General features: G+C 38.8%; 9 protein-coding genes and 5 pseudogenes across 12 annotated transcripts in view; 8 read left to right on the top strand and 6 right to left on the bottom strand.

Annotated features, from left to right (window-relative positions):
• The window catches only part of LOC131795784 (uncharacterized), an 11620-nt gene extending 8661 nt beyond the window's left edge, over positions 1-2959 (top strand). For both annotated transcript variants that reach the window (XM_066165586.1, XM_066165585.1), the window contains exon 8: positions 1-2959. This exon is cut by the window's left edge and continues 874 nt beyond it. The gene's annotated coding sequence lies outside the window, so the exon portion shown is untranslated.
• Positions 995-2959, top strand: LOC131795758 (octopamine receptor beta-2R-like; annotated as a pseudogene).
• Positions 2960-3526: 567 nt separating this feature from the next.
• LOC131795785 (uncharacterized) lies at positions 3527-23457 on the top strand. Its single transcript, XM_066165581.1, has 11 exons — positions 3527-3575; positions 6423-6504; positions 7170-7563; positions 8152-8570; positions 8784-8830; positions 9305-9387; positions 9763-10206; positions 10499-10698; positions 20678-20722; positions 21801-21932; positions 22880-23457. The coding sequence occupies exons 2-11, from the start codon at positions 6450-6452 to the stop codon at positions 23350-23352; spliced, it is 2292 nt and encodes a 763-aa protein (XP_066021678.1). The 5' UTR covers positions 3527-3575; positions 6423-6449; the 3' UTR covers positions 23353-23457.
• An 827-nt stretch (positions 23458-24284) lies between these two features.
• LOC131795743 (melatonin receptor type 1C-like) lies at positions 24285-24822 on the top strand (annotated as a pseudogene).
• An 896-nt stretch (positions 24823-25718) lies between these two features.
• Positions 25719-27122, top strand: LOC131795806 (uncharacterized; annotated as a pseudogene).
• A 98-nt stretch (positions 27123-27220) lies between these two features.
• LOC136280273 (uncharacterized) lies at positions 27221-29262 on the bottom strand (annotated as a pseudogene).
• Positions 29263-31626: 2364 nt separating this feature from the next.
• On the top strand, positions 31627-46036 carry LOC131773549 (uncharacterized). Of its 2 annotated transcripts, XM_066165582.1 has the most exons (10): positions 31627-31786; positions 34983-35070; positions 35418-35811; positions 36364-36776; positions 37226-37269; positions 37745-37827; positions 38203-38646; positions 39116-39243; positions 44382-44513; positions 45441-46036. In XM_066165582.1, exons 2-10 carry the CDS (start codon positions 35010-35012, stop codon positions 45911-45913), a joined length of 2172 nt encoding a protein of 723 aa, XP_066021679.1. In that variant the 5' UTR covers positions 31627-31786; positions 34983-35009; the 3' UTR covers positions 45914-46036. The 2 variants fall into 2 exon arrangements, with proteins under 2 accessions (XP_066021679.1, XP_066021680.1); XM_066165583.1 differs by lacking the exon at positions 31627-31786 and having other exon boundaries at positions 35373-35811.
• Positions 46037-48232: 2196 nt separating this feature from the next.
• Positions 48233-77659, bottom strand: LOC131773540 (prolow-density lipoprotein receptor-related protein 1). The gene is made up of 32 exons (XM_066165262.1): positions 77284-77659; positions 76784-76902; positions 75143-75554; positions 74055-74470; positions 73385-73510; positions 72719-73118; positions 71673-72100; positions 71293-71409; positions 70588-70993; positions 69891-70309; positions 68833-69483; positions 68343-68386; positions 67936-68024; positions 67212-67676; positions 65788-66652; positions 62642-62663; positions 62352-62477; positions 59781-60198; positions 58718-59127; positions 58161-58295; positions 57605-57640; positions 56854-57201; positions 56429-56458; positions 55578-55919; positions 54768-55097; positions 53903-54287; positions 53368-53792; positions 52322-52807; positions 51719-51762; positions 51309-51403; positions 49724-50206; positions 48233-49152 (listed from the first exon to the last, which is right to left on the bottom strand). The coding sequence occupies exons 2-32, from the start codon at positions 76863-76865 to the stop codon at positions 48666-48668; spliced, it is 9522 nt and encodes a 3173-aa protein (XP_066021359.1). The 5' UTR covers positions 76866-76902; positions 77284-77659; the 3' UTR covers positions 48233-48665.
• Positions 77660-79430: 1771 nt separating this feature from the next.
• LOC131773544 (inosine triphosphate pyrophosphatase) lies at positions 79431-84914 on the top strand. Of its 2 annotated transcripts, XM_059089492.2 has the most exons (9): positions 79431-80215; positions 80710-80767; positions 81326-81390; positions 81541-81614; positions 82339-82370; positions 82817-82932; positions 83005-83081; positions 83554-83639; positions 84798-84914. In XM_059089492.2, the coding sequence occupies exons 1-9, from the start codon at positions 80162-80164 to the stop codon at positions 84812-84814; spliced, it is 579 nt and encodes a 192-aa protein (XP_058945475.1). In that variant the 5' UTR covers positions 79431-80161; the 3' UTR covers positions 84815-84914. The 2 variants fall into 2 exon arrangements, with proteins under 2 accessions (XP_058945475.1, XP_058945474.1); XM_059089491.2 differs by lacking the exon at positions 84798-84914 and having other exon boundaries at positions 79433-80215; positions 83554-83799.
• LOC131773545 (CDGSH iron-sulfur domain-containing protein 3, mitochondrial) lies at positions 84428-85874 on the bottom strand. Its single transcript, XM_059089493.2, has 3 exons — positions 85692-85874; positions 85477-85567; positions 84428-84932 (listed from the first exon to the last, which is right to left on the bottom strand). The coding sequence occupies exons 1-3, from the start codon at positions 85776-85778 to the stop codon at positions 84706-84708; spliced, it is 405 nt and encodes a 134-aa protein (XP_058945476.2). The 5' UTR covers positions 85779-85874; the 3' UTR covers positions 84428-84705.
• A 67-nt stretch (positions 85875-85941) lies between these two features.
• On the top strand, positions 85942-116466 carry LOC131773552 (DNA repair protein RAD50). The gene is given in 44 exon segments (XM_066165590.1): positions 85942-86027; positions 87439-87637; positions 87924-88007; positions 88425-88526; positions 88691-88750; positions 88908-88949; positions 89115-89188; positions 89926-89985; positions 90654-90699; positions 91865-91933; positions 92349-92438; positions 92552-92612; positions 93040-93117; positions 93557-93633; positions 93827-93928; positions 94619-94688; positions 95410-95510; positions 96109-96213; positions 96415-96516; positions 96834-97045; positions 97545-97727; positions 98448-98573; positions 98934-99078; positions 99476-99589; positions 99963-100058; positions 100305-100452; positions 100653-100710; positions 101274-101379; positions 101461-101556; positions 102084-102113; positions 102224-102304; positions 102930-102988; positions 107827-107893; positions 107895-107977; positions 108461-108613; positions 109166-109211; positions 109753-109878; positions 110448-110500; positions 110958-111043; positions 111658-111737; positions 112169-112231; positions 112800-112933; positions 113406-113534; positions 115443-116466. Coding segments are annotated over 43 exon segments (3984 nt in total). The 5' UTR covers positions 85942-86027; positions 87439-87514; the 3' UTR covers positions 115507-116466.
• Positions 104592-106544, bottom strand: LOC131773550 (uncharacterized; annotated as a pseudogene).
• Positions 116458-131310, bottom strand: LOC131773539 (uncharacterized). Its single transcript, XM_059089486.2, has 4 exons — positions 131194-131310; positions 124060-124193; positions 122620-123678; positions 116458-121925 (listed from the first exon to the last, which is right to left on the bottom strand). Exons 3-4 carry the CDS (start codon positions 123638-123640, stop codon positions 116866-116868), a joined length of 6081 nt encoding a protein of 2026 aa, XP_058945469.2. The 5' UTR covers positions 123641-123678; positions 124060-124193; positions 131194-131310; the 3' UTR covers positions 116458-116865.
• A 3304-nt stretch (positions 131311-134614) lies between these two features.
• On the bottom strand, positions 134615-139875 carry LOC131773554 (ankyrin repeat domain-containing protein 50-like). The gene is given in 4 exon segments (XM_066164762.1): positions 134615-134787; positions 134790-134920; positions 134922-138387; positions 138801-139875. Coding segments are annotated over 4 exon segments (4797 nt in total). The 5' UTR covers positions 139828-139875.
• Between the last annotated feature and the right edge of the window lie 2966 nt (positions 139876-142841).

Below are 142841 nucleotides of genomic sequence, written 5' to 3'. Positions count from 1 at the left end.
TTGGTTAGGTTAGGCTGAAATTTCCTTGAATTTTAGGTCGATCTTAACAGTTTGGCCTTTGTTACAAGTTGTAGGTTTATGTATATACGTGCGCTGAAGGTGATTCCTCAGTATTGTACTGCGTATACTGTACTACGCATAAAAATCACGTAATCAGGCGAATAAGCGTGCGCGCATTCCGAGAACACGGTATCGTTTTCCAATCAAATGAACAGGTTGAAAGGTAGGATGATCTTTAGCATTTGAAGGAGCACAGTGAACTACAATTTTTATTGCATAATTTTTGCGTTCAAATTATCCCCTTTAAATTGGAAAAATCATAAACAGAAAAATCATCAAAGGGAAAAAAAGTAAAGCTAAAAGCGTGCACGAAGCCTGTTATGCGAGGATGCAAATAATGACCATGAAAGGAACGACTCGAGGAACGTTTCGAGTCGATTTTGTTCAAAAATGGCGTGATTTTCCACAAATCATATATAAAATTGTTCCATACGCTCGAGACTTTTTACCAACCAGGTTTTTTAATTATTACTTTAAAAAAAGTTAGTTACTGCAAAATGTATCGTGAGCAGATGAAATGACGCACGTGATTAGTGCTAGAACAGGCATGAGTGGGGTAGGTTTGGTTAATCATGTCTCTCAAACAAAAACGATGACCTATCTTTTTCATTGTATTTTTCGAAACAGACCTTGGTAGAAAAAATTTAAGGAAAAGTTTGAAAATTATGCGATAACTTTTTTTCTGAGGAGTCACTCAAACATTTATAATTCCATTATCATTCCAATATTTTAGGTATGAGAGCATTATTATACTTTAAATAACTTTTCGGAAAATTGCAGAGACTACGAAATCAGCTATAACAGTTGTGTCTTCTGAAGTTTTCTTATCGACACATTTGTGGGTGATAATCATTAGCCTCAGTAGCCGGTTAACATTGACTTTGTTAACGAGATTCCATTCTATTCGACTAACAGCTGCAGCAAATTGTAGGTAATGGCCATAGTCTACAATACCAAAAACCAAAGTCTCCTTGTTGCAGATCCAAAGAGCCAACCACTATCACTTCAGCTGTTTGAAATGGAAAGAGCATTTTCAAACTCGTCCGACTTCTCTAGATGTACAAACTGCTCTGACGACTACTCTCAAGTAATAACTTTATCTATGATCGGCATTGCTGGCGCCATTGTTGGAACGCTAGGAAATAGCCTTGTCTTGCTGGCCATCACAAGGAACGTCAAATTTCGTTCCGTTCCAGACTTCTTGATCTTCAGCCTTTCAACAGCTGACTTAATAGTGTCAGCAATATATATGCCTTTTGACGTAAAAAATACAATTTGCTACCCAGTTCTGAAAAACAATGCCACACACATTATGATAAGGAAATTTGTAGGCAAGTTAATGTGGTTGGAATTACAGTAGATCGTCTCACAGCAATTCGGTGGCCATTACGTTACCACAAACTAATGAACAAGACGTCCGCTTTTTCTTACGTATCTGTCGCCTGGTTGACATCTGCAATCATTGCTACTGTCTATTCATTCGTAGAAACCAACCGAGAAATTTTCTTTTGGATTTATTGCATGGTACAGCTTTTAGCTAAAATTTCATGTACTCATATATTTTGAGGGTCGCACATGCGCAGCGTATTAGAATTGTGGCGATGGTACATCGAGACAACGAAGATAGATTTAGCAAGCAAACTCCTGATTGCGTCAGAAGATAAAGCAGCGAAGACATTAAAGGAAAGCAAAGCTGCCGAAACATTTGCAATTGTGGTTGGTGCTTTTGTAGTGACATAGATCCCGCTCATATTCTACTCAGCAATTGCTCCATGGTCCGAAAGCTGGTACTACGAAGGCTTTGAATGGGCCAAAACTTTCTCACTATGGAATTCCTCCCTTAATCATTTTTTTATTTTCATTCACATTTACTTTGCCAGAAGCAGGCGATATAGGCAAACGGCCTTGCAAATACTAAAAACTGTTCAGTGTTGGCCATATCTCCCTGCTCATCAGCCTCAAGTCGACGTGGAAATATATGGAGAACCTAACAGCTGACTTCCTGCTACCCTTGATCTCCAACAAACTCTTTCATTTAGTTTGAAGGCTGCTCTTTTATTGATGACTCTGACCACCAATTTCAATGCGAAATTCCAACTTCTCTGGAAAAGGCAGTGAAAACTAATTTAAGTTTGAGAAATACGCTTTGTACGCGGACCAACCCCTTCATTTTACGTTTGCCATATTTCTTTTTAATCATTTCACTATCAATCTCCTCACACCCTCTGTGATAGCATTTCAGCGATGGTGGGGCTTTACTTCACACAAGACGCATCAAGATCGACAGGCAGACTTGATTGGTAAAGATGACGATATACTACTTTTTTATATCATTACCTTGATAACCACGTCTCACCAAGCCAAATATCGCATGTCTTGGAAATCGTCCAACTATTAAGTAGGCTACCTGATGAGGGGTGGAAAGGAAATTTATTGTCATCTAAATCTTTGGGCACTTCTGGGTCTTTCTATTCTGACTATTGGCTTCCCTACACAATAGTTATCACCCAAACATTGCCCTCTCAAAGTATTTGATATAAAAAGTGTCTTTTTTACCTTAAGAAATGACGTATTTATATAAATCTATTTCCTACGAGTGCTTTTTAAATGCAGCCACGTATCTTTGTCGCAACATGACTGAGAAATAATGATCATAATTGATTCCTAATAATCACAAGACTTATTCCATTACAGTATGCATCGTAAATTGTCTTCTTAGAAAACACACTTTCACTAAAACACAAGAAACATAAAGTAACTAGTTATAGTTAGTAAGATCCTTTATTGAAACAAGATGAGAATGAAAGCAAGAGATACTTGAGGGGTTGTGTGTAACTAGGCTAATTCCTAAGTAACCTACAAGTAAAAGTGGATAAAATAAATCAAATGAATAATCAGACTTTGAGTAAGTACATGACAATGCAAAATGAACTTTTATAATTTAAGCATATGATGTTACTATTACAACGAACGGGGTTTAGAGAAAAGGAAAGTGTATGAGAATCAATCGTATTTAAAATAGGTACTACCTCCGCCCTACGATGCAATCCCTTTTAATGGACTTATGATTTGTGCCGTTGGAAGACATAACAGTATGATGCGGAGATGAGCAAAGCATCAGTCAACAGAAATATAAGTGAAGTTTGAATCTAAAATTCGTATTTAAAGTAATGTTTACTTAAGGTGACACAAATCTATTGTTCAATGTTGTTCAATGTTACTCCGAAGAACCGATTTCGATCGCACTGGCAATTTACATCTGGCTTTTTTCAACACAAAAAAATAAAGAAAAAAGCCTTCAATAAAATACTTCCTTGTTGATCGTCCATGATGCCGATTGTTCTAACGAAAGAGTCTATCAAACTGTTTATTTTTTCATCCGCCATTTTTTGGTGCTATGCGGATTACCGCTGTACTTTCAGTCCAAGACTCCCGTCCCAGTCCCCCTTTCCTAATTTTGCTGACATATCATATTTCCTTCTAAATCAATATTGACCAAAGTTCTCGACTGTAAGGTGAGTATTGGTCATAGATTATGGGTAGTGTCCAGCTTTCTTAATCGAACCGCTACCTGAAAACGAGTGCCTTTATATATATATTCTATGAGGTAAGTGGAATCTGATAATACGCTGTGGAAAAGAACATCTGTTAAGAACAACCACGATATTATCGTGGCCCGTTCGCTCCTTTATTTCATAACCGCATTTTCTTGGTGGGTATTGGTCATAGATTTGAGTAGTATCCAGCTTTCTTAATCGAACCACTACCTGAAAACGAGTGCCTATATATGTGTATTCTATGAGGTAAGTGGAATCTGATAACACACTGTGGAAAAGAATGTAAACAACCACAATCTTATCGTAAACCGCTCGCTCCTTTATTTCGTAACCGCATTTTCATACATCTAGCTATTTGCCGCCATTATCTACAGAAACAATAAAACAAAATTTTCGGCTTAGGTGTACCTTTCAATAGAAATATGTCAGACCAAGATATATAATAAATTTAGTTATTTGAGATGAAATCTGTCTCCTGTGCGCCTCACTGATTTCCTGATTATTGGTCTCCTGACGTGAAATATCTTATCTTACGGTAAAATGTGGGCAAAGCTCTATTATCCATGGCTCATTTGTTCCTCTTCTCGCCAATTTTAGCTCAGAAGAAAATAAAGCAGTAAGGAATAGCAGAAAGACATAGCAACCCTTATGCGGAAATAAATATGATTACAAATTCTGAGAATAATAATTTCCTTTTCGAGGAATAGCCACTTCTTTTTTCGACCTTGATTCGAGTTATTAGTATAGATAGCCCAGCTAAAACTTTAAATTGTTATCTCCATGTTACCGCTACAGTAAGTCATTTTCTGAAGAATCTATTCAGTGTCGGGTACGGTTTCATTACGGAATCGCACCCATTAAAAAAAAGTCGCACAGAAAAAATGCAAATAAGCTGGAAAAGAGAAAGAGAGAATGCGTAACTTCAAGCAGGCCTGTCAATCGCAAGTATTGTTTCATGCTCAGACAACCGAAACGTAGCGCTATTTATCGAAGAAGAATAGACTTAACTAGTAGCGTTATCTTGATTAGGCTCTAAATATATTTAAGTTCATACGGCAACCAGGTGGACAATCAGACATGGTTTGATGCTACTCTGGTTTACTGATTTAATGAATGTAACCGAATAAGTTACAATTCATAGACCCAACGGGTAAAATTTCCGCACAGCCCCATACTACATTATGCATTCAGTTCTTGGATCTAGAAAACAATGAAAAGAACAATACATTTCCATTGGGAAAACATATTTGTTTTACAATAGTATAGGGCTGTGCGGAAATTTTACCGACCAAACGTTTCGACACTCCTGTCTAGTGTCTTCATCGGGGGTGATCTAAACGCTGTAACAAGAGGTCCTTTTATATGATCCCTAATTAGCTGCCTTTTTTCTGACGAGGTGTAAATAGCCGCCACCGTCACGATTTTAAAGGAGCGTGGCCGGAATTAATATGCCAAGCCTCCAGACAAAGAAGTTGGTGGTAACGCCGATTAGTGGTAATGACTTTAGAATTATCCCACCCAATTGTATGGTTAGTTAGGCATGTGTGCTCTGATAAAGCTGAATTTTCCTTTTTGCAAAAGAAAACCGCTTTTTGATGCTCTTTCAAACGTGTACAAACTGACGTTTTAGTCTGTCCGATGTATCCGTTGTCACAGTCGTTGCAAGGAATAGAATAAATGGCGTCGGTTCGTTGTTCTTAAGTGACAGGATCCTTAGGTTTGGCGAAAATATGCCCCTAAGGATCCTATCTTCTTGAATGCGATATATTTACGTGTTTCATCGTAATTAAATGCCCAGCAGTCAGCAGTTTTTAAAGAATTTCCACCGAAAGTTCCTTTCAAACTTCTTAAAAGTATCAGATATGTTTGTTAAAAAATGTCAAGCGATTCAAAAAATTAATTTGGTTTTTCAGTGGAGAAACTCTCAAACCTTTGCATACTCTAATATCGTTGGGTTGACTATGCTGCTGATCCGATCGCCGGGCACGGTCTCGAAGGAACTAAGTGCAGGGAAATCAGAAATTTTCACTATTTCAAACCAGATCAGACCATTCTCGCTACACTTAACGAGCATCAAGAGATAACATACATATTCGTCTGTTTTCTTCATTGTTTGAATGATCCGTGTTTGCTGATAACATCTTCACTCCGCTCTATAAGAGTGAAAACAAATTAATGAGCAAGTAAATTCCGCGTCAGTCACGCAACGCGTCACGTGACGTAACCAACTTACGGCCGCAAAGGAGACTAACTTTACGTTATTAGGAATTCATGACAAGTCAAAACAGATCAGCACCGCAGTCTACATTCTCTGAAACAGTGGCGTTCTCCTTTTCCTTTTCTTTTGACGTTGCCAATCTAGCGTTTCTAGCAAATTATATTTCACTTTAGAGAAGCAGGAATTAACCCTGGGATTCAGGATGGAGGGATTGAAGTTTTGTCTGGCACGCTCTCGAATGGACTAAATGCCGGGAAGCCAGAAATTTTCACTATTTCAAATCAAATCAGTCTGTTCTCGCTACATTTAACTAGCATCAAGAGATAATATACATATTCGCCTGTTTTCTTCATTGTTTTTTTTTTTAATTTGAATGCACTCACCCTGCGTTAGTCACGCAACGCGTCACATGACGTGACCAAATTATGGCCGCAAAGGAGACTAACTTTACGCAAATAGGAATTCATGACAAGTCAAAACAACGCAGCACCGCAGTCTACATTTTTTGAAGCAGCCGTGGTCTTCTTTTCTTTTTCTTTTGACGTTGCCAATCTAGCTAATCTAGCAAATTATATTTCACTTTACAGAAGCAGGAATTAACCCTGGAATTCAGGATGGAGAGATTGAAGTTATTTTTAATTCTCCTATTATGGCTTAAAATCATCCATGGTAAGTTACTCCATCATTTTAACCTGAATTGTCAACCGATTTACTCAATTCTCGTCGCAAAGTGTCTTTTGGTAACTGCACTGATTCACTGTGTTATTTACAAACCTTTATGGAGGAAAGGAATTTTTAAGAGCACAGCTGCACAATAAGGAGGCTTAGCGTAGTAATCGTTCACTATCATAAATGAAGTGCTTGAAAATGAAGCAATACAACGCCCCTTCTATTGGTTTACTGAAAACCTGGGCGGGATGCTAAGAGAACTCTCGTTAAATCTGTTGCACTTCTATATAGGTTTACCGGTCCAATAAACGATAGCGTTCTTGACCGATCAGGCCGCTCGTCGTATCTCGGTTATTATAAATCGCAATAAGTCGTATTATATTTGCATGAAATACTCAGTAGTTTAATTAAACGTGGAAGTCGATAACTACTTTTTCTTGAGAGTAGATAAGCTCTTTGTATACACCTTACGCAAGCGATTTTCATATCGACGGCAATTTCATTGGGTTTAGTGACTTTTTGTGGGGAAGTTTTATTCCCGCATGCAGAACTGTTCGATTTGATCTGGCGGATTGCAATTTCATTTGTTTTTCTCTACTGTACTGCTTCCCATTCTCCAGTTATCTTGTAGAATTTTTGAATTAGCTATTCTCCTCTCCTCACAGCGTGTGAAGAGCCATGCTTGTACTATAGCATTGGGAATACCATAAATAGTATCAACCTGTCCGCTGGGAAAACTGCTTCTAGTGTTGTAGTGCAAGATATTGGACGGGTCTTTACCATTGCAGTGGACGTAGAGGACAATTACATCTATTGGAGTGACTTTGGGGGTGGTACCATCAAAAGAATGGATCTTCAGACGAACATAAAAGAAAATGTGACGAAAGGCGTCGGTAGAGTGGAAGGAATAGCCATAGACTGGATTAGCAAAGACATATTTTGGACGGACACAACAAACAACCGAATAGAAATGGCGAAGGTTGATGGAAGTGACAGAAAAATACTGTTTGACCGAGACATTGACGAACCTCGAGGTATAGCTGTTGATTCGATCAATGGGTGAGTAAGGAGAATTCATATGTACTTTAAGTGTTGAAATCACAACTCACGAACTGAGAAGTTCGATATAGCTAGTGTTCAATTTTAGATAGACCTTTTTTTAATTCTTCTTCTTTGTTATTTCTCTTTTTGTCGATCTACTTACTTAAGACGGTGTTCTTAACACTTCAGGGTATGGTATTGCAGATATAAAATCTACTAAAGTGCACTTTTTCCAATGGTGGTGAATCACGTTTCTTTGTTACATGTTTTGTACAATTTGCTCTAATGACGTAAGGGAGTTGCTGCGCAAGTCGCCTATTCGGAAACAAATGAGGAAAATAAAAACGGATCACTCGACTCCCAAAGTGACATTTTTCGTAGCATGTCCTTGAAATTTTGGTTATTTCTTTATCACAAAAAGAGAACACTACTGATATGGAGCCGTAACTGCCTCTCAGCAGGATAGGTCAGCCAATCGCCTTAAAAACTATTTGCTAACTGTACTGCTCCTCGTTAAATAATCAGGGCTTTTAGTACAATATTAACACCTTGAAATTAATTGTTGTCAAGAGGAATAACACAGAATTGACGAAAAAAATCCTACAGGTACATTTTCTGGACAGATTGGGGTTCAAGTCCTAAAATTGAGAGAGCCACCTTAGACGGGAAGGAAAGGGTCACCATTGTGGAAACGAGTTCCAGTTTCCCCTTGCAGTGGGTAAATGGCGTAATAGTAGACTACGCTGATTCAAAGAGCGCAATTTATTGGGTCGACACTAGTCTGGGCACCGGTGTGGTCGGCAGAGCTGATCTGGACGGACGCAATCGAAAACTATCAAAGGAGATAACTAACAGTCTTCCGGTCGCTATAGCACTTCACAACGGAACTGTCTACTTGTCTGATAACAGAGCAAAAAAAATTCGGCTGGTGGACAAAACAAACCTAGAATATCTTGGAAATCTCGACCTGTCTTTCCCTGAAATACACGGAATTACTGTATTAGACGGATCAAGGCAACCTCTAAGTAAGTAGAAATTGTTTGTTTTTCTTCCTACTCCGATATTTTAATTTAACCCTGTATGAAACTTTAAACTATAAACTCAAAGTCGGTACTCCACTATTTTCTCTGAAAATAAAAGAACGAAACAAACATTTTTGAACCATCAATTATCACTGCATTACCCACAAAGATATTGGTTCACCAGTTGTAATTAGCCAAATCAAATTTCTTTTTAAATAGATCTGGTGGCTGTCAGTATTACATTGGAAATGAAAATGGAAGAGGTATTCTTATTTTCTTTTGAAGTACATTTCATCGTAACAAAAAAAAATATCCTCTGACCCTCACCCCCATCTCCCGCTCCTGGCGAATAATTAATGGCTGGTGTCTTTTGCTTTCGCTCGGACACAATTGTCTGCTCTTTTGGACTTCTATGATACTGTTACAAGTAACACTGGCCATTGCAGCTAAATCTGTCCCTTGAACTATCTGGAATTTGCTTTGCTGCTGAGGGGTGATCCAAAAGTCATCACATGAGAGGTCATTCCCAGCTTTTCTAAGCAGTTGTAGCCTAAATACTCCAGGCACGGTCTGTTGGGCACATAACTCCTAAGCAGAGTCCCTTAAGGTTGGGCAGTCAATGGGTTTACTGACTAAAGGTCGAAGTATCGATATTACTATAAGATAAGTAGGTTGAAGAACCTACTCCTTTTTGTCTATTTTAATAACTAAAAAATGTATTAAAATATGTTCATCAGTGGGAGGAAGACAAATTTAAACAAGCAGTCGTGAAAGGGATAAAAGACTACTGCTATGAGGATACATGCAGTTACAAATCAAGGTATTACAAACACTGTTTGTGGAAATGAAATGATTTCCGTTTTGGTATATTACCGTTATAGTTTGAAATTGTCTTGCTATATAGTAATATTTATGGAAACCCAACATGGGAAGGCATGCCCATCAGAGCGAAAACACCATTGATAATTAGAAAAAGGGAAGCATTAAAGCTATTTCCCGTATGGACGAACTAAAGTGACTGCCTCACTTGACTAGGAGGCAGGGGGAACCCAACACAGTGACCAAGTGTGCTTGACTGCTCTGACTCAGTGCACCTGAATGTGGAACTTGAATATAAAGCAATGTGCAACCACCACATGATAATGCTTTAGCATGAGGTATGTAAAACATCGTGATTTCCTTTCCTTTTCGACAGAAACACATCCATTGCAAAGCAGTTATGCAGCATCTTTCCAAATGATTCCAACACCAGTTCAGCTCAGATCAGAGTCCTAAAGCAACCCGGAGAGTCTTCAGTTCTGAATCATACTGAAGTGGTTTTTTCACTCATTCTTCGAACCCAATCCAATTCATCCCGTATGGTAATTAAAAACAGCAATTTGGATTATATCGTGCAAAAGAGTGTCTACTATATCAGCAAACATTTAGGTGGTTACAAGGTTATATATGTAAATTGTAACCCTCCATCATTCGAAAAATTTTGTAATTATACGGAACTCCCCAAGGATATCAATGGAGAGGAGGTTGCGAAAGGAGTGTCGTCGAAAAAGGGAACCATTGATTCAATAACAGCCGGAACAGTCACAAGTGGAATAGTTATCGTTATCATTATCGCTTGCGTATTTATCTGGTGCAAAAGGTATGAAATTATTTTAAATGCCTTTTTATTTGAATTATTCAGTCATTTCTTATTCATCTGTTCATATTACTCAATCAAATTTGAAATTCACTTCCTTAGGAATTGATTATAGATAAATATAGCTTTTGTCTACGTAAGTGGACTTCACTTACTTATAAAAGATATCCTTATAATGATCGGTGCCTCTGCAGTTCAATTTCAACGGCTGTTTAAATTCATTTTTGTCTTGAATTGAGTCAGTAGTATAGTTTATTTAATTACTTGACTCATATTTAGCTCTGTTTACTTCTAGGCGGAGTAATGGCGCAAATGTAGGTGATGAACAAGCCCAGGAGATGGATAATGTGGAATACGGCGATAGGGAACCAGGCCAAGAGCTACACTTTAGCCAAGATGTAGATGTCAATAGCGATAGTAATGTGCAGGATCAAAGCGATTCTAGAAACAACAGAATCCACGGTAAATATTTTAGCAAAGATGACCAAAATACAGGTAAAACAGGAAAGAAACTTGACAACAACTACTGTCTAGGTTTGTCGAATAATAGGAATTCTGTAAATAACTTTACAATACAAGAGAGCCTCTCAAATAAGGGGACAGGAGGACTGTAGCATGGTGGAGCCAATCGGAATTCTGTTCGGAAAGAAAAGCATACGTCCATGCAGTTACCCTGCCCTAACACAAAACGTGGAGCTTAAGAAGCCGATGAAGGTTGTGGCGCATCTCGTGTTAAGTTACACAATACCCACACGATTTTAGGTTTTCCATGTGTATTCGTTACCAACTGAACATAAGATTATCTCACAACTTTTTTATGGCTCGGTTCTCTCCAGCACATGTTTTTTTCTTACGTCATATGACATCTACCAGGATGTCCAGTCCTTTCCGCGCGAACGCCTGACACTCAACATAAATTCCTCTAGGAAACAACGTGATTTCACTACTCAACACTTCCCCCCTAACTTGAAAAAGAAATGTCATTAGTGACATTTAGCATGCGATACAAAATATTCCTCTACAACAGTGGCTTGTGTATTAGGATTGTTCAACACGTAAATCTTAGAGTGGGGTGATTAGGCCGAGCCCCATACAGACCACTAACTATCACAGTTCATCTGACCATACGACTGTTCATGATTCTGTATCACAAAGACCATCTCTGGATAGTTCTCTCAGCATTCATGAAACGAATGTTTAAATACACAAAAGAAAACTACATTTTTGTTTCTAAGTTCTCTGAGCAACAAGAATGTAGTACACGGGTTATTGTCTGTCTGTACTGGAATGGCTGATGTGGCATTTCCCATTGTGGTAACTGAAGCACTGCTGGATAGGGCATCCCATACGGCATCATCGTATTTGCCATCCAGAACATCATGGGTACCGCAGGTGGAGTGAAACCGGTCATTGGTGGTGGCAGCATACTGTACTGGTTTACTGGTGGCGCAGGTATATAGGGTACTGGCGATGGTATTCCAACCTGGTTTATCTCGGAAGGTGGTCCTGCATTAATCTCTCGTACGTAAGTTGGATTCCCAAGACTGTCAGATGTCAGTCCTTAGTCTGTTAGTCCTTGTCTTGCCCGCTGAGGGCGACCTTGGTTACTAGCATCCTCTTCCATGCTTGTTTCTCCACCAATGGCTTGAGGGTTTTCAGTCGTTGGTACTTCATCAGGAGAATCAGTGATGATAGCACTTGCCTCAATTTGGCCTGACACCCCATCAGAATTGACATTTGGGGGGTTTGGTTCTGCTCCCACTGCTTCTTTGCTTGCAGACTGTACCTGTATCTGGGATTGATCATTGCCATCATTTCCCGGTGATAGGTAATGGTTTGAGATGTCGGGAAGGCCTGATTCTGATCTTGCGTCATACACAGGGCTTCCCTCTCCTTTTCTTGCAATCACCACATGAATCTCATCTTCCCAGAAGGCACGGAGTTTTCCAGGTCCACCGCGAGGGGTGAGGTTGCGGACTTGGACACGATCTCCCACTTGCAGTGCTGAAGATCTCACTCGTTTGTCCTGATTCCATTTTCCTCTAATGGCACTTTTCGTGGCAGATTTCAATGCGAGTGAGTAAGCTTCTTGCATGGCAGTCTTCCACTTAGTCACGTACTCAGCATGTGATATGGCTCCTGCTTCTGGTTAGGGGTCAAAGATTGCATCAATTGGTAGTCGTCGGCTTCGACCAAACAACAGGAAAAACGGAGAATAACCTGTTGACTCATGAACAGTGTAATTATATGCATGAATGAGCTTGTTTAAATGGTCCTTCCAACTTGATTTGCGAGTTTCAGGAAGAGTTCGTGGCATATTTAGTAGCGTGCGATTCATCCGTTCGACCAAACTGTTCCCTTGTGGGTGATACGGAGTAGCTATAGAATACGCAACTCCAGAAAATTCCTCTGACCGCTCAAACAAACGATTTTCAAACTTCCCTCCCATGCCATGATGGAGTTTCTCTGGAAATCCAAAACGCGGGATAAAGTCATTGAAGATCCTGTCTGCAGCAGTAACGGCGGTTTTGGTCTTCGCTGGGTATGCTTGAGCATACTTAGTAAAGTGATCTACCACAACCAGAATGTACTTGTGGCCCCCTGAACTCCGCTCTAGGCGTACAAAGTCAATGGAGAGCATTTGAAGAGGATCTGTTCGGACAATTGGCTGTAATGGCTCTCTTGTTGGTAGATTTGGTCTGATTGGCAGAGAACTTTACGAAGGTGTTCAATGTGTTAAGAATATGTTACTGAGAATACTATTACATCATCCAAGTAAGGAATACATATCTCGTCGCGGAGCTCCCCGAGGCAATTCTCCATAAATCTCTGAAAATGTTCTGGCGCATTCATCAGTCTGAAGGGTATCCGAACCCATTCTTACAACCCCCACGGTGTGACAAGGGCTGTCAATGGTTGATAGTACTTTCCCATGAATCCCTACCTTGGTCCAGGACTCTAAACCACAACTTGCCCCCCAAACTGTCCAGAGCTTCCTGGACACGAGGAATCGGGTGACGGTCTGGCACAGTTTTCTTATTTAATTCTCGGTAATCTATACATAGTCTCATTCCACCATCTCTCTTACGGACACATACAACACTACTTGAGAATGGGGATGTAGACTTCCTGAAGAAAACCTCGGTTAAGCAGGTCCTCAATATAGCCTTAACTTCTGGATAAAACAAACGGGGTAGGGAAAGGTAATTCTTCTGAACTGGCTGGTCACTAGTCATCTTAAATATCCATTTCTAACTCTGAGATGCAGCCAACATCATTGTCACTCATCGCAAATGCTTCTGCTTCTTCCAACAACAACTGCTTTGCTTGCTCCTTTTGTTCTGCTGTCAGTCCACTCAAATCAACTTCTGGTGACTAAGACAAGTTACTCTCAATTTTCTCAGTTAGTTAATGTTCTTCGCAGGGCAGCTCCTTGTCTGGAGTCTGCGTCTCTGTATTCTTGAATCTCACTTCAACAGGAGTCACCGAGTGAACTAACCGAAGGAGGCCCACGTTGATGGATAATATGGTAACATCACCTTCCTTTATAGTTGTAAGGGATTCATGTACTTCTAATCCTGAAGGCCTGGTAGCCAACTCGTCTGGTTTAAATATTACCGGTGTCTTGCGGTGAATTGGTCCAGTGTTGGCACGACAAGGTAAACGAATAGTCTGTCCAGCAGGGATAGTATGTGCCTTCTTAGCGGATTTAACAAAGCAAAGCTCATCAGAATTAGTAGCACGTATGATACTTATCAAGGCTTGTATGTCACTATCTCTACTTTGGTGGAAGCTTTTCATCGTCCTTCCTGGTAATTTTTCCCCATCCACCTCGCCTTCAGTGTTCTTGACCATTAGCTCTATGACATTACAACCAATGATGGGCTGTTCAATTTCCTCCTTCGTTACTTAGAATGGAACTCTTACCTCTGCCTCATACTCGTTAGATAATCTCACACCAATCTCTGCCCACCCACATCATGGGATATCATTTCCATTTGCTGCTTGCATACTAAGAGAACCATTGGAACCAAGTACCTGTTCAACATCTTGTATTTGGACAGATAATAGCTGGCTCTTCAGAAAACCTTCGGACACAATGGAGACCTGGGCTCCATAAAACTTCTAAAGGCTTTTCATCTAGATAGCACTGCACCGAGCATTTCCTTCCCACCAGCTTGGCTATACACTTTTGTTGCCTTGGGGTGATATGGCAAGCATAACATTCTCATCTTGGGTATCTCCTAACCCTTTTCCTTTACGAGCTCTTTTCTCAGAGAGTTCTTTGATTGCCTTGCACAACACCCTGTGTTTTGGTCGATGAGCCTTCTGGTAACCCACGGAACATTAACGCACAGACTGGCACGCCGAACACTGCAATAACTGTGTATGGCAATCAAATTTCAGGCAACCACTACACTGGTGGGACTTCTCTTCCTCTGGCGAGGCTACTCCCTGTCCCGCAGGGTAGCCAGGGTGCGTTTCCCAGATGACTTCTATACTTGGTTTGACAATAGCGTGCAATGTGGTTTGGGCCACCACAGAGATAGCAATGTGGGCAGCAGTCGCCCTCCCTCTTTCTCCTACGCTCTTGGCAACCAGGTGACCTTGCTCCCATTGTCACTCCATTTCCAGGACGAGAAGGCCTTATGGAGTCTACTTTCTGGCTAATTGCTGTTTCACGGAGTTTCTCAACTTCCAACCGCACTGAAGCCAGATTTGCTTGCAGGGCTTTCAGGGTTGCTAGAATATGCTGATCCTTGTGTTGCTCCTTCTTTGTACTTGTATCAGCTGAACTCTCTACTGTGTACACCTTAGCAGCACCTTGCCTGCAAGACTAAACTTATAACCTCTTTCTGTCTCTGCAGATATAGCTAGGCTCATGGTTTCTATGAGTTCTTCATCTGCAACTTGAGGGTTTTTCCTCAGCAATTTTGTTTATATCTCAAGCTTACTTGTAAACAACACGATCAGAAACCCACAAAATCCACTAAATAAAACAGTGTTCCTACCTTTCACTAGCCTCACAACTACGTTCCACTACCTTTTTCACCAGCCGCCCGTAACAAACGCCCTCTCACACCACAATCCGTCACATTCTTCCCGCTAAAAGTCTTCCAGCGCAATCCGCCATGTGCTTGAACATGCGATAGCGGCGGTCCACATAAAGTCCTCGCACGAAGTGGTCAAACAAGCATCAATACAGGCAAATGCACGCAGTTCCGTCGAAAAATCCTCTCGGACAGCCCCCCTGAAATGTTACACAGAATACCCACACGGTTTTAGGTTTTCCACGTGTATTCGTTACCAACTGAACATAAGATTATCCTCACAACTTTTTTATAGCTCGGTTCTCTCTAGCACATGGTTTTTGTTTTACGTCATATGACATCTACCAGGATGTCCAGTCCTTTCCGCGCGAGCGCCTGACACTTAACACAATTCCTCTAGGAAACAACGTGATTTCACTACTTAACATTAATAAACCAGTTCAATTCAAGGTCGATGTAAACTCGAAAGATGTATAACTAACTTCTAACTTTTCAAGAAATGGTTCTTAAGAAAACTGCCTGCGCTGCCAAATTAAATACCACACTATATAATGGGGGTGTATTCGAAACGTCTTTATTTCCATTGTGATGTAGAAGTTGTAGTAGTTATTCAATGCTCCAAATATCTTGTATTTCCATTTTTCACCGTGATTCTCGTTTGAGAATAGATAAGTATCAATTACGAAAATAATGTTATACCAAGGAAATGATTTAAATCTGACACCTGAGTACTGAGTACACACCTGAGTATTCTTAGCTGGCAGTAATTTGGCGCCAATTACATAGCAAAATCCAATGTTGTGCCTAAAAGCAGAGCATAGGGAGAGCAGAGGGGTATACGTCTGCGCATGTGCCAATAAAATTTGTTCGTCGCTTTCGGTGCCATTTCGGTATTTTCAGCGCGCTTCCGTGGGTTTTCAACTGGCGATCGACACCTTTTCGTCTAATTTTTTGGAGAGGGATGAAGATTATGACAAGTTTACCACCATTTCTAACTCTGTGGATACTCGTGGAATTTGCTGGCTCTTCGGATGAGGATATGTTAAGGATCAAAGTGCGAACAAAACGCAAAAAAAGGCCGAAAACTTGAAGTTTGAGATTTGATTTACTGACGATCAAGATGTGCATACGAGACTAAAAATCTTCAAGGTTAGTCTTAAGATGTTGATGTTTTACTTCTATGAATCACGAAGTTTTATGTGGAAACGATCGTGAGATATTCGTTACGAAAATAGAAAGTAGTTTAGAATTTGATCTTATTTTACTTGAACTTTGAAATTAAAATTGCTCAAAGTTCGAGGTGCCCCCCAGGCTTCTAATCACTTCAAACAGGCGCGTCTTTTCTTTCTCTTTGTAGTCAGTTAGAGCACAAGGATTTAAAAAATGTTCCAGCTTCAGGATTGAGTTGCTCTTACTACAACCTTCGGCAGATTCGTTTTTGGGAGGTTGTGGTGGATTTTCCAAGTCATGGCTCACAACTGTTTTTGACCTTTTTGCTCTGTTGCACATGGTATGCAGGCATGTGTCTTAACAACGGTTATAATCTTGCCTCAGTCATTTCCGGTTTTATCTTATTTTCTTGCTGTGTTTTGGTGAGAATTTTTTTAATTGCCTTTTTGGGCTTGAAGTGCTAGCTAGAGAAAACTGATTCATCACACGGCCCTCAAATCCCTCACCACTTTTAGTTCATTTCTTATTTAATTATTTATTCCGTCTAACCAGTTTATGCGCGGGTTTTGTCTCATGAGTTTAAACTGGTGCCGTTTTCTTGATGTTCATGTGTTATTCGAAACGAATGGCGTCAGCTTCATTCTGTCTTTTTTTTTCAGTACAATACTTCTGCCATGCGAAGTGAATTTTGAGTCGAAGTGTACTATGAAACTCGCAAAGCAAAATTATCAAACTTTCTCTGGTTCTTAAAATATGAGACGAGTGATACAACAAATCGATAATTACTTATGGGGCTGGAACTCCTTGTTTCTTTAGAATGTTAATTACAGTATTTCTGTCGTATTTGAAAACGAATATCAGGTTAAAATATCTTCGAACCAGTTTGACTTGCATTTAACTTTGTTAGAAATGTCTCGATCCTTCAATTTTTATTTCTTATTTGAGACTGATGATAGGGATTAACCTTTATGTTATCTGCTGTTTAGGGAGATGTGAAGTGACCCCACTACATATGGTTGGTACCATTAACAGAATGGATTGGTGTGACAGTTACTGTGGCATGCTGGTATTCAAGAAATTGTCATAAGTACCAGAAACCTACCACTGGTATAAATTATTAATCTTTTGTTCTCTCCAGGCAACTTGCCTCTACTAGCTTATGCTATATGCAACTTTTTTCCTTTTTTTGCAAATGTAAAATTATCAATAAATGTTTTGAAAGTTTTGCCCAAATTTCATTGAAAAAGAATAGAAGGAGTGATCAGATGAAATATTGTCATGTTCCCTAACAGTGTTTGAGCTTCTGGTGGGAGCTGTAAAATTGCTTAAGTGTCTGAGATATGATTTTTCTGCCATAAAATTGGCACAGCCAAACCCCTGGCTAGAAAACTATAAATTTCCTCAGATGGGCATCCAAGCTGATGCCCATTACTACAGTTTATGCAATGTCAAAGTCCCCTTTTGAGGTAAGTCTCATTTCTCTAAAATCTGATAGATATAAATCATATGTTTTCCTGAAGAGATCTACGAACCTCTCCACATTAGTTTAATCTAACCTCATGTAGTCTTGTTCCGAGGGAAAAAGGCTTTGGAGATATTTTTTTTTATCCTTACTGTTAAATATCAGCCCTACTGGTTCTTTTTTTGTTTAGCATGTAATAAGAGTATTTTCAGCCTATCGAGTTGTCACATAACTCTTGTAATTTAAGGGGTTGTAGAATAAGATTGCATACAGTTTTGTTGCGCAGTTGAAATGATAAAATGAAGACATACATAGATACGTCCATTGTAACTACCAACTTAGGCTTTTCGGTTACAATGTCTAACTACAATATTTAAAATACATATAAGTTAAAAAGGATTTTAAGGCTAGAATCAGTTACAAAAGACATAAGAATATGATTTAAATATAATTTTAAAATTTAAATGTAATTTTTGTTGGGAAATAATTGATTTATTTAACTATTCATATTACAACTGGAAGCCCAAACTAGTACTTGTTAGTTAATTCACAATTTCCCCACATCATTGATCATATCTGATGATTTTTCCGAGACTAATGATTGAAAAGACTTTTCCTCACTCCTATAAAATCCATAATTATTCCTCCTTTTCTAACAAGCTATTTGATGTAACGACCGTATCTCTGGTACTTACGTTGTCTTACTTTTCTTTACTCGACATTGAACCTTTTTGTTGGTAATCGGCCCCGCCGGTTGTGATTCACATTAAAAAAAAAAAACGTTTTGAAACAAAACATAAACTTCTGTAAACTTTACACCAGCAGTACAGTTGAAGCTCTAAAAGACGCTCACAGAAAAGTGAGTACTTCAAATGATCAACGATAGCTTGAGATAGCAATGACACGATAAAAGTATACTATCCAATTCGTTTGTGCTCTTCGACAGGCCTCTTTCCTTCTCAAACAACATCGTCTAAATCGATCGCCCAAGTAATCACAAGACAAGACTCGTAGTCATTTGTACAATCTTTTGCTTTTTGAAATTAACTTCCTTCCACAGACCACACAACAATTTTAAGACTTTGCCGCTTCTATCTAAGTTACGGCGGGAAAAATGAAGAGAAAAGTTGTCTCAAATACTCCATCCATCGTTGTTTTCCGACGTATTTTCCTTCTTTTCTTTCGCGATTACCGACGCAGGCTCATGTCAGCAGTTTCTCGCATCAAACTAAAATATACAGGAAATGCGCAACAAAATGCTCCTCTGCTCAGGTATAATGAATTTAGAGAAGATCAAGAAGGCGATTGTCAAATCTGCCGGTGAGATGAATACTTCGAAGGGAAGCAAAAGCACGGCTGACTTAAAATTGTCCCTTTATTTTATTCTGTTGACACCTTTTTGGTTAAAAAAAAGTTATACATATATTTCATATATGTTTCCAAATTGCAACGTTTTTGAAAATACATAGATATATAGATGTATTTTTTTAATTTTTGACTTGTATGTTTCAATTGGCAACATAACTTAACTTGCCTCTGAAATTGCATTTCCCTTCGCAAATATCTTAGAGGATTAAGGCTTAACTTGGCTACAACTCTTCCAGCTAAGATACAAATTGCTCTGGGCTTGAGATTACTCACTGAGGATGATGAGAGGTTTTTATGGCGACTTCAACAAGGACAAAGTGTGTAATTCATTAAGAATTCCGGTGTTAATCGACACATGCGTAATGGGGCGCTAGAATTACCTAAGGATACTGAACACCACTAAGTATCCTGGCGACCGATTGCAGATTCATCAAAACAAGTTGACCGGCTTTAGCGATCGCAAACTTGTTTTGATCGCGTGAACTAAACGCGCGGTGAACTAAAAAACGTGATGGCGCTTCCACAAACTGTGGGCTTCAAAGCTGAGGAAGGCGACTTTGGTGTACGTGCACCGTTGAAGAAGTAGACGATGATTACGTGATCGTTTCCTTTGACGGCTGGAACACGGATTTGAATCGCTGCGTCTGTGATCCACGAGAGATCAGGGATCGAGCATTGCCTGATCGGAAAAGAAAGCGAAGAAACCTTCCCCTTCAGTGAACAATATCTTCGCTTTAAGAAGACCGACTTATACTTTTAAATATCCCCCAAACTTATGTAAACAAAAAGCTCATATTAAGGTTCGCTTCAATTTCAGGAATGAATTTGCATAATCTTTCATAGACGAAATCTTTATGAATTTCAAAGATCAAAACCATTTTCTAAACTACATCTACTTTATCTTTATCCACTTAGCAAATAAAGCTTACCAAATTACAGTCAAAACACCAGACGTAGTTCACTTCGAATTTCTCGATCTATCCCAGTTTCTCCGACCGCATCCAAACAGGTTTTACTACAGTGGAACGTGACGTAAAATACGTCACGCGTTACTGGGTAACAATGCTCATACATATGCACGAACCCCACTTAAGTGGGGTTCGCAGAATTACACACTTTGTCCGTGTTGAAGTCGTCATGTGGCTAGATTTCAGGAAATGTTGACATTGTATTGAAAAAAAGGGTATATGCATAAAAACGTTTTATTTAGTGACATGTTATGAGCTTTGTGGTAAGGGAAAATCTCCAACTTTGAGTTTAGTGGGCCCTTCTCACAAAGTCTCAAGGTAATGTTATAGCATCAATCAGTGTTCTGCCTTCTTCTAGGAATGTATGCTTTCATTTTTTTACTTTTCTGAACATTAAACCAGCAATGTAGGTATTGGGTCATGTGCACTCATGAAATTAATTTGTTTGTATTAAGGTAATACAACTGGACCTGACGAGACTGATTTGCCCCACTACCCAGGTAAAGAGTGTTAGTGAAATAATTAATGCAGTCTCAGATCAGGGAAGTTGCATATTATTTGAAGGAAACTGTGGCCTAGTTAAAGTGTTATTTTATCCTAGGGAAAGAAAAAGTATTTAGTCTGTCAGTATAATGACTGTAATCATGACTTTTGATCCCAGGCATTTAGCTAGACCATGGCCATCTCCAGTGGGCTAAGAAACTGAAAAGATCAACAAACTCCTGTGACTGTAAGGAAATTGTTTTTTACCCAGGTACAGTAAAAAAAAAGAAGTGAAAAAAAGAAGAAAAAGAAAATCTGGCCGGAGCTTGACAGTCCATCTCACTTGTTTCAATTTCAGGCCCACTATGATATATCAGTCCATTACAATTTGGAATTTTTTTTTTGTAGGCTAATTTCCAAAATCATCAATGTTTTGAGTTCTGTTTTGACACAATTTTCTAGGAATGGAAAGACCTCCAATAAAATTGCAGGCGGGTCCAAAGTCACTCACCATTTGTTGGTGATTATAAACACAATAAAAGACTGGAGTCATTAAAGAAATATAAAAGAAGTAGTATGCAGAAAAACCCTGAGTCTGTTAATGTAACATTCAAATTAAGAGATTTAAATATCAAAACACATATTTGTTAGAAACTTTGACATAAATGATCTCAAATTGATGAAAAGTAACTCTGAAATTTAATACTCAGTTTCATTCATGAGACAAGTCTTTTTCTACTCCTTTCCCTTTCTTTCTGCGTATGGGATATCATGATTTCCCTGTTTTCTAGTAAATTCAGCCCGTGTTTTCCGGCTGGGCCCAGTGTTGTAACCATAAGCTTAAACTTTGGACTTATCTACCCTTCAGCCAAGAATAATTAAACTTTCTCATTAATGTGTCTTGATGCTTGTTTTTGTTGTCTTTATTTCCACATTAAACAATTCCTTGTTTACTTTTTCAATTCCCACAAAGGGAAAATCAGCTTGAGAGCTTCAAGATTTAGTAAGTTTTATTAAAGCAAATCTGAAAGATACGAGGAGGAATTTTTTAGATGTAGAGAAAAAATATATTTTCTTACATGATTGTTTTGACAGCTCGTGGTCCAACTCACAATACCGGGAGACCTGTCCAGGATGGTCTCCCCAGCACAAGTACAAGTGAGACAGGATCAGAAGATGATATGCCTCAAAATGGTAGCAATTCTTCATTTAGTAAAAGTGAACCAGGTAAAAACGTTAAAAAATACACCCACCCCTATCTAATGATATATTAGCTCAAGGTTCTCAACCAATGAGTTATAGTCTACAACACCTGCTGTTTACGTGACTTTATATCATGAAACTTTGGATACCTCTCTACTGAAAGTGTCAAAACTCATCATGTCAACTTTGGAGAAAGGAGGTAATGATTAATTAAAGTTTACCTCTACCAATGCTGTAAGAGCAACATGGCCTAGCAGCACAATCCTAAATGGTTAAGTGTAATACATTTATATATCATATCGAGTTTTCAGCATCAAATGGGAGAAATGTACTTGGTTAGGAGAAATACTTGCAATAGGTTATATGATTGTTATTTTTCAAGGCGTGTATCTTTTGATCACAACAACCTTTGACTTGGATTTTCTAATCTTGGGGAAAATGTCTTCAAAATTAATAGTTTTGCGTCACCTATTTGCGAGTGCGGTGTTGACTCTGAATCAGCGAAACATTGTTCCATGTATTGCCCAAGATATGCCGCTCAACGTAATGTCCTCCTTACCTCTGCTGCTAGTAACAGGGGACATGGTCATCGAGCGGCGATGCAAGGAAACTAAACTTTTATTGTAAGGTGTCGAGTCTGTAAATTACGATGTCAATTATGCTTTTTTTCCGCGAAGTGCAAATATTAATACTAATCACTTTTCAGTGGCCATTGTTTGATTGTTTAAATAATATATCCCTAGCTATGTAAGTTTAGCTCGTTGTTATTGCAATTTGTGGGTGTTGTTTGTGTGTGTATGGTGTGAGCTTGTATAAATTAAATTAAAGTTTGTTATATTATATATTCCCCTTTAGCAAGCCTAAAAAAAAGGTTGTGTTCATTAGTCGTGGTTACGAATGTTTTTTTCCCGATTAACATCAACATCAAGGGCAACCTGTTCTGACAAGCTTCATTTCTTTCCTGTTTACAGATGAATGTAACATAGTGGAGGATGAGACGCCGGGCATTGAGGCTGACAAAAAGATCAACAAAGAGAGCAATGGAATGAATCAGACGGATAATGCCGCGGCAGAACTAAAAAATGCCAACGATAATGATTCAAATAGAGATCAGGCTAAAGTGACTGTCAATAGGCGATCTTTTAAAGTCGCAGACATTCCATATCCAGTGTGGAGTAAAATCTGCCTTAAACTTAATAAAAAGGATAATCTTTCTTTTAGAGATTATCGCTCACTTGGAGAGAAAATGGGATTTGATAAGGATATAATAAAAAATTTAAAACAGACAGAAAATCCTACCGATCGTCTTCTTGAACAGTGGTCTTTTGGGCCCGAGGCAACTGTAGAGAGGCTGATAAAGATTCTTAGAGAGGATGATGTGGCTAGATATGATGTTGCAACTATTCTTGAAGAATGGTTGGAAAAACAGATTTCAAATAAGTGAGGTATTGACAATTTTTATTATTTTTGAATCCAGTGTAATTGAATTTTGTTTTTCTGTAAGAAAAGCTATGTTCATTAATAGTCTTTTAAATTACGTTAAAATAGATATTAAAAGCCTTTTTTTTTATTTGTCAATGTCTATTTATGTTATTTTTAATCTAGTCCTTTAGAACTAAAACCGACTTGACTACTGCGATTGAGCTCTTTGCTAGTTTCCGTTGTTACCTCCTGGAGTCGTTTTCCCCCGTTCTGATATCCCACTGTGATTAAATTTCTTTTGGTTTCACGACACGAAATTTGAAATTACTCATTTTGCCTCCAGTTTATATCATATTTGCCCTCTCAAGATCTTAAACTTTGAAGTCTGTTCGCAAATGTCTAGCAGCTGAGTACATGTTGGGTTTTTCTGGTTTTAGTTCCCTTTTTTGTATTTTTTATGAAATATATGTCAAAGTGGATTTATTTTCTGATTCAGCGTTGTAGATGTTTGGTAGGATACTCTTTTGTGTTTTCCTCTTTGGTTCCAGTAAGTATTTTAATTCAAGTTCGTCATTGTGTGCGAACCGTTGCGAAGTCAATGCTAAAAACGTGAGTTCATGTCAACTTCTGTTATGCCGATTGACTCTGTGAAGCAGAGGTTCTCGGCGGAAGTTTTCGACTTGAAAACTTAGCGAAATCAGCCACAAAAGTTGTGTCCTCTGAAGTTTACTTATCGATACATTCGTGGGTGATAATCATTAGCCTCGGTAGCCGGTTAACATTGACTTTATTGACGAAATTCCTATCTATTCGACTTGATCCATGAATCACATTGTTTGTTTGTATGAACAGCTGCAGCCATTGTATGTAATGGCCATAGTCTACAATACCAAAAACTGAAGTCTCCTTGTTTCAGATCCTAAGAGCCAGCCATTGCTACTTCAGGCGTTTGAAATGGAAAGAGCATTTTCAAACTTGTCTGACTCTGGATGTACAAACTGCTCTGACGACTACTCTCAAGTACAGTGGACGTTGACATTCGCCTCAGTAATTAATAACCTTATCTATGATCGGCATTGCTGGCGCCATTGTGGGAACGCTAGGAAATGGCCTCGTCTTGCTGGCCATCCAAAGGAACGTCAAATTTCGTTCAGTTCCAGACTTCTTGATCTTCAGCCTTTCAACAGCTGACTTGCTAGTATCAGGAATATATATGCCTTTTCACGTAAAAAATACAATTTGCTATCCAGTTCTGAAAAACAATGCCACATACACCATGATAACGAAATCTGTAGGCAAGTTAGCCTTGCTTGCTTCCATCGTCAATGTGGTTGGAATTACAATAGATCGTCTCACGGCAATCCGACGTGGCCATTACCATTACCACTACCACAAACTAATGACGAAGACTTTTGCTTTTTCTTACATATCTGTCACCTGGTTGACATCTGCAATCATTGCTGCTGTCTATTCATTCGCAGAAACCATCTAAGAACTAATTTAAGTGAGAACTAATTTAAGTTTGAAAAATACACTTTGTACGTGGAGCAACACCTCCATTTTACGTTTGCCATATTTCTCTTCAATCATTTCACCATCCACCTCCTCCCACCTCCTGTGATAGCACTTCAGCTATGGTGGGGCTTGACTACACACAAGACGTATTAAGATCGGCAGACAGACTTGATTGGTAAAGATGACGATATACTACTTTTGTTAAATCACTACCTTAATAACCACATCTCACCAAGCCAGATATGGCATGTCTTGGAAATCGTCCAACTATTAAGTAGGCTACCTAATAAGGGGTGGAAAGGAAATTTATTATCATCTAAATCTTTGGGCACTTCTGGGCCTTTCTATTCTGAATATTGGCTTCCCGACACAATGACTATCATCCAAACATTGCCCTTTCAAAGTATTTGAAATAAAAAAGTGTCTTTTTTTTTCTTTTAGAAATGACGTATTTATTTAAATCTATTTCCTTCGAGTGCTTTTTAAATGCCGCCACGTGCCTTTGTCGCAACATTACTGAGAAATACTGATCATAATTGATCACTAATGATCACAAGACTCATTCCATCACAGTATGCATCGCAAATTGTCTTCTTAGAAAACACATTTTCACTACTGAAACACACGAAACATAGAGTAATTAGTTATTGTAAGGTCCTTTATTTAAACACGATGAGAATGAAAGCAAGAGATACTTGAGGGGTTGTGTGTAATTAGCTATAGCTAATACCAAAGTAACCTACAACATAGTTAATAAAGCGAACTGGTCATGAAACGCGGTAAACTTCACAGACACGGTCCATTGTTCAGAGGTTGGATCGTACCATCACGTGACATTGACCGTGCACACGTTTGATGTTCATAACAAACATTATGGCGGACATTAATGACTTGTTTATTTTCGGAGAGGATTTTGACACCATTTTAGGCATTTTGGAGGAAGAAGAAGAGCTAGATGAACAGTTTACAGAGGCTGCTGGCGAAGTAAGTATTGGGATATTTCCTAGCAACTCAGAATGTAGCGAAAAACTAAGTGTTTAGACGTTCATCTTATCGCAGATCGACTGAGTACGGCAAGCGTGCGATAGTGAGCACGTGTTACTATGAGTCTTTTTTTAAGAACCCTGAAATTTTTACTATGTTTTTATGTTCGTTTTCTTTTATTATATTTAACTAAAATCTCTTGAAAACAGGTTGAATTCGACTATCTCGTATGTGGACTATGTCAGAAGAGGTGCAAAAGCAAGAGCGGGCTGAAACGACACCAAACGGCTAAACACAGAGACTACACAAGAACAATAACAGATTCCGTAAAGCGAAGCGGAGAGGAACAATATAGAGACTTAACCTTTGAGGTTTATTCAGGAATCGTTGAGAAGGCCAAAGCTAAAATTGTTGAAAAGAAAATTTAGCCAAATTTGGTCAGAGAAGAAAAAAGTTCCTACCACAACAGTCCAGTAGACTCACAAGACTCTGCTGCAGATTTAAGTGAAATTCAAATCATATATAAGCGCTTGGTGAAGTCTGGAAACGCTGAAAGATTTTATGCTAGCTTCTACTCTACAATAGTTTCGAATGCAGTTAGATATTTTCAGGGATTGTCGAGGAATGCTGCAACACTGCTATCTACCAAGGTTGCTGACTGTATGTTAGTGCACAGCAAGGAGAAAGTGGAAAACTCTGATCTAAGTACGTGTCCCATTAGCTAAACTTTCGGATGAAGAACAAGCTGGATTACAGTACATAGGAGGATATGTTCTCTATAAACTTCATAAGAAACTTGCAAATACTAGTAAATCATGGGAAAGTGAGCAGGCAATCTCCATACTCAAGGCTGGGAAATCAGAAGACCAGAATGTTATAGAAAGCCAGACGTTAACTTCATCTCTAAATCGTGGTGGTTTATGGGCAATAACAAAGAATGCCCAAACAATTTTTGAGAGAACTGAACACTATTTTAGGGATATCACTTCTAAGACTAATTTACAAAAGCTTGAGTTCTCTTGTGTTATATCAAGATCTATTCATGATGTTGATTTAGTGTCAGCATACATTTTAATGTTGTCTGATGTTGAACTGATAGTCCAAAGTGGTGTTGCCAAAGATGTATTACATAACATCATACAAATGTATGTCAGAGTACATTCATTCTCTTTTGCAAATGACATTATCCAGAAACACAAGATGAAATTAAAACAGTTAAAATCCAAAGCACTTTGTAAGGACATAAGCAGAGCCTCTAAAGAATCTGATCAAGAAAGGCAATTTAGTCCATAAATTCAACCATCCTGTAATGTTAAAAATTGTATTTTTGACTCTCCAAGAACAATAACATGCATGCTTTGCATTGATGCAAATTTAGATACAAATACTATGTCCACCTAAAGATGTGAAGCATTAACTTATGAAATGTACATCATAGAGAAATGTTGCAGTTGTGTGAAAATTATTCACAAAACAATATCTATACTGTTTTCTTATATATAAGGCTAGAGTGACCCATTTCTATTGCTTTATTAATATCGTAACAACCAAAAGCTGGTTTTTGTCCTTGTTGATAGTGGTATTTGAATAAATGTAAGCCTTCATATCCATACCATGTTGGTCATCTTCTAATAATATTGTTCTCATGTCTAAATTTAGTACCTCAATTTCATCACTATTACTTAATCAGAACTGGAGCTATTTTGAAAGCATCACTTAATGACATTGTTATGTCTGTGATAAAGATAACTCATCATAGTAGTAACAACCCAGTTATTGTACACATGCCAAAATATTGAGATTATTGTAATCTATGAAATCCTATTACTGCTTTTTTCTCTTGGGCACTGGGTCATTTGAAACATTGACCCATGATTTGTCTCTGTCTTTTCTTCCCCATGTATTTCCAGATTGACAGGAAACGGCTCACTGTACCCTGATGGTATTGTTGTTATAACCAAACATCTTCATGTCAGGATTGTCATTTCTTTTTCCCAGTTTCCTTTGGTTCCCAAAGTATTCTTCTGGGGGATCTTGACAAAACCTCTCTGTTAAGACATACTCTACATCTTCATTTAGAAGAAACTTTGTTGCCTCTATGACTGAATGTGCAGTAATCTGTAAGCCCTCATACGTCTGCCAGGATAGGAACATCTTACTTCTGGCATTCTGAGAGAAATTACCAGGGCAACTAGCTATGCTATCTTTCCAGTCTCTCAGAAAACCAAGGAAGTCATTTGTCAACCAGAGAAATCTTGGGTCATTCACAGATGAGTAAGGTGCAAGAAATGGCTTCCTCTTCCTAAGAGTTCAGCATATTTGAGCCTCTGCATCTGTAATGTGAGTTTGATTCGTTGTGGTGCTGTCTGTGATACTGGTGAAAATAAATGTGCGGGCTCATTCAGTTTCTGTTTAGCCTTGTGAATGAGTTTAGATCTATGTGAATACTGGTAACAACTTGAACACTGTTCACCATGTTCAAACAAAACCGTACAACTATGAGTTCTCCAATATTCTTTATGCGGAAATGAATTGAAATCACCATCATTGTCAATGAACAATGGATCAATAGACTTTGGAATTAAATGATGGACTATATTTCTGGATAATTCAAATAGTTCCACACCAGGACAGATATATGGGCTGTTGATATTTCTTAAAAGTTCAGACACTGTAATATTACAAACAGATCTTAAGTTTGTAGTATGTATCTCATGGTCTTCTGAAAGGAGCCATCCATAGACAGAAATTGTAAACCTTAGACTATCATCAATCATCAACTCAAATTCTGGAAGCATTACTGCACTTTTCTTTTGTAATATAAGTCTATCCTCTAGTTCCTGGACTGTCCATTCCTGCTATGTTTTCAAAGTTTTTACTCGTTTACAGAGGTCACTGAAGCTTCTATAGTATTTCTGGTGGCTCTCTGTAACAGGTTTGTCTTGTACCACAGATCTCAATGGACGTGCAACAGGTTTCACCGTGTCATGACTTCTCTTTGGCATATTGAAAGTTGGCAAGGCTCCAAACTTTGGTCTTGTTTTTCGCGATTGAACTGAAATAAAAATAAAAGAAAAGCGATCTGTAACAACAATCTGTATAAGAATATAAAGTTCAAACCCGAATGAGACATCATTTTTGTGGCCGGTCGTGTTTACATGGATACCAGATATGTTTATTACAGACAACTCGAGTACTTACATGTCTCTATATCGTCAGGATCGAAATGTTTCTCACATGTAAACACCTTGCCATTATCGATCTGATTTTGGAAGTTTTTGTCGATGACTCTCGTCTTTGTCGGCTCATTTAGCCACTCTTCTCGCCACTTCTTGTATTCTGCAATTCGTGGTGAGGGCAGTTTAAAGATACCGATCCCTTTAGTTCTACGGCACGTACCGCAACCAAACACCGAACAGTTGTCACCAGGCATTCTATTTTCAATACGACGAACTCAGAAAACGATTCCAGTCGGAAGAACTACATTGCGAAGCTTTAAAAACAGGTCAGTTCACGTCTAGCTCTTCGAACGACGCTATATTGAGTTTTTGTGTATGTGTGTGCACGGTCATTGTCGCGTGACATCGAATATAGAAGACAATAACCTTTTCTCTGAAGTTTACCGCGTTTCACAACCAGTTCGCTTTATTAACTATGCCTACAAGTAAAAGTGAATAAAATAAATCAAATGAATAATCAGACTTTAGAGTGAGTACATGACAATGCAAAATTAACTTTTATAATTTAATCATATGCTGCTACCACGAACGGAAAATGGGGAAAGGAAAGGCTTTTTGCGTGGTCACTCGTGCTGCACTGCACTCGTGAAGCTCTCTGATGACTGGCGTGCGGCACTGGGCAAGAAAGAAAGCATAGGGGTAGTGGCTATTGACCTTTCCAAAGCCTTTGATTCAGTTTGCTACAATTTGCTACTCGCTAAGCTTAAAGCATATGGAGTGCGCCAGGAGGCTCTGGAGCTTATACAGTCTTATCTGTCTGACAGATTCCAACGTGTTAGATGCAATGGGTCCTACTCGAACTGGCTGCCCGTGCGCTGCGGGCTTCCGCAGGGTAGCTTGTTAGGACCTTTACTTTTTAACATTTTTATGAATGATGTTAATTACTGTGTTGCTACCTCCTCACTACGTCTATACGCGGATGACACTACCCAATACTCGTCTAGCGTCTGCCCTATGACTCTGGAGTTTTATCTCAATGCGGATATATCAAGACTCAAGGATGGTTCACTTACAACTACCTAGGAATCAATAGCACCAAAACGCAGGCAATGGTACTTGGAAACAGTTCCTACAATTTTGAATTCTTTGTGGACCCGCAGCAGGTTATTGACATAAAGCCGATTCTAAAGATCCTGGGCGTTACGCTGGACAATAAACTCTCCTTCAAAGATCACGTAACAATTACGCTGAAAAAGGCATATGCAAAAATCGCCGCTCTCCGCAGAATAAAGCGTCTTATACCTTCCTCTATTATGATCTCTTTGTATAAAACATATGTGTTACCTCATTTAGAATATTGTTCCCCTCTATTGTTGGGAATCTCTACTCCTCTGAAAAATAAGCTGGAAAAATGTAACTTTTACGCGTTAAGAACTGTGCTTAATCTAGGTAGATCTACTGAGAACAAAGACTGTCTCAGGCTTGCTAGTATGGACACCTTAATCCAAAGACGTCTTACTGCGTCTTTAATCATATTTTTCAAGGCATACAGGCTACAGGGAGCTTCGTATATCTCTAATTTTTTCACACCTAGGGTCTGTCACTACAATTTGCGCTCCTCTGCTCTTAATGTTTCCCAGCCTGTAAATACCTCTAGCCATATTCGTAGGTCTTTTTCATATATTATCTCTCATTCCTGGTACCAGCTACCATCTTCAGTTAAATCGGCAACTACTCTAGCAGAATTTAAGACTGGCCTATCTCGGATAACTACGCTTGACTGTAAGTGTAATAAATGTATTAGTATACAATTGTAGGGGTAGGGTTATGAATTGGTAATTAGGCTTCAGGGTTAGGGCTACAAGTTAGGTGATTAGGACTGGTAGGGTTTCAGGGGAGGTTCAGGATTAAGACTAGGGGTAGGGGGCTAGGTGATATTTTTGCGTTTCTTTTTTTCGTCATATATACATAAACTTGTACATATATTTATATACACATCTGTATTTTAACTGTCGAGCGTTTTCAACATGAGCCATTAGGCTCGGGGGATTGGGTAACCACCCCCTACGTTACCGAAATAAAATAAATTGTATTGTATTGTATTGTATTGTAGGAATGTATATGAGAATCAGTCGAATTTAAAATAGGTACTACATCCGCTATACAATGCAGTGCCTTCTTGTGGACTTACGATTTGTGCCGCTAGAAGACATAACAGTATGACGGTGAAGATGAGAAAAGCGTCAGTCAACAGAAATGAAAGTGAAGGTTGAATCTAAAATCAACATAGAAAGTAATGTTTACTTAAATTGACATAAGTTTGTTGTTCAATGCCTTAAAGTATTATGTAGCCTTCTCCGAAGAACCGATTTCGATCGCACCGGCATTTTACATCTGAGTAAAACCTAATTTTTCAACGCAAAAATCAAGTAAAAAAAGCCTTTAATAACATCTTCCCTTGTTGATCGTCCACGATGAAGATTGTTCTCACGACCGAGTTAATCAAACTGTTTATGTTGTCATCCGCCATTTTTCGTTGTTTTGCGAATTACCGCTGTACTTTCAGGCCCAGACCCCCGCTCCCCGTTCCCACTCCCCACTCTCCGTTCCAAGTTTTGCTAACATTGCAAATCATACTTGAGTATTTCCTTCGAAGTCACGATTGACTAGAGACGCACTCGCTCCGTTCAACTATTGGTCATATATTTGGGTAGTGTCCGGCCTTCTTAATCGAACCACTAGCAGAGAACGAGTGCATATATAAATGCATTCTCTGAGGTAAGTGAAATCTGATGATACGCTGTGGAACAGAATATTTGCTAAGAACATCTACGAAATGTACACATATCCGCTATTTCTTAGACCGAAAGGATGAATCTAGCCATTTGCCCCCATTATCGAGAGAAACAATAAAGCGAAATATTCGGCTGCAGTGTACCCCTCAATCGAAATATGTAGGACCATATATATATTTAGTTATTTATGATGGAATTTGTCTCTTGTTCGCCTCGCTATTTTCCTGATTGTTGGTCTCCTGTCATGAAATATCATTTTTATCCCCTGGTAAAATGTAGGCAAAGCTTTATTTTCCATGGCTCGTTTGCTCCTTCTCTTGTTAACTTTAGCTCAGTAGAAAATAGAGTATAGCAATCCCTTAAGCGGAAGTAGATATGATTACAAACTCTAAGAATATTAACATTCACTTTCGAGAACTCCACTTTTGTTTTCGTTATTGAATCGAGTTATTATTCAGGCTTCTAGTTAAAATTTTAAATTCCTATCTCCAAGTTACCGCTACAGTGAGTCTTTTTCTGAAGAATCTATTCAATCGATTAGTTCATCATGGCGTTCATTGGCTGTACACAAACTGAACGTGACAGTGACCTATTTTAGGCACGACGATACAGCATTTTAGGAATTTGAAGTTGAACGGTCTAAACAAAAAACTTCCGCTTTACGTGCAGATATGCGCATAAAAACAGTTGATTTTGGAAAGCGTCTTGTAGCCATTGTTTATATTTGGCTAACGCGGTAGTGCTTTGTTTCTCTAACACGCTAGATTTTGTTTATTTGTTTGTTTTTTAACTCGCAAAGCTCCTTTGTTCCTTAACACGCTAGCTTATCTTTTACATCCCACCTTACTCTGTTACTTGTGTTTATCAGCTTCGTAATTGTGAGAATGGTGTTTGTGGAATATATTACTTACAGAATATAAGCGAAAATGAAGAAGATCTTCTCTCCTATCCGAAAGTTGTAATAAAAAAGAAAACATTCACGGCAAACCACGGCTCTTTCCTTCAGGATTTTCGCAAGGAATTCAGTGAGCACGACGTGTTTCACAAGGTTCAGAGGAGCTCAGTTTCATCACGTGAATTATTTTTTTAAAACTTAATTCTTACCTTGTAAAATATAAATCCTTATCGCTTCAAGAAGTTAATAAGCCAAGTACCAAATCTTTGTGAATCCTTTAGTAGCAGATTTCCGGCTCCATGTCTCCTACGCAGTCGTTGTTCGTCACTCTATACAAACCGGCATTTTTAAATTCAATAAGCGCTAGTTAGCCGGCGCAAAACGAAGCTTTCCGAGCGAAGCTGCGTATTATTTACTGTACGCCTATCTTGGCAAATTATGAGCTCTTAGTCTTCAGCACTGAGGTCTATACCTTGCGTAACGCAACTGTAACGCTTCTGTTGATGTTCTCTTCTCGGACGACGAGATGACGAGGAGCAACGCGTCAGGAAACTAAAGATCTCCAGCAGTTGGATAGCGGAAAACAGTGGAATCAGATAGCCGCTCGCATTAATACGAAATGTACAAGAAAGAGGACTCTTATTCACATACTTAAAAAAACTGGTTTGTTTTGAAAACACCGGAGATGGCACGATTAGTCCATCATTTAACATAAAAAATTATGGGTCGGTTAATTGAACAGAGTTTAGCCATTTTTCAACAAAACCGCGATCTAAGTTTCTATGATTTTGGCTAATCCTAGCATAATTAAATTATGAACGTTGCTAATTATTATGGGGAACAAAAAAGCATAAACACAGACTAAAAAATCATTTATCTGCCCAAATTAATGCATTTACAAACAGGTTAGATGACGACAGTCATAGGAATCTATAGCGCATAAAAATTGGCAAATAGACTGTCAGTTAATAAAAGAAAAGTACAGTAGATATTTTATTATTTTGTAAACTCTGTCAGTATAAAGAAAAAAAAAAGATGACGCTACTACTGCACCCCACGGACTGACGTGCTTTTCGGTTTACAAATTTAACAATGTAAATAACTAATGCCTCGGAGACTAGCAGAACAGACAAACACGGTGAGAACACTGTTTACCCTCATCGAAGTAGCCATTTGCTTTGCATCATAAAGGTTCGCTCTTATTATTTTAAAAAGGTTGTGCTTGCTACCTTCAAAAGTTCATGCACGATTTCAAGAGCAAAGGACCTTGCTCGTTCGGCCCGTGTTTTGCAAGCTGTTTTAAGAAAATGAGGAATTCGATAATGAAGGAAGCAACTCAAATAAAGTTTTAAATGATGGACAACAAGTCGAGATATTCCATTGTGTTTGACGAATTAGTTTGCACTGGATATCGGCCGGGCGTATCAGTGAGCTAAAAAGCCATAAAGCTTTGGACGTACTTCTTCGGGTGTTGGAAGCAACTTTAACTTTAAGGGGCGTGTTATAAAATTGGCACGGTCACCGTGATATATCGTGCAAAGTTGCAAGCAAGGATCTTAACACGTTTCTTTGTTTCTACCGTGCGAAGCAAGACAATAGCTGCGAATTTAATGAGGCAAGTAACTTACAAGCAACTAACTTGTTGAAAGCTCGTTCTTTTGTTGTAGCGTGCGCGCTGGTGTACCGTGTGCGTGCGTTCACCTTGTTCCCTGAAATCCCGTGGAGGGTCACAAATGCGCGGCAGTCAGCAGTTTTTACAGAATTTCCACCGAAAATTTTCTTTCAAACTTCTTAAAAGTATCAAATGTTTGTTTAAAAAATGTCAATCGATTCCAAAAATTAATTTGGTTTTGAAGTGGAAGAACTCTCCTAGCCTGTGTATACTTTAATATCGTTCGGTTGACTATTCTTCTGACCCGACTGTCGGACACACTCTCGAATGGACTAAATGCCGGAAATTTTCACCATTTCAAACAAAATCAGTCCATTCTCGCTACATTTAACTAGCATCAAGAGATAACATACATATTCGCCTGTTTCCTTCATTGTTTTTTCTTTAATTTAAATGCAATTACCCTGCGTTAGTCACGCAACGCGTCACGTGACGTACCAAATTATGGCCGCAAAGGAGACTAACTTAACGCTAATAGGAATTTATGACAAGTCAAAACAACACAGTACCGCAGTCTACATTCTTTGAACCAGCCGTGTTCTTCTTTTCTGTTTTCTTTTGACGTTGCCAATCTAGCGTTTCTAATCTAGCAAATTAAATTTCACTTTACAGAAGCAGGAATTAACCCTGGCATTCAGGATGAAGGGATTGAAGTTATTTTTAATTCTCCTATTATGGCGTCTTTGTAAAATCATCCATGGTAAGTTACTTCATCGTTTTAACCTGAATTGTCAACCGATTTCGTCAATCTTCGTCGCAAAATGTGTTTTGGTAACTGCACTGATTCACTGTGTTACTGACTTACAAACCTTTACGGAGGAAAGGAATATTTAAGAGCACAGCTGCACAATAAGGAGGCTTAGCGTAGTAATTGTTAACTATCGAAAAGGAAGTGATTAAAATTAATCAGTACAACGCCCTTTCTATTTTAACTGTTCGATTTGATCTGGCAGATGCTAATTTCTCTTGTTTTTCTCTACTGTACTGCTTCCCATTCACCAGTTATCTTGTGGAATTTTTGAATTAGCTATTCTCCTCTCCTCACAGCGTGTGAAGAGCCATGCTTGTACTATAGTGTTGGGAATACCATAAATAGTATCAACCTGCTGGCTGGGAAAACCGCTTCTAGTGTTGTTGTGCAAGATATTGGAAAGGTCATTGTTGTTGCAATGGACGTAGAGGACAATTATATCTATTGGAGTGACTCTTGGAGTGGTACCATCAAAAGAATGGATCTTCAGACGAACATTAAAGAAAATGTGACGAAAGGCGTCGGTAAAGTGGGAGGAATAGCTATAGACTGGATTAGCAAAGACATATTTTGGACGGACACAACAAACAACCGAATAGAAATGGCGAAGGTTGACGGAAGTGACAGAAAGATACTGTTTGACCGAGACATTGACAAGCCTCGAGGTATTGCTGCTGATTCGGTCAATGGGTGAGTAAGGAGAAGTCATATGTACTTTAAGTATTGAAATCACAACTTACGAACTGAGAAGCTCGATATAACTAGGAAACGTCTAATTTTGACACTTAGGATAGACCTTTTTTAATTCTTTTTCTTTGTTATTTCTTTTTTTGTTCAACCACTTCCTTAGGACGGTGTTCTCAACGCTTCAGGGTATAGCATTGAAGACGTGAAATCATCCAAAGTGCACTTTTTTCATTAGTGGTGAATCACGTTTCTCTGTTACATGTTTTGTACAATTTGCTCTAATGGCGTGAGAGAGTTGCTGCAAAAGTCGTCTCTTCGCAACCAAATGGGCAAAATTCCCTTGAAATTTTGGTTATTTTTTATTAAAAAATGAGAGTTCTAATGATACAGAACCGTAACTGCCTCTCAGCAGGATAGGTTAGCCAATCGCCTTGACAATTATTAACAATTTACTGCTCTTTGTTAAATAATCAGGTCCTTTTTTCTAATATTAACACCCTGAAATTAATTGCTGTCAAGAGGAATAACACAAAATTAATGAATCAAATCTTACAGGTACATTTTCTGGACAGATTGGGGTTCAAATCCTAAAATTGAGAGAGCCACCTTAGACGGGAAGGAAAGGGTCACCATTGTAGAAGCGAGTTCCAGTTTCCCTTTGCAGTGGGTAAATGGTGTAATAGTAGACTACGCTGATTCAGAGAGCGTAATTTATTGGGTCGACGCTGGTCCGGGTGTGGTCGGTAGAGCTGATCTGGACGGACGCAATCAAAAACTATCAAAAAAGATAACTAACAGTCATCTGGTCGCTATAACACTTCACAACGGGACTGTCTACTTGTCTGATAACAGAGCAAAAAAAATTCGGCTGGTGGACAAAACAAACCTTGAATATCTTGGAAATCTCGACCTGTCTTTCCCTGAAATACATGGAATTACCGTATCAGACGGATCAAGGCAACCTCTAAGTAAGTAAAAATTGTTTGTTGTTCTTCCTACTTCGATTTTTTAATTTAACCCTATATGAAACTTTAAACTATAAACACTTTAAAGGAGACTTTAAACTATTTTCAAGATAAATTTAGTCGTGTACAATAAAATCCTCAATGTGGAACAATTTAATTTTTTTTTCGTACAATCAGTTCAGGAAAACGTGTTTTAAATTTCCATGTAGAAGAATGTTTCATGGCATACATTTCTAAAAAGCTGCAGGAAAAGACAGCAATACACATTCAGTCACAAGTATAAGAGAACATTTTTTAGTAGCCAAGGGGCACTCAAAGTCGACACTCGACTATTTTCTTTGAAAATAAAAGAACGAAACAAACATTTTTGAACCATCAATTATCACTGCATTACCCACAAAGATATTGGTTCACCAGTTGTAATTAGCCAAATCAAACTTCTTTTTAAATAGATCTGGTGGCTGTCAGTATTACATTGGAAATGAAAATGGAAGAGGTATTTTAATTTTCTTTTGAAGTACATTTCATCGCAACAAAAAGGAAATCCTCTGACCCTCACCCCCATCTCCCGCTCCCAGCGAATAATTAATGGCTGGTGTCTTTTGCTTTCGCTCGAACACAATTGTCTGCTCTTTTGGACTTCTATGATACTGTTACAAGTAATACTGGCCATTGCAGCTATATCTGTTTCTTGAACTATCTGGAATTTGCTTTGCTGCTGAGGGGTGATCCAAAAGTCATCACATGAGAGGTCATTCCCAGCTTTACTAAGCGGTTGTAGCCTAAATACTCCAGGCACGGTCTGTTGGGCACATAACTCCTAAGCAGAGTCCCTTAAGGTTGGGCAGTCAAGGGGTTTACTGACTAAAGGACGAAGTATCGATATTATAATAAGATAAGTAGGTTGAAGAACCTACTCCTTTTTGTCTATTTTAATAACTTATAAGAATGTATTAAAATATGTCTATCAGTGGGAGGAAGAGAAATTTAAACAAGCAGTCGTGAAAGGGATAAGAGACTACTGCTATGAGGATACATGCAGTTGCAAATCAAGGTATTGCAAACACTGTTTGTGGAAATGAAATGATTCCCGTTTTGGTATATTACCGTTGAAGTTTGAAATTTTCTTGCTATATAGTAATATTTATGGAAACCCAACATGGGAAGGCATGCCCATCAGAGCGAAAACACCATTGATAATTAGAAAAAAGGAAGCATTAAAGCTATTTCCGGTATGGACGAATTAAAGTGACTGCCTCACTTGACTAGGAGGCAGGGGGAACCCAACACAGTGACCAAGTGTGCTTGACTGCTCTGACTCAGTGCACCTGAATGTGGAACTTGAATGTAAAGCAATGTGCAACCACCACATGATCATGCTTTAGCATAAGATATGTAAAACATCGAGATATCCTTTCCTTCTCGACAGAAACACAACCATTGAAAAGCAGTTATGCAGCATCTTACCAAATGATTCCAACGCCAGTTCAGCTCAGATCAGAGTCCTAAAGCAACCCGGAGAGTCTTCAGTTCTGAATCATACTGAAGTTGTTTTTTCACTCATTCTTCGAACCCAATCCAATTCATACCGTACGGTAATAAAAAACAGCACTTTGGATTATATCGTGCAAAAGAGCGTCTACTATATCAGCAAACATTTAGGTGGATACAAGGTTATATATGTAAACTGTAACCCTCCATCATTCGAAAATTTTTGTAATTATACGGAACTCCCCAACGATATCAATGGAGAGGAGGTTACGAAAGGAGTGTCGTCGAAAAAGGGAACCATTGATTCAACAACAGCAGGAACAGTCACAAGTGGAATCGTTATCGTTATCATTATCGCTGGCGTATTTATCTGGCGCAAAAAGTATGAAATTAATGATGATTTTAGATATATGAAAATTCATATATTTGCACTGCGGTGGAGAGATGAAATTAAGAGATCCTCGCAACTAAGAAGACTACTGAAACGAGTAGTTGTAAATAGGACCAGGTCAGGTCCTATTTACAACTACTTGTTTCAGTAGTCTTCTTAGCTGCGAGGATCTCTTAATTTCAGGTATGAAATTATATTTGAATTATTCAGTCATTTCTCATTCATCTGTTTATACTACCAGTCAAATTTGAAATTCACTTCCTTTGGAATTGATTGTAGATAAATATAGCTTTTGTCTACGTTTGTGGACTTCACTTACTTATAAAATGATATCCTTATAATGATCGGTGCCTCTGCAGTTCAATTTCAACGGCTGTTTCAATTCATTTTTGTCTTTAATTGAGTCAGTAGTATAGTTTATTTAATTACTTGACTCATATTTAGCTCTGTTTACTTCTAGGCGGTATAATGGCGTAGGTGATGAACGAGCCCATGTGATGGGTAAGGTGGAACACGGCGATAGGGACCCAAGCCAAGAGCTACACTTTAGCCAAGATGTAGCTATCAATAACGGTGACCAAAATACAGGTAAAATACAGATAAAACAGGGAAGAAACTTGACAACAACTACTGTCTAGGCTTGTCGAATAATAGGAATTCTGTAAATAACTTTGCAATACAAGAGAGCCTCTCAAATAAGGGGACAGGAGGACTGCAGCATGGTGGAGTCAATCGGGATTCTGTTCGGAAAGAAAAGCATACGTCCACGCAGTTACCCTGCCCTAACACAAAACGTGGAACTTAAGAAACCTGTGAAGATTGTGGCGCATCTGGTGTTAAGTTACACAATACCCACACGATTTTAGGTTTTCCACGTGTATTCGTTACCAACTGAACATAAGATTATCCTAACAACTTTTTTATTGCTCGGTTCTCTCCAGCACATGTTTTTTCTTACGTCATATGACATCTACCAGGATGTCCAGTCCTTTCCGCGCGAACGCCTGACACTTAACATAAATTCCTCTAGGAAACAACGTGATTTCACTACCCAACACTTCCCCCTAACCTGAAAAAGAAATGTCATTCGTGACATTTAGCATGTGATACAAAATATTCCTCTACAACAGGGGCTTGTGTATTAGGATTGTTCAACACATAAATCCTAGAGTGATCAGGCCCAGCTCCTTACAGACCACCAACTATCACAGTTCATCTGACCATACCTCTGTTCACAATTCTGTATCACAAAGACCATCTCTGGATAGTTCTCTCAGCATTCATGAAACGAATGTTAAAATACACAAAAGAAAACTACATTTTTGCTTCTAAGTTCTCTGAGCAACAAGAATGTAGTACACGGGTTATTGTCGGTCTGTACTGGAATGGCTAATGTGGCATTTCCCATTGTGGTAACTGAAGCACTGCTGGATAGGGCATCCCATACGGCATCATCGTATTTGCCCTCCAGAACATCATGGGTACTGCAGGTGGGGTGAAACCGGTCATTGGTGGTGGCAGCATACCGTACTTGTTTACTGGTGGCGCAGGTATATAGGGTACTTGCGATGGTATTCCAACCTGGTTTATCTCGGTAGGTGGTCCTGCATTAATCTCTCGTACGTAAGTTGGGTTCCCAAGACTGTCAGATGTTTGTCGTTTGGGTCCTTGTCTTGCCCGCTGAGGGCGACCTCGGTTACTAGCATCCTCTTCCATGCTTGTTTCTCCACCAATGGCTTGAGGGTTTTCAGTCGCTGGTACTTCATCAGGAGAATCAGTGATGATAGCACTTACCTCAATTTGGACTGACACCTCATCAGAATTGACATTTTGGGGGGTTTGGTTCTGCTCCGACTGCTTCTTTGCTTGCAGACTGTACCTGTATCTGGGATTGATCATTGCCATCATTTCCTGGTGATAGGTAAATGTTGAGATGTCGGGAAGGTCATCATCGCTGTCACTTCCATAGCTATGCTCATCCTACATCAGCTGCTGACCGTCATCGCAATGATGAAGTGTTGGTGGTCTCGGTTTCCTTACAGAAGGAAGCTCCTGCCACTGTTTAGACGGAAGATGGTCACAAGGAAGTAACAGGTTTCGATGTCAAGTACGACTCTGTCTCTGGCCTGATTCTGATCTCACGTCATACACAGGGCTTCCCTCACCTTTTCTTGCAATCACCACCTGAATCTCATCTTCCCAGAAGGCACGGAGTTTTCCAGGTCCACTGCGAGGGGTGAGGTTGCAGACTAGGACACGATCTCCCACTTGCAGTGCTGAAGATCTCACTCGTTTGTCGTAATTCCTTTTTCCTCTAATGGCACTTTTCGCGGCAGATTTCAATGCGAGTGAGTAAGCTTCTTGCATGGCAGTCTTCCACTTAGTCACATACTCAGCATGTGATCTGGCTCCTGTTTCTGGTTGGGGGTCAAAGATTGCATCAATTGGTAGTCGTGGGCTTCGACCAAACAACAGGAAAAACGGAGAATAACCTGTTGACTCATGAACAGTGTAATTATATGCATGAATGAGCTTGTTTACATGCTCCTTCCAACTGGATTTGCGAGTTCCAGGGAGAGTTCGCGGCATATTTAGTAGCGTGCGATTCATCCGTTCGACCAAACCGTTCCCTCGTGGGTGATACGGGGTAGTTCTAGAATGCATAACTCCAGGAAAATTCCTCTAACCGCTCGAACAAATGATTTTCAAACTCCCCTCCCATGTCATGATGGAGTTTCTCTGGAAATCCAAAACGCGGGATAAAGTCATTGAAGATTCTGTCTGCAGCAGTAACGGCGGTTTTGTTCTTCGTTGGGTATGCTTGAGCATATATTTAGTAAAGTGATCTACCACAACCAGAATGTACTTGTGGCCCCCTGAACTCCGTTCTAGGCGTACAAAGTCAATGGAGAGTATTTGAAGAGGAGCTGTTGTGACAATTGGCTTTAATGGCTCTCTTGTTGGTAGATTTGGGCGTCTCTGTTTCAGACAGCGGCATGTATGATGGATAAAGTTGTCTATATCCGTGCTCATGTAAGGCCAATAAAATCTCTCAAGAGCCAACGCAAGCACCCTCTCGACACCAGGATGACCTATTTCTTCATGGAGTTCACGGTATACGGTGTGGTAGAACTATCTTCTGATTACGATGCAGGATGCTACTCTTCTTGTCTTCATGAAGTTTGTGCCACTCATTCAGGAGCTTTCGAACCAATGGCGATTCTTTTTGTTTCTGCCCAACTGTCGGCTTCTGCTTTGCTTTGATGACTTTCAGGACACGCCCAATGTGAGGTTCTTCTTTCTGTGCTCTCACTATATCCACAACTTTTACTTGATTGCAGCCTGCTTGTGACGGAATGTCTACCTGATGGAGCTCCCCGTCGTCATCAGTCAGGGCCATCAACCAAATTGAGTCCCCACTTGACAATGTCTGAATTCCACAGATTGAGGCCTGCAAGCTCTCAGGAACTATTCTCAGTACAACTATCCATGTAGTTCTTGAAGTCAGCAGGTATCCTGGAAAGACTGTCAGCATCAGTGTTCAACTTGCCTGGTCATTACCGTATTTCAAAGTTGAAGTCCGCGAGCTCTCCAACCCACTCAATCATGTGGCATTTAGTTTGGCAGACGTTAACACATAAGTTAAGGGATTGTTGTCTGTGTATACCACAAATTCAGGGGCGTAGTAGAGGTAATCCCTGAACTGTTCTGTCACTGCCCATTTCAAGGACAGGAATTCCAGCTTGCCTGAATGCATATGATAGTTGCGTTCTGATGGAGTCAGAGTTCTTGATGCGTAGGCGATTACTCGTGTAGAGCCATTCTGTTCTTGGTACAAAACCGCACCTAGGCCATCCTGTGACGCATCAGTATGTGCTATAAATGCTGCATCGTAATCTGGGTACGCCAGCACAGGGGGTGACGTTATGTGATCTATTAAGACCTCTAATGCTGACTGGTGCTGGGTCTCCCACTCCACTGGTGATGAAGATGATATTTGCCCACTGTTTCCCCTTGGACTATGTTTAGTGGAGGTGACATTCTTCTTCTTTCACAGGTCAAGGCTGAGAAGATCATAAATGGGTTTTTCTGTTTGTGTAAACTTTTTGATATGACGACGGTACACACCAAGAAGACCTATGAGTTTTCTCACTTCTCTAACTGTTCGTGGTCTTAAGTTCTTCATTGCAATCGCTGTACATGTGGCTTTGGGATCTATTTGGTACCCATCCTGAGAGATAACTCTTCCAAGGAAAGGCACTTCACGTTTGAAAAATGCACACCTTCTCGATTTTAACTTTACACCATAACTCTTCAAGCGACAGAGAACTTTACGAAGGTATTCAATGTGTTAAGAAAATGTCACTGAGAATACTATTACATCATCCAAGTAAGGAATACATATCTCGTCGCGGAGCTCCCTGAGGCAATTCTCCATAAATCTCTTAAAATTTGCTTGCGCATTCATCAGTCTGAAGGGTATCCGAACCCATTCTTATAGCCCCAACGGTGTGACAAGGGCTGTCAATGGTTGACAGTACTTTCCCATGAATCCGTGGTGGTAGGCTTTGCCTTGGTCCAGGACATTAAACCACGACTTGCCCCCCAAACTGTCCAAAGCTTCCTGGATACGAGGAATCGGGTGACGGTCTGGCACAGTTTTCTTCTTTAATTCTCGGTAATCTATACATAGTCTCATTCCACCATCTCTCTTACGGACACATACAACACCACTTGAGAATGGGGATGTAGACTTCCTGAAGAAAACCTCGGTTAAGCAGGTCCTCAATATAGCCTTAACTTCTGGATAAAACGGACGGGGTAGGGAAAGGTAATTCTTCTGAACTGGCTGGTCACTAGTCATCTTAAATATCCATTTCTAACTCTGAGATGCAGCCAACATCATTGTCACTCATCGCAAATGCATCTGCTTCTTCTAATAACAACTGCTTTGCTTGCTCCTTTTGTTCTGCTGTCAGTCCACTCAAATCAACTTCTGGTAACTAAGACAAGTTACTCTCAATTTTCTCAGTTAGTTTATGTTCTTCGCAGGGCAGCTCCTTGTCTGGAGTCTGCGTCTCTGTATTCTTGAATCTCACTTCAACAGGAGTCACCGAGCGAACTAACCGAAGGCGGCCGAGGACCACTCTTCTGGGTAGAGAGATGTCGTGATTGGTGTTGTTGGTCACGTTGATGGATAATATGGTAACATCACCTTCCTTCATAGTTGTAAGGGAATCATGTACTTCTAATCCTGAAGGCCAGGTAGCCAGCTCATCTGGTTCAAATATTACCGGTGTCTTGCGGTGAATTGGTCCAGTGTTGGCACGACAAGGTAAACGAATAGTCTGTCCAGCAGGGATAGTATGTGCCTTAACTTAGCGGATTTTCTTTCTGCATATGGGATATCATGATTTCCCTGTTTTCTTGTAAATTCAGCCCGTGTTTTCCGGCTGGGCCCAGTGTTGTCACCATAAGCTTAAACTTTGAACTGATTAACCCAGCAGCCAGAAAAAAATGTTAACTTCCTCACTGATGATGTCTTGATGCTTGTTTTTGTTTCCACATTAAACAATTCCTTGCTTACTTCTTTACAGTCTTACTTTTTTCTACTTCTCTTTCTTACTTCTTTTCACAAATAGAAAAGGATATGAGGAGGAATTTTTTAGATGGAGGAATTTTTTACATGTAGAAAAAAAAATTTACTTACATGATTGTTTTGACAGCTTGTGGTCCAACCCACGTGACTGGGAGATCTGTCCAGGATGGTCTTCCCAGCACAAGCACAAGCGCAAGAGGATCAGAAGATGATATGCCTCTAAATGGCAGCAATTTTTCATTCAGTAAAAGTGAACCAGGTAAAATTTTTGAAAAATACACCCACCACCATCTAATGATGTATTAGCTCAAGGTTGTCAACCAATGAATTGCCGTCTAACAACACCTGCTCTTTACGTGACTTTATATCATAAAACTTTGGATACCTCCCTACTGAAAGTGTCAAAACAAATCATGTCAACTTTGGAGAAAAGATTAATTGAAGTTTACTTCTCCTAATGCTGCAAGAGCAATATGGCCTATGCAGCACTATCCTAAATGGTTAAGTTGAATACATTTATATATCATATCTAGTTTTCAACATCAAATAGGAGAATTTTACTCGGTCAGGAGAAATACTTACAGTAGGTTACACGATTGTTATTTTTCAAGGCGTGTATCTTTTGATCACAACAACCTTTGACTTGGGTTTTCTAGTCTTGGGGAAAAAGGCTTCAAAATTTATAGTTTTTCGTCGCCTATTTGCGACTACGGTGTTGACTCTGAATCAGTGAAACATTGTTCCTTGTATTGCCCAAGGTATGCCGCTCAATATAATGTCCTCCTTACCTCTGCTGCTAGTAACATGAGACATGGTCTTCGAGCGGCGATGCAAGGAAACTAAACTTTTTAATGTAAGGTGTTGAGTCTGTAAATTACGATGTGAATTGTGCTTTTTTTCCGCGAAGTGCAAATTTTATGATTTATACTAATCACTTTTCAATGGCCATTGTTTGATTGTTTAAATAATATATCCCTAGCTACGTAGGTTTAACTCGTTATCAAAATTTGTGGGTGTTGTCTGTGTATGTATTCGTGTGAGCCTGTATAAATTAAATTAAAGTTTATATATTCCCCCTAAGCAAGCTTAAAAAAAAGGTTGTGTTCATTAGTGGTGGTTACGAATCTTTTTTTCTCCATTAACAACAAAGAGGGTAACCTATTCTTTGTTCCTTTCCTGTTTATAGATGAATGTAACATAGTGGAGGATGAAAGGCCAGGCGTTGAGGCTAACAAGAAGATCAACAAAGGGGGCAGTGAAATGAATCAGATGGATAATGCCGCAGCAGACCTAAAAAGTGCCAACGATAATGATTCAAATGCAGATCAGGCTAAAGTGACTGCCACTGGGCGATCTTTTAAAGTCGCAGACATTCCAATTAAAGTGAAGAGTAAAATCTGCCTTAAACTTAATGTAGAAGATAATTATTATTTTAATGATTATCGCTTACTTGGAGAGAAAATGGGATTTGATCAAGATGTGATAAAAAATTTAAAACGGTCAGCAAATCCTACCCATGATCTTCTTGACCTGTGGTCTGTTAAGCGTGAGGCAACTGTAGAGAAGCTCAAAGAATTTCTTAGAGAGGATGATATGGATAGAGATGATGTTGCAACCATTCTTGAAGACTGGTTGAAAAAAGAGATTTCAAATACTTGAGGTATTGACAATTTTTATTATTTTTTGCTTAGGGGTTTTTGTTTTTCTCTAAGAAAAAGCTATGTTCATTTAATAGTGTTTTACATTACGTTAAAATAGATATTAAAATCCTTTTTGTTTTCATTTGTCAATGTCTGGTTATGTTATTTTTAATCTAGTCCTTTAGAACTAAAACCGACTTGATTACTGTGATTGAGCTCTTTGCTAGTTTCCGTTGCTCCCCCCTGGAGTCGGAGAGGAGAGCTTAAAGGGTTTTTGCCTCACATCGTCTCGACGAGTTCATCAGCCTTTTCTCGGGGTGCTAGAGAAGGAGATCACTTGTTTGGCACTCCTTGTTGCCAAAGAGCATGTTCAGAAGAACTAACCGATTGGTTCACCAATTTTGTTGTTCCTAAACCAAACGAAGACATTAGAGTGTGTGTAAATTTGAGAAAGTTGAACCAAGCTATTACTGAAAGAGAGCTGGACCAAATGTCAACCATGGAAAGCACGCTGGAATTACAGAGGTAAGCGCAGTGTACTTGAAGTAAGATGTTAAGTCTGCATACTCTGGGTTCCATCAATTAAGTACTCCTAGATCCAGACACCCGGAGGCTGACTACATTTATCATCCCCTTTTGTAGATCTATGTTCAAGCGGTTATCGAAAGGGGCCTGCCCGCATGATGTGAAATTCCTCTTCGATGACATCCTTGTGGTGGGCCATACAAAAAGTAGTACAAAACGAGAGGTTACGCGCTTTTCTGGATCGCCTCGTACAATAAGGGATAACCCTGAACCTAGCACACTGTCTGGTCTCAGTTTCGAGGCTTGAGTTTGTAAGGAGGTTTATATGTGGGTCACACAAAGAACCTTCCAAAGTTCAGGCTAACGTCAACTTTCTAGAACCTCATGAAGTTACCGGGTAGAAAGTGTAGCCATACTACGAGTTTCGAAAAAAAATGGAACAAAAGAGGAAAGTAAACGAGGACATACTCACCAAGTATGCCACTTGAATCATAAAACATACACGTCCGACAAAACGCTCTATTTAACTATCTGAAGCAAGAACGGGCCTCCGAAGGTGTCCTATCAATTTAAAACCCTGAGCTTCAAACTTTCGTATCTGCTGATGCTGGCGATTACGGAGTGCCGGGACTGAGCTGTTCTCCTCAAGAAACCTTCAGGTGAACTTAAACCAGTGCCACAAGGCCGCATCAGTCGGTCTAAAAAAAAATATGGAATGTTGTCATGTACAAATAAAAAAGAAAGGCTTTGTCTCATACGAGGGCCCTGCATCCTATTCTACAGGGATAGACTCCAGTTTTTTTTTTTCTTTTTTTTTCTGTTTTTAGACCAGAAACTATGTCGATAACTACAAACGTCTGAAACCATTTAAAAGCAAAGCATATTGAAAGCTTTTAAGTGCACTATTTGTAAACTTTTCATTCCTCAGAAGTGATTTACGCTTCATCAGACTTACAATGAAAAATATGATTGGTTAGGTTAGACTGAAATTTCGTTGAATTCAACATCGATCTTAACAGTTTGGGCCTTTGGTACAAGTTGTGGGTTTATGTATATACGTGCACTGAAGGTTATTCCTCAATATTGCACTGCGTATACTGTACTGCGCATAAAAATCACTCAGTCGGGCGAATAAGCGTGCGCGCAATTGTTTTTCAATAAATTGACCAGGTCAAGAGGTAGGATGATCTTTAGCATTTGAACGAGCACGGTGGCCCACATTTTCTTATTGCATAAATTTGGCGTACAAATCATCCCCTTTAAATTGGAGAAATCATTAAAAAAATCATCGAAGGGAAAAAAAGAAAGCTAGAAGCCTGCACGAGGCCTGTTACGCCTGTTAAGATGCAAATTATGACCATGAAAGGAACGACCCGGAGAACGTTTCGAGTCGATTTTGTTTAAAAATGGCGTGATTTTCCACAAATTATACATAAAATTGTTCCATACGCTCGAGACTTTTTATCAACCAAGTTTTCTAAGTGTTACTTTAAAAACGCCTGCTGCTAACCACTGCAAAATGTATCGTCAACAGATGAAATGTCGCGCGTGATTAGTGCTAGAACAGGCATAAGTGGGGTAGGTTTGGCTTATCATGTCTCTCAAACAAGAACGGTGACCTATCTTTTTCGTTGTATTTTTCGAAACAGACCTTGGTAGAAAGCATTTAAGGAAGAGTTTGAAATTTGTTCGATAACTTTTCTTCTGAGGAGTCACTCAAGCATTTATGATTCCACTATCATTCCGATATTTTAGGTATGAGAGCATTATCATTACTTTAAATAACTTTTCGGAAAAATGCAGAGACTACAGATTTCGCATATTCTTTTGATTTATTGACAATACAAAAATTTGAGTTACGAAATCCGTGTACGTTTTCATTCCTACATATCATAATTGTGAGAAACCGTCACGATATAAGTACAGTAAGCAATGAATGTGGAGGTTCGCACCAAAAGAAAATCCAAGGCGGCCTTCAATTCATTATTGTACGAGAACACAGCGGTTTTACGATTCTTACTCTAGTTTCACATTTTTAATTATATTTTTCTCAAAGATCCAGTTAGCTCTAATTGCAACACACAATAACGAAAGGGCGAGGTTTAGCGAAATTATTTTATGGTTTTGTTTGTTATTAAAAAGTCCATATTTTTGGATGGAAACCATGTTAGGAGTTTGTTCAATTTTGTGAAATTTAAATTATGGGCATTGCTACGTATTTCGCAGCATTTTTAAACCAGTGTAATTCATAGCTCAGACGCCTTGTTAATCTCTTCGCCGTCTTCTAAAACAAGAACGGTTTGGCCTTTGTTTTCACGCCCCTGGTTTGTACTAGTCTCCTTGCCATCATGTTTCATTTTGACCACACTGTTATCTTCCAAAGAGATCTTATTTACTGCCATACTTCCATTGCTTTTCTTAGCATCATTCGCTCCAATCTCGGTTTCTTTCCCATGGCTGCTGAACAAACTTGTACCGAAATTAGACCTCCTAACCGAAGCTTCATGGTCGGCGCCAAATTCAGAGTACATAGGATTGCTAACAGCCCCATAGTCATTGAGATCCTCGTACGGGGATAGAACAACCGGCGGAGGTAGATCTTGGTATAGATCATCACCATGTGTCGCAAATCCTATTCTGGTGTCATATCCGGGATTCTCAAACGAAGCCACTCGTAGCTCAGGACCATCGCTGTTTCTTTTGTAAGAAAAAGGGAGACTAGGAATTTTTACCCTTTTGACAGAAAAAAAACCAATGAAATGGATTAGGAAATATTTCAAAGAAACAAATTGTGCTACTTGATTCTGGTTTTAGTTACATTTCAATTTTTTCAGCTTTTTTTACTAATAGGCTTCTGGTGATAGTTTTTAGCAACGTCCTTCGTTATTCATTCTTAGTTTACAACGAGCTGAACAATTGCGTTGAATTCTTTTTTTTTTTTTTTTTTTGTAAATGTATCACCTTTAGGGTATGTTTTTTCTTCCGTTTACAAGGAAACAAGAGTGGAAATTCTCTCAATATATTAAGAATCAACCTCAATTATCCACACTTTTGTTTGGTGTTTGATCTCCATTTCAGTCGTAGATGTCTAGCAGCTGAGTACATGTTAGGTTTTATAAGGTTTTAATTCCCTTTTTTCGTATTTTTTATTGTTTTCTGTGCTGCTCTCTATTTCCCTGATTTGAGATGAATAGAGAAAAAAAAACTGGCTGTTATCTTCCGTTGGTTGCTTACCATGGAGGGTTTTGGTTTTTTTAATCTTTGCTAGTATGAATTAAGGAAATCATGAATCAAAGTTTATTACCTGAAATACCAGACCGCCAGTGCGATAACCAAGATGAAGATAACAAGGGAGGCTACCACCACACCGCCGATAACTCCACCGTTGTCTCCTCCTCCCTTATTGGCAGCTGCAGAACCCGGACCAGCTGGTACCTGACCGGTCGTTGTTCCAGGTACTGTCGTGCTATCCTGGGGTTGTTTTTGTGTTATTGTCGTGGAATTATCAACCGGCATGGTAGACTGTGTAGCCTGAGCTGTTGGTCCAGGGAATTTCGACATGACACTTAAAAACGTCCCTCCCAGTTTATGACCGATTTCTGCCGCCGAAGCGTTTACTATCCTGGCAAGATTTGCGCCAGATATAACAGATATTGAACCATTGGACATCCGTTTGATGACAGCTAGCTCTACTTGAAGGTTACCATTGATTTTTTTCGGTTCCTTTACTATGACCTCTGCGTGACTGAAAGTTTCCTTTGGCACTTCCCGTTTTCTTCTTGCCCCGCTTAAGAAATTGACAAATAAAAACATTATAAGGTCTCCACAGTTTAACACCTCTATAAGATGGAAACGGCACCTCAATAAAGCTTACAATGTGCCATTAGAGCTTCGCAGCTACTGGAGATCTTTGTTGTGATTCTCAAATTAAGCTTAACAGACATATCTGTGAAACGATCGTTTGGTCGTTAAGGGGGGTAAGTGTCTAGAGAAACTGTGATGCTGCGTCGGTGGCTGAGTATAACAGGCTAATTAAGTAACGAACATAAAAGCGATCCTTGCAGTTATAAACATTACTTAACTAGTAGTTGAAATAAGGCTCTAATGTTTCAACTATTACTTAAAATAGTTAGTTAAGTAGTGTTCATAACTACGAGGATCGCCTCTATATTCGTTTCTTCAACCGCGGTACACATATATGATTTTCATATATTTAGTCATTATTCCCCACTTTAAGGTCTTATTTGGATCCAACATAATGACCAGCTCCCAGCTGGCTAGTTAGCTCAGTTGGTAGAGCGCTGGGTCATGGGTTCAAATCCCGTATGGGCCCGAATATTTTTTTTTTTTTTTTTTTTTTTTTTTTTTTCAGGCCTTATTTCAACTACTAGTCCAATAGTGTTCATAACTGCGAGGGTCGCTTCTATATTCATTTCTTCAACCGCAGCACACATTTATGATTTTCATATGTTTAAAGTCAGACTAATTTAGTATTATCGACTGAGTTTATGAGGTAAATTGTTCACTAAAGAGTTTCAGAGCTGACGTTTCGGGCGTTCGCTCCTCTTCAGAGCGAATGACGAAGGGCTAACGAAAGGTTAACGCTTGAAACATCAGCTTTGAAACTCTTTATGATGGCTAGTTTACGTTATCAACTCAGTTGATAATACTAAAAATTCCTCATCATTTCGTGGTGTTTACTAGTGGTTTTCCAACTTTGAGGCATTTGTGAATGTTAAACAAAGGATATGGACGAGCAAAGCCCACAGTTTGAAAAGTCGATGAGTTTGGCCTTGTTCACATTGAACTGTTAACTCTACAAGAAATTCCAGAACAAAGAACACGCCTGCTCAGGGGAAATAGGTTTGCCTTTAGCAGCATTTGCTTACCCTGATGTTGTTATTGGACACTGTTCGCTTTCGGGATCTTCACAGAGGCGATTCAAGATTTGAAGGATGACTTGCTTCAGGTCGGTTTTGTTGAACTGTGGAATGGAATTAAAACGTTTACAGTAAATTTCATGAAAATTTAAATTTATTATTCTGTAAGATTATTCTTGCAATACAATTTTTCATTTTGAGGATTTCGAAAGGAAAGGTGTTTTTAATCGGTTATTATGTTGTCTGGATAATTTGAGCACATGCAATTGTAATCAGCAAATTTTAGAAATAAATTAGATAACCTCTTTCTTCTTAATTCCCTGATAATAATAATGTCGAGAGAGGGTGCATTTTTAGTTCTTATTGTAAAATCCTAGAAACTGATTCCTCTATATTAAGCAGAAAACTCTCCCCCTTACCTCATTTCCTTGAATTTTTATGACAAGGACCACCACTCCTTCACCTGTGGAGAAAAATCAAAATATCAAGCGATAAGTTTTACCTCCTCTTCTCGCTCTATAACAGACAAGAGCATTCTTGCCGGTAATTACCATGTAGACAGGGCTCTAGATATACGCGACTTTGTATTCAAACTTTGTATACATTTATCAAAAAGACGAATTGAACTCCTTTTTCCAGGGACCTCACTGGTTAAGCTTTCCATGAAACACTTGCCAAATTTCAAACAAAATCTGCTTTCCCACGCCCACCCCCTCCCCCCCTCTGTTCCACGCTTTCTGGTTTGTTAATCACACCATGTACTCTGAATTGCTTCATCAGCTGTTGTAAGAATAGGAAGAAAAATGTTAACTGGAATGAAAAGGCAATGAAGAAGAACATGTAAGAGTGTAATTTTACTAGTTGTCGTTGTTTTTACGCTTTGAAGGCATAGTTTCGTATCTAACAAGCCTATATATTTTATATGCGAACCTGTACTCCAACGTGATCACTTCCCCCTCTTATGACAGTTATAAAGGAAGACAAACACTATAACTATTTAACCACCAAACTAAATAACATACTTATGTCTATTGAACAGTCTTGGCCAATAAAATATTCCAAGCACACGCATTTGTAGCCTTCGATAACATCAGCTTGGCAGCTACCTCGATCCTCACAAGGATTTTGCGATGCACAGATATCAGACGGGGTTTGGGAAGGTGTAAGGCTTACACGTGTTGCCGTCGGAGCCACCGGTGAAGGGGAAAAGTTGACTGTTGTTGTGTGTGCGTGTTCAGTCACCATATGGTAGGTCATGGAAGGTGATGATGAGGACATCGGAGATGAGATTGATAAAGAAACTGAGGCTGAAGCATGAATTTCTGTTGATGTTGCAGTAGCATGAGTTGTTGATGAGTAGGACATGGCGCTTGTAATAGAGGCTGATGAGCTGACAGATGTCTGGCATGAACCTGCTCCGACACAGATGCAGCTGTGGCCTGTTGGGTTTATTAAACAGAGGTGGGAACAGCTGCCATTGTTTCTAGCGCAAGGATGACTATCATCGACTAAAGGCAAAAAAAAAAGCAGAAAGTAATTCAAAAGCAGAATATTTTGTATTACCTTGACTCGAATGCTAATGCACTGAGCTGTTACAACTTTTACCTCGATCAAATAAAACAAAATTAAGCAATTGCATGCGTACCGTGCACAAAATTTCGCGTCACAACGAAACGCTTTCTTTGCTCACAGTCGAAAGCATTTAGTAAAACCTGGGTTCGTAAAGGATAGTGTAAGTGTCTTTTTTAATTATATTCCGATTTCTACGATTGATACCATTCATTTGAAGTCATTTTCTAAAAAATGTTTACAGAGGACAACTGACACAAATTCTCTCATGCTGCACGACTGGTTTTGGAGTAACTTGTGAGCTTATTTCTTGGTCCTCTCTGCTCTCTCTCCTTCTTTATCGATCAGTTTTCCTCTCATATGCCAAGAAACCCACTTTAGCAGATAATGATCGAAAACAAAAATAAGAGACGAAAGCAAAAAAAGAACATAAGGTTAAAACCGTTTTTTTTGTTGCAAAAAATGATTATGGCGAGACTTTTTTTAATAAAGATCCCACCTGCTGGTAACTTCATTCGGGCGTCATGAGCATATATTCCTTTAGGATACGAAAGAAGGTCCACCACCTCACGAACGATGCCCCCATTTAAAGTGTCAGCTTTAACCTTATAGATGCCACCACTAAACAACTCCACAGTCCCTTCACCGGTCCAGTAAAGGGTTCCATTGAATAAGGCAAGACCAGCTGGTCTGCGAGGATTACCGTACAGCACAGCGTGATGCACTCCACTGGTTAAATTGATATACTTCACCATGTTGTTGCCTTCGTCCGAGTAAAAAAGTCGATTGTTGACCTTGTCCAATGCTATGTCCAATGTGGTTCCTCTTATGGAGGACACATTGGCCAAAACAAGCGGATTTTTACCATCCATGTCTGCGCGTAATATTCTTGGACTAATACCAGTCACAGTGAAATATATATACCTGTGGAAAATAAATTGAAAGGGAAAACTTTTAGTCAGAGCGCAGGAAATGTTATGATGCATATGTGTGCAAGCAATGAAGATTATAAAAAAAAGAAAAAGAAATCTTACCCTGCTACGCTGTCTAAAGCAATTCCATGACAAGATGTCATGTTGATCAGGAGAGTCTGATATGAACCATCAAGCTTCGATACTGTGACACCATTTTGATCTGCCACGTATAGGTTATTACCCACGTGGTCTATTTCAATAGCCGTGGGCCGGATGAGGTCTGTTAATAAGACTTCCCTGAAGCTGCCATTCAAATAAGCACGATGAATAGATCCAGATTGTTCTGTCCAGTACATCAAGTTGTCTTCAATGTTAAAGGTTACTGCCAGTGGAGTGTTAGTCTCTATTGCCAGGGGCACACCTTTTTCAGGCAGATTCGTATCAAGAGGGACATGATAAAGAAGTTCTCGTCCCAGTCCACATGCTAGAATAAAACTTTTGGATTCTGAAGAAAAAAAAAACAATGGCTTTTAACCTTCTTCATCGAATATCTTCTGGTTTTGGGGGGCCTTGTAGTATTTTACAAACATATCTATTCTCAAGACTACTTTCCATTCCGAAATTTTCTTAATTCCGAACGAAATCTACTTTATCTAATTAACCTTCGAAAAGTGACCTGGTTAAAAAACCTCTAAAATTGACCTTAAAAAAAAATGACCTGGTTGCACAACCTTGTTTAAAGGTAGAAAAATTCTCACAATGTTGTGGGATTACCTGCACTAACACTCATTCATTAATCCTTTTGTTCGATTTCTTTGCGATCCGAAGTTCGTTGCTCGAGTTCCTAGCAAGTAGTTGAGGCTATAGAGCTAAATGTTAAATAATTCAAAACTCTGAGAGTGTAAAAGGGTAGTGAACTGTAAAGTTAAGTAAATTAGGTTTATACAACATATACCATGTGACCCTCAAAGGGTTTTTAATTTACCTAAATGTGGTGCCTCAGTTTCGCATATAACAGATGCATCCTCGTGGTGGTCACAAATGTCAACATTCCAACCCGGGTTTCCACACTGCAAAAGACTTATTTCATTCCCGCTACATTTCACATTGCCAAGCCAAATTTTACCATTTCCTGGACCGAAGAAAGCCTGTTTGGGGGTTCGCAGTGCTCTCGAGTAATTTAGCATTTTGCATACAACATCTCCATCGTTGATATCCCAGTGATCATCACAAACCGTTCCCCACTCTCCATTATGGAATATTTCCACACGTCCCTCGCTCTCTCGAGCTCCGTCTGCTAGTCGCACAATTTGATCTTGATAGAAAACAATAATGAACACTGTAGACTTATATTACAAAAACGAAGGGGGAAAGAATAGAAGCCCCTCTGTTATCAAAGTGGCTAAGTGTGTCTAGGTGGTGTCACTCGTCTGAGGGCATGGTTATCCCTTCCTCTCTTTCTATCCCATTCAATTTTCTTTGCATCTGTGCGTTCACCTATTACCCGGAGAGGAGAGTCAACAGCACAATCACTTATTCCTCGACAAGAAATAGCCTTAATTTAATCTTAGAAATTTAACTGAATGTCATGGCACAGATTAGATGAGTTGAAGCTAAACGGTAAATAAACAAGCGATTTCAGGATTTAAAATTGTCCTTCCGATAATTTCGGTATAACAGAGCCGATATTGGACTTAAGTGTAATTAAAGAAATATTTGAAATGGGAAGGAAGGGAGACAGGCAACAGTGGCTGGGGAATTGAAAAAAAGTGAAAGAAAGAAAAACGAGGTATACCTGGTGTTGATAATGGAGCATGCTTGCAAACGACCCCTATATCTTCTGAGTGACGGCAGTTATGTTTTCCCCAGCCGCCATGGCGACACTCCGCGATGCTATTTTCATCTCCAACGCAGTGAACATCATCCAGCCAAATCTTTTCGGAAACGCCATATCCATTATAGAATCCACAGCACTGCGTGCTGACGGCTCCTTCCGTGTGGTTCAGCATTCGGCAAATGACGTTGGCTTCTTCAATTCCCCAAGAGTCGTCACATACTGTTCCCCAGGTTCCATTCAGGTAAATTTCAACTCTACCCTTATAATAATTGTCTCCACCTTGTAATCGCACTTTTAGTTCTAAAGTGAGACAAGGAATCATACAACTATTAAATTATACATTTCTAAAGACTCATCATACTACATTTACATCGCAGTAGATATTTTGGACTTCCCTACGGGAAGATTCTGGTTACACTGAGAGTGTTAGCTTTAACCAACCCATGTCTGTATCACCTAATGTGAATTCTCCTTAGCTCTCGAGTGATTGATCGAATTTAGCAAGGAACTGATCGAAATAATCAATCTCGAAAGTATACAGTCTTGAAAATCATACTCAATGGTCTAATTTCAGCAAATTATGCGCAGTGAAGGACCGCTTTTGATTCCTCATTTCTTCAAGGTATCATTGCAGAATGAAGTGGTCAATGCCGCCATCTTCAATGTTGTTACCACCATCTTCATCACCTTCGCTAGAAGGCGCCGGCACGAGGCCATTCAATAGTACACAGCGTAACTTTACATACATTGTTATACGTGAAACAAGATACAGTGATCAACTAACTTCAAAATTCAAAAGAGACAAGTACCTGGATAGGGTCCAGGGGCCAAAGTTGGCTCTGCAAAGTGGAATAAAATATTTGGCTTTTTATCATACGATCGCTAAACTTGAACATTTTGATCGTACTTGTGGAACAGAGCTCAGCAATAAGCATCCTTATCCACACTGGAAGGCAGAATGTACAACTTTAACAGAAGGATTACGAAATTAAGACCTCTTGGTGTTGGTAACTCTCGTGGTTTCAATAAGAAAGGAGTGAATGAAAGAGGAACTGAGCCATTTCTAAACACAGAAGTTAGAGACTCCTGGTGCACTCTTGAAATTCTCGTGAATCAAAATATTCTATTGTTACAATTACAAATCAGAAATATAGCAACTATCGTTTAAACGACGAACAAACAATAAAGAGGAATTGTTCATCGCGAGAACGCTGTACTACAAGAGGCTCCATACCTTGAATAGAGGGAGCCGAGTCGGTCCAACATACCACACTGGCATCTTCTGAATGTAAGCAATCATTTTGGCCCCAACCATTATGGCGACACGCAGCAATTGTCGACTCGTCGCCTCGACACTTTATATTGTCTAAGTGAATTGGCATAAAAATTGATCCACGGCCAAAGAATGCATTCCGGGGTGCAAATTGTGCTCCCGAATAGTTCAACATGCGACAGATAACGTGCGCCTCGTCGAGACCCCAGTAGTCATCACAAATTGTTCCCCAAACTTCGTTATAGAGAACCTCGACACGGCCTTTACCTTCCTTGGAGGCGCTCAGGGGCCTGAGGCGAACTTTTATGGCTAGAGGTTCAAGCAACATAAGTCTGTAAGTAGTGGCGTTTAACTTCCTAGTGTTCATAGCAACTTTTAATTATGTTGGCTTCCTGTATATATGGAACTTTTTAGAGCTGTTCGTTCCACCATATTTTAATCAAAACTTAACTGAACGAAAAAGACCATTTTCCTTTAAGTGTGATGAAGAACACTTGTCATCAATGAATTCCGTCAATTCTGATTTGCACTTATAGAATATACAGTCATTAATGGCAGTCGGTAATGATGTGAATCTCTTACTGTTTTTATAACAAAATGCTCCCTGGACTGCACCTGTGATAGCAACTTCGTGCAAAGCTAGCGATATTTTGACCATTGTATTCACGACCTTAATTTAAAGTGCTTAATATGCTAAGGATTGAGAACATACCTGGAAGGGGCGGTGGTAGTGTTGCAGCCGCAGTTTCTACAGAACCAAACATATTCTTGCATTAGAGCCATGATGAAATGATTCACGTTTCGCCTAAAAACTATCGTCGCCATTCTCAGTTTTTCACTACTGCTTTGTCTCTCATTATACGCTGTTTTAGACTTCAAGACATTGGCTGAGTTAGTATTCATTTTTACTTAGAGGCGCAATCTTCACTTCAGAGTGAACGTCTGGACGTATTTCATGAAATGTGACATGATATCGTAAAAGTGATTTTCTTTATAAGGCCACAAACTTTCATTTTTTATCTACAGAGTACTGTTTAGGGAGTTTTTATGAATTCAGCGGCATCAAAAGCATATAACCTAGGTTATGCGCTTTTGGCGTCATGAATTTGTTGAAAAGTTTAGAGCGTAGGATTTATGGTCTACACCCTAAAACTGTAATAATTTCGTGGAGTACTGTAAACAGCAGCAGTAATAGGTACTCTAGTCCTAGCTTAATCAATGATCATTTGTATTCTCATTTTAGTCATTTCTTGGTTGTACTCACTTACCGTTTTCACAAGTGATGCTGTCATTCCTTAATTTAATTCCTTCAGGGCAGGCGCACTTTCTTGCCCTTCCTGGGGTTAACAAGCACAAATTGCTGCAATTTCCATTATTGACTACGCACGGATTTTCCTGGATCGCTGAAAATAGAGAAGAATATAAATTTGCGCCGTTTTCACTGAAAGAGGACTCATTTACAGTGATCAATTTCCCTGATGAGTGTTCCCTTGATATTTTTCTTTGTCGAATGGGAAACTTTCCCCCATGAAAAAAGGTTCTGTCATTTAACTGCCACTTAGAATTTTCTTTAACAATAGGGCTTGCCAATGAAAGCGGGTTGTGGATGAAATTTGCTTAGGACTTAACTATGCCACTGGTCTCTACAAGAAGCTTTGAAAAGTATATATACTTCAGATGGTGATTTCGAGAGACATTTTAACAGTACTAACTAAAAAAGGTAGGCACATAGTGACTAAACCCTCTCTTCATACTCTGACTTCAAATCGTTTCTGCCGCATGACACTTTATGAAATCATGCATCTCAAAGATGTTTATCAAATACCTATTGGTTGAGTTGATGAATCAGATATTGCCACTCCAATTAAATCAAGAGGAGATAGATTTTGAAGATTCACCACACTGGAAGACGAACTCTGATTGAACCACGAGACTCCATGCAAATTCTGGTCAGCCCAATAAAAGATATTTTGAGAGATTGCCAAATCAAATGGGAAGTAAGTTGGACGAAGATATTTCACATATCTTAAACGATTTCCGTTAATTCCAATTGACCCAATAAAAGTAAATGAACGATGAATATCGGTCCAGTACACTCGACTATCGCTGTGATTAATAATGACATATAAAGGCAAGCCATAAAAAAGTTTTTGCAACTCTAGAGGATTTTCGCCTGTCAAATCTGCACGCATTATCTTCCTCGTTGCGTAATCGTGCTCCACCCAAACCATGTATCTGCAAAAAAAAATACCTACGATATATTACGCAGTCTCTCTACATATTATGAATTAATATTATAACTCCTCGATGCTGTTTTGTAATTAAAGTGAAGGAAGTCGCGCTATAACAAGAGAATCTTTTAGAGACCTGTCCTTCCGATAAGCAACAATTGTTGCCTTAAATAAGATGCCATTGTTTCATAAGAATCTTTTTAAGATTCTTGTTAACAGGGTTGAAAGTCGTAACGAACGGCAAAATCTTTCTAAATGTTTTCGTTTTGTTTGCGTGTTGCGTGATGAGAATTGTAATTCGGCTAAGATCTCTTCGACGAGGTCCTGAGGGCAGCCTTGTTCTATAAGGCGAATTCGTGAAAATTCTTTCTTCTTTAATTCAACAGATTTTTTAACTGAGTTTGTTCTCAGTAAGCATAGTGCTTCTCCTTTTACAAAACTCTTCATAACACTGAGATCGGCGGCTTTTTGCCTTTACAGAGATGTCTTTGCCCCAACCAGCCTCCTTATTCAAAAACGTGACTAATACGTCTTATACTGGTGAACTTGTCGGAAAAACTTGTCAAATTTTTCCATCTGCACTACCCAATAAAACTTCCTCAGGATAAAGATAGAATAGAAAAAGCAATGCACGACTCCGAGACCATAATTACCTACCCACTTCTTGGATCGACTGAAATTCCAACAGGCGAACGCGCGTTTTGTGTTACAAGAGTTTTCCTGGAGCTCCCATCAAGTTTAGCTACTTCTATTCTCTCATAGATATAATCCGTCCAGTAGATCAAGCCGCTTTCCCATTCAACAGCCAGGGAGTAAACCTCTCCTACATTATGCCTAACAATGACTTTTATTTCTCCTGAAGTCAAGTTCATTCGGTTTATCGTCCACGCCGTGGTGTCACTCCAATAGATCATTCTGTTTCGCACATCAATGTCAATCCCTGCTCCTTCAGCAATTTTAGTGACTACTGTTTGAAAGGAAGGGTTTGGTTGTTGCAAAGATTTGACAGTGGCACATTTGATATTGTGATCGTCAATGAAGTAGAGGCTTGGGTCGCTCTGACAGCCATGCGAACCTGCGTTGCAGAAACACTAGTGTCAATCAAGTCAATCAGTCAATCTTTTTTTAAAAGAAGAGTGGCATTTTCACAAACGCAATGTACTCCTCGGATGGTTGGAACTTTTTTTCGATAAATTCTCAAGGCCTGGTAATATCTTGACCCCTTACCAGCATAAGATTTTTAAACATTTTTCGTCAAGTGCAGGCTTTATGGAAAAATTTTATCTAAAATAACAGAGGCAATGTTGTTCTCCAATGACAATGGACCATTTCTTGATACGAGACAAGTTCCATTCGAATGTGATATGCTAGTGCTACGAATTTTTAAAACAAATTTCAGACGTGTGTGAGGTATACTAAACAAAGACTGTAGAATATGCTGCTAGTATGCCCTAAATTTACATAAACCTGACGAGGAATCATGCCCCAGGCTACATAGTCAAAGCAGCACGAGGACCTATTATGTCCTATGATGTGACGGAACTTGTTTTAACTTGTTTTTCTTCCCAACAGGAGCCACAGTCCTTATTGTTACATAAAATAGTGGGTTCAACTTCTATTATATTTAGACTTTGTTATCACGGACTGATTCAAACAAACCAAACTTGAAGTTTTATTTCCTCGTGGACATAAAGATTTGAAAAGCTCTTCAGGAGCACAAGAACGTTTGACGTAATTCTTAATAGAAACTAGAGTTAAGAAAATTGTGACTCAAATGCAAGATAAACAAAAATCACTTTTACGCAAGGGAGTGCATCAGTCACAGCTCGAGAAATTAGATGCTTGGCACCGTTCTTTCCCATTTGCATCTACATTTCTTTCTTTGAGAAAGTTATTCCCATGCCAACTGTTATCCTTGATCGATAATGATGTTTTAAATCTTTGTTTTCCCGATATTCATTTACATATCTGAATTGTTAACATGACAAACAAAATAAATTACTGCATAACATGTTCCTCATTCAAGATGACTACAACGATATATTGCACTATTTGGTATAAATGTTCGATTCTATTCTAATTATCCATTGCACCGACGGCTGTATGCGGCGTTATTCCTATTTGAAACGTTTGAAACCCTGGATTGCTTATATGATATGACATCAATTGACATGAAAAAAATCGACCAAGTTTCTCAGTTCAATATTATTTGAGAACTCCTCAGTTAAAGCAGAATTTTTCAAATCAATTATAAATAAAGAAATGACGATATTTGGCTAATGACAAGCTATAAATTTAGCGTCATTCAATGCTAGAAACCAATTAGACTTTTCCCTAGTTATGTAATGTTTTGTTAGAGGATTGTTTACAAAAATCGTCCACTCAACTTATGACGTCGGCTTTACGTGTAAACAATGTCGGCTCTGCAATACACAACATGGCTTCCTACGTAATATAGGGTGATTCAGCATATTTCTTGACATCTCTATTTAAAAAGTTTCTTGTTTACAACGTTTACAACTAAATCTAAACGTAATTCTTTTCTTCGTAATTCGGTAGAATCAGTTGAATAACATTCGGCTGAATCGCTTACACAGAGACGGTTTCGAGATTTCAAGTTATCATAAGACTGACCTTATTTTCTCAGGATAAAAGTAAGCTTGACAAGCATCAAATAAAAGGATCTCGGCGTGAAGATGAAACTTTTTCAGACTGTGCATGTTGCTTGCCTCAGTCGTAGGCTCATCAGTTTAAAGCGACCTATTTTTCAATCACTCTGCCGAAGAGCTAACGCTCGAAACGTCAGCCTTTAAACTCTTTACGGTCAATTTACGTTTTCAACTCAATTGCTAACTCTAAATTACCAATTTTTCTATCCACTGTACGAATATTTCTTTTTGTCTCGATGAACTTTCGAAAGTCTATTTACTGCCTTTAGGAAATCGATGTTTATAAAACTATTGTCGCTTTCTTGCAGATTTTGAACTTCTTTGATCCTGAAGAGCCAATGTGGTAATTTAGTGTTTCTTATCTCTTACCGCTATACTCTTGTCACGAGGAATAAATCTTGCCGCAAGGACAACACAAAATTCGTTAATTAAACGGCCGCGTACCCGAGAACCCGGTTGTTGAAATGTGAAACTTTAATTGGGAAAAAAAACATTTGCAATTCAGTGGGCTCATCGACATTAAGTCTAACAAATTTTAACTCAACTTGGAATAACTCACCTCCGATATTTCTCGAAACAAGTACGGCCAACGTCAAAAGTACCAAAGGATGAAACTGCTTATAAAAAGTCTGTTGCTGCATGTTTCCCCTTTCCTTGGTGACTATCACACTGCAATACAGCGATCCTATGGAGAGTCCATGTATTTGTCAGTCTTATATCACAGATATTGTACCTATTTGGATGTTATTCGTTTTATAATCGTGCAAGCTTAATATATTGCCTAGTCAATTCAAAGATAGCTAGATATGATATACGTGATAAATAGATTAAATATTCGGTAGTAAATACCTTGGACGTTGATATGGAAAAACTTATATGTCAAGAAGGAATTCGCTGGCTACTTTCGCTTTAGTCCTCCTATTGTTTACAACGCTAGGAAGTGTTTGAATGTTATTAAGCGAACAAAACACTTTGTCATGCAAAATAATGCAGACTTCAAAATTTGTGGCGGAAACAACTTTAGTAATTTGACAATATCGATAACGGAATCTTATCAAATTTAAGCGCGGATGAGTCGAAATAGAGAATTGTACTAGATGCATTCGATTCGATTCGATCGGATGAGATATGATTGTTGAGACTTCGTTTAAAACAGAATAATTTCAATGCCTTGATGGATATTCAGTTGGAGGAAAATTTAGAGGAGGTACGTCAAAAATTTAGGCGCCTCGAACATCAAATTAAACGTTTTCCTACCTTAAGGCGAGCCACAGAAACTTCCTAAATAACCACTTTTCTCTATTTCTCTACTTCGGCTCGCTGTCTTGCTAAACGTAATTATTCATCGCGAAGTCAATAACAAAATTTGCATAGCCAAAAAGTTGAAACACTACAAATCACAAAGGAAACGTAAGCTGTGGAGACATAACAAAATTAAAGGCAAGATATGATCCCTGACTGTCTTGCCATAACAAACGGATTTCATAAAAAAGAACGAATCGATTTCTCTTTACCTGTAGAACTGTGATCAAGATGACATTGAAGGTTACTTGAGTAATGTGGCCATTCTCTTTTTTTAAGATTGCATGGCGCACAGTAAGACACGTTTCCCTGTCCAGTTTATTGTATTTCATGATATGGTTCACGTCTGCGTAACGAATGCTTCGCGATCAGGAAGCATGAACATGTCAGCGCATGCACAGAGTAAATGAAAAAAGAAAAACAAGAACAAGAACAAGGAGAAGAAGACGAAGAAGTAATGAAAAGAACTGGAAGCAGCAACACTGTTTGAAAATGAAAAAGGAAATGAAGAGTTTTCAGACAGCGCTGGTAAAGAAGAGCCGGGTGGATTAGAAAAGAATGTATGAAAAAGTTAGAAATACTCTGGACGTTCAGTTTCATTGTGGTCGACAAAGGCCCTTGCAACGGGAAGTCTTCCTTGACAATATAAACTTAATGGGCCCTTATATGGGAGTTTTTCATGAAAACTACTCCCTATTAATATACGTGGGAAGGTTTACTTTCTTGTACAAAACCTGACAAAGATGACAGATTTTGACTATCTACAGGCTACATGAGAAAGGAAAACTCTCATAATCATGGCGACAAAGATGCTAAGAATGTCAGCTGGAAAGGGGTTTTAGGACACTCCACTCTGACAGCTTATCCTTGGCAAACGTCTCTAACTTTTCTCTTTGTAGGTGTGCTTTTTTTGGCTAAATTAAGAAACGAAAGTACTTTTAAACGTGGGCATCCACAAAAAACTTCCGCAATAAATGCCGCGGAAGCTAGACTTCTTAAAGCTTCCTTTATAAAAAGGGGAATTGGACAATGCTGACAATCTCAACTGCGCAAGAAAAGCCGAACAGCTGGTTATCTAGTTTTGGAGAGCAATTGTCTGTATGATCACTATAAACTGAGCTGAATATTTCCCGCTTTGTGGTTGGTTGTCGCTCAAGATGAGATTTCTGTCTCTTAGAGCACAGTTGTAGAGCTTATATCAAGGATATCGCTTTCTTTGTTCTATCGAATGTGGTGCACAGTTCTAAAAATTTTGGAAAGTTAATTCTGCATCGTGATTGATGCATTTACATTTTCTTAATTGTGTTCAACATGCCTTGAGTACTTCCACCGCCCTACTCACCCCTTCCCTCCCATTAAAACTGTCTTGTTATAGCTTGTGTCATACATGGTTGAACACATATATCCCTCCCTTCCCTTACGTAAAAAAAAATGCTATGTTACTGTGCGACTACTGAAAAAAGGCAATTTCGCTAAGTGTCTTAGGGATCCGTGCAGCTTTACGGCAGTCTGCAAATACATGACATATGGTGGTAGTTGAATTTTCCTTGATTTCGTCTTGTTTTGTTCGTTCGATCGCTTGTCGAATAATTTCAGAATTGCTTTTTCATACCATGACGCTCCATATAATTTGATATCCTGGTGAGACAGACTTCATTTTGTATTTTTGAATCTGGAAAACCACCAGGATGAAAATCGTTTAATATCTCCAGAAAAAGTTCTGTTGAGTTGTATCATAAATGGAAATGACCCTGAAATTGGCAAAGAGTTGAGGTACATCAACATTGTGGGTCAATGAATCACAATGAAGGAAACATTGTACCATCATGTTTCTGATACGATGCGGTTTATGTATTTGGGATCATTTTCAATGTACATGAAACTGTCCTCTAACATATTTTAGACATAACATGTTAACTAGGACTGCATTGCTTTAAACTACCTTTTCATTACCTTTTAAATGACGCCTGTGATCGCTTCAATATTAATATTAACAGTTCGTACAATGAATTTGGAAGGCTGATAATTCAATGTCTAATAAGTAACACGCAGCAGCGGATTAACCAAGCTACACTATTGAAAGAATCTTTACCTACTTTCCTATCAGGAATATCTTAAGTTTATTCTGTGCATCTGTAATAAAAATCATTTTCAAATTTTTTCTATCAAAATTATGCAAATGTTAGATTCAGGAACCGCTGAATCTAAAGTTATAATTAATAGTATATCATTGGTATTATCTACTTCATCGAACGACCTCAAAAGCGAGACACTAAACTATGGTATAATGACACTGAAATTTCTGAGTGATACATTAATTAATAAATGAATATAAAATTTTATAACGAAATACTCCATGATAGGCTTCAGGCTCACCATAAAGTCACTGTGGCTAAGATAGCCACAGAAGCAGAGCATCGGAACGCGGAATCTGAAGGTCTAAGGATCGATTCTTCTTGGTACGAAGTACATCTCTATTTCTTCAGCGAGTTTAAAAAATAGCTTTTTTATTCCATTCCAAAAACAGTTTTCTAAATAACTGCCAAAACTAGAGGTGCGGCATTGTTTGCAACTTATAAACTTTCTCTAGACTAGTCTGAGTCTATGCTTAAAAACATTGTCTTCCTCGTTGATGCGTTCGTCGCTTAGTCTTTCAAAGTAGTGAAGTAAATTTTTTACAATACTCAGATAATCGTCTCTTCAGGACCAGGCTCAGTAGGAAGATGTAAGACAGGCGTTTCCTTGTCCTTTAAAGTTGTACTTCGGACTTTCTGTTTACTACTTAACTGCTCTTTACTACAATTCTCATCTGCCAGGCGGCTCGCTGGATAACCAAGGAAACAAGCTTTCCTTGGACTCACTGGTTTTTCGTTCTGGCTTTCGGGATTTTGGGGGTGCACAGTGTTTTGAGGCCAAAAATTATCCTGCGAGGAAATACCCTTGCGAGAACTAACACCTTTGCCATTGCCTCCGTGGATATTTCGAGAGAAGGGAGCGAGTGACGCGTACCCAGGCTGCTCAAAACCACTATCTTGGCTAGGTTGCACAACGCTCCCCAAGCCAAGCTGGGCATAAGTGTTGCCATTTTGCGCTTCAGGGGAATTAAACCCAGAGGGCGAACGAGGTTTTATTTTATATGGCTTAGCATACAGTTGTTCTTCATTTCGGTCGCCATCGGGATGAAATTTTCGTTTGGCCAAGCTTCCATAATCAGATTCAGCTCTTGGTCCCTTTGGATTCCCACTCCCGTGCCCGTTAATGGACTCATAAATTGGATTGCCAGCTGAGCTTTGGAAATCACCATCTTTACTCTTTGCGAGATATAAAGGATTCGCGCACTCTTGCTCGTAAACAGATGTTTCTGGGTTCTGAACCTGTCTTTCGCTGATTGAAGATGGAAGTTTTACTACCTCGTAAGGCTCGGAAGTCTCTGGAATACTGAAGGGAACTCCTCCTGAATTGTCGTCGTAAAGATTGGAATGATGAGGCTCGAAGCCAGGATTGTTAAATGAAAGTGTGAAAGGAGTTCTAAAAATTTTCAACCCCTTTTCCCGCGACCTTTGGAAAAATAAAAAAATGAAAGAGAATATCAGAAAAATCCTGTATTATTGCAGTTTTTCTTTTAATGACACTTGAAACGAAATTAGTTCCTCAGAGTCGAAATATCCGATCTCACAGATGATTTTATAGAGCCTATAACTAACGTTGTCCCGTTTTGTCTCATGAATGATATCTTAGTCAATCGAACGATTATAAAGCATTCTATTGTCATGGTCTAATGAAGTGCACAAGGATCTTGTATTTTTAAAAATCCTTAAAAAGCTGCTCAAACGTTTGTACCAAAATGAATGAACTATTTTTATAATTTTCATTTCGCTTAATCATTACTGAAAAACTAAGTAAATAAAGGGATCAGGACTATCACATCCTTTCATTTGTAGACCCATTTATATGCTAAATGGAAAATAGGATTAATTTAGATTTTTTCATTCTTAATAAGGAGGGCATTATCCTAAAGCCGGCCAAGGAAAAACTTGCATCATAAGCTCTGAATTACTTGTTCGTGGCTTCTTTTCATAGTCAAACAACGACTAGCTCACGAAAGGTAAGCACTCACCTCACTAAGACGAAGCCAACACCCACGAGAATGATGACTAAAATGATACTCAAAACAATTCCAGCTGTAGCACCAGAAGATAACCCTTCTTCATGCTGACTATCCACTTTTCTTTCTTTATTCCCACTGATTTGTCCGTTTTTGCCTTCGTGTTCATCATCGTCCACTGAGTTAGACGCACAAGTTGGCTCCTTTTCACCATTGATTAAGACTATTTCAACGTTATCCATATACTCTGAAATACGTTCTGACGTTTTTACTATCATTTTGCAGAGAGTAGCAGCTGAGATGGTTTGTCTTAGAGATGATTGGCGCTGCTTTTCTTCAGGTACCAACACTGCCAGAACGATGCTGAATAAGCGTTGGTGTCCTTCAAAATGCCTTCCAAGCACTAACACGTCCTCGGTTCTGAAAACATTGATATCGTCGATGCGCGGTGTTGATCGGGTTCTGATATCGTTCAGCCTAACAATTTAGGGAATTAAAACAACTGATGTAAATAACAAATCTTACATCGCCATGTTTCAATGAAGAAGCATCGAGCATCAAGTTGCACAATATCGTTGTATAGAGAGTAAACATTCTAAATCACTATAAAGTTTAGTTTACCTTATTGATAACCTATGCTATTTCACTACCATAAATGTGAAGATGATGCGCTCTTAAATAGTAAGAGATGCGGTCTATAAAGTTACATAAACGTAGCTTTGATGAATTCCAATACCTCTTACGAAGTTTACAAGGGCGTTGGTCTTTTGTGCAGTACTCGGTGAATGCTTTTGCAATGCTCTTCCTGAGAGTGTCTTGGTTCCACTTGAATAAAGAAAATGAAATCAAAATGAAAATTTGTTTACAGCTTAGATATTATTCCACACTCTATGCAAAGATAGTTTTTTTTCGTTTTTGCATTTCTGCTACTCTTTCTTTGTGTCTGTTGGTTTGTTTATGTGAATAAAATCCGCCACCCCAGCTAGTTTTTTTCCACGAGTCTCAATTTGCGTGACCCTCTGTGTATTGGGTTGTTTGGGTTCAAATTAATGGTGCAAAGGCATTGTCATATCAGACATGATATCAATTTTCGCGATTTAAAAGGTTTCATGGTGAGGAAAAGAAGATTTCTAAAACACTTACTTGAGCCGTGGTCATTTTGAATGCTATACTCACGACATTGTCACCTACAAACAGAAACATTTGAAAAGAAAGGAATTATTACATAGATTCCTGGGTTTCACGACTCTCATAGATGACATAGATTTACCTCGGCACTAAATCTGGAGGTTTTGACCAATTTCCTCGTTTCAATCCTCTCCTTCTACCTGGTAATTAGGTAGGCTGAGATATTTTCTTTGGATGAGCAGGAAGGGAGTTAGGTTTATTTCAAGGAATAGCACGCTAATTTTACATTTCGGTGCAAATCACAACGTAACAAGCCGTATGGGGGCTGTATATCAAAAAATTTCCAATAATTTTGCATATCTTTAATGTCACTTTGGACTCGTCTTTATAAAATCCTTAAGTATAATTCTACCAGTGACCTATAAAATATAGAATCGTTATCTTACTCTGAAGAAAACTTGGAGACCTTTACTTTGACTAAAATCTCTCAGTAGCTGGCACTCACCTATATTGAGCTCACAATGAGGCCAGGTATATCCTAAGGCACACCGACAGGTATAGCTACCCTCGTTTCCCTCGAGACATGTACCGCCATTTTTACATGGTCTTGAAATACACGCATCAACTAGGGGTGGTAAAGTTGATATCACGGAAGAATGTGTTAATGATACGATGGAAGATGAGGGCCGCTTCAATAATGTATGTGATGAAGCAGGTTCCTGTTGCGGGGAAGAAACGGACAGCGACGACATCGATGACGATGACAGCGGCAGAGAGGATGATGAAATTGGGAAATTGAAAACTGACAGTGACGGCGATAACGACGATGTTTGCATCGGTAGTGGTGATGGAGATGGAGGAGTTGATTGCAGTGGTGACTTTGACGATGTTGAAAAAGCTAACATGGAAGATGGCGTAGATGTGGAAGACGTTGTTGATAGTGGGGATGAGATTGACAATGGCGACGAGGATGGCGAAGGCGACCGCGAAGGCGACCGCGAAGGCGAGAGCGACAGTGTGGACGAAGGTGGAATAACAGGTGTAGTCTTGCAGGGAATATCTCCGGTGTCAGTTGGACACGCACACTGATACCCTCCTGGTTTTAACAGACAAAGATGTGTGCACCATCCATTGAACAGAGAGCAAGGGTGGTCATCTGAAAGAAAACAGAGCAAAGATTAAGCTTTCAAGGAAGAAAGATCGGCTAGAATCAAGCGAGAGGTAATTTTAAAGGATTCGCTCAGGTGTAATAAAGGAAATACATGTCGATAAGGTGGCCGATCTAAAAAACGAAACTTCTCAATATCTGGCTACTAAAACAGTTTACGAATTGATGCAATGAGAAGCTCAAGTGGAGAAATCAGCTGACTATAAAACGAAGGCGGTACAATGATAATTTCAGTACTCTTAACATCAAAATAATCATAGTTTTCGAGATTTACTGGCATATGGTGTGTTCGTTTTAATGGTTGAAAATACTAAGTTGACAGTCATCTAAGTTGGCTCGGCATACTAAGTTGAGACAGGAAATTCGAATGAACTAAAACTGATTCTTCCTCTTACCTGGAATTGCTGAATAGTTATGATATGCGTGAACATCTCGAGGACTCGCAATATTCCTTACTAAACGACGCACGTTACCACCCGTCTTCTTGTCTGCCGCATAAATGGATCCAGAGGTGCTCCAATACAGTGTATTGTCTTTCAAAGTCAACCCATAAGCATTTGATAAGTAGAAACTTGGGACAGGGAGAGTGGTTATGGAACCATCGCCAAGTCCAAGGTCCGTGTACTGTATCAGAGATTTAGTCGTGTCCACCCAAAAGAGCCTGCTAGTTTCGGGATCCAAAGCTAATCCATTAGGGTTTGCGGGACGATGCCACCAGCTTCTTTGAAACAAAACAACCGTACTCCTATTACTTCCGTCCATGGATGCTTGCTCTATTTTTGGCTGTGTACTCCACGACGACCAGTACATAAGACTGGAAAAAATGAAAAAAAGAATACCTTGTCGTTACATGTTTCATAAAAATATTTGTGCAAAGCATTAAGGAGTGAGCAACTAAGCTTGCATAGGCAAGCTTTAATTAATGTTCATCAGCCTCTAAAGTCTAAAAGTATCCTTCCAACTGCATGGCTGGTTGCTGCCATCGTCGACAAAATGACCTCGAAACAAAACGTAGCTATAGTTAATCTGATCCAAAGTGCCTTAAGTAGAAAAGACAACGAAGCCAATCCTGGGAAGTATTATCTTTCTTACCCGTTATTCAAGTCTAACACAATGTCCACAGGCTTCTCAATATTTCGAGAGATTAAAACCTTCCTCTGTGATCCATCAAGTTTTGCGACTTCAATCCTTTCGCCGTCATAGTCTGTCCAATACAAATTTCTTCCAGCATAGTCAACTGCAATGCCTCTGGGTCGTTGGAGACCGCTGTTAACAATGATCGTCTTTGATTTTCCGTCAGGATTAGCACGTGCTATTTGACGGAACTGCAGGTCAGACCAATAAATGGAGTGAGTCTGCGGATCAAAGTCCAGTGCTTCGGGCTCTTGAAGGTTACCTAGTTCCAGGGGTACCACTTGTGAATGCTGGTTGTCGATATTAATCAGGTATATCTTCTTCCTTGTTGAGTCGGCGAAAAGTAAAAACTCGCTAAAATGACCTGCAATGGTATACGATGAACATTATCGCTAAGATAGGGTTTTTGTTTCACCATTTACAGAGACCATACTTGGTGAAAATTTTACACCTGTGATGCCGAGTTATATGCAATTCAAATTTTCTTGCATTAGACGCGATACAGAATCGGCGAAGATGAGCGTATTTCTGACAGGATGTCTCGAGTTTTATGTTGAGCGTTGCAAACCTAGAATATATTTGGCTGAGGCGCTCTTATATCTCACTTTAAATATATCTTTCATCTCGTGTAGCTATCAACGCTTCTTCTTGTTTCTGACTTACAAGTTTTCCCGTCGGGCTTCAAATTCATTTCATTTGGACATGCACATCGATGCCCGCCTGGAGTAAGCAAACAAAGATGGCTGCAACCTCCATTGTTCCTGCTACAATTTGATTTCACTGCAATTTAACAAAAACAAAATCATGTCAAGGGAAACTTAAATTCAATGTTTTCAGGTAGAAGGCCATTGTAATAGGAGATAAAAAGGAGATTCATGTGAGAGAGTGCTTGAAGACAGTCAGAGAAGAGGATTGATAAGATAAGCTAAGTAAAAGAGGAGACTACAGACGCAAGACCGGAAGATAGGGGAAGTTAAAAATTTATCCATGAGATTTTTCAATACAAGCACTATTGCTTTCTCATAACCCAGCATGAAACGTACCTGTCTGGAGCAACGAGTCGTTTGCGTCGTAAACGCAGATATCTTCCGGCCCAATAAGGCCGCTGATCACGCTCTCGACATTTTCTCCTGATTTCTTATCAGCCCTGTAGACCGCACCACTTTGACCTTGTGTCTCTGTCCAATAAATGTAACTTCCATGTACGACTGTTCCCTTGGGACTGCCCTGTCTGATCAATAGAGTGCTTTCGGCGCCAGTACTCAGTGAAACGTAGTAGATACGGTCTGTGTAATCGTCGAAATAATACAGACGATTTTGCTCTTTATCTAGGGCGAGGCCATTTGGAGACCTAGTGGTATGAGAGTAATAATTCCAGCTTTTGACGACAACTCTGTTCATTCCATCCATATCGGCTCGTTCTATTTTGGTATCGATAGATGAACTCCCTTCCTGACTCCAATACATGTATCTGCAAAAGCGACAATTACAGTTTTAAAACACAAGCCTTACTCTTGATCTTGTTAACTTATCCATGTTCTCTAGTGCTGAGGACATCGATGAAAGCAAGCCGTAAGGTGCCTAGAACAAACCAAGTCTTCCTCTACAACAAAGGTATTTCTATACAAAAGCTTTCACTTGGAAAAGGCGACAATTTTATTTTCATCTTAATTGAGCTGTCTCTCATGTGATGAAGAAATCATGACAGCTCTTAGTAGTGAATAAATCGAAAGATGTTCATTACCCACAATAATAAAGCTATGTTGCAAGCTGTAGATTTTATCTGATGGGTTAAAGTTCTCAAATCGCACTAATACAGAAGCAAACGTCTGTAAATGTTTGCCAAGGACTTTCTTGGTAAGTGAAGAGCTTCTCTCTCCATAGGTCATGCACTGATATCTACAGGCAAGATGTAGTTCAAGATCTTACTTGATAGAATAAGCCATATAACCTAAGGTGCACCTCTTAGTTTTACAAGAATGGACGATTTTTTACTTATAATGATCAAATACTATGTCTTCTTTCAGTGATTTCAGAACTCTACGAGCCACAGTTTTACTTATTTAAGAGAGATAATATTTAACCTTACCCCTTCTCCACGTCGAGCACAATGTCAAGTGGATCCCAAAGATCATTATACACAAGAGTCTTTCTGAAGGAGCCGTCCAACTGAGACACTTCGATTCTGTTTGACCCTTCGTCTGTCCAATACAGATTTCTCGCAATGAAGTCTATTGCAATGCCATTAGGTGTTCTCAAACGATCCACCACTTCCTCCTGTGTGCTGCCATTCAAATGGACTCGGGAAATTACGTCTCTGAAGCTGTCAGACCAGTAGACGAAGCCATTAAGGGGGTCAAATTCAACCCCCACAGGTCTCCTGACATTGTTTAATGGGATTGCCATGGCCTTCTTTGAAATTGATGCTCCCAGTGGTATTTGATAGAGTCCTCGTTGCGTCTTATCAGCCAATAGGAGAAGTTTGGATGCTAAAAAGTGTGTGAAATACATCGAAACCATTATTTTTTTGCGAAACGATAAACGATAAGTAATCATTCAAAAATTCACAAGTTCTCGAAAACTAATATTAGAAATAATATAGTCTGCCCAAAAAAGATCTTTTAATGTAACTAAATGCAGAAATAGCCTTCTATCCCCTTCCCCCCTCCTGCCCACCCCACTTGGCAGTGCACTTTTCTTTTCAACACTTGCACAGTTGTTCTAAAACAACAACTTGGCGGTTTATATTGTTTACCTGAATCATCACACGTCTTTCCGTCAGGCTTTAAAATGCTTCCTATTGGACATGCGCATTGGCTCCCTGCTGGCGATAGCAGACAAAGGTGGCTGCATCCACTATTGTTGTGGCAAGCAGAGCTACCTACGAAAGAACCAGAGACAACAAGGTTTTAAACGATACTCATAAAAATACCCGTAACAAATATAACACCATGAGGATCAATATTATTTTTTGTCCAACGGTCGAGAACACGTGATGATAACCAGCTTTGATATAGGAAATTGCAAGTTTAACATGGCCATGTGTCCGCCTGCTTTATGATAAAATCATCTTCGTGTTAACTAACACTGAACGCTAATACTCCCCCAAATTTCTCCACCAGCCATACTCCTTCTAGGTCAGCGCCTGCCAAAAAAACGTCTACTCTCGAATCTGATCGCTCAGAGCATCAGAGCCTATGCGATTATTGTAGCATTAAGGAACTATGATATTAAGTGATTCGTCATTTTGTCAGATTGCTGGCATCGCTTTGTACCTTTCAGATAGAGCAAGGCACTGTAAGAGTTGAGACAAAATGTCCCAGTCCAGTCTTACGTGCCACTGCGTGTCCAACTTGCCCACGTCAAACTTGAGTTCAAATTTTTAACACAATTGTTGAGACAAATTACTTGAATATTGATCGTACCTTTAGGTTGTCGCAAGGAGGAGAACATCTCAAGCCCTCGAAGATTACTGAAACCAAGACCTGCGTAGTTTCCCAGAGATCTCTTTGTGGACTTCTCGATCTTGAAGATTTTGTTGCCTCTCGCGTCAGATACGTAAAACACTCCGCTCAGCAATACAATATCATAAGGATAACTAATGGATGAGAGGGATGTAAACTGTTGTCGGGTGTTTCCATTAAAGTCAATGCTTTCCAGCCTTTTGGTAAAAAGTCCTCGACTAATAAAATATATACGGTTTGCTTGGAAATCGATGGTCATCCCGACCGGAACGTTAAAATACGAGCTCCCAAGGTTGACCAAGGTTTTCCGATTTTCACCTGCCAAAGAAGCTCTCTCGATTTTACTTTGAAATCCTCCGTTTGACCAAAACATGTACCTACAATACCAGTGATGAATAAAAACGTGAAATGTAAGTGGGCGTGGAAGAACTAGTGAAAAAACTCTTGCGGACTAAAGGTTCGAACCCGGCAGAATCAAGAATACGCTTCAGGAACTACGAGAGGAAGTGTCACAGTCAAACATTACTTCACCTTTTGGGGATGGGGCTGGAGAACCTATGTTGAGCTGGCCAGGCGTTCGAAAACTCGTTGTCAGGGTATGACGTCAAAACTCAAAAGCGATCTATGTACCGCAAGTGAATCACACGAATTTCTACATCAAAGCTAGACGCTCTGCAACAACATAAAATCCAACTGACGATATCTGTACGTCTGTTTTTAAATAGGGCATTGCAAAGAACCTATCAAAAAACTTGCTGCAGAATTTATCATAAACCAATTTTCAATTGAGTTTCAAAAGTACTCCAGGATGGCACTGGTTTTGCTTAACCGAACTCTGTAATAAAATCAGCCAGAAAACTCGCCCCGCCATCTCAACCAATCAGATGAGAAATTAAAATCGACCGCATCTTGGTCGTTTACGTTTCTCTGTGCTTTAGGAAGCAGTTTGCTTGCCGGCAGTTCCACTTCCGTGCATTTCCTCCTTTTGATAATATCCGTAGCAATTTATCTATGGAAAGCCCTCTATCATATAAAAAGCTGGTACATACCCTTTTCTTGGGTCCACAACTATTCCAAGAGGATTTCGTATATCTTTACTGATCAAGACCCGTCTGTTTTTCCCGTCCAACTGCGCTACTTCGATCCGACGATTGGTGTTATCAGTCCAATAAATTAATCCACTCTCCCACTCCACCGCAATACCTTTGATCTGACCTATGTTGCTGTCTGTTGACACGTTCTCCACTTTTCCACTAGTAATGTTCAGCCTCTTTATGACGTTTGGCTGACGCTCGCTCCAGTACACCAAATTCAGTTTCACGTGCACGTCGACTGCATCAACAGAGTTGAGGTTTGGTGCGACTGAGTACAAGTTGGAGGAGCTGATATCTAACGCTTGGAGAGCGCGACTGTTGCTGAAGTACAGACATGGTTGGGATTGGCATGAGGTCGATGTCACGCCTACCAGTAAGGGAAAAATGAGAAAAGAAGTCAGAAGAAACTACCCAACAGTTAAGACCTTTATCGCTAAAGATTGATCGCTTACCAGAGATTCTGCCGGCCTCTGTGTAATTTAAATGATAGGTTTGGTATGGAAAAGTACTCTGAAATGACTAGTGGTCGCTAATGAGATAAGGCCAAGAGTTGAATATTTGCGTGACATCATGGAATGGCTTCATTCTCAACAGGAAATCTATTTACTTCATTTTTATATTAGAGCTGTCTCACTAGGTTTCCTTAAATCCTCCTGCTGTTTCCTGTTTCAGTCTCGGTGGAATGCATACTCGGTGACTTCTCATTGATAATCGTTGATATTACATTGAATGCGTGAGCCGGTTGAACGAGAGCTGATTTTTTTTCTCTCTCCATTCGATTGATCAATACGTGACACGGACGCATCCCTGCTGATCTTCTCCATTACTTAATTACGCTGTACTTGACAGCTAGTTGCTATTTTTTGCCATTCTCAATCACACAAATTAATTAGCGGATTACAGGACTAATTACAGCATCCTTTGGTATTGTTGTATCAATGGTGCCAGTCGAAGTGGAAGTAACGTAAATAAGAATGATGTAGTTTTATTGTTAGTGTTCCTTAAAGCGCACGGTTCTTTAAGGAAGTTGTTAGTCTCCTTCGCTCAATAAAAATTGTTAATGAAGAATTGCGAAGATTTAGATGAAAAGAATTTCAACTACCAAGCGTGCCGTCTTGACACTTTGGTGATTAACTAGTTATATTATACCACGATATTTCGAGGAACTGTCTAGCATGTCTAGTAGAAATCAGGAAGTAAGGCAAATTTATTTTACGCGGGGGTTGAGTTTTGATGGGCACTTCACCAATCCTGAACAGATCATGCAAAACCGCAATTTACTAGCGACAAACAAACCTATCATTTATCAAACTGAACGATTGAAAGCCTCTCGCGAGTGGAACTGTATCAACATTATGCCAAGCCCCCCGAAAAAAAAATTAAACGATGTAGTTCTGAAGATTGGCAATCTTAATTTCTTTGTTTCTAATAATTATGCGCTGAATGATCGATGAGACGGAATTGAGACAATGTTAAAGTTTGGTCATACAATGATCCCGTTATGAAAGAATATTTCCACCTTTTTGTCTACCTCAGCGAATATAATTTGTTCAGTTCTATTCAATATACTTCTGACAGAAACAAAAAAATAATTACCTTTATAACTGATAGTTTGCCAAGTCAGGAACAGAAGAATTCCTCGAAGAGATGAGGCAAATAAATTCTTCTGCGTGATCATGTTGAGATTCGGTCACGCTAACTTTAAAGGAATACCCCTGTAATTACACATAGATACAGAGAAAAAGTCATGTAAAAATTATATGTAAGAAAACTGTCAAACTCATACGAATACTGATTTTCGGTTTGAAATCATAAACACCAGCACCATTACATACTCTCTGAGTATCAAGGTTTGTTATGCATTGAATTTTAATATATTCTGTTGTGAAATTTATGTCGTCATGGACGAAAGGTAAGCGAACACTCCTCTATAGAGAACAGCAACTTTGAACTGGTTTGCTCACCTTGCCTCACTTGCAGAGTTAGCCAGCCTAAAATCGCTCAATTCTTCAAATAGATACGAATTAAGAAGTTCAGAGTTAATTTGTGTATTCTTTTATAAAATGATAAAAATAATAGTAAGAAAATTTGATTACCTCTCAGGATTCTACGTGCGTCGCCTTTGTTTGCTACCGAAGTTGGTATGTTAACGAGACGATTACAAAAAGCAGTAGAAGGTCGGCTAGTCGAACGAAGTGTTATAGTTCCCTGTGATCGAGTGTTCAGAGGCAAACAGCAAACTTGTTATCAATAAAGCTGAATTACGCGACAAAAACAGTCTTCAGAGTGAAGGTAGCAATTTCAACTATTGCATGTCACGACTTGAACAGATTGAGATAGGTTTCAAACCCGGCGGCTATCGACCTGCGAGCTAATACATTTTCATAAAGTTCTGCTTACAACTGAGAGTATCAATATTCATCGAGGTTTTTTGTAGATGAAATAAACACCACACGTGACCTCGCGATGGCAAAGTACTCATTCGGTCAAATGGGAATCAGTAATAAAGGAAGTACATATTTTAAACGACACTATGTGAAGAAGTCACGTCGCTTACTGAAGCGCGACTTTTATCTTTTCATATTCCGGCTTAAAGTTTTTAATTTTCTTCCATATGTGCCTACACGTTTTTTTCAGTTGACAATGCGAGCTTAGCCAGTGTGGAACTCAGATCGAGTTCTACAACATTTTGAGCGGTTCGAATCAAAGCACGCGTTTGAGATCCGGATGTTGATAAACTTAAAGCAGCTAATGGGGCCACAGAAAACTATGTCGGTGGGGCCAGGACGTGATAAAATACTTCCGTGTTTATTCAGGGAATTATGAAGAAGCACGATTTCGAGCTTTGCTCGGCTCTATACGGAAAATATAAAGTGAATCAACATTAAGTTGGCTCTTTTCCATAAAAATCCTTGGCACTGTAAAAGTTTTGGTCCGTGCTTTACATATTTGTTTGTTTGCGGTTTTTTGTTTTCGCGTGATGATAATTGCATTTTACTTCATGCCCAGTACTCCACGCGATTCGACTCAGTTATTTTCTTTATCCTTAATCTATCAGCCAACGTGATGGCTCGCGTAAAATCCGATGCAGTTCCCGTAAACTGAGCTTGGTGAAAAAAAAATTGCAGATATGGAAAAAAAACATCAAAGTTTATGCCGAACATACACTGGATTTTATTTCCGCTACTCTGTCGAGTCTGATTTTCGGCGATTGGCAATCGAGCATTGTTTAGAAATTTCGAAATTTCGAAATTTACCCACAGGACTGATCTCATTGCTTTACAATTTTAAAGTTCTTTTTCACTAGTTCTTAACAAAGCTAAAATCTTTCTTGGCATATTTTGGTTCGTGACCATCAGTTGGCGGGTGGCAAAACCTTTGTCACGTTCAAAGCTGCTCATCGTGTTCCTGTTTGTTTTATGTCACGACGAACATGTGAACCTGTCAACAACAAAAAAGCACCTTCCTTTCAGAGAATACCCGGATATACGGAAGGCAGTTATCCTAAAAAGATTTAGCCTTCACTTCTCAATCCAAGGGAAAACTGATGATTAAATTTCCTTAGAAAGATGGGAGACTTCATTATACGCGTAGTCGATTAACCAACTCGAATTAAAACACATAGCCGCTTATATTGGACTCCCATACTTACCAGAACTCCTAGACTGTTACCAGGATCAAAAAGGGAAAACAAAAGTTCCCCTCTTTAATTTTAAACTCAGATGTTGTGTGTGGCTGATTTATTGTCGTTTATAATTGTATGCCTAAAGATACCGAAATTTCCGTACAGAAACCCTGAATGAACGGTCACGCAAGATTTAGATGGTCGAAAGAGATAAGTCACGTTTGTTTTCGAATTGATTGCATTCGACGAAATCATCTCTTTCTGGTCATCTCCATGCTAATGCTCCTTTTGTGCTCAGTTAGGAAGCTTATTATGCCATCACGTTATATGTCCTATAGGAGAAATATAACTATAGGCTAAGTTATGATACAAAACCCACCAAAGTTAAATTAACAATAAGTCACGCAAGTTGCCTTCTAGTTTTCTAGGAAATACTCGCTGCGATTGTTTATGACCTTGCACGTTGGTTTTGTATCTTCACGGCTTAAGGTGAACTTTGATTGATGCGAAAAAATATGCAGTATACCGCGAGGTTCTCCGATTTTTTTTCTCCACGAAAATCCAACGATAACATATACCCAAGTTTATAAGCTCTTGCTAAAACCTATGAGAATTCTCTCTGAGGGTTCTCTACAGTCCAAAATTAGCTGATTTAATTTCTGATTTGTAACAAATCCTTTTTCTCAAATGAACGCGCGGGGTGAATCCTCCATGCTGTCATCTCCTCATTTATCGTTTAAAAATATATTATGAGAAATAAAAATATTGTAAAAGCTATGAAAATTTTTAGGCGGTTGGTAAAAGCTCGCCTTATTAATGAACTAACAACCCCATAACATTCCCAAGGCATCAAGCGGCCTTGTTGGCTGGTGTTATTGTGTGTGCCTTACGGTTGTGTGTGCCTTACGGTTCTGTGTGCGTCAAGCGAGGAACTTATGGCAAAGCCGAGAGTGGATAATACTCGAACAGAATTTTCCATCAGGTGACTTCGAATTCTGCAGGAGCCCATTACGTGATGGGCTAGTCGTTTTGGTGCATACTAAACCACCAGCCATGTAGAGTACGATGAAAGTGTTTATAAATCCTTGAATTAGCCTTAAGAGCGCTTATTTCTAACAATTAAAATGAGGTTGCTAAGTAACTGTAAGCAGATGGGGGTACCGTAGCGAAACTGAAGATCGGCAAACGAGAATTACCGATGAAAACAGCTCGCGGGGAGCGGCTATGGAGAGGTGGCTGAAACAAGAAAACACGCTGATTGGAAGATGTCATGAGCTAATGTACGAGAGGCACTGGGAACGAATTAATCCTTCCCGCCTCACCAGCGATATTTAGTAGTCATCGAGAAGATGTCGAGGAAAACGCTAGCATTTGTCACAGGAAATCAAAACAAACTAAAAGAGGTGAGAATTGTTACTATTATCATTTTTTACAGATAAGCAGTATTTATTAAATTGCTGTTAATTTTGATCAATCACCTTTAAATACCGGGGTTTCAGGTAGAGTGAAATAAATCATGTTGTAGATTTCTTTATTCTGGCCTCATCTTCTCGTTCCCAGTTGATAAACTCGATCTAATTAGAAATTAATTTAAAGAACAACCTTTCATAGTATGTCTCGAATTCTATCGTGAGAACAATCGTCAATGAATGTACGCGCGTTCAGTACTTTGATCAAGGCGTTTTGATCGAACCACTACCGTTATCCTGAATAGCGTGACACTTCGGTCACGCTATCAGTAATTGCTTTGCGGTTAGAGTTAGGATGAGAATCGAGGCTTAGAAAAGTAGATTTCCCCATTAATTCAAGAGAGAAGGTGTTTTACTTTGAGTTATGAATAATATTAGTGTTCGTTGATCTGATTCTGGCTCGATTTCTGTTTCGTTCATTTCCTAAGGTGGTTGCCATCTTAGGGGACTCATTTCCATGGAAAGTGGAGTCTAGAAATATAGATTGTAAGTATGTGCAGTTACATACCTTTTTAAGCTACCTATTAAAAAGATTGTTTAGTACGTAAGTTAATGCCAATTGTGTGGTAATGACTGCATGCGTGATACTTTCATGGGCTTATTTTTGTTATTATAACAGTATTTTTGTTCCTGGTGTATTTTCTAACAATCAGAATACCACAAGGGGGGTATTGTAGGAATAAACAATTTCTACTAGTTTCTCATCTATAAATGGGAGGGAGAGTTGTACTTTCTGGCAACCCACTGTTGACAACCAGCTGTTCAATCTATTGCCTACATGTATTTACAGTTAACCCTTTAACCCATAAGAGTTACTGGCATCTAATTTTTCCTCATGACATCATTCCTAAATTGTGCAAGGTCATGAGAAAAAAGGAAATGATCACCAACTAAAGAAGTTCTTGACTGTTAAACATATTCTCCTTGTCAACACCCATAGGAAATGTATAGAGAACAGTATGGAGAATATTAACACTGATTCTAGGCAGTAAAGGATTAATGAAGATGATTTTAAATACACAACCCATATCCCTATTCCTGTAGTGCCTGAATTTCAAGGTGAACCAGACGAGATATCTAAGGAGAAATGCAAAGTTGCTGCGAAAGAGGTTTGAGACACATTTAGTTATCACTTCCTTAACTGAATAGTTTCAAGAGATATGGTAATCTTGAATTGTCACAGATTTTCAATCAAAAAAAATCCAGGATGATGATTTTATGTTGTATGTGTTCTCTTTTTATTTATCTCCTTATGCTAGGTTGGAGGCCCAGTCATAGTAGAAGACACATGTCTATGTTTTACAGCATTAGGAGATCTCCCAGGACCTTATGTGTGAGTATAATATAGTAATTCTTGTGTAAACACTGATGCATTGAATGAATGATAGAATTATTATCAGAGAAAGATGTGACAAAGATACCCCAGTTGGAAGACATTTTTAATTATATTAAATATATATTTCACTAAATATATATATATATATATATATATATATAACTAACTGCAGACAGTACTCTTTTGGCCTTCTGGACCTTATCAGTGCAGTGCTGATACTAGGATGGAGGTAAGGCTATATACCCACCCAAGTGATCTCACACATGTGGGATCATCTAAGCCATGCCAGAGTGCTCAAACTAGAAAAACTAGTGAAAAACTATATATATATATATATATACATATATATATATATGTGTGTGTATATGTATGTATATATACTAGATATATATTTTTGATATAGTTAAAACTATGTTGTTTATATATTATTAAAGCTTTTGTTTTCTCAGACACACCTATTTGTAAAGGGGATAGTGCTCTCTGACCATATACCTGTAATGACAGTTGTACTTCCTTCCACTGCCTATTGGGGGTGGGGAGAGACCCTAAAGAAGCAACCAATCAGTTAATTGCCTTTATTTCTTACAATTTAGCCTTGTTATGTGTATGGTTTCAGGGAAGGTGGAGTTTGGAAGACAACTTTTTAATTGATTTATTGTGAATCAGCTGCAAAAGTGGATGATATAGAATAATTGAACCAAACTTTTTCCCCTTTTTTTAGGAAGTGGTTCTTAAAGAAATTAGGACCTGAAGGTACTATTAATAGACTTTGATTGTTGTAGTGATTGAACATTGAAAGATTTCCAATTTCTGTAACAACTAACAAGACATTAATTTTCATTTTTGTTAAGACTGGTGTTGTTTTAATGCAACTTATAGCTGTTATATTAATAACCAATGAACCAAATATAAAGCTGTACCCTATCACACTCTGTATCCTTTAAAGAAGCACAAGAGGAGTGGATTAGAGTATAATTTTTATAATTATGCTGGAAAAGAGGCCACACAAGAGACTGAGCTGGGAAGGGTAGTCCTGGTCTATTAATGCTAACAATGAGTTAAACATACAAAAGAAAAACCTCCCTCCCTGCATCTTACAGCAGGTTCATTTTCCAGCATATAAGCCAATGCATTAAAAATACACTCTCTTGTATGATTAACCAAAAACTAATTTTATGTTAATTTGAAATTGATTTTAGGTCTACACAGACTCCTGACAGGATGGGAGGACAAGTCTGCATATGCACTCTGTACTTTTGCATATTCAACAGGAAACCTTGAGGACCCTGTTTTACTATTTAGAGGAAAGACAATGGTATGTCATGATGAATGACCTCCTTGAAGTTTCTTGGTGAATTATATTATACAAGTTATTTTATTCATGTAGGGAAAAATTGTAGAACCCAGAGGTCCAAGGAATTTTGGATGGGATCCATGTTTCCAACCAGATGGCTTTAATCAGACGTAAGTTTTAGTAATTAAATGCGCCTAGCAGTCAGATGTCAACAGAAGTAGACGCACTTTAAATCAATGAAATTATACATAAAATTATATGTGTAGCTACCGTGTAGATGCACACATTTTCATATCCTGACTTTGCCACAAATAAATGTAAATTTTTTATTTGATGGGGGATTTCTTGTGTCCAATGTTCTTCTCATGAAACTTCATGATTGTATTTATACAAGGTGATTACATTAAGTCCTTGTGCTTACCTTTATTTTATTTATTTCATGATTTGCGAGTTTTTTCAAATTACAATGTCATTTAAAGTTTGGTGTGTCATTTTACCTCTTCAAGTGTTTGATAAGCTGTAACTGGTGCCATTCAATTTAACTGTTTGCAATTAAAGATGCATCAGACAAAATTATACAGATCTAAGAACACACTTTGTCGAAGAGCATGTAAATGCGCTCATTTGATTCTTCTTCTTCAGATATGCAGAAATGCCATCAGAAATCAAAAATGAAATATCACACAGAGGCAAAGCTCTTAAGGCTTTAAAAGAATTCTTTGAAGAAGGTGAAGAACCAGAACACAAAAAAGCAAGAAACCTTAATGAGGAAACATGATTTCTGAGTAATCTCTTCCACTATACAGTATCAGTGATGTACATTTGACTAGTTTATTGTGGAATAAAAAAATTCCCTTCTTTCTATGAGAAAGTCAGTTTGTCACAATGTTATTCACTTCAAACTTTTGAAAAGGAAATGTTTAGGCAGGAGGGTAATAGTTTACCATAAGGTGTGACTGCCCAAGTGAAAATAGTCCTCAACATGAGGTGGCCTTAGCATTAGGGACAGTCATTACTACTGGCTTAAGTCCCTTTGAAGACTATCCCACCTGGAAGTAAAGATACAACTTTGCTGGAAGAGATGTCTCCATGAACCCATCCTGGTTCATAGATCTTAATCAAAAAAGCTTTCAGAATAACCCTCTCATTTGTTTTCCACACCCCTAAACCATTAATTGCTGAAAATCCTCACTCAGATGAGTTTCCTCCTCTTAATTTTATTTTTAAAATTATTTTGTTTTATTTGTAATTACATACAACAAATAATAGTTCTGTATATAGGAGATTCTGATTGGAGATTCTGCTCTCCTGCAAATATTTCTCAGATAATTAATTTGTCCAATATATAAAATATATAATTTGTTCAATATGTAAAATATTTTACAAAATATTTTATTCTTCAAGAAGACTCTCATGTTATGCATTTCTCATAATCCCACATGAAATTTGCCATAATTTTTCTACCTTGTTTCATACTGTTAGATTTGTAATATAATGATAGAATAATTGTCCAAATAAATTCCCAGGACAAAAATAGGCAAAAATAATATTATATTCTGACAAGACATATCATTCTCAGATAAAAATTCAATTTTTGTGCACTTTTGTTCCAGTCAATTATTTACTTGTATAAGTTCTATCTAAAATATGTTCAACAAAGATTTAAAGAGAACTATATAACTCCTTTCCTTCTAATTAATTATGGATGAAAATACTACAAATCCATTTGACAAGTGTTAAATCCAGAAATATAAATACATTTATTCTTGAGATATATATGGTATAATATTTATTTCACCACTTTGGTACCCATCCACACCCAGTACATAACTTCATGTCTTCATCATGAGCACTGTCACAGTTCTTTTGCCTTGTCTCTACCACAGCTGGGAGGTTTACATGAGTGGCATCACAGAGCGGTGGATTCTTGGTGTGTTTACAGTTACAAATAGAATAGATTCTTTGGGGATGATCTGGAACCTTCCATTTAAGAGACTTGAAACCAGTTTTCTTGTGAGCTCCTTAAAAAAAATAAATTTATTAACTTAAGATATATCAAATAAAAAAGATTGATAATGAAAACACAAGATTGCACCATACTGATTCATTCCATCAATTAAATTGTATGTCTTAAAGTACAATAACTGGTTCACCCAGTCACTAAGATATCATTACGTTGCTCTGGGTGAAGTTTTTTCTTTAGAAATTTAAGTGAGGATATAATTATGTAAATGTTTGTTGCATGCTTCTCCAAACCTTAGCAACTTACATTTTTTCAGATGAAAATATTAATTTTCTCTACAGAATTTCTGACTTGAATAACATAAATACAGATAACTATACCGAAATATTAGGATCAGGTCCCCCTAGCCAAACAGTTGGTTAAAAGTTTATCGAATTTCTGACCACAAGAGATAACACACGGTGATCTTGGGTATTACATTCTAACCCGTAAACAGTTGATAACATGCAAAAAAGACTTTTCCTTAGGCCTGGAAATACATAAAATCAGACTCAGTCAGCCCATTCATCCGTCAGTTCCCTCTTTAGAACCAACTTACTTACCATCGCACCATGGCTGCTTCTTGCTCAGTCCGCATGTACACCACTTCATGGTTTTTCCTGGTTCTAAGTCTTCCACATTACAGGGTCCATACTATACATAAAAAGAAAGGGCAAAAAAATGTTAAGTTGGAACTATGAGGCGGTAGGTCCTTTTTAAGGGCAGATATAAGACCAGGAAGTTTTATCAACTCTTTACAACTGCTGAAATACAATACCATTGCAACTGCTGGACAGAGGTTTTCATAGTTTTTCGTCTTCTTCGCCGTGATGGAAGAAGCACCGTCAACAGATAGCTGGTCCATTCTAAGAAAATAACTGCTAAGGGTTAGAAAATCAGAGTCTCCGAATTCATGAATTGTTTTAACACTCTGTGTTCTGTACCATTCTGTACAAGCCAAAAAACGATAACTCCAAAACAAATACAAGCTTTGTAACCAGTCATTGCTTAGTTACCACGCCTTTCAAGTGACTTTTAAAATGGCGGGAGAATTTGCAGAGTACATTTAGAAAGAGGCTATTTGTTTTGTTTCTCGACGGAACTACCCATCGAAGTAAGCAAAGGTTTTATATATTTCATAATTGACAAAAAAAATTTATGGGCAGTTTGTGTCTTTCGCAGGCGATCTTAAACGTACAATCGATATGTAGACGTGCCGCAACCGCGAATCAGCTGAAACCGATAGTATTATCAATTCCCAGTGCAAAGAGTCAGCTGGTTCTCCTTTTTCAACACGACATGAATGTTTTGGTGCGTTGAATAACATCAGTTTACTTCCTTTTTGCAGCATAACGCACTACATACGTCTGCAATCGTTAGCGCGGGGAAAAATAATATATTTCGCGACATTAATGGATACAAACAGACACTCGGCCCACCAGTCCCAAAACGAAGACAATTTTCCGATCTTTTCCCTTGGGCTAGAGTTCTTAAAAGAGGCGAAAAAAGAGAAAAATAACGGAAATGGAGAGTCCGCGAACAATCACTTCTGATATTGTTGTTTGTATTTTGCGTCGGATTTGATGCACAATTCCACCGGCTATGTTATAAAACAGTTGGTTCATGCTTCTAGCTGTGCACTATCGAGTTATGGAGCACGTGGGAAGTTTGGAGAGCACTCAAGAAGCTAGAGTTGCCCTTGGCTATTGCCTTGGGCAACTCTTACGCTTCTTTTGTGCTCTCCAAACTTTCCTTGTGCTCCATAACTCGATAGTGCATGCAAAAGCATGAACCAATTGTTAAATGTCCTTGTTCCTTGACTGGTGAGGCCACCCTGCCTGTTGGTTGATCGATGTAGGTGTGGGAATGCATACAAGAATTTTTAAGATAGAAATGAAGGAAACAAATGGTGAGAGTATCTTTCGATCTCAGATTTGCGTGTCTTACAAGTTCGTTTTAGTTACTAAAGCGGAAAATCAGAACCATATGCAAGTAGAGGCAATTTATTTTACTGAGCAGTAGGATTATAAATTTACCAGTGTAAACATATTGCTCAACATGGGTGGGATTGAGATTGAAAAAGTGGGCGTGATTTTGAATCTGACCCAGCTCTCATTCTTTGCATGTATTCATGTGGCCATTTCATAGAGTTCTTCTTCCTCAATATAAAGCATGTTGACATGTGATGGGCCTTAGGAAGGTGGACTAAATACATGTACCATAGAAAATCATGTGCACCAGGAGCCCATATAATGTACTCCTTAATAAGATAATTATTGATGTCGGAGCTGACATTTTGACAACTTCAGTGGAAGTTGTCTTTAGAATCCATGATGTAGTCATCATCATCTCCCTGGTTGTGACTTCCTTTCAGGTTTCCAAAATGTCACTCACTACTACTGAAAACATTAGCCTAATTTACTTAATCAGTTATTTATTAATGTAGGTATACTTTAGTTTTAAAAATTTACATATAGACAAGAAACATGTGCATTTTACATTAAGCAGGCTGTTATTGATTTTAGGCTTGACCGCTGGTAGATAACTAGGTGTGGCTCTACAATCATACCTCTGGTCTTGCGCAAATCACCTCTAGGCAAGATGTCATCATTAGAGAAGATGAAGATTCAGGGAATCCGTAGTTATTCCCACATGGAACCCAGTGTTATCGAGTTTCAGAAGCCACTAACTTTGATTGTTGGACCTAATGGAGCAGGGAAGACGGTAACTTTCTTTCACCCTTCACTCCTTAACAGTACTTATTTTCTCCATCCTGTTCTCTTTACATTCACAGAAAAGGGGAACTCTTGTGACCTTATTGTTTGATTCAGGAGTGGTATTGTAAGGAGAAATTAGTTGCTAGTTGTTCATGGGAGTCAAAGTATTATTTTGATCAGCTATAAATAATTTAATGGAAATATAGCTAGCAAAAATTTTTGAAACAATGTAGTTGATCCCTAACTGTTATTATAGCTGATTACAATACTTTTTGCTGTCTTATGTTTTACAGTCTGTTATTGAATGCCTGAATTACATGGCCACAGGGGACATGCCTCCTGGAAGCAAACAAAGTTTATTTGTGCATGACCCCAAGGTAATGTATTCAACCTTTGTTTTTCTGAGACGGGTGCAATTAACAGAAAACTGTACTCAGATCTGTAGCCATCCTCTAGGAGAAAGATTGAGGAGAACTTTTTATATTGATTAAAGGACCAATTGACGAGCTGGTTTATTTAGAGTGTATCTGCCTTTATACATTTTCCATTGCTCAGTTCCTTTAGGGTTGCTGTGTTTAGATATGAGACATGAAGTTGATTACTGTGTCAAAGACCTTTTTGATTTTAATGTTACAACTGATATAATGTAACATTACATGACTCTGTTATATGGTTTTCCATTTATAAATAATTTTCCATGCTAATTCAAAGACTTGTCAAAACACATTACCTATAAAAATTTCCACCTTTCATGTAAGAGCTGTCATGGTTCAATTTTTGTTTTCCTAACTAAGGTTGCAGGTGAACAAGAAGTACGTGGGCAAATAAAACTGAAATTCAGGGACGTCACTGGTAGTCCTATTGTTGTAACCCGTACATTGGTTTCACTGCAAAAAGTATGTACACTTAGGATATTTATCAACATTACACAAGTTTGAAGATGGATTATGCTCTCTTCAAACAATTTTGAGACACCCACAGTACCATCACTGGCATTTGATAGTAGTCTTGTGTTTTGAAATCAAATGTGAAAGTTAATGCATTTGTTTTTTCATTATAGGGTAAAAAGATTGAAACAAAAACTTTAGAGGGAAATGTCATGAGGGAGGTCCATGGAGAGGTAATGTACACTGTACTCCCTGGTAAAATTTATACTCAAATTATTAGACAGCACTCTGTTCACAATTTCTTCGTTGAAAGAGTTATAGAAAAAAAACTTTTTAATTTTGTAATGGACACTCAGTGAATTTTCCTGCTATCATGATTGCCTGTTCTAGAGACGGAGTTTGAGCTCAAAGTGTGCTGATATCAACAGAGAGGTAAGCACATGCATGTATACACTTGATGTTTATGCATTTTATGGCAAGTTACAGTAACTAGATTATAAGTACAGTACATTTTTTCAATTATGAATAAATGATAATTAGTTCTGTGTACCATGCAGTCAGTGCAAAATAGCTGATTTTTTATGCATGCTATTTCAGATGATTTCATTTCTTGGAGTATCTAAAGCAGTGTTGGATAATGTGATTTTTTGCCATCAAGAAGAATCTAACTGGTAGGCAATTGACAAAATTGATAAATTGAAGATTTGTACTAAAGTGAAGGAAAACTGACGTTGCACAAAGGACCATGATATAGCTGAACTGTAAACTTTTGCAAGACTTAGATTGTTTTGTTGATTTTTGTTTCTAGTCTTTGATTTTAGAAATAATATTTTCCATATTAATGGACCATTTGGCTCTTTTATCAGGGGATTGTTCCATAGATGTGGCCAAAGTTCACTTAAATTGTAAATGGTCATGTTATTCCTACTTTAGTTATCTTATTATAAATTATTTCTTCTATTCTGAAAAATAACATTTATTAAATCAAATTTGTACATCAACTTTTAAGTCCATTAATTGATCCTGAAGGAGTCTTTATCAGAGTTACTAGTAAGTGGAAATACTGCAATAATTATATGTAGTTTCTTACATGCCACACATTTTGCCTGTTCCATCCAACCTATTTTCTGTCCATGTTCGAGTAAAACACAAACCTCCCAAGTCAGTGTAAGTTTCATTAAGCACTTAAGTTTACTAATCTGAGAACTTAATTTGTTTGTACTGGAGGCTTGTTTGCCTGTTGTATTATACAGTACTAGTAATAGCTTATCATTGGTTTCATTTTTCATGTTAATACTGTAAGTATGTTGTGAGAAACTATACACATTCCCTCATATTGTCCATATTAGTGAACAAGAGTCTTATAACTGATAAGAAAAACATGAACATGCATTTCTGTTAATTACAGGCCGCTTAGTGAAGGAAAAGTGCTCAAACAAAAATTTGATGAAATCTTTGCTGCCACACGGTATACATGATTACTGTACATAATGTGTGAAGTATGGTAATGATTTGATCAAGTGCCCTTGATGCCCCCCTTAAAGTTGTTTTTGTTAAGTAGCACCCTCTGTTCTATTAAGCACTTGAACTTCATAAGCATCCTCATTCTAATGAGTGACTTTAATCTGTTTTGCTTTCATTAGGATGAAAATATTTACTGAGTGTATATTTGTCCTTTTACAGTTTCTGCTTTTGTTCATTTTTGGGTAATCAACAAAAAACTTTATTTCACACATTCTGCTTTTTCTTACAAAGAAATAATTGTCCTTTCCCTAATAAGTGCCCTGTGTCCAGTAAGGGCTCTCCCTTGAGGTACCACAAGTAAATAAGTGACCCATGTGCAAAATTCAATCATTATGGTGCATGTAATTCACTGCATATTTTTTCAATGTTGAAGTATGTGCTTGTCTACAGAGTACCTTTATTGAATGAATAAATTTACTAATATGGTTCTAAATGATAACATAAGAAATGTCTTGTAGCAAGTTAAATTAGCTTTTAATAAAAGTGTAGGAATTTTCTTACAATACTTAGTTGGTTAATTTAGCATGTTCTGGTAAAGCTAGAATTCTTATTTGAGTAAGTGATTTTTGCAGAAGTTGATTTTAACTTTTTCTTAATTCACATTTTTATTAGATACATAAAAGCTTTGGAGGCAATTCGCAAATTTCAAAAAGAACAGGTTAGTGCAATTTTAAATGGTGTGATTGTTGTTAGTTATGTATCTGGGTTAAAGTTCAATGAAAGAATTCTCTGCATGATGCCAGATGAGAAGTAAAATAGCAAGATTGTATCATGTATACTTAAAGCATCTGTTTGTTGAGTATCTGTAGAGTGTCAGTCAATAATTATATCGGCTGATACTTGACAGGCACTTGGCTAAAACCTAAGAGACACTTGGCCGACACTTTGGTTGGCTCTTGCTACTGAGTTCTGTCTTCTCTACTCAAATACTTATTTTCTCTAGTCCTTGGAAACTCTTCTTTTGTGTTCCTTGTGGGTGAGGGAAAGAGGCTCAGAGCTGTCATTCCAGAAAAATAATAGTTAACAATACAAATATACTACAAGTGCTTTTCATTCAACTAATTTATTCTTGTTTTCTTGTCACCATATTCACACCAATAACATAGCTTCATTTTCCACTTATAAACCCACACACAAACCACAATTCCTTCAATTGCTCTGACAAAGGGCTAATGCTCAAAACATCCACCTTTTAACTCTTAATGGTGGCCAATTTATGTTTTCAACTCAGTTTTTAACACTAAATTACCTGCTATACTCTCCCACCAACGCAGCACCGCAGTTTCTTTAGAGACTTTTTTACCCCTTTTATTCATGTATACTACAGACAGTACACTGATCAATAATCCACAGATACACTCAGCTGATATGCTGATATGCTGTTATGAGCAACTTAACAGTCAAGTTGTCAGCTGAGTGTCAACTGACATACTGACCAAGTAGTGACTGATGGTGGCAACTTGAATAAGGTGGCAAATAACAGTCTGTCAACATATTGACTGAGTTTTGACGGACTCTCGGTTGACTCATAGGCTCACAGTGTTGGTAGATACTCAGCCAACAGATACCTTAAGTGTGTAAAATACCATAAAATGTTGTAATATATTGTATATGGATTAAGAATGCAGCCATGATTCTCATTGACTACATGTACCATTGCTTGCACCTTATGGTTTTCCTGGTTTTTTTAAATATACTGTCATGTAGAAGTGAATTTCCAGTACATAACTTGCAAGGAAACTAAACAAGCAATTCTACATCATCTGCTATGACAAATACAGGAAGAATTTTTGGTGTTTCAATATATAATTATACATTTACAGGTTCAAACTGTGAGAGAGTATTCTATAGAACTGGCTCATTTAAAAGCAAACAAAGACAAAGCAGTTCAGGTATTACACTGCTTTTCAATCTTGATTTATTTTTATTGAAACAAATTTTGTGACATTTTTGTGTTTACATATGATGCAGCCGTCTATTTCTTCTGAATCTCATGCTTGGTTTATTTTTAGTGTTTGGTAGAAAGGATTCTCAGTGATGTCATAATATATTTTTTAGCAAATTCTGTGGCGTAAACTTATCACTTTTATCAAATCATCTATTTGCTGTTATTATTAGCCACCACAACTTACTTACCATGATCATGTTGGGTATTATACTGACTAAATAGTGCTTAAGTCTGGCACAAGCGAACCAATCATATGATGGAATGTGGAATGTGAAGGGTTAATAATTTATTTTATTTTTTATTTCACCTTTGACATGTTAACTTATATTAAGATAATCTGATTTTTCTGATTTTCACAGATAGAGGGTGAGATGAATGAAAGCAAAGGAAAGATTGTAGCCACTAAAGATACAGTCAATGGGCTGAATGCAAAACTTGAACCAGTGGAGGTAATGAAGGCTGACTTTGTGTACATCACTTTTACTTATTGTACAATGATTATACATAGGCTGCCGTTACAAGTTTAGCTTCTTCCGAAATCAATGTGTTTATTGTGTTGTAGATGAGGTTAGCTGAACTGGCAGGAATTGCTGATGACGTGTTTGAATTAGAGAAAAAAGTTGGTAAGTACTGTCTCAATGTTGAACCTCTGTGGAAAATATTATATTTTTGAGTTTCTAGATGCATTACCACGCCTGCCAAAGACAAATACTAAATTGTATCACTTGTGATACCAGTAGGTTGTATAATAGAGAAATATGTTTTTTCGTCTTGTCACGAGCGTGGGGCAAAGAAATAATACTGAGATCCCATGAGGAATCGAACCTCAGACCTTCGGATTCCGCGAAGAGAGGTTATAAGTTAGTAAGTATGTTAGAAGTTTCGAGAAGTTAATAAACATTCCTGGGTGACATATTTTAGAAGCTCGTGATTTTTTTTATTTGAGAAAATTTTTTCGTCAAAAGTATTCCAGTTAACAAAAATCGTTTGAAATGAACTACATGTGCATGTAACTTAAGTCCTATATAAATTTTCTCCTCTGTATTTTAGAGTCTTTGTCGACAGAAAAGAAGCAGCTGTCAAAAGTAGAGATAGAGTTGAAAGACAAGATCAATTATCCTTTTGATGGTAATTTCTTTTTAAGCCTTTTACACCCTATGATCATTATGCATACTCTCCATACTGTTTTCCATACATTTCTTAAGGTGCTGACCAGAAGAATTTGTTTAACAATCAGGAGTTTTTTTTTAGTCGGTGATCATTTCCTTTATTTTCGTTACCTTAACGTGTGATTCAGGGTGATATTGTAAAGAGAAATTAGATGCTCATCACTCTTAGATGTTTTAAAAGGTCTTGAGAGTGACAGAGTTAGGAAAGAATTTAATAAAAACCAAAAATGTTACAGTAAACTTACGTTAATAGTGCACCTGAAATTCAGCAATGCGAGAACTTCACTATATTATAAGAAGCATTTTTTTTGTCTTTTTGCCAAATATTAATGCAATTGTCAAGGGCTACCCTAGTGATCAGGTGCTGTATTATTTTTCATTACCAAACAATCCATCAGGTTCTGTGGAAGAATTACACAAGTTCTTTTCTGAATTTCAAAGTAGAGTCTTGGAGAAGGAAAAAATCTTACAGGAGGTAATCAGTTGTGACATGTGAAAAAACGTTATTTTGTTTATCGTAATCAATTTTGTATTTTCACTTGCGTGATGTAAGCTCTTTTGAAAACGTTTTTTTTTTTCCTACTGTGCAAAACATACATTTACTGCGAAGCATACTGATGTTGAATGGAAAAAAGTGTATTTCATGATCATACAATTGTTCCTTCTAGAGTGAAGTCAAACTACAGAAATCGTTTAAAGATCAGCAAAAGCTTAGTGAGGAACGAAACAAGTTGTTGTTGGACCATGGAAAACTTGAACAGGAAGCAAAGGTAAGAAGGTGACCGAAAAACTCGCGTAGTTGTATATGACACGCGTGCATCATGCATGTGGGTAAGACCACATCGCTAACGGTGGTTTACATCTATAGAAACACAAACAAGAAATTAAGTGGTACATTTACCGAAGGCTTCTTCTCCACAACTGGAGTTTCCCTGCAATATCTGCAGACGGTCCATTCATTTTTTCTTTCGTTCCCTTCTCTACAAAGGCACCTCTAAGTAACGGCGCGACAGCCGGGAAAGCGCGTTCCAATTGCTAAAATTAGCTCTTATCAATGATCAGTTTTAAATTACTGACCGATGAGCAGCTGAATGCGTAACAACTCTCTCAAATAGACGAACCATTCAAGCTTAATTTATTTCTTCCTTCTTGTAACAGCCACGTCTTTAAATCTTTGTTCCCAAAGTGGCTTTGTGGAGGGGTTTTAATGTAAATAGACATGTACCTCCACCAGCGTCCTGGAGGTGGTGAATGGTAAAGTCAGCGTTTGAGCTAAGCCAGAGCTTATCCTGCCTTTTTTTTTGCTGTACCTTGAAGCGACAAAGTGTTCTGATACTCCCTCCCTAGATGGGATACTTGTTGACCGTGCGCGAGAAAATTCAGAAGTAACAGTTGTGACTAGGACTGCATTTGAAGCAACAAACAGAACTTAATATAAGTTTGCATTATATGATTTACAGAGGCACGAGGAGAATCTAATCGAAAGAAATCAGATTATTGTAAAGATTGCTGAGGATTATGGCTTTAAAGGTAAAGTAGCGAACACTTTGTTTTAATTGTGTATTGAATCCATGCTCTGCATCGGAGTGTCAGGTTTTCCCTTCAGATAATGGTTAGGTATGGTTTTCAAAATCTCTGTGGTCAAACGTTTACCTACGTGGATCAGACTTCAAGCACCAGGTTGGATTCTTAGCAGCTGGCCAATGTCTTGTTGCCAATGTTCGTTGGCGGAGCATTTTACACTCATAGTAACTCTTTCTAGGTAGGATAATAAATGGGAGCCGGAGAACTGTCATCGAAATCTGATGAAATGCTGGGGGCTAACTTTTATGCACAGGCACATCCCATCCAGAAGGCAGGTGTTTCAGTGAAAGTCGCTTACCGGCGGTCTACCGCTGCCCATAAGACCTCTCACTGTCGTTTGTTTAGCCTGCGAGCACTGAGGCCCTCGTGTTTGGGTTACGCGTGACGGCAGAACCGTCTTTTACACCTATCGGCAGCTGCTCGTGGAAAAAGTTATTGAAACCCTTGAGAAGGGAAGTAATAATCTCAGTTACTTCGTTTCCCAACAACAGGGTTAAGCTTTGAAGATGCATGTTTACAGGCCAGGCATGCCAGAATTTTTTAATGTTTTTTTTAAAATTTTTTTTATTCAAACAAATTTTTCCTTCACAATCTCTTAGGCTGAATCTAACTACAGGTGAGGTAATTTAACGCTGACTACAATTTGACATATTCGTATTTTATGAAGGTTATGACGAAGGCCCTTTTTCGGAGGACAGAGTAGATCAGTTCATTGGTGAAATGAAGAGGAAATTCCAAGATATTGTTGAAAACGCAAAACGTCAAAAAGTAAGGAGTTATTCTCTTGTAATAGGAGAGCAAACGGTGATGTTGCATCGTATTAAGCACTTGTTAAGTTGTCTCGTTTTGTCTTGTGTTTTTAGATGACGTTAATACAAGCATTATTTGTACCTAAGGCTTTCTACAAGGCAAAAACTCGAAGACAATGCTTCAACTGTTTCACTATCGTTTAAAGAAAACTAAAACAAAACAAAGTAAAACAACAACAATGAATACCTGATACCTCGTAAGGATGCAAACCTGTGTCTGTCCTGATTTTTGGTGTTGCGCTTCTCTACCAACTGAGCTGTAGAGGCCTCATTGGTTAGCCAGACAAAATATTACACAAGGTTCATATTTGACGATTGTTTTGCATAAAAACAAAGAAAATGTTTTTCTTCTTGTTACGAGCGTGAGACTAAGAAGAAACTTTTGAGACTCCACTAGAGCTTTGTCATCAATTGAAAAACGATGTTTACACTTTTTTTTGCGCGCAGGGCAAAGTTAAAGTAAAGAATGAATCTTATTTCAGCCCTCTTGACGTTTCTCTTGTTTTACTTGTCTTCAGTACCCTTGGTAATATTTCAATTTTTTGTACATTCGACAGCAAGTATTTGAGGAGAATTTGAACAAAGTACAAGCGAAGCTTGATGATGTGAAGAAAAGTCAAGCCCAGTGCGAGGAAACTATTCGACTCAAGACCAAACTCATGGTAATGAAGCATTTTTAGCGGAACTTTTTTTCCCGCACCTAAACGATCACTATGCAAGATCAACTGACATCTCCGGTTTCAAACCATTTAATATTTCTAGTTTATAGTTTTATTGTGTTTGTCTGCCTCTTCCTCCCTTATATGTGTGCTTTTAATTTATATATTCTACTTTCTTACTGAATACTATTCTTGCTTTAACAGAGAGAAAATCAACAGAAGCTGAGACAAATCGGCCAGGAATTGAGTAACGTAAACGCTTCAGCTAACAGACTAAAGACATTGGAGGAGGAACTACAGAGGGCGGTGCGTTTGCTATGAGAAGCTTGCTACTATAGCTGGAGTTAAAGCAATATTTATCTAGACATCTAGGGTCCCTTCCACATTACCCGGAGTTTTCAAGAATGCAGCACGGAAACGGATTTAAAGCTTTTAACCATCTTAACCAGCGCTACGGATGTGCGCTAATAACAAAGAACTCGTTTACCCAACCCCCCTTCTTTCTTTTTGAAACCAATGAAGAATATCAAAGAAGGTTTCATTATCAGTATTTACTTTGATACTTGAAGGGAATGTGAAAGAAGATAATAGGGTTATTTGCAAATATTTGTTTTAACTTCTAGGAAAGGGATCTTCAAGATGCTCAAAAGAGTGGTAACGTAGATGACTTGGGTAAAGACATTGATAAACTACAGACTGAAAAGCGTAAGGTTGATAATGAACTGCGCCAGTTACGGGAAGAACAGCAGGCTATGCACATGCAGTCTACCACACAGGCTAAACTGGACATGCTCTCCAAGGAGAAAAACAACAAAGAGGATGCTATACAAAAAATGTAAGGACAATGCACACCAAAAAGTTCTTGAGAAGTGGGTAATAAAACCATCGTAGCCAAAGTGTTGTGGCGGGAGCGAGGGCAGGAGGGGACGGGCTGGAGGATTTTGGTTGTCACGATAAAATTTACTGACTCCCTCCAGATGCTCTGTTACATTCTCATGACTTCCTTCCCCCCACCCCTCCCCCTCATTTGCAGTTAATTGGCAGTCGGTTCTCCTTAGTCCCCCTCTTTAGACTCTTTTAGAGACGACTGGTACCCTTACACTCCCTCTGAAAACCATGTGACCCCCCCCCCCCCCCCAAATTCCTCCAACCACCACCACCACCCACCCCCTGGCGATAAATGATGACTAATCCCTAATTTCGGCCGCAATGACTCATGGATAAATATTTTTTACACCGTAAATGAATTTTATGACTTGATACGTTTCCTTTATTTTCTCTTTAACCTGCAAAGCTCTGGACTAGACTACTTTTGTTTGCCATTTTTTATGCAGCATGGATCGCCACGAAGAAGACCTGAAATCGACGTTTGGTGGACGGGGCACATCAGAGAGCCTTTACACGAGACTACATGAACACCTGAGAAAAAAAGAGAGAGAATTGAAAGACTCCAGAAATAATCTACAGAAACTGAAACAACAGCTTTCTTCGACACAAACGAGTAAAAGGATGATTTTGTAAGTAGTACTCGTTAGCACTGAATGTAATGGGACGAAACACAGTACACTTTCGTTTACATTGCGCTTCAAAATTTTTGTCTTTACTCACGTAAAACATGGCCTATGATGTGTTGCATCAATTCAAATGATGCATTAAAACAGTTTTCAACTTAGTACCGGGGGGCCTTTTGGGAATGTACTAGACTGATTCTATTTCACTACGAAGCGTGATAGGTAAGGAAAACTCGTGCCGCTCTCAACCAATCAGGGGCAAAAAATTGAACCAATCACGGCTTGGTGAGCTGCATTTACCCGCGCTTCGTGTTAAGTTAATTACTTTGAGTACTTATCGGCTCCTCGTGATGTAAGCTTTGTTCTGATAAGCTGTGATAATTTGTTTAGTTTTCATTGTACGACGCTCAATATCATTGCGCTGCAAGCGTGGCCAACCGAAGGATATCTAATTTGTGTATTTATTTATTTTATGCGAATGATCAGCCCGCCCATCGTTCTTCAGTAGCCCCAGTTTACATTGGTCAATAACATTGAAGATGAAATTTTATACTAAGATCGTTTCCTTTCTGACAAAAACTGAATAATCATGTGGTTGAGAAAATGTGCGTGACGCAAAAGTGTTTCGGTGTTTTAGGAATACACTGTGCTTGCATGGTACGCCTAAATTAAAACGTGTCCAGTTGGCCGATTAAAACTTGTCTTGACATAATTATTGTTAAACAGGGAAAACCTAAAAGACAAAGAGAAAGAAGCACAGCGGCACAAAAAGCAAATTTCTGAGGTCTGTGGGGAAAATGATTACAACACCACAAGGGAAACCATCAAGGACAGAATTGCAAATCTACAAGAGTAAGTATTCAAGCGTGATTGATGTTATCAGGTAGGAGGCTACCTTGTTTTGTAACATTGTGTACCAGTGTATCACCACTCATCTTCCCTTATTTAGCTGTGCTACAAAATGTTTTCTGTCCATAGTGATTCTGTGGATCGGCGAATTTTAAGTCGCATTTGATTTTCACTGGAAACTATTATGCTACTTTGAAATGCTACCGAAGGACAACATAAGCGACTACGCCTAGCTTGCATAGCAAACTGTAGATTCTTATCGTATCACTAAATATGGCAAATGCAATGATATTCATGGGTTGCAAGACTCAAAGACGTGACATGTTCACAGTTTTATTTGTGTGCTTTTGATGCATTTCATAGTGAACGAGGAATCATCGGCTCATTGGAGAAAATCTACTCCAAGTATGTTTCTAAACTGGATAGTGAAGATGTCCACTCAAGTGGCTGTCCTCTGTGTCATAGAACCTTTGATAGTGACAGGCAGATTACTGCTCTTGTTTCAGAGGTATTTAGTTCATAAATTTTCCTGGGGATATTTGCGAAAACCAGGAGGCCTTTAGTAGAGAAACTCATCTTTGATAAACATCAGTTCTGCAATGGTAGCATGGAAACGAAGGATGATTTCGAGCTAGGAGAAATTGTATTTTGTTTATTCATTACTTTTTCATGAAAACTCGCTCTAAGCACTCTTTGAGAAACTTGCCCCATGTGGGTAAAATCGTCCAACAAGCGTTCGCGCGATTTAGAGGCTATTAAAATAGTTGAATTGCTCGTGAATTTCGAGGGACAAAGTAAACATATTTCTGTCAACATTTTTGTGATCTTGTTCAAATTTCACATTTTTAAACTGCAGAAAATTTCCCTAGTTCAGGGGTTCACTGTGTCCTTCTTCTAATTTTTAGTTGAGAAATAAGATTCGAGATCTCCCCGAGAGAAGAAAGTCGATGGAAAGAGAGCTCGACCAAGAGCAAAAACGCTTTCATCGCGTCATTGAGCTGGCCCCAGCAAAAGAAACTGTAAGTATGAACAACGTTGTGCCTTGCACACAGTTTTTGAATCATTCGGACAATTTAGTTGGTCGTTGTCGCTCACTCATTCAGTTAGTCGGTCGGTCGGTCGGTCGGCCGATGGGTTGGTTAGACTGTCACTTAGTCCCTCAATCACTCAGTGAGCTAATCAGTCGGTCCCTCAGTGCGTCAGTCAATCCATCAGGCCGTCAGTCCAACAGTCCTTCAGTAAGTAAGTCGGTCAGTCAGTCAGCCAGTTCATCAATTAGACAGTCTGTCAACTGATAGATAGATTGTAGAACTTTGAAAATCGCATGTAACTCGAATAACTAGTTACTGGTCATCTCCATAGACATAACCTGCTGTTTATCAATTTTTCTAGCTGGAAAAACTGGAAAACAACCGAATTCCTGAGGCCAAATCTAAACTGGAAGAGATTGCAAGTGAGATACAAAGAATTGAGGATAAGATAACGGAGGTAAAACGAAAAATGTTGAGTTTTGCAGGGAAAGTTATTTTTGAAGCACCTGTCTTGCTTTCAAATCAGCTTTTTTTTTCTCGCAATGTAAGGCTTCATGTTTCACCTTGCACTGCTGTTTTTTATTTTAAGTTGTTCTTGCTTTTTTTTATGTAAGACAGTTTTTTCCCATCGTAGCCTGTGATATTCATTTGTACAGTGACCCAAACTGACATAAACCTAACTGTTGACTCTTCCTCTCTTAAGCTTGAAGATGTTCAGAGTTTGACCGAAAGCGAGGCGCAGAGTGCTCGAGATATGGAACCAGACATTCGTATGTTGGACAAATACAAGTCAGAGCTGAAGGAAATGGACAAGAATATATCTTTGCTGCAGTCTAAACTCCGTGGAGTTGGTAAGATTTTTTTGTTTCCAATTGGATCACAAGCAATTGTTTTAGTCAGAACTTAAAAATCGTTTGCAACTAGTCGATTCGCTCTAAGTCAATTGGGAAAATTAGGGGGGGGGGGGGAGGCTGTTTCGTTTGTTTGGCGTTTTTTTTTTTTTGGTAATTATTTGTTCACTTATTTAATTTTTTTATTTTCCTTACTTTAGCGCCAGGTAGAACCATGCAGTCAGTTTCAAATGAAATCACCGATAGACAAGATCGCTCGTGAGTACCAATATCACCAAAACTTCAATTTGCTTTCGACTGTGCTGATCCCAACAATATGCACATTGAGACGCTTGTTTCATATGATTGAAGTAATGACCTACTAGTTCACTTTGGAATTTTCTGTAGCTTAATGGTGTCGCTTTGGAGCGAAGAATGGGAAGGTCTGGGCGCGATTCCTCTCGAAATATTTTCGTTTGGTTTATTGTCGAGCCCAGAATTTACCATCTCTCCTATTCTATCTAAGAAAAATTGTTTCCATGGCTCATGGAGGTTCCTCATTGGTTTAAGATTAGATCTGAGGTCTCCCCTTAATGCAGTTTTGCGCTCAAAAATATTTTATTTCACATTTGATCAGCCAAAGTGATTTATAAAGACGATTCTTTTAGTTTTGATTCAGAACTGCCCGCTTTTCAGTTAATTCTTATTGAATTTTTCCCACTGTTCTGTTGGATTTTTTTGTTCTCCTGGAAATAGAGGAATTCTTTTAACTCCGGTCGTTCTTGATTTTATGTCACTCAACAGTGTTACCGCGTTTTATTATTACTCTTATTATTTCGTAGTGACACGCTCAATAACCACATTGATCGTAAAAGAACTCAGTTGAGCCAACTGCAGCGGCAGCTAAGTGACTTGGAGACTAATGTGCACGAGCTCAAGTCACAAAAGGTAACTTTGCTCGAAAAGTATTTCTGCCTGTCTGCTTCATCTAATCTATTCTATCTTTTTCTTTCATCTGAATTTCCATAGCTTCGATTGAAAGCTCAGTTGCAGACTAGAACTCATTTAGAACAACAAAAAGCCGAACTCACCGCAAACAACAATGCCTTTGCAAGGGAAATTAAGGTAAGTAGAAACATTTAAGAAATGTGCCTATGTGGGGATAAGGCAAAGAAAGCGTTAGTCGCTAACAGTTCATTGCTCATAAAGTTAATCCTCCCAAGTACATATAATCCTATGAAATAATGCGATAATACTATAATATCGTAGTAATAAGAATGGCAATCGATCTTTGGAGCGCTTTTCTATTGAGGTTCGTAAATCCAAAACTGATTTAATCGCAACATTCAATCAGAGCAAAGGTTAATATCACTTGAAACTGCAGAGAACTTGTAGAAAGTACCTTTTAAACGATGTAAGCGCTGGAGAACGACGATAACTTAGTTCCGAATTGTTCTGATTTTGCTAGTGTTCAGTAATGAGACGGGGGGGGAGAGGTGCGAGTATTCTAGATCAATCACATTGCACAATGAATGAATCAAGACCAGTGTCGTCTTTTATCACTTTTAGCTTTCACTTGACAGTTGCAGAATGAAATGTGAGGAAATTTGGTAAACTGAGACCTCTTTTCTTGTTTTACTTTCGTTTCACAGGAAGCCGAGGAAGATTTAGCCCCTATCGCGGTGAGTGGAATCGCTTTATTACTGTGGACTTTTATCCACTGCTCTTTCGCATTTTTTTAATGAGTATAAACAAAAAAGAAAAAAGCTTAGGTTTTGGCGTATTTTTTAAGGAAAAACTTGAAGAACTGCAGGAGGAAAAACAACGAGTTGTGGGTCAGAAGGAGGCTTCAGATGACGAAAATCGCAAGAAGGTAAATAGCAAGTTTCTGTTTGTTTGAAAAAAAAAAGGTACGTGTAGGTTCACATACGAGAATGAATCGCACAGCTTCCGGACCTTTCCCGGCGTCTTGGGGAGGGGTTGGTTGGGAGTGACATGGAGTATTTCATAGAATGCTAGCCCGCCACAGTTTACCTACCCCACCACCCCACATAATTTCGTCAGGTTTCGCTGACAGTTCTGTGGTACCCATTTATACTCCTGGGTGAAGAGAGGTATTGTGGGAACGTATCCTACCTTAGAACACAACAAAATGAACGCGGATGGACTCGAATCCTGACCTCTCGACCCGAAGGTTAGCGATCTAATTATTATGCCTCCTCACCTTCCACTTCATTTGTGTAGCAGATCATATTTTATACAGTTGCGAGGGGGAAATCGCTTTGAGGTGTTTTTACTCAATCAAATAAAAAATTCTCTAAGAGTTGTCATCTAAGCTACTATAATTTCTAAAGAGCGGTAAAGACAACCAAATGGACAAACAACTAATTAAAGAAGCAACGCTTGTCACCTTTCTATCTTGCAAGAGAGAACACTTGCTTTAACACGAAAGATATAACGTTATGTAAGATTAAATTTATTAATATCTTGGTTTGCAGCTCCAAGAAATACGAACGAGAGGGGACAAAGTGCGGGAGAAAACTGCTGAAATAAAAAGGTTAGACGTCAGATTCGTGAGCATGTTATGTCCCAGCAGGTACAGTTTCTTAGAACCGAGGTATTTATGTGGAGGGGTAGGGGGGAGTGGGAAGGGGGGACGAAAATTTTACCCTTTGGTGCTGCTGTTTAGAAATGTTCCCATCGGTAATGATGGTGCGTCCTCTACCCGTTCCGATCTGTTTTCGTCTTAACAACAGTTACGAAGATTAATAGCACTAAACCGAACTCATAGCTTCTCATCAAGAACGTTACAGCAAATCTGGCCCGATTAGAGTCCTTCTTGAGTTGCAATCCTCTTATTGCGCCGAAGTCGCCCGCAGACACGCAGATTATCAGAGTTAAAGACACAGCGGTCACCACAGATGATATAAATGCCAGGAGTACTATGGTCCTGAGCGTTCTATTTCTTCGACCGTTGTCCATGTCTCTCGAAGATCTTAGGTTGCGCCAAATTCTATACCCAGCCACCGCGTAACCAAAGCAAATTAGTCCTCCCCATGTAGAGAGGACCAGATCTGAGATAAAGCGCCAAAGCTCCTTATCTGCGAACAGTACCAGCAAATTGAACGTAGCAAGGATTACCGTGAAGACAGCTGTGAAACCTATTAACACCCAAATATTTTGAAGGCGCGGCGACGCGATTGAAACCTTTATTGATTCGAGTAAAACCAGGAGAAGTATGCTGTAGGCCGATAGATTGAAGGCCTTTGAAAAGCTGAACAACACTAGTGCGGTAACATAGCGCGCCTTGGAAATTTCTCTTTCTAAGAAGGGGCACCACAGAAGAACTGCAGCCTTTACCACGGCGGCCACAAATAGTTGCGTTGTCGTAAAACGCCGGTAAACGCTCTTGTTAACAGATCTTGAACTTTGGCGAACAAAAGCAATTAAACAGTTCACTGCGAAAACGATATACAATGCCGCAAAAAAATAAGTATGAAACTTCCATGCCCAGTGATTTAAAAGTTCCTCCACGCTTGTAGATGACATAAGGCTCGGCGTGGAAACTAAATGTGGTGTTTCTTGCGTCCAGGTTTGGTTTTGTTTCATTTCGTTGCGATTGTGCGTCGACTTAGACCCATAGTTTTTTAATAACGTATCGCTATTTGCAGTTGCGCATGAACAATTGATGCAAATTTGTTCAATTGCGCGTTCCTTTTCTAAAATAGATTGACGTTTTGAAGGCAAACTTTAATGTCAGTAGATACAAACATGTATTGTGACAGGTTTTACTTCAGAAGTTAACTATGACTTTCTACACTTAATGGTCATGCAAGGATGCTCAAAATGAATGATGAAAGCTAAATTCAGTGTAATGCAGATTCGTTAATTATTATGCACGCATTCGGATTGTTATTGCTTTTGTTGAGTAGTTTGTGTTTATTTGTTCTTTTTTTTGTTTTATTTTTAGATTAACGCGAATTCGAAATTGACTTTTTATATCGTCGGTATTCCAATTTATAACAAGTGCGTTCTAACTTCAGGCGAAGGAGACTTGAAAAGAGAATTCAGAACATCTTTTTGGAAGGTTATTGCATAAGCCTTACTTATCTGGTGTGCTTTACAATTGCTGAATCTCTGCTTTATAGTTATGTTTCCTGACTGAAATTAAGGAGGTGACATCTTTTCATCAAAATCGCGTGCTTGGAATATTTCATGGCAAAACTGCCAATCAATTTATCAATTTTTTTACTAACATTGACCTTTAACATTATCTTTCCTTGGTCATTCTCAAAGAACTGAGACGAGAAAATATTTTCTTTATTTAATGAATATTCACGAAGTGGTTATTGATTGTTGAACTCCATAATAAGACCATTCATGATGTAATTTTTATTTTAAGTTCATATTCCTTACCATTGTGTTCCTCGATTGGATAAGGGCCAACCCGAAAAGGGTTTTGTCGCTACTGACTACGGGACAAAATCGGCTTTTCACAAGCGAGGACATAATCCCTTGTACCTTTGTCCTTGGTAAATATTGATTGAAAAACCTTATGTTAAATAGACAGGTGCGGCTGAATTGTTAAGTTTGCGAATGAAATCACCACGTAAATTGAACGCGGCTCTCTGAGAAAGAGTCTATCGCTATAAAATAATTACGTTTCAAGGATTATATATTTACTATTAGGTAACACTGAAAGGTAAAATTTAGCAGGAGAATGTTATTATAATTTCAGTTGAGGATTATCTTAGTTGTGTCCTCAAGTTGAAAGGCTCGACCTCGTTAACATTCTGTGTAGCAACCGCTCGAGTAAAGAAGCGTTAGTTCCTTGGCACGCGCGCTCGAAAGAGGTGGCGTTTTTCCTCTTCCCACGACGTCCCTACAAACTCACGCTCTAGATTTACGTCACTGAGTTTCCCGTCACGCTGGCTTTGTAGTAGCTCCCTCTTTTGAAGAATTTTTTAAATTTTCAATCGACTCGCATTGTATTGTTGTTTTGCTATCTAATTGCTATTATAGTTGAATTCTTTTTTCGCAACTAAAGTTACTTGTGTGGGAAAGAAAGAACGTCCCACACGAATCCCATGTCTTACTTTGCTGTGATGATGTTACTATCCATATTCGTTGTCATCTTCTTAGTTCTCTGTCTTTGGCTCTTCATCAAAAAATGTTCCTAACTGTACTGTCGGAGCATTATCAACTGAACCTTTCCAACTTAGTTCTTACGACAACTCCGAATATCAGAAGCACAATTGTAAAGCTCGCAGCTCTGGAGCAAAAAATGCTATCGGTATATCTCTCCCAGATTTCCTTTTCGGTGACCGCCACTGATGACATTTCGTAAAAGCTGGCAGCGAGGCAGACGTTCGAGAATTAGAAATACTGCAGTGATCCACGGTGCTACGAATACAAGGAAGGTTATGTTTCTGAGCTTTCGATCTCCCGAAGATGTTCCGAGCTGTCGCGATGACTTCAGGTTTCGCCACATCCTGCGTCCTGCTATTAGGTAACCAACGCAGATGAATATTCCCCAGCCAAGAAGTGTCACATAGGATACGAGTACCAAACTTCTCTGACGTACAGCACCAACAGGTTAAATGTGAGCATAATTACGGTCGGAACCACTGTAAATCCGAGCAACACCCAAATGTTTGGAGCCTCGGTGGAGCTAATGATATTTTGGTTGATTCCAGCAATATGAGGAGAAGAATGCTAAAGCAGTCAGAATCAGCGCTACCGAGACACAATCTACAAGTAGTGTTATTAATACTATTTCAGTTGTTTCACCGTCTAACAGCAGGAGGGGACCAAAATAGCGCGACTTCTTTCAAAGCCGCTGCCACAAACAGTTGAACAGTTGTAAAGCGACTGTGGACGCTCCGACTGCTTGATGGCTGCTTACATTGTCGAACGATGAAACAAGGCAGCAAAGCGAAAAAATACCAAAAGCAATGCCAAAGAAATAAGAGAAAAACTAAAAGCCCAGTGGTCCCAAGACGTACCTCTCTTCTGACGGACGTGTTGTTGTGTTGATGAGATCTGTGAACGAGTCGAACGTCGAGTTCTCGTTGTGCTGCATGTTGCTTCCGTGCGCTCAAGTTTAACAATCGTTTACCATCAGCATTTACAGTGCAAGCCGTTTTAGCATATGTTAAGTCGTTTTCCATGCAATCGTTTCTATTCTTTTGTTTAAGCACCTTAATTGAGTTTTATTTGTTTTTTTCTTTTAATAATGGCCCAACGGGGATATTAATTTTTCTTTGTGTCAATGTAAATACAGATGGTAGAGCAATATCCTTGTCGTTTTGTTTTTCAGCAATTACGTTCTTTTCCACCGTCAATCAAACCGACTCTTATTATTTCAGAAGGGTTCACTTCGATCCAATTTTTTCTTCTTTTGTGAAGGAATATTTATCTCTGTGGTCTTTGTTATCTTAATTGAAAGCAGGTGTGACACGTTGTCGCCAGTTTGAAGTAATGATATTGAAGCTAAAATGAACCGCAAAATTTTAAAATTTTGTTTGAAAGCTTTCTCTGAGTGCAGATAAATCACATGCAGATGCATGTTATTCTTTTTTTAACTCAATACTGGATTTCCCCCTTGAAATAACAGCTAAAAGAACAATGTGTATTGCATAAATTGAATTTGAAAAAATGTACGTAAAAAGTCAATTTCCGATTCTTGTCTTTTTAAATAACTTGGCACGTTTATTATTTATTATTGCTCAAAAATATATGGACAACTCAACAAACTTAGTGGTCAAACCTCGAAGAAATCGTGTCCTAAAAATATATGTATCGGTTATACCTCAAAGTATTATAGTTGGAGTTTAACTACCACAGTAAAACTGCCGGCGTGCAATTTATTAGCTCTCAAAGGAGCCGTCAGAAGTGACATGTCTAATATTTGCCCTGTACTAGCAGAAGAAACCTGCTGCCTCATTGCTTTTCTTAACAACTTCAGCAATGGACGCAACATCGTCAATGACAGAGTTTTTGCATGGACTCATGCAATTAACTTTAATTCTGAACCACGTTGACTTTTTAAACAATCACGAAGTTATCTTTAGGTTTTCTTTTTTTCAAATGTTATTGTTTAGTTATATTCTTAAGATGTTAGGTAAACTTAATCCGATCCTTACTTATGAGAAGGTTACCACCTGCTTTACGTACATCGAATGGGTGAGTGGTTGGGTGTGTGTGTGTGGTGTGCGGGGGAGGGGGAGGGTGGTACAATCATTCTCACCCCAAACGGGAAAGAGCATTTACCAGCGAATGGTAATGATGTACCAACCTCTATTACTATTAGAGAGACGTTATCTGAATCTTCATTGAATGTCTAAACTCTAACTTTATGCGGTGAATTGTTAATTCAGGGGTTTTTTTTTTAAGGTACGTGAGCGATGGAGGCACAACGGCCTTACAGGAAAACGAGGCTCGTTTACGAGAAGTGGAAGGTTAGAGCAGACAAACTGAAATCGGAGAAAAAGCTGTGTCTTCTGAAATCGATACAACTGAAGAACGACATTTCCAAGCAAAACAGGTTAGCCTTTTGAAAATTTTTTCAAAAATATAAATATGATTCGTTGGAATTTTTTTTCCTTTTCCAATTGCCTATTAGGAGCCCGCCGTGCGAGTTAGCTTGAAAATAGCTGCCTACAAATTATCGACAGCTCATGCACGAAAGCGTCATGCGTAGTTGTTTCCACACTCTCTCTTAAAAAGTGGCAGATTGATTGCATTGCGTGCCTAGTAGAGAACATTAGTATAAAAAATGCATAGGGTATTCGAATAATCAATGATTGATAACCTGTAAATCATAAATAACTTTTTTATTTATGATGAACTTCAAACAATTTGTTCATTCGTTACCCATTTCCTTTTCAGATTTCTCTTTTTTCGATAAACTACGGCTAAGCTAATGAATGTAATAGCTAAAACAACAGTTTGTACTCTGCAGAGAAGTGATTCTTGTACCAAATTCCACAAGTCGCTAAAGGAGATAGTCCAGATTCAAAACTACGAGATGTTTTAAACTTTGTTGACAGATACGGGCCCGTGAACTTGAGGACAACATTCAGTTGAAGAGTACCCAGGAAGAAATTCAAAATATCGACAAGAAAATGGCAGATGTTTACAAAGAACTGCGTAAGTTTGGCGACCACCAGGACCTTGCTAGGTAAGAGACAAGGAAAGGCTGCCTAAAGTCCCTTTTGGTTTTTTCTTTCAGTTATGCTAGGCTTTCGGTTCTTTTAGGAGTCAAATAAACTCTTGATTGCTTCAGTGTTCCAAAAAAGGAGTTACGTGAGGAGTCACATGGAATATCAAGTTTTTTTTTCTGTGCGTGCCCATCTCCCAAGACACAATTGAAAAGCTTGCCATCACTTTCCAATTGCATGGAGTACTCCGTGGTTTCACGTTGAAGGCAGGCTGAGATTATCTTTCTTTCCATGAACGATCTTTGGGTAGATCGACGTAGGGAAAACTGTCAATTTTTTTAACAGGAAGAAACAAACGACAAGGGGAATGTATTCAGCTCAGAAGCACAGAAATGGTTCTGGAGACATTTCGAGAATTATTCATCGTGACACTGTCTTGAGCATGTACATCTAAGTTTTCAATCGCTCTGGGCCTTCTCGAGATATGTGAAAGTTTGAATGAATGGAACTGGTTTGCACTTCTCTACAAAATGATTAATTCTAAAGAAACTACGGCTTTTTTTTTATTTTAGTGAGAGGCAAGAATTGCAACAGCGATCTGACGATCTAAGGAAAGAGGTAACTGCGCGCATCACATTGTATAAACCACAGGGAAAGTATCGGTTTATCAAGGAGATTTTAACTTATCATCCAAAATAGATCTTATCTAAGGGGGCTGATGAAGGCAACAGAAATGGCTGTGCAAGTGAAATGTATACTTAAATGGTTAATTTTTCTCGTGCCTCTTATCACAGACATTTGTTTCAGCAAGCTTTCGTTGACAGTTGCAAAGCAAAGAAAAAGCGTTCGTTGTATATAATATCCCTCCAGGGAAAGTCGCCAAGGGGAACTTGCAAGACTACAATATGTTTTAAATCCTCAATAATTTTGTTTGTAAATATCAATGCTCATATCGAAACTGGCAGTTCCCAACACCTGGCATGGAAAACAAGGCAAGGAAGACTCCTGGTTTTGATGCCGATAGCTTTTCTCGATGGAAGCAATTGAAAAAGAAATCGATAGTGCTGTTTAAAGAAATTTGGGAGATATTCATTTTAATATTCATATTTACAGAAGTTTTCTGATAAATTTTCTTATGACATACTTGACCTGTTTTCAGAAAGCGCACCACGAAGGGCGACTTACAGGTTACGAGGATGACCTGAGGCGGTGCCAAAAGGAGTTGCGCAGTGACTTGTTTAAAAATGCTGAGGAGAATCACAGACAAAAAGTCATCGCTGTGAAGGTGAGTGATACAGGCAATAACTAGTGATTCGCCCACCTCAATAGGTATAATAGTCTTCAAATGGTCAGTGTGCAGGTGGTACTTTTTCTCCCAACGTCTTTTGTACTCAGCATGTAGGGAACAAGTGAGATGATTCAATTTTCGATTCTTTGCACATTTTCATATGAAATTCTCAACGCTAATTGTAGCTTACGTATAATTTAGTCCTTGGAATTTTTGTTTTTAGAGGCCTATTTTCTCTTACCATGGCGGATATTTATGATTCGTTAAGGTCCCCTTAACCATATACAATTCTTCGTTAACGCGTTCGTCCGCGCACCTAAAGTCAAACGTCCCTTTCTAACATGTGAGAGACGTTTAAAAACTTAAAACCATGTTGGGCTGTGCGTGCGCAGAATGCATGATTTCAAAGTATTTGGAAGATTGAGTTCCTCCAATTTCCTCCAACTGAAAGTGAACGTAATCGCTTAATTTTGTGACACGTGGTTTTAAGCCCCGTATGTCTGGTTGGGTAGCTTTGTCCCGTCAACGTGTTCGCAAAGTTTTTAACCGTTGTTACTACTTTGCAGACCACTGAAATGGCAAATGATGACCTTGGAAAGTACTACAAGGCTCTTGACAGGTTGGCGATCTTCTTCATTAGTGTGGTTAACTAATTTAGGCAGCCCTTTCTTCTAGGACATTGGTTCTAGTCTCGTCGTCTAGTTCTTACTACTTTTTCTTTTTAGTTTATTGATTTTTAATTGAAAGTTTGTTGTTATTTAAGATGTTTATTTTAATTTGATTCTAGCAAATATGAGTTATACTCAAGCATTATGTTTTGCTGGGCTTTTGTTGTTATTGTAGTTGTTCTTTGATCTCAGTTGTTTCATCAGTCAACGACAACAGCGACGACGCACTCAAAACAAGATTGTACATTTACGCTGTGGGAGTGTGTTCCTTTAGATGTTCTCAATGCCATCGACTTATTTGCTTTGTATTCTCCCAATCAGGACAAATGTCATGCGCACTCACGTAGCGCAGGTCACATTTCTTAACTCAACAGTAACATTCAGTTTTTAACGACTGGTGTATTCTAGGGCCATCATGCGATATCACGGAATTAAAATGGCGGAGATCAACAAAATTATCAAGGAGTATTGGATCAACACATACAAGGGGAATGGTAAGAATACATAACTCGAGTCCAGTCTGTTAAGCCTGCTATTTTCCTGTTTTCCCATGTGGAAGGTCTTTAAGAGAGTTTACAGGTCAGATAAGCGAGTCTCTTAGACATGCTCTCAATTCGCTTCTGCGCTAATTTCATTAAAATTCGGTTACGGGTGGTCTACTGCTGCCCATAAGACCTCTTACCGCCGTCTGTTCAGCCTACGAGCAGGCTCTGTGTTTGGGTTTCGCCTTACAGCCCCTGCTTCCCTATTACATCATCGGCAGCCGGCTTACGGGAAAAAAATTGAAACCCCGGCTTCTCATTGATAGGCCATTCAAACATGATATATTTCGTATATCATATGTGGTAATGGCCGTATCTCACATCAAATCACTCGTCTGTCATTTTGAGAATATTCTTTTGTAATTTTGCTGGACCAAGTATTCAGACGAAAAGGTCGTTTTATGTTTACCCGTTCCAGTCCAATTGATTGAACTATAGAAGGAGCTTGTTGCAGTTTAAACGTTACAGTGGTGACAATTTTGTCAATGCAGACTCGATAGACCTAATACAGCTATCGCTGTAATTTATAGTTCGGTCAAAAATCTCCTCTAATCGTTTTTCTGTAGATATCGATACAATTGAAATTCGTGCAGACGAGGAAGAAGTAAGTGGAGCGATTAAAGCACGACGGACGTATAACTACAGGGTAAAAAGCTTTGTTTTCTTTTCACCTTACCCTAGGTAATCTTGGTAAATTAGTTTTTTCGAGAAGAAGAGTCCTCCTCTTCATCATTTTATGTGAAACAGTCTCGTCATTTTATCAGCAGACTACGAAGATTCTGACTAGTATTTATCCCCTTTGGCTTCAAAGTTCTACCCAATTATTTAGGAGTCTTGTGTAAGATAACAACTCTAAGCTGATAAGATGGCCAATTCTAATAATTTTTTGGCTGGATAATGTATTGAAATTGCTAGAGATGTTGTATTTTTTGGTAACTTCTGGTGGTTGGTGGATATTTGTAACGATTTATGTTGTTGGTAAGGATTCACAAGCGAGCACGTGAGGAGTGCAGACACAATTCAGCTTTGTGGTCCCTCGGAGTTAAATAAATCTTTGTTTTTTTACTTTTTTATCAGGTAGTTATGATTAAAGGAGACACAGCACTGGACATGAGAGGACGCTGTAGCGCTGGACAAAAGGTTTGTTTGTTCGCTTATTGCTTTTGACGGGCGCAGTATCTGAGCATTGGAGGCTTGAATCGGAAGCTCAAGACCCCACGAAACATCGGCTTCGTACACTTTTTTTATGGAAGTGAAATCCTTAACACGTTGAACTTTCAATCTCGGCGGCAACTGGCGGCAATCGTCCATCGAACGATTGCATTGGAACCTTTTTTTCTGTTTTCTTTATATCTGAAGTGTGCCTGTGTCATATTTTCTACTTTTTTTTTCTGGTACACTGTCAATTTAGCTGCATTGGAGAATTGACGTAATGGCAAGCTACCCAATTTAGTAAAGTTTTGATGCTCTCTGTCACCTTGAAATGCTTTTGTTCTCTCTCTTTTCTACTCCTCCCTTGAACTTCGAAATCGTAATAGTGTACGACGAATGGGAAGTGACCTTTGACTTTCTGAAGGATATAGGATTGTGTTTTGCTGGTACAGTATATTTAACCAGAGACCGTTGGGAAAAATTTCTTTGAATTTCGTTTTTTACCTTTTACAAACCCTCTCTTAGATTTTCGTCCGCTGCTATTTTGCTTTCACAGGTTCTGGCATCGTTGATAATCAGATTAGCTCTAGCAGAAACATTCTGTCTGAACTGCGGTATTTTAACTCTCGACGAGCCGACTACAAATTTGGATGAAGATAACATAGAGAGTCTTGCTAACCAATTGGCAGCGTGAGTTTCTCTTTACAAAACTGTTCATTTTACGATGCTGTTAAAAGTCTAGTGTTTCGATCTTTTGCACGATTTTTATCGCTTCATCGTTGATAGATTTGTTTTAACTTTAAAGTTTTGATCAGCCATCCGCAATTGTCTATAGACAGTTCTCGAGTCATCTCAGTTTGTGGGTGTGTGTGTGTGTGAAATCTTTAATTTCAATCATGTCATAGGATTCTAAAGGACCCAAATTTTGTGATGTGGGTTCCCTTTCAAAAAAAGAAGAACTGTCCTTGTCAGTATCATGAGAACTGTAAATCAATATCTTCTTTAGGTAACAATCACTTCTTTAGTTCTTATAAACATAATGTTGCATTCAGAAGTGACGCTGTTGGGAGAAATTAGATTTCTGTCACTCTTATGGGCTAAACGAGAGTCATTGAGCCAGTCTTACTCATATCGTTGCCTGGATCTCATTAAATTGTTTCAGCGTCATCAGAACCAGACATCTGCAGAGAAACTTTCAACTTGTAATCATCACTCATGATGAAGAATTTGTAGAAAATCTTGGGAGAAGCGACTTTGTAGACTACTACTTCAGGATATACAAGGATGAAAAGTAAAGTATCAACGTAACCTAGGGTAAAAGAATGCTGAACCCAATATTTACCGACGCTGTGTCTCCCTTCGCCTTTCAGAGATACACGAGGCACTTCCTCTCATTTAGTTACCGCACTACATTAGGCAGAAGCGTGTGACCTTAATACACAGCGTATGACCTGCGTAAGCACTCGAGCTTACTGTCAACAAAATAGTATGCTTTCCGGAAAAATCTTCCTACGCGCGCTACATTTAAAGAAACCACGGAAAATTGCACATCACTGTAAAGCTTATAAAGTATAGATTATGGGAATAATAATGGTTTTTAATGGGTTTTTTTTTCAGATTTTGTAAGCGCGCGCGAGCGTTTTAACACAACACTGACGGTGTTTGCTTTACTGAATTACCACTTTACCGCGAACCTCGAAACAAACTGGACAATATCACGCAGCAGATAATAGGCTAACAAAGTGTGAGAGCCCTTTTTAATATTCCTGTTGGTTCCTGAGGAAATTTATTTTGAAGTTGGACAAAACAGAATATTTCGGTTGTTGTCACTCTCTGGGACGTTACGAGAGAAATATTTCGAATTTCCATAAAGCCTCACACACTTTGGTGCGTTAACATCTGACAAACATTCTGACCAATTTTCATGAAAATTTAACAAATCCACATACCCTATTAATTTGTTTAAGCGGAGGTAACTCGCGCAAAGACGAAACGTCGAGTTTTTGGCCATCAAAGAAATTCAGTTTTTGCACCTCATTTAAGCGCGTGTCGATGCGATCATGCCACCGGCCAATAAATAGAGAATAATACATGGGCGCGCGTAGATATGGAATTTCTTTTCGGGTGTTTAACTCGGTAACTCACCAGTGAGCGCAGCGAACGAGTGAGATGTCGAGTTGATCACGAGAAGAGAAATTCCATATCTACAAGCAACTGTGTATTATTTTGTTTATCATATAAACAATAGCCCTTTACTGGGAAGAAAAGGCGACTTCAGTAATGAATGAAAATTAATTAATCGACAATCCTCGAATAACAATCGTAGAGTGCGTTGGCGCTGACTCTTAAGATGGAAAAATGCCTTGAATCATGATTACAAACAATGGTTGTAATTTTCAATTTACAAAATTCTCATTTATTGACTTTGTCCTTACCGACAGAAGAAGTCTTTCAGGTAAACGGCCAAAATCGGCTAGTGGCAAATCTTCCAGTTGTCGATTTTCATTCTCAGACGAGAGAAATGCTAACACCAAAGCCACTGAATACGAAACTTTCGGTTTTTCTTTTAGTATATTGGTTTTCTTCCCTTTCTAGGAAAGTTTGAACCTCATTGTCAGCCAGCGATACGGATTTTTTAGTGTTTTAGCCGCCATGATTCGAGAAAGCTCCGACAAACAACTTGTATTGAGAATCGTGAAGGCTTCGCCGTTCATTCATCAACCTGACCGAGTCGCGCCAAAGGCGAGTGACGTGTAAGCAGCTGATTGGCTAAATCAACACGTGAAAAAATATGATATTTTTTAACGTGTGTTGTTACGGCTTTTCTCAGGGCCGTAAATCCTTGTAGAACAAAAAATAAAACGCAATATCGCACTCTCTCCCCTCTACCCTTTATGGCAAGTCTCGTGACAAAGAACTTCTTTGAAATTCGTGGGAAACGGGGAACGCGACTTACATGAAATCGAAAATTCATCGGGAAAATCAGAAGGAAAAGTAGGCAAGGCAAGCTAGGGAAAAAAGAGAAATCAAATTCGATTTCTTTGGCGCTCGCCTATCTATCAAAGTTTTGCGAAATGTGTCAGAAGTTCCCTTTTGTTGTGCAGTGCAAGACGGGATGTAAACAAAATGAGCAAAACGAAATTTTGAGCATTTTGTTGACAGTAACCTTAATATCACCTGCTTTTTTTCTATTTTGCAGTGGTTTCTCGAAGATAGTGAAACAGAGTGTGGCTGCATTGCATAGAGAGGAATCTTTCCAGTAGATTTTTTGCATTAGAAGGAAATTACATGTCAAGGCCCTCCGTTGACGGAACCTTAAAGTTCTGCGTGAATAATGTAAAATATTCTAGCAGAAATGAGAGTTGATATTACAAGGCTTATACACAAAATTGTGTGTTGAGTTTTATTTTCCTTCTATCGATTTAGATTCCGTTATTTTCTGATAAACACCATTCATTGGTGATTTGGAAATTTGTATTTCGTTTCAATCAGATATTCGAAATTTACACCAATATAAACAGTGTTACCTTAACGGAGCGACTATCGAATCGACCTGTTCTTGCGCATGGGTCGTGAGCCAGTAACGAGTAAGAGTTTCGAGAAATCGTCCAGCGTCGTTAGTGGTCTTGTAGCCTAATCTAGTCCATTAAAAATTCTATGTTACTGTAACAAGGTCAAGCTGAAACAATCAAATAATTCTCGAATAAGTTTTTGTCATCATCTACAAATCTAACGCAGAGACATTTTTATTACACCGAGGAAGTACTCTGTCAGTCGTCTGTGACCGTACGGGCTTCCAATGGTTGCGCTGCCATTCCTCAAAAGAGTAGTGGAAAATGGTGATGGCATTGTCTTTTCTATTTATGATAAAATGTAATTGACATAAAAACATCTTAACTGTAATCGGAAACACTGGACTTTTTTTTTAATGTCAATTGCCAGCTACAAGGAACACCACAAAAGGTGCACAATTTCCCGCCACATTAACCTTGGATTGGAAGGGCATTTTATTTTTTTTACATGTGAATGTTGATAGGCATGAGGTAATCCATGATTCGAGCGATCAAGGCCAGCAATCTTCATTAGGCTCACAATAGCTTGTCCAAAAAAAGTATATTTCACTTCATTAATTTCTTATCTGAGCAGTAACCTAGTAGCAAGTTGAAACAAAAACTAGCCGAAAATGATGCACTGGAATAAATTTAGATGTTCGCACGAAAGCATAAAGAAAGCGTACTACAGGAAAGATTGACATCTCTGACAACAATCAAGCCTAATTTATGCAATCATTTTTCTCAACGAGCGATTACATATAAAAACTGCAATCATAGGTACTTGGGGTCAAAAGTTTATCCTTACACTCGCGAATTTACATTTCACAAATAGGATTGATTTGTATGGCTGTCATTTTTTGTATAAAACTAGTTTTACAAAGATGAAGGTCAAGCTAAGTCAATATTTTATCACCTCATACGATTACAATGATGATGTGTTTTCAAGGTAAAGACCATGATTAGTTTACATTCTTATAAGTTCATCTATCACCAAATAAAATTCAGTTAATCTTATTTGAATAACTCGTGACTTATCACAACTTCCAGTAATTATTTGAACCATTACAGTCAGACGAAGCCCCGAGTCCGATGTTGCAGCGAAAGTAAATACAAGGCGTCCACGCTCAGTGGAATCCGTGTGTCCTTGTCATATCCCACTGTAAGGTTTCTTAGATAATCAAAACCCAAATATTCTTGAGTTGCCTGTCTGTAGAGAAATTTTACAGCTGGAGCCCAGCCGTTTGTGTACTCTGCATTTATCCACTGGGATGGGACTCTTTTAGAGAGAAATTCACCTTTTTCGAGGCGACTTCGTTTTAGTGTTATAAGGTCATCGATATTGGAATTTAAAACATACAAGCGAAACTTAAATGATATCATTTTCGCTTGGAAAATCTCATTTCGGCATGTTTCACTTTCTTCGTGTTTTTCTATGAGTTTTACAAGCTTCGTTACATCTCCAAAGAACTCACTATGCCTGTGTGCAATATTCTTCAGGTGTACCATCTCGTGGGATGTGATTGATTTTTCTGACTCATATCTGGAGCGCATATAACGAAGTAATTGATCTAGGTAAGCTAGTTCTTTCTTGTTGAGCTGCAGATTCCTTATAGTATCAGGTTGTTCAGTGAGCTTTGGAAGCTTTATTAAGAGAACTGCTGATTCGTTTGTGGATAACATTCTTTGTCTGATTGCTTGGTTCGTACGACGGTGCCCCTCCATGACGTCTTGAAACAAATTGGATAAATCATTCAAAGCTTTTGACCTAACAATTAGATTATTCAGAGTTTCCCGTACTACGTCTCGATCCGTAGGGACCAGTTGAACATTTCTGTCTCTAGTAGTTGAAGGATTCGTTATCCGCAGTAGTTCCTTCATAACATTTTTCATGTGCGGGTTTATTGGATCACCAGTACGATGGTAGTTCAACTCATCTTCGCTGCATGTGCTAAAATCGCTGTTATAGAATTGCTCGCAACCTTTTTCAAAGCCATCCAAAGTGAATGAATGGGGATGGCTTCCATAGAGATGTCTATAAATTAGGCTAAGTTCCACTTCTCGATTAGGAAAGGTAAGGATGCCACCCGATTTCGTGATAAAATCAACGACTTCCTGCCATCGATCCCTTTTGCCTTCAGAAGGCTCCTCTGTCCCAGAGTACAGTTTGGCAAGGTACAAAGGTGTTATGCCATGCACATTTGAACAATTAACATCAATGCCATTTATGCTTCGATCATTTAAAAGAGTTTTGACAAAGCCAATCAGACCTCTGTAAGCTGCCAAGTGATATATTGTTAGTTTTTCGTGAGCTCTATTACATCCAACATCAAAACGTGAAGAACGTTTTGTGGCTTTAAACAAAAGATCTACAGCTCTCTCCGCAGTGTGTGTGGGTAGACTTGATAGATAATGGCTTATCCCTCCATACATGATGGAAAGTTCTAAAGAGCTGTGCCCTTGAGAAGTTAGTATTTTCGGATCGGCTCCCCAGGAAAGAAACCTCTTAATGAAAAATAGGTTGCCTCCTTGAGCAGCCCTATGTAATGCTGTGTATCCTTCAGCGTCACGACACTCGTCCACGACGCGGAATTTTGACGGATGAGCCTGAATTGCTTTCAAAAGGGGTCCATCCTCTTCAAAGTAATATAAATCATCATAGGTACGGTACTCAAGAAGGTTGTCAGTAGCCACAGTCGGCTGTCTAAACGCTAGCATATGCAATTCCGACTGGTTAAAAGGCTTCCCACATTCGATATGAATAGGTACATCAAATCGCCTTAAAACAACGTCCAGCCATTCGCCACCATTCTGCAAATAAATTAACAGTGGGGATCGACCTTGTGCATCTTTACAGCTAAGGCTATGGCCCTTTGATAGTAATAGGTAAGCAATGATTGGCTGTTGCTTCTCAAACGCACGATGCAACAGATCAGTTCTATTTCCTTTGCACGCCTGGGACAGGTTGTACTCTCTAGAGAGCAAGATATCAGCTACTGAATTATGATACCTTCTGTTCAAGGCTAGAATCAGGTCAAAATTTATCTTTTCATCACTGCGGTTCGCCATTCTGGGATAAAACAATTTAGTCGCAAATTCCATGGCAAAGTCAAGTGGGATTTTCCCTTGTTTGTCATTTAAATCTGTTCTGGCCCCATTTTTCAGAAGCTGTAGGACACAACACTCCTCCCCTGTTCGTGCCGCGAGATGTAGTGCTGTTTTTCCACTTGTATCCATTTCATTTATATATGAGGCACCTGATGATTTAATGATTTCGATCAGCTTTAGACACTGAAAGCTCAACGGTACAGCCCTAGAAACGTAAGAATCATGCGTTACCGTAATGTCACCTTCTGGGCCCCAAACTGTGATAAATGATGAACTGCTGAGTTCCTCAAATTCAAAAATCAAATTTGAATACTTTTCAAAATTGTCGACCACAGCGTAGTGCATTGGTGTCATTCCGTTTTCATCAATTTCATAAATGCTAGCGCCCATGTCTAGTAACGGTTTGATGTCCTTGTTGATATTGCAAATGGCGCCACTGTGAAGCGGTGTTGAGAGGTTTTTACTTTTTATGTTAATATGAATAGAAGGTCTTTGAGAAAGAAGCCATTCAATAAAATCGTAATGGCCATGACACGCAGCAATATGAAGTGGCATGGCCCCTTGGCAATCCTCATCGTCAGGCCTTGCGCCATAGCGCAAGAGTAGAGATGCCACCTCAATTGCACCATATCTTGCAGCAAGAAGAAATGGTGTCGTACCACAGTGGCACAGATCTTTATAGTACTCTGCTTGTTCTCTTTTATTGAGAAACACTATTCGTTCTCCACCACCTTTCTCTTCGGAGCTACGAGAGGAAGATAAATTTTGGAATTCCATGCATTTTTGAGAAATTCGGGCACCACTTCTTATGAGAAGCTCTACTATTTCCAAATCATTTTGCCTCACTGCTTCATGAAGTGGGGTTCGACCAGTGAAATCTTTGCAATGGATTGCCGTGTATTTCATGGACAATAGCAGTTTAGTTACCTCTGTGTGTTTTCCTGCGACTGCCAAATGAAGTGCACTTTGGCATTCAATTCTGTAATTGTCGTGAGATAAAATGTACCTATGCAGACCAGTAGAGTTATACCAAGAGGCCGCTTGGTATCTTACTTTGTTTCCGAGCCAATAAAATGAGCCATCACATCGCAAGCAGGTATCCATCAAACCAGTCTTCAAGAGAAACTTTATAACATGCGGGTGACCGCCGTGAGCGGCAAGTTGAAGAGAAAGATGGTCTGCATCAGCCCCCTTAAAATACAAAATTTGGACAACATCTAAGTGTCCATTTTGTGCCGCCAGCTGGATGGCCGTCAGGTTAGCACCGTTCACATCGTGAAACGAAGCATTCCTTTTGAGAAGAGCTCGTATCACGGCGGCATGACCTCCTGATGCGGCTGCATGCATCATGGTGGAGTTCCAGAAAGCTGTTTTAGCTCGTTCAAGGGGATCTACGTCAAACATTAAAGGAGAAATTTCCCTTACAAATCGTATTGGAGGTGGTGGCTTAGTTCGGTGGTCGGTGTTAGCTCCTCTGCTAATGAGAAATTCAACGTTTTCTTTGAGACCTTTTTTCGCAGCGAGGAAGCATGGAGTAAAACCATAATTGTCCTCACAGTCAATACTCTCAAACGCAGGAGCAAGTAGCTGAAGAAGTTTTAAATTGCCATCTTCTGCGGCAAGGTGAAGAAGGGTTTTGTTATCACTGTTGATGGAGGCATTTATGTAAGAGGCATTGATATTTCCAAACTCCTCGAGGAAATTCTCGTCGCCCTCCCAAAAACTTATGTGATGTGCTAAATGGTAAATGTCCATTGAGTTCTGGTTTTTTTTGACAACACTTAAATAGTACTTGGCCAATCTTCCGTGACCGTGTTTCCGACTAACATAGTATGGGTTGCCAATATTTTCACTGCTTGTGAGCCACTCCGTAAAGGAAAGGTGGAAAATAGTGATGGTGTTGTCTTCTTCATATCTGATAAAATGTGAAAGATCTTTTAACGCGTAGACAAAGTCATATTCGTAGTCGATGTTCTCCTGCATTCTTAAAACCTGGAATACACGATCAACCTGCATTGGTTCAAATGCAGCCACCATGATCTCCAGAATAGCCAAAGCGGATTTAAACTTTTCTCGGGAACCATAAACCCTTTTCAGGTAATTCTCATATATCCCACCAATCGTTTTTGGGAGCTGCTTCAAGTCTGCGTCATTGCTGAACTCGTCTTCCCAAAAATGGAACATTTCTTTCACGAAAAGGAAATTCCCCTGGCTCTGACTCAATAACTTCCTCGTCAGAAAAGAAATCTCTTCACCACTACTGAATCCTAATGCTGCTTTCAGCCTATGGAGAATCGGCGCCTCTTCGAATAGTTTAGTGGTAATAAATATCTCGATGTCTTGTAAGTTTCGAGGATCTGTGGAGGACATATACACTTTGGGGACATGACTGAAATGTCTTAGGACATTTGAGTCATTACGAGAAGTCATTACCAGCTTTATCCATTTTGGAAGCTTACTGGACGTTTCTCTTATAAACTGAACTATTGAGGTCCCTCCGTTGTCTGACGAGCATTCGTCTAAGGCATCTATGACAATAAAATAGAATTGAGGTTCACCTTTTAATTGCAAAAGTGGCGCCATTAGAGCCTGTTCAAAGCATTCAAACGGATCTCTTACACAACTTCCTTCTAGAACTGAAAGGATGAGTGAGCTATTGGAGATCAACATTCCATATTCTGGAACTCTTCTGGCCATCAAGTCGACTAAATTGCGAACAAATCGACCAGGGTCCTGAGTTGCTTTGTCTGCGTGCTTACATAAATGGTAACCAATGATTCTTTTGTGAATAAAAGGATTAGATGAGCGAGAACAGATCAGTTGGGCAGTCAGCGCAGATTTTCCTGCGCCTGGCTCACCGATAACTATAACCCCACGATCGGTATCTTGTTTCATCAAGTTTGTTTCCAGTTCATTGTAGAGCCAGAGCCGTCCAGTGAATCTTTCTCGGGCATTACTCAAGTAGCTTGTGAAATTGAATTCCTTACTTTCAAAAGGAACAAAACCATCTTCAATCGGGCACCCTGAAAAGAAAAACTAAAATAAGAACAATTGCGTTGAGAGTTAAAATGTTTATTTCGAATAAGGATTTGTTTCCTCTCTCGTCAACATAAAGTCTTCTTAACCCTTTCACTCCCAAGATATTATTATTTATTCTCCTTGCTGTTTGCCGTATCATTATCACTACGTTTGTTTGGAGGATTTGGTAGTGGATCAACTAATCATACTCTCATTGATGTTTTTATTTATCATCATCACTTGTCTGCTTGATATTGCATAGATATTATAGGGAGAAATTCTATCTTGGTCACTTATGGGAGTTAACCTCGTTCTCAGTGTCCAACAAATCAACCTAACCACTCACTTCGCCTCTCATGATCGACCACTTAGATGAACTGCTGTAAAGGGTAGACAACATTGTTTTTGTAGTAGACAGCTATCATGAAATGAATTACTGGATAAAGCAAAACACAGATAAGAGTTGTTTGAACTGTCCTAATTCGTCATCTTTACCGAAACTCGAACAGAAAGCTTTCCTCTTTATTCTCATTCTTTTCATTTGTATTGATTTTCTTCTGGTTAGATAATCAAATTAGCAGCTCGTCCATATCGTGCTTAAAACCTTTATCCGGTCTTCCCCATTCGATCGTAAACAAATAAGTAATTGAAAACAAATGTGGTGTATTACTGAAGGTAGCTGACAGAGTCAAAACTCACCATCGTTGTAAGAGTTCTTACTTAAACATCTACAGCAACTCAGGAGTACCATTAACAGCAACCATAGAGCGACGGACTTAGCATTCATGCTGCGAACGTTGTCACAGACAAACTGCCTTCCCCTTGTATACACCCATTTGACGAGGTTTGAAACTTGTGTTACATACGAAAGGTTTCGATTTGCGGCGTCCTCCATTCTGTCATCAATACTTTTCAGAAGCTTAAAGACCTTCGTCTGTCGTGTTTGCAAACTCAGCAGTTTCTTCTGTATCTTGTTGCTTACACCTTTGCAGTCTTTCTTGAAGGCCTTAATTTCCCCTTCAATGTCATCCAGTTGACCACACACTGTCTCTTGGAAATCTGCCAGAACTTTCCTTTCAATACTACGTGCATCGAAATCCTTCTCCATTGCGTCAATCTCTGCGAGAGCCGCTTTAGCGCCATTGTCAGAAATTAAGTTCGGATCTTGAAGGAGATTTCTTATCGCTGCAAGGGCACCTGCTTTTTCTCCATCTGTTAGCTCCTGTCTCGGAGCGTGTCCCCATCTGGTATTTCGCGTCTTTCGCACCTCTTCAACGAGATGGTGTTGTACGGGAAAGAGGGAACACCAGAACAGAAGATTGGTCAATCCCGTGCAGTCAGTACTACTCGCGTCTATCACATTAACAGCGCTTTTCCCCAAATCGGACATGAAAAGTTTGGCTACCTCCCAGTAACCAAGGTTTGGATCTGTCCACTTGTAAGAGTCGCTTTGGTGCCACCTTGGTTTTCCACCTCTATGGTACATTAAAAGCTGTTTAGCCCAAGCACAAGAGTGCTTTAGGGGCTTTCGACAGGTACAAGGGGGTGTAGAGGCAAGGTTTGCCAGTAACACTTGATGAAAGGCTTTCATCTCCCTCTCGATGAAAGGCCTTAGCCCATCACACATAAGAGAAAGGGCGTGGCCTACAGCCAGCCAGTTTTGGTACTCTTTCTTCAGGATTTTTGATTGCCAGTTTGCTGCAGTTGAGCAAGACATCATTGCCCATGAATGGTTTCCAGTCTGGTGAATACGAAAATCTGCAACAGCAAGGAGATTTACTTTAAAATGGGAAGAGATAATAAGCGATAATAACAATATCTTTGGTTAGCGTTTATTGAGTATTTTGTGATGTTGAAGTTTTACTTTCTCTCTAAAAAATTATGTGAATTGATATTTTCGAGGCAAATAACTGTACCTGACGGAGGAACTGCAGAAAGCCTGACAACATGCGGTCTATTCTACTTATTTCCATGAAAACACATTAAAACACCTTTGGTCCGAGGCTTTTTTAAGATAAGGCAGAGGCCCTTTTTTTTTTTGCTCACGATTTATGAAAAGTAATAAGTTCATTACGATGGAATGTTTGGAGAGCTAGTGCTTCTTTTACTTTACAAAAAAGAAAACATAAAATGTCCCACCTCACACTATAGATCCAAAATTTTCACTCTTGCATGAGTGGCTTAGCTATGTTTAGATATCCTAGCCAAAGTCTGTGATTTCCGACGCTTCCGTCCGAATGTGAACGTTCCCGCCTGATTTCCGACGATTTCGTCTATATTGAAGAGAAGATAGACTTAAGGTCACCAAACACAAGCCATAGTTAAACGGCCAGGCTGCTACGCAAGATTGCTCAAAGTCGAGTTTGAGGTGAACTGAAGACAATTTTCGGAAGGATTAGGTTTTTCATCAGAATCTCAAAACGCGTTCATAGCCATAATTTTGTATTTCTTTTCAATGGCAACGATAGGACTATATCATTTCTGGAGCATACTTCGCTTCCTATGAAACGGAAAAGCAACTAGTTGAAATTTTAGTCCTTAGGTCCTAACTGAAGCTTAAAGTGCCTATGATACGAATTTTTTTCGAAAACAATTAGCTTATTATATGTACAAACCAATTCCGATAGAAGAAAGATTTAAAAAAAACTTAAAACTCGGTTTTTTCGGGCCATAAAGTGCTCTTACTTTGCCTTAAAAGTGTCCCGTAAACTGGTAATTAACGGGTGATGACGTAGAAAACTGTGAAAACTCTCCGTTGACAATTACAAATCTCTCACATCTCTGACCATCTCTTGTAATTTTGTATGAGTCAGCGTTGAAACACTCTTGAAATAATGTTCGATGGTGATGTATAACTACCTTCAGCATGCTTTACCGAGAGTTTTGATACATCGTACTTAAGTGGTAAAGAAGAAATGGAAATCGCGAGTATGGTTCAGCCCTACGAAAGAGAAGCGCGTGCATCAAAGGAAGATTTCGACGAAGACTGACTAAGACGGTTTCTCGCGTGCAGTGTTCAGGTCAAAATTAGAACATAAAGCTCCCGTTACTGAATGTTTAGTTTGTTGCGTATGTGTTTTGTTCTCTATGGCGAAATATATGTTAAGAATGGTAGTTGTGTTCGTTTTTGTTGACATAACATTTTATTCCTTCGCACTAGAGTTTCGTTGCTGTAGAATGATTCCCACAGCAAACCACAAGCTAACTTTTGACGAAAGAATCGGCTGTATCACGAGGCACGATGATTTTGTGCCGAGAAGTCATCGGGCAGTTTCACTGCAAGTTGCTCCTTTCCTCAAAGATTGCAAAGGCTCAGTGAGGCTGTCGTCGTCGAGCTGGTTAAACGGAAAACAAGTGAGTTTATCTGATTCAAGTTAACCTTAAATAGAGATTTTAAGAGAGAAAACTTCTTTAGTTTAAGTGTAGCATTGCTATATGACTCATTTAGGTCAATGGCAAATAACTGACATCAGTATTGTAAATTAATATTTCGTATCCATCGACTTTCACACAGCGCTTGGATTCGCTATCATCTAATTCAATGAATAAAGAATAATACATGAGCACGCGTAGATATGGAATTTCTCATCGAGTGTTTAACTCGATAGCTCACGAGTGAGCGCAACGAACGAGTGAGATGTCGAGTTGAGCACAAGAAGAGAAATTCCATATTTACAAGCAACCACGCATTATTTTGTTTATCATATAAAATACAATAGCCCTTTACTGAGAAGAAAAGCCGACCTTATTTATGAATGAAAATAAGGGCCTGTTTACATGTAGGTGGGGGACCCCAGGTAGGTGAGGTAACCCGCCTAGCCTTTATGCGTTTACATGCAATCTTACAACCCCGGAGTGCTGGGGTGTTGTTGCGCTTGCAATTAAGGAGTTTGAGCAGAGGCGTCCCAAGCTCACATCTCGAAAAAGACGAAAGATTAATTCTCGGACACATATGTATTTATTCATGAAAGCGTCACGCGTTGTGTTACGCGGTGTTTGGTTTCACGAGAAACCGTTGACTTAATACGTTATGCGGAATAGTTTGGGAAACCAAATATGGTCGATTTACAACGCTAAATATTCCGAAATGTGAACATTTTACACTCCTTGTGTGTCCGTTGCGGTTTCTGGTGATTTCTGCCATGAGACGGCTAGGAAATGTACAAAGTTTTAAAACAAACGTTTCGCTTTTGAGCTTTTTGCCATGAACGCGACCCCGGCTAGGCGGGTTACTCCACCTTGACATGTTTACATGGCAAATTGTCACCCCGGCTGACAGGGTAACCCACCTGGCAGACCGGGCAACCCGCCCAGGCGGGTCACCCCACCTATCATGTAAACATGATCAAAATAAAATAAGAAATTATATGGACAGGCGGGTTACCCCACCTAGGCGGGTTACCTCACCCACCTGGGGTCTCCCACCTCCATGTAAACAGGCCCTAAATGAATCGACAGTCCCCGAATAACAATCGTAAAGTGCGTTGGCACTAACTCCTAAGATGGAAAAATGCGTTGAATCATGATTACAAAAACCACAATGTTTGTAATTTTCCATTAACAAAATTCTCATTTATTGACTTTGTCCTAACAGACAGAAGAAGTCTTTCAGGTAAATGGCCAAAATCGGCTAGTGGCAAATCTTCCAGTTGTCGATTTTCATTCTCAGCCGGGAGAAATGCTAACACCAAAGCCACTGAATACGTACCTTTCGGTTTTTCTTTTAGTATATTGGTTTTCTTTCCCTTCTAGGAAAGTTTGAACCTCACTGTCTGTCAGCGATACGGATTTTTTAGTGTTTTAGCTGCCATAGTTCGAGAAAGCTCCGACAAACAACTTGTACAGAGAATCTTGAAGATTTTACCATTCATTCATCAACCTGACCGAGTGGCGCCAAAGGCGAGGGACGTGTCAGCAGCTGATTGGCTATATCAACACACGTGAAAAAATACGATATTTTTTCACGTGTGTTGTTACGGCTTTTCTTAGGGCCGGAAATCCCTGTATAGCACCGCAGTTTATGTGTATCTTTATTTATCTCGTTGCAGTGTTGTTGACACTGCTACTGTTGTCACTTTTAGTTTTTTTTAGTCTAGGGGGAATTCATGGTTCGTGGGATGTTTTTTCGGAAACTTAGGCTAGAATTATACATGGCTCCTTCGAGCTTGTGTTTATGCTTGTATCCGCCTAAGGTTTCGCACCGTTCACGCAGCAGGATATCAGTCAGTTCAGGAAAGGACTTGACTTTATCACAAATTATGTATTTCTGGTAACAAAATACGATGGAAACTACAACTGGTAGGATTTTTATACAATAAGAAAAGCGCAAATGTAGTCATGTGCAAAGACAAGGAGTATAAGTGCATCTCAAGCGCGTGAAATAAACAACATTATAATAAAGTTCGGATATAACGCGCGCTGTCATTGATTGAAAGAGCGTGCTGTATGAGAGTACAGGGCACAGAGCTGAACCAGACGTTAACATTATAACATAATTACAAGTGAAGAATACATTGTTGAGTTTAAATCAAGGATATTTCGCTAAATTTTGTATGGCTGTTTCCTTCACACTCGTCGATTTTAAGTTTCTTGTTCAATAGAGTTTTAGCTTATCACTGTAGCTGCTAAGACCTGCTCTTGCAAAGGTGCACTAAACTTATGAATAGTGTCGCAATTATAATGCCCTTGTCATAGTGCTACTGGTTAGAAAGATCCCCAAGATGAAATTTCTATTTTCTTTTACCTCTAGCCGGTAGGATCTTATGAGGCGTAAAATTAGTACCGGTTAGAGGTACAGCTTGCATATTTGGTCAACTTTGCTCAATTATTATTACGGTTTGCTTCACATTTTACTTTTTCTGCACTCCAAATTAGTCTAATACTCCTTTTGATCACTTTTTTCAAGAATACGTTTATATTATTTTATTTTTGTTTGGTCTTGTACCTCTAGCTCTGGCTAGAGGTACAGCATACTTAGTGGACTTTGCCCAATTTTTATTATGGCTATCCACATTTTACTTTTCTGCACTCCAAAATGTTGTCTTACACTCTTTGGAATCACTTTTTATAAGAGTACATTTATATTTATACTTTTTATTTGGTCTTGTGCCTCTAGCTGATAAGATTTTGAGAGGCTTCGCAGACACTACCAGCTAGAGGTAGAGCTTGCATATTAAAATTTTAATCTACTTTGCCCAATTTTTATTGCAGTTTGCTTTGAATTTTACCTTTTGGCATTCCATTTTAGTCTAACACTACGTTAGCATCACTTTTTTCATGAATATCTTTGTTTCTTGGCCATGCACCTCTAACCGGTAGGATCTTAGGTGGCCTAGAAAATACTACAGGCTAGAGGTACTTCATGCATTTATAGTGAATTTAACTCATTTCATTTACTTCTTGATTTATGGAAAAACCTTTCTACATTCCATGTTGGTCTTTCTGTTGTGGAGTCACTCCATAGGCATATTTTCATGCTTTGTAGTCCTGTTCATCTGGCTAGTAGGATGTTAGATTACTCAGAAAACACTACCAGCCAGAGGGGCAGCTTATGTATGTGACATAAGCTTGAAATCATTAACATTGTTATGTTTTAAATGTATTTCAAGTCAATAAATTTTAAACCAGCCTGATTTGTATTTTATTTGGTTGTGGATTTATTTCAAAACAGACATAACCAGTTTTAGCTGAATTTGAATTGAAATTCATTTTAGACTTCAGTGGACTTGTCAACCAGATTTACTGAAGTTTGTCATGTAAAACCCTGCCTAAGTATGAGAGGAATTTCTTAGAAAGGAACAGTTTCTATTTTCATGATATTTGTGTTTGATTGGATGTATTGTTGACAAGGCCAACCATTGCCTGAAATACTAAAATCAAGTCATCTTTAGGTAGTCATAGGATAACATGATTTTAATTCACTACGTTGAAATTTTCCCTTTGTATTTTCAATGATATTTAACAGCTAGTACACAAGTTAATCTTGAAAATATAGAGAGATCATCAACATCTACAGAAATTATACAATTAAATAAATGAGATTAACCTGTGCCTGTGTTATTTATTGTATTTTTTAAAATAAAAATTGCTATTATTAAAAAGAAATCAAACCTCTCTTATTTGAACACCAACCAGAAACCCTTTGCTTATTGCCAAAAAATGCCTGCTTTAGTTTCAGCATATCCCATTCCCCATAAAGAGTCATTTGATGCTCATAACTTTTGCTATCAAATAAGCAGTGGTACATGTAGGTACATGTATGTACATGACAAAGGAGCAAGAAGATATTTTTGGAAAAAATTATTCCAATGTAGTGTAAGGCTATAATGGAATATCAAAAAGTAAATGCAAAGCAAACTGTAGAATAAAAATTGGGCAAAGTCAATTAAATATGCAAGCTATACTTCAAGTATTTTCTAAGCTTCCTATGATCCTACAGGCTAGAGGTTAGGGACTATATAAGAGAGAAAAAAATGTAAATGTATTCATGAAAAAAGTGATTCCAAGGAGTGTAAGACTAATTTAGAGTGCAGAAAAGTAAAATGATCAAACCACAGAAAAAATTGAGCAAATTTGACTAAACTATGCAAACTGTACCTCCAGCTGATAGTCTTTTCTATGCTTCCTGAGATCCTACCAGTTAGAGGTAAAAGACCAAATAAAAGTAAATAAAATTATACTTATTCTTGAAAAAGTGATTCAGAGGAGTGTCAGACTAATTTGGAGTGCAGAAAAGTAAAACGTGGAGCAAACCGTATTACAAATTGGGCAAAGTCGACTAAATATGCAAGCTGTACCTCTAGCCTTTCTAAGGGCCTATTTACACGGTACGACTTTGTCGCATGCGACAAGCTTACGACAGGCTTACGACACGAATTGTTTCGTGTAAATCAAACCTACAACTCGCTTACGACTCTTAAGTCATGTCGTAGGCCTGTCGTAAGCTTGTCGCATGCGACAAAGTCGTGCCGTGTAAATAGGCCTTAAGACTCCTAATTTTATCTTGGGGATCTTTCTCGCCAGTAGCACTCTGACAAGGGAATTATAGTGGCGATACTATTCATAAGTTTCGTTTACCTTTGCAAGCGCAGGTCTGAGTGGCTATAGTGTTAAGCTAAAAGTCTGCTGAATAAGAAACTTAAGATCGATGAGCGTGAAGGAAACAGCCATAGAAAATTTAGCGAAATGTCCTTGATTTTAACTCAAAAATTTATTCTTCACATGTAAAGCATGTTATAATATTCTATACTTCTTTCTTGCTCTAGCCGTTTCCTGCGTGCTTTACAACAGAACAGAGCACAGACAAGGCTTCTCTATTTGTTAAATAAGGAGCTCACCATTCTTCGCTCGCGACATGTCAGCCGAAAATAATGTTGAAGAATCGTTTACGGTGTGGGAACAGGCTCCTTAATCAACATTCTTTCTAGCTAAATTATTTGGTTATCTTCCTCTGATTTGTCTAGTGGCATGTGTTCGTAACAGGCGCCTTCAGAGCCGGTACGGAGCATAAGGCCGGCGACATTCAAGAGTAAAATCTCCTCGATGTTGACGATCGAAAGTAGCGTATATGAATACCCGGTATATGTGTATTATTCTCGTAGCTAACATCATTTGGCGCTCCGGCCACGCAATCCGTTCGTTCTATCTTCTAGATTCCTCCTTTCTCCATCATAGTTGATGTTCTCGACAGTTCTATACGACACAACGGTGTAACACGATCGTTTTGGTCACACACTTAATGGAGACACTTTTTGGCCGCCAAATCGTACTTTCAATTCACAAAAAAATAGTCAAGGAGAACTCGCTAGGCGCTTAAATCGATTATTTCTAATTTTGAATACAGTTATCAACCAAAAAATTCAAAAAAAAGTTTGTGTCGTGGGCACTTTAACTGAATCATCACGAGGACTTTTGTAGGAAATTAAATGATGAAAGCAGTAACCCCAAGTTGTTTTGAAACGCTGTTTAAATACAGATTATTCGACTGTTACGGCAAACTGGAAACTGCTTTGTAGTTTCGATATAATACACTAAGACGAAGAAGCTGAAATAGATACCCAACTGAGAAACTCAATTTTTTAAAACTTTAAGACTTTCGAAGATGATTAGCCGAACGTTTATAAGTGTGCAGTATACTCACGAAAGATTGCACTTCAATCAGAATTAGAAAACAAATTTGCAAGCTCACAGGCAAATAGAATAATTCTCTCAATGCTTATTAACACTACACTGACTTAGTTTACTTCCGTTTAGGCCAGCCTTACTTTGTCTTACCTTGGGAAATAAATTCAAAAGCGATTCTTTACACCGTTTCCCTATAAATGTAAATGAAAAGGTTCCCGATTTTCGATGAGACTTCGTGTCTATTCTCATCAACGACGAAACTCTGCCCGTAGAAACAGGAAATACACCGCTCGATTTCCACGAACTCGCCACGGAAACCCCCTAACACATCATTCATTGCGGCAAAATTATTACGTCATCAATATTTTCGGCTTAACAATGTAACGAAATCTTGCCGTAACGCGACACGTTCCGAATAACAACAAAAACGACAGTAAAACCATTACCAATGATAATAATAATGACAAAAACCGAAGGAAACGCTGTTACTTTGTAGGTGAGTTGCAGTTCTGTTATTAATCATAACGTAAGATATCTGTTAAAGTCATTTTCAAAGATTTAATTTGGTTACTATGATTTCCACTCGGTATAATATTAGACCATTCTAAGACATTGCACGTCAACGATCTTTGACATGCTTAATTGCCCTTCATTCAATCTAACTTTGTCATTAAATTCTGGACCCAATTTCTAACCACTTCGCATATCATTTCTGTGAGAAGTTTTCAAACTTACCCAAGAATGGGAACATAAATTTTTTAATGAGTACATTTGACCTTACAAATGCCTGATCTTTTGTATTAGGGTTTTCAACATGAAATATTCTGGAATCAAACCCATTCAAAAATCGAAATCAGGCTTTTTCAAAGTTTTACTCAATTATTTAAGAGAGTCTGGTGTAAGATTACGGACCTAAGCTGATAAGATGGTCGATTCTAATTATTTTTTTCGCTGGATGATGTATTGAAATTGCCGGAGATGTTATATTTTTTAGGTAACTTCTGGTGGTCGGTGAATATTTTTAATGATGTATGCTGTTGGTAAGGATTCACAAGTGAGCACGTGAGGAGTGCAGAAATAATTCAACTCTGTCGTCCCTCGGAATTAAGTTAATCTTTTCCCTTCGCTGTTTTATCAGGTGGTTATGGTTAAAGGAGACACAGTACTGGACGTGAGAGGACGCTGTAGCGCTGGACAGAAGGTTTGAATCGGAAGCGTACACTAAGATAAGACCCCACGAGGCATCCGTCCTTCGAACGGGCCTTAAAGATCTTAAATTGGACTCTTGCGAGCATAGGAACCTTGTTTTCTGTTTCGTTCTTTATTTTGTTTTGTTATTATAATTATTATTTTTTCTTTTGACGTGTGTTTGTATCATCGTTTTTACAATGATTTGCCTGGCACACTATCAATTGAGCTGCATAGGAGAATTGACGTAGTGGCAAAACACATAAGTCAGTGAAATTTTGATGTTCTTTGTCACTTTGAGATGCTTTTACTACCCTTCTCCTGACCTTCCAAACATAAATCGTAAAAGTGCAAATGGGAGGTGACTTTTGACTTTCTGAAGGACAAAAGATTGTGTATTGCTGGTACGGTATATTTAACCAGAGACTGTTTGGAAAATTTTCATTTAATTTCGTTTTTTCTTTTTACAAACCCTCTCTTTACTTTTCATCTGCTGATATATTGCTATTACAGGTTCTGGCATCGTTGATAATCAGATTAGCTCTGGCAGAAACATTCTGCCTGAACTGCGGTATTTTAACTCTCGACGAGCCGACTACAAATGCGAACCAATTAGCAGCGTAAGTTTCTTTGATAATACTGCTCAGCTTACTGCTGTGAACTGAGTAGTCTGTTGCTGTTTATACGTCAGATGTTTGCAGATTTTTCACGATTTGTATCACCTTATTAAGTTTTTGATCAGCCGCCCACAGTTGTCTTTAGACAGTTCTCGGGTCATCCTAGTTTGCTTTCAAAAATTTAATAAAAGACAGTTTCTTTTCATCCAGATGGGCCATTTATTTTGTTTGGAGGTGGTACGTTTGATAGTTGTCTTAGTTCGTAGGCCGTTATTTTCATGAGAGTTAGAATCGGAAAAGTGGGTAAATTTGTGTGGGGAAGAAAAACGAAAACAAATTTTATCATCGAAGAGGCACTGTTGTAAGGTTCTACAGGACCCACTAAATACCTTGTTTTTCTTATGAACAAATTTTCCTTGTTAGTCAGTGTGTTAGGCTTACTAATATAGTTGCCCATTGTTGCCTGGTTCTCATCAAATTTTTTTTTTCTTTTGGCTCTCTGACTTTGTAAAACAGATTTTAACCATATGACGCGTTCGTGGTTAGAGAAAATTTATTTAGTTCTTTATGTTGAATCTTAACCCTCACTGCGTCAAAGTATGACATTCTTCATGTTAGATTTGTGTTTCATCGCCAGAAAAGTCGAATCGACTCGCACAGTTGAACCGTTTTAACAGCAATGGTTGAATATGAAGACAGAGCCTTTTCAACTTTTAAAACTATAGACATCACTAAGACGCTCTAAGTAGTAAATCTCTTTAACTCTTTAATTTATTGCCAAAGTTTCTGCTGAAGCTTATTTCCTGACGCTAAATTTGAAATTTTCGGGTCGGGCTTCTCACGTGCTTTTCTCTATTTTGCAGTGGTTTCTCGAAGATAGTGAAACAGATTGTGGCTGCTCTGCACTGGGAGGAATCTTTCCAGTAGATTTCTTGTAATAAAAGGAAATTACATGTCAAGGCTCTTCACTGACGATAACTTGATGTTTTGCGTTAATATTGTACAAATTTAAAGATAACTGAAAGTTGATATTATAAGACTTCAAAGGAACATCGTGTAGAGTTTGATTTCCGTGTTATTAAGATTGTTGTTGTTAATTAAGATTCAATCATTTTCTGATAAAAACCATTCAGCGGTGAGATAGGAAAGCTGTATTTCCTTTCATTCAAATCCGAATTTGACGACAATTTGCAGGTTCTTACTCGAACACTGTCACTGTAACAAAACCAAGCTGAAGGATTCAAATGCTCCTCGAGTAAGTTATTGTCATCGTCTACAAACTCAATGCGAAATTTTATTATTTATGGAGCATTCGTCTCATCGCCTTCTCGAACGCCCTCCATGTAATATAATAAACGAATTATATTCTTTTGTGACTGCATCGAAAAATTTAGTTTTGCGGTACTGCTAACTTTTGCTCTTCGACAGGTATCATGACCGTGTGGTCTAGGACACTGGTTTAGGAAAAAATCTCTTCTGAGGCTTGGGTTGAACTCTTATAAACCTGAGTGAAACTCAATAGGATACGTTTTGACGTGATGACATTGCTTTAGTGTTTTGACACGAGATGGGGTTTTATAATAAAACATAAAAAATTGCAAATTATGACCGTAAAGTAAACAGGAAAATCAAAGAGAACGTAAGCTGCAAGTATATTTATTTCATTACAAGTGGTAAGAAAAAGGGAAGAAACTTGAATTCTACCATTGATATGTATTTTCTAAAAGGAATCTGAAAACTGCAATAGGATCTTTCGCAAGCCACCTTCATATGTTGCATCCAACATCAAATTGTTTCGAAGCTTGAAGCAAAAGATCAGCCGATTCCTCGGCAATTCGTCTACGATTATTTGATGGGAACGGGCTTATCCTTGCACACACAATGGTGATTTCCAAAGCGCTATTACCCTTAGAAGTCAAAATGGAAGGATCAGCGCCTAGAGAAATGTCTTCAGTACAAGCTGATTGCCACCTTGAGCAGCTCTATGTAACGCTGTGTATCCCTCTGCATCACGACACTCGTCTATGACACGGAATCCTAAGGGAGGGGCCTTTATCGCTTTCATAACGGGAAAAAGTAAAGTTATCACAGGTGTGGTACTCCAGAAGATTTTCTGACGGGCCTGTCGGCTTTCTAAATGCCAGCAGGTGGAATTCGGACGTGTTAAATGGCTTCCCACAGTCGATGTGAATGGGTGCATCAAATCGTTCCAAGATTACGTCCAGCCACTTGCCACCACTCTGAAGGCGAGCTAACAGTGGTGTTCGACCTTGCGCATCTTTACAGCGTAGACTAAGGCCCTTCGAAGGTATAAGGTAAGCAATTACTAGCTTGTGTACCTCAAAGGCGTGGCGCAATATATGTGTTTTTTCTTCGTCGCACGTCTGGGTTAAGTCAACCTCTCTTGAGAGGAGAATCCTAACTATTGAGTCGTGATACCTTTGGTTTACGGCCAGAATTATGTCTAAATCATCCATGTTGTTGCACCAGCTACACTCGCGCACTTCGGTAGAAAACGCCGTAGCAAAGTCTAGAGGGGTTTTCCCTTGAAGGTCATATAAATCTGCTTTTGCGCGTTTTTCAAGTAGCCGTATGACACAACACTCCTCTCCATTTTTTGCTGCGAGATGCAAGGCTGTTCTTCCATTTATATCCATCGCATTTATGTACGAATTATTTGATGATTCTATAATATCTATAAGCTTTGAACACTGAAAGTTTAACGGCAAAGTCCTATTAATGACATCAGAATCACGTGTCACCGTAATATCACCCTTTGACCCCAGAACTGTAGTAAACAACGAACCGTTCGCGATCACTCTTCGAAATAATACAATCGAATCGGCTTCATATGCATTCATGACAGTATAATGCAGAGGCGTCATTCCGTTTTCATCAGTTTCATAGATGTTCGCACCCATGTCTAACAGAGGTTTGATGTCTCGGTTGATTTTACAAATGGCGCTGCTATGAAGCGGTGTAGAGAGGTTTTTACTTTTCATGTTAAGATGAAGAGAAGTTCGTTGAGAGATGAGCCATCTAATTAAATCGTAATGCCCATGGCATGCAGCAATATGAAGAACCGTGGCCCCTTGGCAATCCTTATCGTCACTTTTTGCACCATACCGCAAAAGCAGGGACGCGACCTCAATATGACCGTATCTTGCTGCAAGTAGAAAGGGTGTGGTGCCACAATGGCACAGATCCCTTTCGTATTCTTCTAGCTCTCTTTTATTTAAAAATGTTCTCAGCTGATTACACTTCTCTGAGTTGTTGCAAACAGAGGATAAATTTTGAAAGCGCATACATTTTTGAGAAACTCTTGCACCACTTCTTATAAGAAGCTCTGATATTTCCACATGATTTTGTCTTATTGCTTCATGAAGAGGAGTTCGGCCTGTGAAGTCCTTGCAATGGATTGTATTATCTTCCACAGAAAGTAGTAATTTAACAACCTCTGTATGTTTTTCGGCGACTGCTAAATGAAGTGCACTTTGGCATTTGATTCTGTAATCATCGTCTGCCAAAATGTACCCATGTGAGTCGTTGAAGTTATTACTAGGCCCTGCCTGATATCGGACTTTGTTTCCAAGCCAGTAAAATATACCATCACATGGCATGCAGGTGTCCAGTATACCGATCTTCATGAGGAATTTAACAACGTCTGTATGGCCAGCGTGAGCTGCATATTGAAGACAAAGATGGTCTGCATTTGACCCACTATAGTACAAAAGCTGAACAACATCTAAATGTCCATTTTGTGCTGCGAGCTGGATGGCTGTCAAGTTAACACCATTTACTTCTCGAAACGAAGCGTTCCTTTTCAGAAGAGCTCGTATTACGGCTGTATGACCTCCCGATGCAGCTGCGTGTACCATGGTGGAGTTCCAAAGGGTGGTTTTGGCTCGTTCAATAGGATCAGTTGCAAGTACAGAGCTATCCATTAGAGAGTAGAGCGAAGGTGGTGGCTTTGTTCGGTGTTCAATGTTAGCTCCCTTGTTGATGAGAAATTCAACGTTTTTTTTGAGACCACTCTTTGCTGCAACAAAGCCAGGAGTAAAGCCGTAGTTGTCCTCACAGTCAACGCTATCAAACGCTGGAACAAGTAACTCAAGAATTTTTCTATTGCTATTTTCTGCAGCTAGATGGAGAAGTGTCCTGTTCTCGCCGTCAATAGAGGCATTTATGTAAGAAGCTTTGATATTGCCAAACTCTTCTAGAAAATTTTCGTCACCCTCTCCAAAAGTAACGTGTTGAGCTAAACGGTAGATGTCCATAGAAGAGTTCTGGGTCTTTTTTACAACACTTAAATAATATTCCGCTAAGCGTCTGTGACCACGTTTCAGACTTACATAGTATGGGTTTCCAAGGTTTTCATTGCTAGTGAGCCACTCTGTAAAGGAAAGGTGGAAAATAGTGATGGTGTTGTCTGCGCCATATCTGATAAAATGTGAAAGATCCTTAAGCGCGTAAACAAATTCATATTCATAGTCGATGTTTTCCTGCGTTCTTACAACTCGATACAAATCATCAACCGGCATCGGTTCAAATGCAGCCACCATGATCTCTAGAATGGCTAAAGCGGGCTTGAATTTCTCTCTGGAACCATAAATCCTTTTCAAGTACCTCTCGTAAATCCCACCAATTGTTTTTGGGATATGTCCGAAGTCATTATTCCTATCTTCTTTCCAAAAATGGAACATTTCTTTTACGTAAAGAAAATTTCCTTGGCTCTGGCTTAATAACCTGCTCGTCAGGAAAGAAATCTCTTCACCGCTACTAGAACCTAACATAGCTTTCAATCTTTCGAGAATAGAAGCGTCTTCGAATAGTTTAGCGGTGATAAAGACTTCGATGTCTTGTAAGTTTCGTGCATCTTTGGAAGACAAATACACTTTGGGAAAATGATTGAAGTGTTTTAATACATTTGAGTCATTGCGAGAAGTCATTACAAGCTTGATCCATTTTGGCAGCTTACTGGACGTTTCTCTGATAAACTGAACCACTGAAGTCCCTCCACTGTCTGACGAGCATTCGTCTAAGGCATCTATGATAATGAAATAGGTTTGAGGTTCACCTTTTAACTGCAAAAGTGGCGCCATCACGGCTTGTTCGAAGCATTCAAGCGGATCTCCTGAACAACTCTTAAGAACCGAAAGGATTAATAAGCTGTTAGAGACCAACATTCCATATTCTGGAACTCTTCTGGCCATCAAGTCGACTAAATTGCGAACAAATCGACCGGGGTCCTGAGTGGCTTTGTCTGCGTGCTTACATAAATGGTAACCAATGATTCTTTTGTGAATAAAAGGATTAGATGAACGAGAACAGATCAGATGGGCAGTCAGTGCAGATTTCCCTGCGCCTGGCTCACCAATTACTAGAACCCCACGATCAGTATCCTGTTTCATCAAATTCGTTTCCAGTTCATTGTAGAGCCAGCGCCGTCCAGTGAACCTTTCTCGGGCATTACTTAAGTAGCTTATGAAATTGAATTCCTTACTGTCAAAAGGAACAAAACCATCTTCCATCGGGCAACCTGAAAAGAAAAAAAAAAGATAAAATAAACTGAAAACAATTGCGTTGACAGTTTCGATGTTTATTTCGAATAACTTTGTTTTCTCTTACGTCTTAAGGTCTCCTCTGTCTCTTTCTCAGTGTCCAACAAATTAACTTAACCCCTAACTTTCGCCTCTCACGGTCGACCTCTTTGATGTACTGCCATAAAGGGTAGGAAGCATTGTTTTGCAGTCGATAGTTATCATGAAGTGAATTACTGGATAAAACAAAACACAGATAAGAGTAGTTTGAACGGTCCTAACTCGTCACCTTTACCAAAACTCGAACAGAAAGCTGTCCTTTTTACTCTCTATCTTTTCATTGGCATTGATTTGCCTCTAGTTAGATAATCAAATTAGCTGTTCATCCATATCTGACAGAGTCAAAACTCACCATCGTTGTAAGAGTTCTTACTTAAACATCTAGGGCGACTCAGGAGTACCATTAACAGCAACCACAGAGTGAAGTACTTATTCACGCCGCGAAGGTTGTCAAAGACAAACTGCTTTCCCCTTGTAAACATCCGTCTGACAAGGTTTGAAACTTGTGTTACATATGAAAGGTTTCGATTTGCCGCCTTCTCCATTCTTTCATCAATACTTTTCAGAAGCTTAAAGACCTTTGTCTGTCGGGTTTGCAAACTCAGCTGTTTCTTCTGTACCTTGTTGCTTACACCTTTGCAGTCTTTCTTGAAGGACTTTATTTTCCCTTTAATGTCATCCAGTTGACCTCTCACTGTCTCTCGGAAATCTGCCAGAACTTTTCTTTCAATACTACGTGCATCGAAATCCTTCTCCATTGCATCAATCTGTGCGAGGGCCGCTTTGGCGTCATTGTCAGAAATTAAGTTCGGATCTTGAAGGAGATTTCTTATCGCTGCAAGGGCATCTGCCTTTTCTCCATCTGTTAGCTCCTGTCTCGGAGCGTGTCCCCATTTGGTATTTCGCGTCTTTCGCACCTCCTTAACGAGATGGTGTTGTACGGGAAAGTGAGAACACCAGAAGAGAAGATTGGTCAATCCTGTGCAGTCAGTACTACTCGCGTCTATCACATCAACAGCGCTGTTCCCCAAATCGGACATGAAAAGTTTGGCTACCTCCCAGTAACCAAGGTTTGGATCTGTCCACTTGTAAGAGTCGCTTTGGCGCCACCTTGGAGAATTTGGTTTTCCACCTCTATGGTACATTAAAAGCTGTGTAGCCCAAGCACAAGAGTGTTTTAGGGGGTTTCTACAGGTGCAAGGGGGTGTAGAGGTAAGGTTTGCCATTAACACTTGATGAAAGGCTTTCATCTCCCTCTCGATGAAAGGCCTTAGCCCATCACACATAAGAGAAAGGGCGTGGCTTACAGCCAGCCAGTTTTGGTACTCTTTCTTCAGGATTTTTGATTGCCAGTTCGCTGCAGTTGAGCAAGACGTCATTGCTCATGAATGGTTTCCAGTCTGGTGAATATGACAATCTGCAACAGCAAGGAGATTTACTTTAAAATGGGAAGAGATAATAAACGTATGGAGAACCCTTCTCACCCATGCCTGCCCTACTTTGAAAAGGCGATCCCTTCATGCAGATGTAACGGTTGAGTGTATCTCTTGGCTGGATGCCAGTAGGTGGGAAGTTGTGAAGGATGTAGAAAGAGAAGCAGATTTATCAATCTATCGCTTTATATGAATGATTTTTTAAAGGTGTCACATTTCAATTCACGCGAAACAGCATGTACTAGTTCAAAATATAACAAATCTTGAGATGAGTTAAAAGAAATTGGAATTGATCCTCGAGAATTTTCCAGTCGCCCCACTTGGAAAACCTATCGGTGTTTTACTGACGCAGAGGACAACAAATTTTTTTGTACGAAGAACTTTCGCTATTGTTTGTTAAATGACTTGACGTTTTCTACCAATCAAATTCGCTTTGAGCTGAAAGCTTTTCAAAATATGATCATTTTGTCTTTGTTCAGTGCATTTCATATTGATTCATATTGGAGGAGAGAGACCGCACAGTATCTTTGGCCAGCGTTTATTGAGTATTTTGTGGTGTTGAAGTTTTACTTTACCTCTAAAATTATGTGAATTGATATTTTCAAGGCAAATAACTGTACCAGACGGAGGAACAGCAGAAAGCCTGACAATATGCTGTCTATTTTACATATTATTGTTAAAACACACTAAAATAACTTTTGTCTGAGGCTTTTTAAGATAGCAGAGGGGCTCTTTTGTTTTGCCTCGATTTATTAAAAGTAATAAGTTTATTACGATGGAATAATTTGAAAGCTAATGCTTCTTTTATTTTACAAAAAAGAAAACATTAAATGTCCCACCTCACCCCATAGATCCAAAAACTTTCACTCTTGCATGAGTAGCGTAGCTATGTTCAAATTTCCTAGCCAATGTCTGTGATTTCCGACGCTTCCGTCCGAATGTGGACGTTCCCGTCTGATTTCCAACGATTTCGTCCATATAAGATAAGACTAAAGGTCACTAAACACAAGCCATTGCTAAACGGCTAGGTTGCGAAGCACGATTCGATGTTTGAGGTAAACTGAAGACAATTTTCGGAAAGATTAGGTTTCGGAATCTCAAAACACGTACATTGTCATAATTTTGTATTTCTTTACAATGGCAACGATAAGGAATATATTATTTCAAGAGCATACTTCGCTTCCAGAAACAGAAGAGCAACTAGTTGAAATTTTAGTTCTTAGGTTGTAACTGAAACTTAAAGTGCCTATGACACAAAATTTTTTTTGCGTCAATATTTAGCTTATTATATGTACAAACCAATTCCGATAGAAGAAAGATTTCAAAAAACTTAAAACACAGTTTTTTTGGGCCATAAAGTGCTCTTATTTTGCCTGAAAAGTTTCCCGTGGACTGATAATTAGCGGGCGATGACGTAGAAACCTGTGAAAACTCTCAATCTCTCACATCTCTGACCATCTCTTGTAATTTTGTATCAGTCAGCGTTGAAATACTCTTGAAATAATGTCCGATAGCGATGTATGACTTATACATTACTACCTTCAGCAGGCTCTACTGAGAGTTTTGATACATCGTACCTAAGTAGTAAAGAAGAAATGGAAGTTGCACGTACGGTTCAGCCCTACGAAGGAGAACCGCGTGCGTCAAAGGAAGATTTCGACGACGATAACGCGCGCTGTCATTGGTTGAAAGAGCGTGCTGTACGAGAATATTGTGCAGAGCTAAAGCTGTCACGCCATCTGCAAAATTCAGGTGTACTATATCCGACTTTCTCCGGGACTTCTACCTAGTTTTTTTCGGAACAGGCAAGTCGGCAAATAGGAACAGAAGAACCCAACAAAGGTTTGTAAACATGCCAGGCGCCGTAATTGACGTTATTATAACGTGAGCAGAGACGAAAATCCTCAGAGACTAAACGAAAATGGTCAGTCCGAGTTTTGAAGGCTTTTACACTCAGCTAGATTGCAAGCCTATCTACGGTAATAAAAATGAAACGCAGCCAGCACTTGTGTGGTGTATAAGTTTTGTGTTCAAAAACAAAACAGAACAAAACAGGAATGATGACAAATATAGCCAAACTGGCATAACTGTTCAAACTCGTACTAATCACACGTTGCTTGACCAACAGTCAAGCAACGTGACTGAACCAGACATGAACATCATAACATGCTTTACATGTGAAGAATACATTGTTGAGTTTAAATCAAGGAAATTACGCTAAATTTTGTATGACTGTTTCCTTAATGCTTGTCGATCTTAAGTTTCTTGTTCAGCAGAGTTTTATAGCTTAACACTGTAGCTGCTAAGACCTGCACTTGCGAAGGTACACGGAACTTATGAATAGTATCGCCACTATAATGCCCTTGTTTTAGTGCTACTGGTTAGAAAGATCCCCAAAATGAAATTTCTACTGTCTTGTACCTTTAGCCGGTAGGATCTTTGGAGGCGTAGAAAGTACTACCGACCAGAGGTACAGCTTGCATATTTGGTCAACTTTGCCCAATTGTTATTACGCTTTGCCGATTCCCCAGAGAGAGTCATTTGATGCTCCAAACTTTTATGCTGTGCTATCAAATAAGCAGAGGTAGGTACATGACTGAGGAACAAGAAGATATTCTTGGAAAAAATGATTCCATTTTAGTATAAGATAAAAATGGAATGCCAAAAAGTAAAATGCAAAGCAGACTGTAATAAAAATTGGGGAAAGTTAATTAAATATGCAAGCTGTACTTAACCCTAAGTCTAAGATCCTACTAGCTAGAGGTTATAGACCAAATAAAAGAGAAAATAAGGAAACAGCCATACAAAACTGTGCGAAATTTCATTGATTTAAACTCAACAATGTATTCTTCACATGAAAAGCATTTTATAATGTTTGTCTGGTTCAATCAAGTCGCTTGACTGTTGATAAATCGCAAATGGTGTTACTGTAGTAGTCCGCCATATTGTTATAGCCGACA

The sequence above is a fragment of the Pocillopora verrucosa genome, chromosome 4 (assembly GCF_036669915.1).
Source record: "Pocillopora verrucosa isolate sample1 chromosome 4, ASM3666991v2, whole genome shotgun sequence".
Taxonomy (NCBI): domain Eukaryota; kingdom Metazoa; phylum Cnidaria; class Anthozoa; order Scleractinia; family Pocilloporidae; genus Pocillopora; species Pocillopora verrucosa.
This window is presented reverse-complemented; position numbering and strand designations above follow the sequence as displayed.

Excerpts from the sequence above, each read along its gene's own strand:
- LOC131795785 (XM_066165581.1), top strand. The coding sequence starts at position 6,450 with ATGGAGAGATTGAAGTTATTTTTAATTCTCCTATTATGGCTTAAAATC. Across the intron at positions 10,699-20,677 it reads CAAAGATGACCAAAATACAG|GTAATACAACTGGACCTGAC; the intron begins GTAAAACAGGAA and ends GTTTGTATTAAG. Across the intron at positions 21,933-22,879 it reads ATTTAGTAAAAGTGAACCAG|ATGAATGTAACATAGTGGAG; the intron begins GTAAAAACGTTA and ends TCCTGTTTACAG.
- LOC131773549 (XM_066165582.1), top strand. The coding sequence starts at position 35,010 with ATGAAGGGATTGAAGTTATTTTTAATTCTCCTATTATGGCGTCTTTGT. Across the intron at positions 39,244-44,381 it reads TAACGGTGACCAAAATACAG|CTTGTGGTCCAACCCACGTG; the intron begins GTAAAATACAGA and ends TTGTTTTGACAG. Across the intron at positions 44,514-45,440 it reads ATTCAGTAAAAGTGAACCAG|ATGAATGTAACATAGTGGAG; the intron begins GTAAAATTTTTG and ends TCCTGTTTATAG.
- LOC131773540 (XM_066165262.1), bottom strand. The coding sequence starts at position 76,865 with ATGATCACGCAGAAGAATTTATTTGCCTCATCTCTTCGAGGAATTCTT. Across the intron at positions 59,128-59,780 it reads TCAGTCGATCCAAGAAGTGG|ATACATGGTTTGGGTGGAGC; the intron begins GTAGGTAATTAT and ends TTTTTTTTGCAG. Across the intron at positions 53,793-53,902 it reads GCTTTAGACAGCGTAGCAGG|GTATATATATTTCACTGTGA; the intron begins GTAAGATTTCTT and ends TATTTTCCACAG.
- LOC131773544 (XM_059089491.2), top strand. The coding sequence starts at position 80,162 with ATGTCGAGGAAAACGCTAGCATTTGTCACAGGAAATCAAAACAAACTA. Across the intron at positions 81,391-81,540 it reads GCAAAGTTGCTGCGAAAGAG|GTTGGAGGCCCAGTCATAGT; the intron begins GTTTGAGACACA and ends TCCTTATGCTAG. Across the intron at positions 83,082-83,553 it reads CCAGATGGCTTTAATCAGAC|ATATGCAGAAATGCCATCAG; the intron begins GTAAGTTTTAGT and ends CTTCTTCTTCAG.
- LOC131773545 (XM_059089493.2), bottom strand. The coding sequence starts at position 85,778 with ATGGACCAGCTATCTGTTGACGGTGCTTCTTCCATCACGGCGAAGAAG. Across the intron at positions 85,568-85,691 it reads TCTGTCCAGCAGTTGCAATG|TATGGACCCTGTAATGTGGA; the intron begins GTATTGTATTTC and ends TTTTATGTATAG. Across the intron at positions 84,933-85,476 it reads GAAGCAGCCATGGTGCGATG|GAGCTCACAAGAAAACTGGT; the intron begins GTAAGTAAGTTG and ends ATTTTTTTTAAG.
- LOC131773539 (XM_059089486.2), bottom strand. The coding sequence starts at position 123,640 with ATGATGTCTTGCTCAACTGCAGCAAACTGGCAATCAAAAATCCTGAAG. Across the intron at positions 121,926-122,619 it reads TAAGAACTCTTACAACGATG|GGTGCCCGATTGAAGATGGT; the intron begins GTGAGTTTTGAC and ends TTTTCTTTTCAG.